The following is a 144,179-nucleotide window of genomic DNA, read 5'->3' on the forward strand; positions in this document are numbered from 1 at the left end:
TATTACTAATTAAATAACTTTTAAGAGGATTAATAACGTGAATAATTAAGTTAATAGTATTAAGAGGATTAATAATGTGCAGATGGGAATCTTTTAACCACGGATGATGCCTCCAATGTGTGATTAGTACAGGTATATTTTCGAAAATAAAATTTTGTTCAGACTCGCTTTTAAAAATATACCCCTTAATGATAAAGTATATCGTCTATGCACAAAGAGTTATAGCTATACCTTAGCATATCTTACATCTTACCATTACATATACATACAATGCTAAAGTATTGATATTGTTTATGCACGTATATCATAACATAACAATAAAGTATACGTGTAATTTTGTATTCATTTATAATGCTAAAATGTAGAGTTATACCCTAATATTAAAGGTATAAACAAAGGTTTTTGATAGTTTTATTGCACATTACTCATCTAGTTGCATTTAATTAAGTTAATAACAGTAATAATAACTCAGTTTTATGTATAGAAGACAAAACTGTAAGATTTTCGATGATATTTTATATTTTAAAACGTGATATCAAGTGCATTTTGCTTGTTACTAAAGAATATAACTAATATCAAATAAAAATTTCTTTACGTTTATCTTATATTATGTAATAAACTAAAAAGCATTATAAAGAAAAAAAATAAAGTAGATATAATTTAAAATATTAAAAGAATAGCGGTAANATTATCGACTCTTAAAATTGCTGATAATTTCTAAATTCGGACGATGTTTATTGCATTTTCTTTCCTTTTAAAAACAGATTTTTAATCAATTTCGAATAGAAATTTAACAGAACAAAATTAAGTCGGCAGATAAATTCACTTCTTAAAACTTCATTTCATTAAATTCTCTATTACAAACTTCTATTTACTCTTTTCTCCGGCCATTTATATACACTGCAGAAGTTTTTCTATCCAAACATCCATTTGCAGAATTCTATCATCAATCTTCTCAAACCGGTAAATTCGTTTTATTGATTTTTTCTTCTTTTTTTTATGTTATTATTATTATTATTATTCTTTTTCTTTCAAATTTGTAATCACAAAATATATAAAAATATTAAGCGTGTTTTCTGTCTTATTAAATAGTACAGATATATTGTTTAGCGTTATAATATGATGGTGGCAAATTACTTTCGGGAAGATTCGTCTTCTTTTTTTATATTTATATATATTTTTTTTAAAATTACAAATGGCTTTTCTTGATTCTCTTCCATAACAATATATCACCGCCATACTTCACTTCTGTTCGTTACAATTGCCTGTTATTTACTTAATTTTCTTTCCTATATTTTTCAATTCAAATCTTTAAGTTTAATGTCTTCTCTTTTTTTTAATTTCGATAGATATATATTTTTTTCTATTGTTAAAAGGAGAGACAACTTTCGCATCGCCTCGTATCTATACACTAGGTAAATACATTGAATTTTCTGTCTTTGCCGTCAATTAGATTTATAAAAATAATCTTATTTATCGAACTTGTTTAAGGGGGAAAAAATGCCGATTGGCTCCTTTTGATCAGAAAATTTCAATTGTATCCGTCTCTTACGTCAGTTAGATTTATAGTAACAATCCTTTTGTACTATTTCTCTGGACCTTTTACCTATCAAGATGTAAGCTTATATTAAAAGTTTTTATTGAACTATTGGCGACTCTCTTTTGATCCGAAATTTCCAGATAAAGTTTCTTTTTATCCTTCTAGATCTGTATTAACGGCTTCTTTTTTATACCAAACAGATTTATAGCAACTGTCTCTTTCGTGGAATTTTTCAATTCTAGTCTCTTCCTTATCTTAATAGTCTCTTTTTACTTAACTTTTCCGCTCTCTTCCTCCTTTTATTCATTCCTTTTTCTTATTGACACGTTGGTATATAAAAATATTTTCATTAGACTTACAGATTTGTCCCCTTCTGATCCAATAACGCGTTTAACATCCGGAATTTACATAACACCTCCATCCACTGTCAAATATACTAACTCCAGCACCTGTAACAATATTAACTTCTTTTATTTGCTAATTGCATCTATATCTTATATTGACGATGCCTATTTTTTACCAATCAAATTAATAGTAACTTAATAGTAATAGTATTAATAGTAACAGTTTGCATTACGTCACGGGAACCATTTCCTCTTCGACTGTAGCTGTTCTCCAGCTCTTCAGCTGTATATTTAATCATTTTTATTCTTATACACACAGAAAATATATGCGAAAAGATTCCTTAATAAAACTTTCTAAAGCAATTTAGCCAATCTTAACTCGAATTAGATCAATTTTACCATTAATTTTAGACCTCAAACTAGCTATTGGAATCTTTTTTCTTACTTATCTGAGCTATATTTATACGTAACACTCCCTAGGAACCAAATCTAGATCTGGATCTATAGTTAACCACTCCTTTGGATATAAAACTTTCTCGACTCTAGTGCCCTTCTAACGCCAACTGTGGCAAAAGTAACTGCGTTAACCCGAGCCACACCTATAATAACAGTCTCCTTTTACCGAACTTTCCAACAAGATCTACAATTAAGTCCCTATTTATCCGAAATCTAGTTACTATGGCTATTGATCCAGCATCTCCACCTCGACCTTTACTCGCAATCTTTTTCGATACGCAACCCTTCACACAATCTCACCAACGGGTATCAACCGAAATTATATTTTGCTATCTTTTATCCAATTTCTTAAACAGAATAAAAGCAATTTTGATCTACATTTTTTACAATTTTTTTCCATTATTTTGCGTTATTAAAGTAGAGAAACTCGATCCCGAAGTATATTTACTTTCTTTAATTTAAATTCTTTAAAATGTAAAATAACCGAAGCTAGACATTTTAAAACTTTTCGTTTTATTGTTTTAATTTCTGCAGACAATTTAAAAATATAAATTTGTAGCAATGAAAGAGTTCACCAAATTGCTCTTTACGTAATAGCGTCTGGAATAACGTTTCCTCTTTATTATTGTTATATACTTTTTACAGATTGTCTTTCGTCACGCCTTTATCCATTGTACAAAACATATTTATTTATTTATTTTTTTCCTGTTTGATGCTGCCAATTGTTATATTTATGACTCAATAACAATTTTTCACTTTATACGTCATTTATGCTTTGTTACGTAAGTAATTTCCGTTTAGTGAAATGTTTTTATGCTCTCGGAAATGTCTAATGGGCCTCAAACTTTTAGTGAAACGAATGAAAAAAAATATATATATAATAACAAATTGCACAGAATTTTTTATACTTTAGAAGTGAAGCCGATCGTAACGATTCGTTTGTATTTTCGTACTTGCAGCTACACCCAAAACACGGATAAAGCGCGAACTTTTTTAACATTTTCAAGCTATATAAATTATTATTAAGTGATAATTCTGAGTAAATCGAAGAAATTATGAAGTATTATCATAATGATTCATTAAAAATTAAAATAATTCGTATATGGCGTATAAAAGGAGGCCACGTTCCTTCGGGTTACACGTATTAACGACTCGTAAATATTTTCTCGATCATATTTGGATTTATATTAATATAAGATATGGAATTTTATTTTATTCAGACGAAAATTACGTTAATTTCTGAACTACTCTTCCTTCTTTATGTTAATAAACGAAACTTAGATTGTTAAGTGTGTAGAGACTAGATAAATAAACGTTACTTTTGTCTCGTGTTTAAAATTTATCCATACGTAAACTTATTTACTCTGCTCTAATTCAATTATATTAGTTTATAAAGTACATATGAACATAAGGTAATTTATGATCGCATAAACATGTCGTTGCTTTTGTATATTCTTGACTTATAAAACAAATTTGATTTTATAAGCATGGAATCATCATCTTGTACTGTACATAACGTAGAGTGGTTCTTATCCTATTAAATTCCAAGAAATATGTAAAAGACTTTGTAGATTTGTATTCAAATTATGTTTTCTCGTAAAAAATTGATATGTAGGTAGCTTTATACATTTGCAAATGCTTATTATTGACATGTATACTTTGCGTATAATATACGACGTTGGTATAATGGACTAGCTCATAAAAACTTATCCGGGGCTGGATTTAGACTCGTTGTGGCCTTATGATAAGTCTTATAACAGGCCCTTACCCTTCACCAAATACTGATGCATATAAAAATGTGAGGCCCTTAATTATAGACTGGTAACGCCAGGCCCTAAAACTGCATCTTATTCAGTGTAAGATATCTTGTAACACGTCTGACGTTTAATGTATACAATACATGCATACAAATCGCTAGTTTACGTCGTCGAGATGCAGCAGTTCTGGATTAAACAAAATAAAAGTATAAAAATAGAAATGTTTATTTATAAATTTAACATATGCAAGAATTCAAATTTATTTTTTTTGACGAGTCGTCACGAAAGTAAAGTTTTAAGAGGTTATATCCATAGTAGATATATCTTTATACGGCGTGTGCAGCTTTTTACGATCCAAATAACGTAGAAAAAAGAGAGGGGGAAAAGTCCAAAGAAGTTTTATACAGGAAAGTTAACCTACAGGAGAAATTATTTATGCATTGTCAGTGTGTATTCTCTATCCAAGTTTCTAAGATTTTTTAAAACTTCATTTGTATGCGCCAACAGAGTTAAGGGGAGAAAAAAGTTTATAGATATGTAAGTCTGTAGTTAATATCCGCCTAGAACTTGTTTGAATTATGTAAATGTTTTTTTTACTCATGCATAAATATAGTTTCTTTCTGCTTTTATACTATATCAGTATATTTTTTTTTCTTTGCCCCCACGTAGCCTTATCTAAATATACAAAAAGTTAATAAAACATATAATCAAATAAGGAGAGTGATATTAAGCGTGGAATGTAAAAATCCGAGTTAGGAATATGAATGGAAAATTCAATAATCGATTTTTATTTAAGAGAATATTTCAATATAAAGAAAAATAATCCCTGACAGAATCTCAATCTTGAAAAATGAGTTTTTTCTTAGCATACATTCGTGACAGGCCATCTTAGCTTTTCTCATTTCCATCTACTTTCTCATAATCTCGTCTTCTTTATATTCTTTTCTCTTCTTCTTCCTTGTCATACATCTTACATCGGCAAACAATATTGTCTTCTCTTCTACTTTTTACTAAACTATAAAGCATTTCCCAGATTAATATTAGTAAGCGACGGATAGGGATCTTTTCTTCTTGTTCTTCTTCTCCTTCTGATGGATGATGATTCTTCACCCAATGTGCGTCAAAGAAATTACCCTCCAGATATGTATTAGTCCATTTTAGTATTAGATGGGTAGGGAAATTTCCCTAACGGTCCTTGATTTCGGCAATTTCCGTATAAATAGGTCCTTACTATAACGAGATGTTTTATGTTCCCTGCTACGTGTATCTTACTTATTGAAGATGTTTAGTAGAAGAGATTCCTTTCTGCTACGAAAATAATCATTTTGTTAAGTTTTACTCGCTATAAATTGATCAGTAATAGCTCTCATTTATTTTGATTTTATTAAATTATAAAGGAATTAAGGGAAAAAAAGATGCTCCTACACGATAATACTGTGTTTTTATCACAACGCGATTGATTTAGAATTTTATTTAAATTGTCAAATATTTTCTATATTTTTTGTAATAAAAAAAAGGCTTTCTTTGAAAGGATAACGATGCTGAATCAGGAAATTTTTTGTTGAATCAAATTAGTCCGCAGGGAAATTGCTATATTAGAAAATTATGCATATGGGGACTCCCCTCTCTAAAAAATGACTCCGCAGGGACCTTACATCTTCCCATTGGCACTGAGCTGTTATGACGATATTTTCCCCACTCCAGAGATGTTTTGTCGCTTTACTAAATGTAAAGAAATTTCCCTAGGTTAAGGAGATTTTTCCTACGTGAAAAATTTCCTGCGTGTTTTTGATTATGGGAGAAATTCTTGAAGATTTCTGTATTAAAATTTCTTCTATAGTACTAAACGTTTTTAAAATTTATTCTCCGAAAATTCCCTTTATTAGTGAAGTATTTGTTAATATGTAAAGATTTCAAGTTAATATCTATGACTCACAGGAGAAATTTCCCTAAAAACAGTATAATTTACAGGAAATCTTTCTAATTTGTATGAAAAAAGAAGAGTTCTTTAACTAAATATTCACATTTGCTTAAAATTTTCCTAATATATAAAGATTTCTTACATTTACAGCGAGACATCCCTTTTAAGCATGTATATAACTAACAATAACAATTCTTCTATCCACGAAAACGTTGATATTTAGGAATTATATTTTATTATACTTGCATTCGGTAAATGGAATTTTCCCCATTGGGCCCATCCTTTCCTCTTTTGATTATTTTTAAACCATATAAAAATACTTAAATAGTAAAAATATTTGGGCACATATACAGATGGCAGCACTTAACTGTACAGCAGTTTAATTTATTATTCATTTACTTCATCCCCTTTCTCTGTCTCTATTCCATTTTTTCATTAAAAATTTACATCTTTAATTTCGTAGACTATACTTTATCATCAGAGCAGAGAAATTTCGTTTTTAAATTTTTACTCTTTAAGTGGTAAAATAAAAAAGAAGGAAAGAAAAGAAAATAATCATAGTGAAAGAAAGAAAATGTTCTTCGACCTATCAGTATCACGCACTTGAAGGTTTTCTGATAGAAAATATTTTCTGTTTGGATAATGTACGTTATCGATTATGTCTCAAGTAAAAAGTCGTTTTTTGATATACGGTCCACCCATCCTAATTTTGTATTCTCGCAGTCGTTTTAATGTTCGGAGGGAGTGAATCTTAGAAAAATTCAACATCAGCAAATGATATAGCACATATTAGTTATTAAAAATGCATTCGATTCATTTTTTCTCCCTTAAAGAAAGAGGGAGGAAAAAAAATTCTAGATTTACCATATCGCCCGCTTACTTAAACAGATGTAAGGTTTTATCTACTCGTTTCCGATCGAGAAAATTACAAATTTTATCATTTAAAACATATATAGGCCTATATATAGAGCCTATACTTGCATATTTCGAGTGCATACATTATTATTATTATTATTATTATTTAAAAATAAAAATAAAGTCCCACTTCGATGCTATCTAGAATTGGGTTACTCGCCTGATTCTCTTTCGATTCTCTTCAGTTTCTGGTTCAATGCACACTGTGAAGCAGCAACTGGAAATTTTCCATGGAAAACGGTATGCCTTGCCTTACATGATTATTCTACAGTTATTATAGCGATAATTAAACTTTACTTCACCTTCTACAATCAACGTAATCTTTCACAAACACCCGTTAAGCTTATTAACCCCTGTGAACAAACTTGAAATAAAATTGCAAAGTTTTGTTTACGTAATAGCGAGTTTTCAATTCTTTTCTACTCTTTAGATGAAACTACTTCGTTTTATTTCTTTAGCCTTTTTTTCTACTTGCCATTACTTTTCATGTCTGTTTCTTTTCGTGCCATGTTTTTTTGCATTGCTCCCGAATAATGAACATTTTAACACCTTTAAAGTTTTATAAAGTGTTTTAAAGAATACATTTTATGCGGTGTTTTTTTACGCTTTTATTACTTAAAATTTGATTAAAATAATTACAAAAGTTCATTTTAATTCCTTATTTAGCGTCGGAGTGGAAACTTTTAAGGTGGAAATCAGTCGAATAGTGGGATCTTTTCGGTTTGTTTCTTTTTTCCATCCACACACCTGAAACCTTGCTCACCCATCCATTTACAAGGTTGAGACAACCTTTCAGGTGTAAGGAAAGGTAATTCAAATATCTTCATCGACCGCCTTCTAAATTAATCCTTAATGATCATCGAAATTGTAAAAATACCACCTTTCCCTCCCTTTATAATAAGGGAAAAAATATATAATTTGTCTAGTAATATTGGACGAAATCGTGAGATGTACTACATGTGGGCCTAACACACCTGAAACTTTGCTCACCTGTACCTAATTGTTCAGGTTGAGACAAAGTTCCAGGCACACTAGGGACACATTTTTAAAATAAATATATATATATATGTATACCTACAGGAGCACCTATAACTGGAAAAAAAGAACTTCGTTAAAATAAAGGATCCTTAAAGTTGGTTGGATTTGCCCGAAGCCATAAACTCGAGTTGCCTTACATTATGAATTTCTTTAACATGACTCCTTGAATACGCATTCGTACTTTTCAGCATTATATATATATATTTTTTTTTTAAAAAAAAAGCTCTTTTTTACAACGATATGCAATGTCAACAAAAAACTGAAACTGTTTCTAAAAACTAGGCACTACCTAAATATCCAGAAGGCATGTTCCTCCACACAAAACTTCAACTCGATAAAGATAGTCGGATGCACTTTGTAAGAAAACCGAAGCTTCCGGCTATGGTGGTTCAAACGTTTCCCTTTTTTTTATTTTTTTCATTCCCCCTTTATCGTTTTGTAGAAGGCAAGTCGGACTATCTGGATACATTTTCGAGATTCGGCTTGTTACATAGAACGAGGACAGAAACACAGATTATCGAAAGAAGCGAACATAAGCTGCTAACATTATAACAAATCACGAGAGAAACAGCTGCAAACTTCCTACAGATATTTTACCTAATAGTCAAGTGTTTCTAAATAACTAAATTAGGAAGTAAATAAAATGTCTCGAAAGTTTTCAACGAGTAGTAAAGCTAATTTATTTGTAAGCATCTTATATCGAATTTACTAATTGTTGGCGAGGATTACCTGTACAAAGCAGAAGGGAACAATTAAGGTTTCACTTAAAACATCTTCCCGTCTACTTCTAATCTCTCTGTGACAAGGAATTTATGGTTAGAAAACCTTATTCATCCTTACAGGATAATGTTCTTTCTGCAGGTTGTTCGTGTCACATTGCTAGTAATCCAGCAATCAATTTTCCTTTCCTTTAAATTCTTAATTACCACTTATTCCTTTCTCTTTTAGTTAATTTTCTTTCTTTTATCTTAATCTTTCAAAACACAATTTACATTTATAAATGTCTACAGGCTGTGTTTTCGTGTCATCAAATAATAGCAACGTTTAATAGATTGATCCAAATTGTTCCCTCTTTTTTTTACTACTAATCAATGGCTTTTAAACACAATTCTTTCTTCCATTTTCTTTTTATTTTTTTTCACCTAGAAACAAATTTTTCTTAAATTTATTTAGTCACAATAGTAATTTCAATTCGATTTTTCTTTATATTTTCACTTACTTACTTAATGTTTCAATTACAATGAAGTAAAACGTTAATTACAATTAATTCAAGCGTTGATTTCAATTAACTAATTTTACTTCAATTTCAACAAAGCTTTTATTTGTATATTTCACCGATTTAAACTTAATTGTTACTTTCAATAAGATAATAGGTTAATTGTTATCAAATGTGTAAATTTTAAATAATATCGCTATTCAATTTAATTGAGTAGCATTTAAATTGAAATAAAAATGTCAATTTCGACCAGATCGCTTAATTACAATTAAGTAGCGTGTTAATTTCAATTAGATGTTTTTTCCCTTTACCTTTAAATATTTAAAACAATAGTATCGGGTTAGAATTTGCCATATTGACTTGTCTTCTAGCATTGACGAAGGTTACGGTGATGCAACTTTTGAGGGATGTAACCAGGAATCTATAACGATTATCACAGTGAAATTCGGCGAGGATAATAAGAACATAAGTGGCTGTACTATAACCAAATTTGGTGTAGATATTCTAATTAGGTGGATCGCCCTCCTGTCTAATTTAGGAAGGTATTTTTGGCTTTTGCACATTACGGTTAAAGGTAGAAGGGCAGAATAGCTTTAGCATACCTGCAGTTTATCAAAAGAATACTCTTCTGTCAAATTAACTTTTAATTAAGAAAGAAAAGAAAAGATGCTTCTGCCTTCGTTTTGAAATATTGATTCTTTTAAACGCATCTTCCCTAATTAAAAATCTCACTGATGAGATTGCTGAACAATGCATTAATTTTGAAATGAAAAAAATTTTAAAAAATTATATATAGTAAGATTAAATTTGAAAACGCTCAAATAATAAAAGAAGCTTTTATCAACACTGTTAAAGGTTGGAGAAAAAATTATTTACTATATACGGGTGTCAAATAATATTAAAAAGTTCATCGATCTTACTACAATTCGATTTGTAACATTATCTCGTTCTTCTTTAATTTAATAATTCAAGAAAGCTTTTTTAAAAAAACCAATTAATTACTATGTTATTGTCTTATTTGTGAACAATTTGGAGAAAATAAGCATTTTTTTCCCCCTCGCTCAAATGTAAGGAAATGTTGCACTCTTATTGCCAAATAAATTAGTCATGTGTATATCTGATGCACTTAAATTCTATGTTAGTAATTAGTCTATCGCCTTATTTGATATGGTTACGGTGATTGATGAAAATAAGAGTAAATTTGAACAAGAAATATAATGAGAATAATTGAATATGAATACTTCATTAAAGAATCTTTACAGAAATTTTATAAATAACCGTGAAGATACAAGGAATGATTATTATCCTTTGTAACTTTCTTATAGGTACAAAAATAAGTATTACGGATCCTTCATGACCCATTTTTGAAAGTACAAGAAGTGATTGTTAAGGGTCGTAACCTTCAAGCTAACATTTATGCGAGGAATGACGTTTTACACTTATTATCCTTAATGCATCATGATTGTACAGTAACTAGGCTATACATTAGGGATAAAGTTTGTGAATAGCTTGTAATTGTATAGTGATAATTACTGTATAGAATTGTATGCTAATTGCGAGAAAAGATCCCTGGCATATTATCATACTTCTTAGCACGGCATCAAAAGATTCTTTATTTTTTATGCTTAGTGAGCTTTATCTAATATAAATTCGAATTTATTTATTTTTTCTTGAAATTAACTTTTTTAGCTTTAATATAATTTCAACAACAAGAAAGAAAAACTAAATAGGGAGGAAAAAACCTAGAGAGACAAACTTCTTGGAAAAAGCATCTCTCTCTCTCTCTCTCCTGCTTCTCTCTCGCTCTCTCTTAAACAATTTTCAATCAGTCTTGCTCCACTTTTCCTTAATCTATTTGATTAAACTGAAAATACATATTGGAAATTCCAACTAGAGAAGAGGAAAGTATTTTGGAGACGAAAGAAGAAGGGAGGGAGAAAAAAAAAATCTGAAGAAAAGCGTAGAGAAAAAATTGGAGCCAACAGTGCAACTGCATTCCAATTACGTGGCTATTAATCTAAAAATTGTTTAGCTTATTTCTAAAAATGAAAAGAATGGATAATTATGTTGTATATTAATCTGGAGAAATAAATTTGCTGGAAGAGAGTTGACAAACAGTACAGCAGGCAAGCGGTCCTTCATTACAAACTCTGTTCTCTGATCGCATAAAGGGATCTGCACTCCGCCATAGTCAGTGACTTAATAAATCAACTTTTTCTTTAGTGCTGCAATAAATGTCGCTTGACATGTCACGAGGTGACGTCTACAAATGACAGAATCTAAACGAATCGGTTAGGTCATTCTCTCTATATCATCTAGTCTCATAAATAAAATGTCATATGCCTGGTGTGCACCAATTTGCCAACCTTTGCAGCTACATCTAATCACTACTAATTAATAAAATTAGAAAGAGAAAAAAAGGAAAAAAAGTCGGCGAAACTAATCTTATAGACTGATACAACTCTGCTCACGTGACTGGAAAGTTCTTTTATTACGAAGTATCGACAATTCGAGTGGGAATTGTTCCACAGAGACCACTTCGTTCACGTAAGCTCTTCGTGAGTCTAGACTTGTGCTAATATTTAATACAGACCGCATTACCTGTCACGAGGACCACACCCAATGCGAGATGTAATGCGAAGTACAGGTATAGTTTGATTTAATGTCGTTTGATATGTATTTATAATGAATGCTGCAGAATTTTTCATCGTAAAAATGGATAAAAATGCCTGTTAAAAAATTCGATTTAACGAGATTGATGGTAGAATTAACTCTTCTTATATTAAATTCTTCTAAGAAACGGCCTTTTCCTAGATTTGTCCGCATTTACGGGCTATTTTCGCTGTAACGAGGTTGTAACCTGTTTTTATGTTTCGTAAATTAAGAGTGGCGCTGAGTGAAATCCCAGTTAAGTAATTACTTTTAAAGATTTAATCCAAGAAAAGACAGAATTTGTAGAAATTCTAGTTAATGTTTAAAGGTGATTTAAGTCCAAAAAATCTATTGTGTAGTGTACGGTACGTGTACTTTCTTTGTTCTGTAAGTCGAGAAATTTTTGAATTTTTCACCAAATATATCACTTTTTAATATAAAAATTTAATCAAAATTACACAGAAACATAATAAAAGTAAAACGTTTACTTTATAGCGAGGTTGTATTGAATTTCACTCTTCTTAAATTAAATAAAATATCTTTAAAAAAAAAAGAAAAAAATCCATTTGAAGACATCTTCGAAAATATCTTTTGATGGATTTTTATCCTGTACTTAATTTAGAAAGAATAAAATGTCAATAAAATTTTTCAATCTTTTTCTTTGAACGTTTTATCATGCGAAAATAGTAAAAAACACGATAAAAATTAATAATAATAATAAAAATATTCGCGTCATAACGAATAAAAGCATAAATTCGAGCATTATTTCCGAGAATTTGGCCTACAACTTACTTGTAATTTCATAATTTATTTAACATGAATTGGTAGAGAAAACTAATTAAAAACAAATTTGCCTTATAATGAAGCATGGCATAATTTACCGTATAATGAGGTAATATAAAAAAAAATAATAATATTTAAACTTACTTTAGTGAATTAACATCTTATTACGTATAATACCTACCGATTTTATATTAATTAAAAGAGGAAAATAGATTATATAACAATAATTAATTCTTATAAATTCGATATAAACTTTTTATTTTTAAAGTTTATATAACTAAATATTAATTATATTTAATATAATAGAAGTAAAAAATGTCAACGAAATTCCTCTTATGATACATTAAACAAAGATATAACTCATATTTTAATTATATAATATTTATAAAAGTTAAGTTTATATTAAATTTTATTGCTTAAAATAAAGTATTTAATGCAGAAATAAGAATTCAATAAAAATAATATACTCGAATGTGTCAATTCTCTTATGAATATTATATTTAATTTATCAAAATTTTCGTTATAAGAGAAATGTTTATAATAAAGTTTTGATATATTAAGCATAATATTTATATATTACTAATTAAATAACTTTTAAGAGGATTAATAACGTGAATAATTAAGTTAATAGTATTAAGAGGATTAATAATGTGCAGATGGGAATCTTTTAACCACGGATGATGCCTCCAATGTGTGATTAGTACAGGTATATTTTCGAAAATAAAATTTTGTTCAGACTCGCTTTTAAAAATATACCCCTTAATGATAAAGTATATCGTCTATGCACAAAGAGTTATAGCTATACCTTAGCATATCTTACATCTTACCATTACATATACATACAATGCTAAAGTATTGATATTGTTTATGCACGTATATCATAACATAACAATAAAGTATACGTGTAATTTTGTATTCATTTATAATGCTAAAATGTAGAGTTATACCCTAATATTAAAGGTATAAACAAAGGTTTTTGATAGTTTTATTGCACATTACTCATCTAGTTGCATTTAATTAAGTTAATAACAGTAATAATAACTCAGTTTTATGTATAGAAGACAAAACTGTAAGATTTTCGATGATATTTTATATTTTAAACCGTGATATCAAGTGCATTTTGCTTGTTACTAAAGAATATAACTAATATCAAATAAAAATTTCTTTACGTTTATTATGTAATAAACTAAAAAGCATTATAAAGAAAAAAAATAAAGTAGATATAATTTAAAATATTAAAAGAATAGCGGTAAACATTTATTTTATATCCAGTTTATGAGAGATATTAAATAAAAATACTTATATTTTCATCAATTAAACATCTTTTAAAAGGTTTAACGTAAGGTAAATACGATTTTATAACGAAATTTCGACGAAGTGATGGCATTTTAAGTATAAAATATTAGATTTTTACAAAGTTTAAACGTTTATAAGCTATTAATAATACTGATATTCATATTGCATGCATTAAAACTAAATTTATAACTATAAATATCGAACATTTCCTTTATAACGAGGTTAGAATATATTAAAAGCTAAAATAGACATCTATTAAATAAGAGAGATTTTAAGAGCGAATTATTAATAATTGATGAGCATTTTATATGAAATTTATATACAGGTTAATAAATATTTTTATTGATTTTTTTTCCTATCATTTTTTTTAATGCAGTGGGCATCCGAGGGATTGAGTAAATCATTTGTATCAATACTTCTTTCTATATATAAAGTACAGCAAGGAGCAACAAAATTGTTCACTGTATCGGGTGGTTACTATAACAATAATTGATTGTACTGTACATATTGTCTAGTCTGAACTATATAGGGTTAAGCTTAAATTAGACCTATTCCTGTCCCTCGAGATATCCTTAAGGGATAGGAATAGGCGTAAATTCTTCTGTTTCTCTTATTTCTTTCGTCTTATACGTTATATAAATTAATATATTAAAAAATCCTCGAGAAAATCATTATTACATTATCCATTCTTCGCGAAACAAAAGGAAAAAAGAAATAAATTTAAAAAACTTTTAAAGCAATTAAACCGAACTCATTAAAGAGTCGCAAAATTTGTGTTTATATTAAATAGAATTAAACATGATAATTCTTTCTCTTCTCCTCCTTTTTTTTATTATTATTTTTAAAAAATAATTTACGGTATGTAGTAATTTAAATATTTTATAAAAGTTAAAAATGATTTAAGTAAAATATTAAAAAAAAAAGAAAGAAAAGAAAAATTTATTTTATTCTTAATGAACGTTTTAAAAATAATGTTTAAAACTTCTCTATCTTTCTTTAAATAGCCGCATTAAGAGATAACAAAAATAATTTTTCTAATGGAAGAGAATCTTATAAAATCGTTTAGTTTTGTAATTTTCTTTTATAATTTCCAATTTTGTTTTATAACTAACTAAACCAGTCTTGGGAAATTTAAATGGAAGAAAGAAACACTGAGAAATGGGGAAGAAAACGGAAAAAAATAAATAAGGAGTAGAAGAAGAGGAGGAGGAAGAAGAAGAAGAAGAAGAAGAGAAAAAAACAGAAGGGAGAGACTATTATGATCTGTCTATTAAAAAATTCTTTCCTACGACAAATTATGCTTTAATGAAAAATAAAGAGTTAATCTCTGTAATCAAAAAGCCATTTTTTTACTTTTTTGCCACTTTCTAATTCCCATAGTAGAGTAGGGAAAAAAAGAGAATTAAAGAAGAATTTTTATTCTTTAAATAAAAAAAATTGTATATATATATATATTACCGCTAGTTTTCACTAGTGACAAATTAAGAAACGACGTTGTTTCTTAAGGTTTTTTTTAAATGAAATTTATCGTCTCAGATCGGGTTGTATCAATTAAAAAGTGATCGGGACCGTTTTCTAATTCGGTGGAGTGGGTCTGCGGGTTATACGAGGTTACGGGGTGAAAAGTAGAAAGTAGAATATAAAAAAAAATAGGGAGAGAGGGGAGAGAGATTGATAAAGTCCGAAAATAACTTTTCCGATTTTATTGGATGTTTAATAAAGATAAAAGAAATGTGGACATTAGCGAATTTTAGATGGAACATTAGATGGAGATAGAAGGAAAAGATCCACATCACGTGACAAATAATCATCCGGCACGAGAGAGAAATGACAGCTGACAAAAAGAGAAGACACGCTATTGGTGGATAGATGGACAGCACGTGATCTTTGTGACAAGGGAAGAAGGACCTAGTGACGTCTCTATTTCCTGCTGCAGATAAGGGGGTTCGTTTATCTGACTTGTCTCTGGGTGTTGTAGCATCCGCGCACTTATTTCCTGCCCGTTCTCATCATTAGAAGATCTTTTGTTTCGCGACTGATATCGCACCAAAATGGTCGAATCTTCTTATTAACTATAAATTTGCATCTCTGTCTTATCGATTCTATAACGATTTACAATTTTTTAACAGTTGTTTGGCGCCTCTAAATTTCTTCAATTTTTTTTTTATCCCCCTGTCAACTTTTCCATAAAGTTGCACTAAATCGATTTGTGTAAAATGCCGAGTGATGGAACGTCTAGGTAGATAAACAAGATTCGAGCATTCAAACATTGTCGCAGCTCTCTTCTCTCCCTCTTTACTTTTTCTCCCCTCCCCTTAACTTCTAGATATGAAGCTGGAAAGTTTGAGTGCGCGATTTAATAAAAATCTTGGAAATTATATTGCTTTATATCGAAAAAGGTGTCAATTTTTACTAGATAAATTAATATTAAAATATCCGGTGCGTGTAAAACTAGCGAGATTGACAAGAGTTTGGACAAAATGAAGGGGTTATCATAATAATTCATCGGTCTGAAAAGTATGCAAATGCATTTCGAGAATATTATAAAAGTATAACAAGTAGGAAAAGTAAAAATCGATATATTGCTTCCTGGTAATATTATCGAGTCAGATCAATCGTCCAACCGCAAATTTCCAACAGACGAGGGTCGTAATAAACGAACACACGATGGTGTGATCTGTCCGGCTATAAAACATAACGAGGGACATTGCAGTGTAATTGCATGGGTGTAATGACCGATGGAAGACGCCAGATGGTGCAACAGACGACAGACTGTTGATAGAAGACCCAGGTAAGTTCTGTAAAAAAATAAATAAATAAATAAAACATTCCCTAAGAATAACAACAATTAAATCTTCCTTTTTATTCTGGCTTCATTCGATTTAAAAAACTTTCTCGAATTTTACATTTCTCTAAAATTCTACAATGGAAATTTTATGTTTTATTCGTCAATGAAACTTGGATGCAGATTCAATTTATCTTCACGTTGCGCTTTGACGCATTAGAATTGCGCGCGTCGCTCATTAACGCGCGCAATTCTAATACCCTTTCTCTCTTTTGTTTATTAAAACGTCAATTGTTTAAAATATTATCTGGCAACGCCATTTATATAGCTTAATATTTGTCATTTTACGGTGCAGTTTAGTTTTTGTTATATAGAGTAGCGCGCCGCGACGCGTCGCGTGGCTTAGATAACGAGGCGAATCGTGGCCAGTTTTCTAACTTTTGCTATGCTATCTTCTTTCAGGTTGCGTCCTATTTTACGCTCGAGTACGACAATGAAAGTTTCTATTTTCTGACTCCTGACAATTCTTTCTTTAAAGATCAATTGCTGCCATACGTCGGAATACAACAATGAAAGTTAATATTTCTGATTTCTTCGTGGATCTATTTCTACAATTCGTTCGAATATAACAATGAAAGTTTCCCAGTTTGGAATGTTTTCTTCTCTCTTTTTTTTGAGTCCGTTCCAATTATTTAGTAAGAATGAATCGTTAAAACGAAAATTCTCAACTCGAAAACAATGAAACTTTCTGTTTTACTAAGTTTTAATCATCAAACTCATTAACAATGAACATTCTGTTATTGAATTCGACAACAATGAAGGTTTCTGTTACTGTGATTACTATGGAACGAGATTCATTGAAATCTTCGCATACACTTCGTTCTTCTGATTCAAACGATTCACAAGTCTCCCTCTTTCTCTATTTTATATTAAATTAAGAAACAAAAATACACTTTGATTGATTCTAATTACGAAGATCTCTTGTAGGATTCAATATTTTCAAGGCTTTTCTAGAATTTATTTACGAAGAGAAACGGTGACAAAGTTTTTTTTTTTGTTTTTTTTTTATTGTGAAGATTATTTCTTTGGAGATCGCATTTCACGGAAAAATAGAAGGAAACAAGTTTCTTAGTTGAGTCTGATTTACTAGATTCACTCGAACTAGAAATCTTTGTTGTTGTCTTCGTGTATTCTGTAATAGAAAAGATCTTTCAAAATACGAGCCATAAACCAGGAAAAGATTTTTTGTTGTTTATTGTTGTGTATATGATGGAAACAATTCTTCAAAGCGAAAGTCATTTAATTCTAGAAACAGATATTTATTGCTGCTTTTTAACGTATGATTCCGCAGAAGTTCCGCAGAACAATGGATAAACAAAATATTAAAAAAAAAAAAGAAGAAAAAGACATTTTCTTTTGTCGTTGCGCTTATTCGTTAATCGTTTTCTAAGACATCGAAATCTTGTATTCCATGACAGAATTCCGTTTGTTGGAATACAGTGATCAGTTTTTTTTTTATGTAAGAAAAAACTTTTATGTAGTGATTTCCTTTATGTTTAAATGCGTCGAAATCAGAATATACAAGATGGATATTCGTTGTGTTTAGCAGTGCATCAAATTTAGAATAATGGAAAATTTCTTCTATTAAATCCACTGTAACCGGCAACAAAAGATGGAACATCTGTTTTATAAAAATGTAATTATTTTATTTATACTTTATCAATAAATTTATACCAAAATAACAGAGAATTAGTTGTTAAAAATTGTGACTTTTCTTCTAATATTTGACGCGTAATGAATTATTTTTGGATATATCAAAAAATCAGGATTAAATTGTTATATTGTGGTGCATTAAAATAAGAAATAATAAAGACAAAATGGGGTCTAGTCTTCGTGTTCCACTACAGGAAATGACTTTACTGATCCATTTTATGAGAATATTCTTATTATATACTAGAAACCAACAATAGAAATGCTTTTCTAGGCTTAAATAATTAAAACATTTGTTATCATATACTAGAAAATAAGAAGAAAAATAGTTTTTCTTCTTTTATAAGCCTTGAGATTATATTAGAAATGAATTTTAAGAACTGTTTAAATTAAGACACGTTAATTAAACAAGTTTGTAATTTTTCAAGAAGTTTGTTAACTTGTAAATTAGAAGTGTTAAATTATTTATAATTTGAATGTTATAACGGTATTTATCAATTGTTTTTTTGTATATATAATTGGCAGGTGCAGTTTGAAATTTGAAAGTTTCAATGATGAAAATGTTTATCATATAACGAATTAAAACTTTTAGTAGAAGGTAATTTAGTAAAGCGAAAATATAAATTCCATCATTAGACCAAACACAAACAGAATAATCAGGAAAATTGCAAAATCGATAACAATATAAATGTAAATTGTTTCTAATTATCAATTTTTTTTTCGTTCTTTCTAAAAGTATACGCTTATAAACGATGAGGATTATGTTTCTGAAGTAGATTAAAAGAATTTATTTCTCAATATCTCGACGACGACGACGACTTTTTGGAATTGTTAGGAACTTGAGAGTAGTTGGAAGCAGCAAGGAATTTTTATATATTTATAGAGGATCACTCGACCCGGAAATCATAAAATCTTGACAGAAATTAAAAGTTAAAGGAGCATTACGACATAAATTTGATTGAGACGGAAAGCCATATGAAGCATTGCTTCCCTGAGCAGCAAAATTTCTGATCACAAGAGTGCAATTTATTCACATCCAGACGGTATCGACCTAAAGTCGATTTTCTAGTGAACAAGTAGCGATCGTGTGAGTAGCGAAGAGTAAAATAAAAGATGTAGTCTCCCGAGACAACGTCATTGTGGCCGAACTGTTTACACAACCGCAGTGTTGTGTGGACGATGAAAGCAGTAATGGGATTACAATACGATTATTGGCTACATCGATGGTCACATCGTTGCCGACTTGGAACAAATGCTGTCTCTGACCGCTCCTACAGACTTGTATAAGAGATTTTAATGAAATATTCCATCGAATTCTGAATACAAAATCTAATTTCCTTTTACAAAAACATGCTTTTCTTATCCGTATTGGGACTAAGATGCCAACTTTGAAGAGGAATCATTACCTAACTACGCTTGTTTTAATCTTAAATAGGATAATTTAGTTAGAAATTTGGTTAAGTAATGATTAAAATACGCTTTTCTTCCGATTTTCTTTCCATGTAATAAGGTTAAGCGCGATTATTGGAAATGTCACGGTCACGTCTCTGCTGACTCAGAATGAAAACCACAATCCGACCTCAGATAAAGATAAAATTAAGAGATTTTAATGAAAGATTCCACTTAATTCTGACTCGAAATATATTTTTCTTTTTACATCAGGAAGAATTAAAATACATTTTATATTAGAATTAGATAAAATTCTCCATTAAAATCTCTTAATGTAACCTGTATTTGAGTTAGATTGTGATTACTTTATTTAACAACATCGATAAGATACGAGGGTAGTGTTTAGTTTTAATGTAAAAAGTTTTCAAGAGCCTCTCCTGAATTCTGATTTATGGATATCTATTTATCTAGAAAACTAGATTAATATGGGGTCGATATCTATAATCTAGTTTTCTTGTAATAGCCCTTTCCTTATTATATATGGTATCTAATAACTACATCAATATTAATGAAATTCATTGCCTGACTTGAGATTATTTATGAAAGATTTAATGAAAAATTTTCAAAATTCTAATTTATTATCTATTTTTCTACTATTAAGACAATTTTTTCTTGCAAACAACGTGATCACGACAAGATTACACGGCATATCGAAGCTGAAAAGAGGTGCTGCCTGCGACCATAAAATATAACTGAACTAAGAGATTTTAATGAAAAATTTATGGAAATTCCAGTATATAAGTTGGCAAGAAATCTTTTCTGTCATATAACATGAATTATAATAGCATTGTTAATTATTTCGAAGTCATATCGAGAAGAGAATTCACATATGAGTGTAGATAAAACTTAACCACAAGATTTTAACGAGAGATTCGGACGAATTCCAATTATCAATTTAGTTTTCTTGTAATAAGAAATTTTTTATTTATACATAAACTTAGTCTATATCTCTTATCGAAGTTCTGACAAAAAATTCGTGTTGCCTCCTCATATCTATAGCAATTAGAGAGAAAAAAGGGAAACCTTATTGATTGAAAACGTAATAACATCTCTCGTTCTTCCCCCGTTAAACTAAAACTTCGTGGACAAATTAACTGCCGAAGATTAAACATCAGTCTAGTGAAGTCATATTTCTTCAAATAACACATCTTCTTCTTCCCTTTAAGTAAATATCTGCAAAGACATTAGACGGTTCTGTCGTATTGTTCTCCAATCTAGCCTATACGTTGCTATGGAGACTCCCAGTTGATAATGGTTAGGGGGCTATTTTGCACAGCACGAGTAGCGTGCAGTGAAAATAGCATTTCTTAACGATTTTTTTTAAGAAACGAAGGGGAAACACAGATCTAAAAATCCCTTTTATAAACAGAGGAATGAGTTTAAAAAATTGCTAGACACAGAAAAAGTTTCTTTTTTATCCATTAACCTAACCTCGAGGGTTGTAGTTAATGTCCACGCAAGATGTAAGTTCGGTAACTTAACATAAATAAATAAAACCGATATAAAAAGAATTTTTTAAAGGCATAATTGTCTGGAGCCATTACAAAGTGATATTATACATATCAGTATAATGTTGTATGCCTATTATGCAATTTACATTAGGAGGAATAAGGTGTAGAATCTTCCTTTCCACCTGTCGAGACTCACGCGAGGCGAATTCAATATAATTCAATGTCGTGAACTTGACGTAATTCATTCGTGACAGTTTAGTCTGTTGGCAGCGGTCTGCCTGTAAGATTCTAGGAACCACTTCTGGGTATCTGGACTTATCGATTGATCAATAAGTCAGCAATCATGAACGTCAAAGTACAAAGGAGTTACAGTGTCTAATGCAGTGGTAATTGCAAAGGAGACTAGCCTTTTCAACAGATAGTAACCAAGGAGACCAAACACATTAAGGGCAACAGAAATGGTTCTCACATGTTCTATAATGGCACAACAATCAATTATTATTCCATGAAAATGTACGACGTGAAGAAAATAAACACGTAATTAATCACCAGCTTAAGTACGAAACGTCATAAATTTTAATAGAAAATGCGGAGTTTTTGAAGATGGAGAAGAGAGTATCCCCCTTCTTAAGTGTATTTATTGTATTGTTTGTTGTGATAGATATACAGCTGAATTCGAGGAAAATTTATATTGGTTGAGTGGAAAGTTTTAGTGAAAGAGGAGAAATTTATTTAAATCTTTTCGAGTTGTTTTCGTGATAAAGAAAATTGTGGAAAATGGAAAATTTTTGAGGAAAGATGAAAAAAACATGGTATTATTTATGACAGGTAGCTTTAGTTAGAGCTTTCGATTACGGTTTAAGACCAAATATATTCTGAAGTGTGAATAATAGTTTGGTTGGCCTTTGTGCAACCGAGGATGTGGCATCTTGCATAAATAATTTAATCGTATTTTAATCTTTATTTAATTTAGCCTTTATCCTTTAATTAGACTTAATTGCCTCTCGAAAATTAAGATTTCTAAGCTGCACTTTTGGTTTTAAGTAATATTAAGCTCTGTTTTGGCTTTAATACTTTTCTGTGGCCTTTCGGCTTAACTAAACTTTTATCTTTGTTCGTGGGTTAACTACATTTTCTCTCTTCGTTTACTATTAACTCTACTTCTACCTTAAAGATAAAAAAGCTTGTTTACCCTCAGCTAACCTATACTTTATTTTAATCACGCATCAACGCTATTTTTTATCGCTCATGATGGAATTTTTAGAATTTAATTTTTCCATTTAAAAAAGTTTAATTAACTAAATATTTCGTGATAAAATAAAAAATATATATATTCGTTTTCTTCAATATTTTTCATTTTCTAACATTTAAAATCGAAATCGGATAATACCAACAACAATATGAGAAACCAAAGCTTTGTAAAGCAGCCTACATCTTTCCTCTCAAAGATCACAAAAGAATCTTAACAATGGATTTAAAGATTAAAGCGAGGGATTAAAAATGTTATAATATCTAGAGATTAAAAATCAGCTTACAGCTATTAAAAAATTAATTTTTATCCAATTAATTTTTAATGTATTTTTTAAACTAACTGGGTTTTTTTATCGACTGTTTCTCTTATTTTTCTAGACGAAAAATTTCTTTTCTTAAAGATCCGCGAAGAGAATCTTAACAATGGATTTACGGATTAAAGCCAGGGATTAAAGAAGTTAGCTTATAGCGAGGATTAAAAGTTATCTTAGAACTAACAATAAAAAAAAAATTAACTTAACAGCTATTTAAAGAATTGTTTTATCTGCCTTTCATCTGTGGCCTTTACATTAACAATAGAGTTTTTAACTTCATCCTTGGCCTTTACGTTAACTGTTGTTATCTTAACCTATCCTTGGCCTGTAAAATGATGATTTTGAAAATGACTTCTCTTGTTTCCTATTCGAAAAATCTCTCTTCTACGAAGAGAATCTTAACAATGGACTTAAAATTTCAATTAAATTAAAGATAAATATATTTTTAAAATCCACTTTAACAATTTTTCGACTGGAAAAGTTAACTTTTACATTAGTATAGGAGTCGAAACTGGAAAACATTTAATTTATTTTAGACCTAATAGAAATTTGAGGCAATTTGATAAGATCGAATTAATTTAAGTTAGTTAGTAAAATTAAAAAGAAAAAAAAAGAAGTCGTAAAAGCGAATGATAGCGAATGAAGCAGACTACTAATAACAGAACAAGGGAAATACAAACTGTTAATTCGCTGGTGGAGCCAACCAGACCTGTTGCTATGGTGATCACGATCCAGAATGTTGTTGACTCAGCACAGATAATAGCATTACGTTGTTCATTGGTCTAACGTCTTACATGTTAAGTAGAGAAACATTCTAGTCAGCCAAATCTTTACAGTGCCAAAAGCAGAAAGTTTTTACTTACATATTGGTCCTCGCTTGAGTAGAAAGTTCTGTAAATTGCTGGCTGAATAACTCATCCGAGAGGTCATCACCACCAAGAAGAAAACTCGTAACGGTTTCACGAAATTTAATCCTGTTGAGAAAATCAATAAAGAATTTCAATAACAAATACATATATCTTCTCCGTATAGCTTATTGTTGGAGTCGTGGATCCCTAGAAGTCAACTTTATTCGCATCAAAGAAAAGTTTGTTTACGATCCTTTCTCTGCTATATTTTACGATATGAGTTGTGTCGGTATAAAATATATATATAAATTCGCTAAAATGTGTTTGTACGATTATGACTTCATAAGATTCTAGAGCGGGGATATAAGCTTCGCGTTTAGTGGGAATCTCTTTAAGACCATTCGGCCATTCGCTAAATCGAGTCATTAAGAGATGCAATTCGTTCCGAAGCGTGCTTTGAAACGTGTTAAATGTACATCCTAGTACTTTAAACAGGTCACACCTCTTGTAGAAATATCACACCGATGGGAAATGCTGATTTATAGCTTTTTCTTCCTTCCTGTGCTAACAGTTTTCTTGTTTAAACAATGCGATAAGAGGTAGAAGAGGGGGATCTACTCACCGTCCTTCTCGCCGTATGAACTTTTAATTATCCCGTCTATGCAAAAAACAGATGCTAGTTTTCTTATATTGATGTTGATGTCTTGTTTCTACAAGTGGAAACATACGGGAATTCCTATCGAGAGTTAAAGGAGGAGAATATTGTAAGGTATCTACGACATTATCAAGAAACGAAAAGCCTCCGTCAATGCTTCTTACGTGTTAATAAGGCTAAACAATTTTCCTATCTACGAAATTATAGAGATTTTAATAAACGTTTCCCGTATTTGTAAAGAATAAAACCGGGCTTCAACGTAAAAAAATCCGTAACGATATCTAACGGGGAAAAAAGCCATATAGATAATGAACAACTTAAAATGGTAATAAACTCACGCAATTAATTATAATTCATACAAAAATACGGATTTTATTGTTTCAAATGATAAAAATTCATAAATGTAAACTAATAAACTAAAAAATTAAACTAGATAAATGGATCTACAGTATTATTTAAGAGAGAAAATGTTGATGTTATAGAGCTATAAAGTTAAGTAACTATTATACTTACGGGGAGAAAAAAAAAAGGAATTTTTGTTGTTAATGATAAAATTTTGTTTTCTCAAACCACAAATTTCATAAAACTGAATTAATAGCTAAACCTTCTACAGCGCTAAGACAGGTATATTTCTAATACTTGTAAAGCTAATGAATTAACTATTATGCTTTAAAAAAATGGCAATTCTTTTACGATAATTATAAAACAAGGTTTTATCACTATTATCCATAAAAAAACCTTGTTCTATAAATCGTAAAATTCATAAAATTAGACCAATACCTAAACATCTGTAGCTCTAGCAAAGGTAGAAAAAAGTTGCAGATGGCTTATATACTACGTTAATAAAGATAAGCACGAATATTTTTTTTTCTTAGAAAGTGGAGTGATAGGTAAATATCAGTAATCGAAAGCTAAAAGTACCGAAAGTAAAATTAATATTAAAGTAGACATGTTGTTACTATAGTAACAATCATACGTGGGTAATATTAAATGGACGTGAAATTTTTATATTAGCTAGGATATTTATAAAACGAACAAAAATGGATTAAAAAAAATAAAAAAATTATATCTGACATATAAAGTTCTGATGTTGGGTGTGGTCATCTCTACAAAGCATTTCTGACTAGGCGTAAAAAAAAAATATATATATAAGTTTCGTTTTTATACTCGAATCATAAATATCTACCAATTGAAAATTTATAAAACTTCAACTGTATCGTTTTTAGAAAGATATAATAATAAAAAAATGCCTTGTACGATATGAAATCTTAGCCAATAAAGTAGGATGGAACTTTATTCAATTTAGCTTTATAAATAGACCCCACCCATGATAATGATTTCTGGGTCACTATCAAATTAGCCAGTTAAGAAATAGCATTCAAAGTTGAAAAGTTTTCTCTTAAAAAAAATGTAATAAATAAAAAAAATATATCTTATATACGACGGAGACATATTCTATTGGCTACTATTTTGTAGTGTCCTTGCATTTCATTCTATGAATGCACTAGGAGCGAGACGTTGCAGTATAAATCATTATCAAAGAAAAATTCCTATATTTGAAGATTTACACACGTAAAAAAAGGTGGATATAAACTGTAAACAAGATTAAAACACTTCTATAAGTATCATTTTTTTATTAAAAAAATAGTATTTTCTAAGTACGAATGACAGATACTAATAATTGGACTTTTACAATTCTTTGTTGGAAATACTTTAAAAGATCATAATATAATTGAGAACTAGAAATTATTCTTAGCAAGTAAAATCGTAAAAAATGTTATTTTCTCTAAAATATACGTTAATAATCCTGTATTAAGATCGCTTCCAAATTAGCAAAGGACGAAGAATTCTTATTCTGATGATTCAGATACTATCTTAAGTTCAATAAATAAACTAAAATATCGCATAACCTATTCTGACATAAAAATATTAAGTATCGAACGAAATTTACATAACATTTTAGTAGATATTTAATATAAGCGAAGATACATGTACGTTCTTTATAAATAAATGCTCTTTTCACCTATATATATATGTCATGTTGTCTCGAATCTTGACCCAATCGACATCTTTTTGTCGTATCTTATATCTTATATTTACAGCTTAAACTTGTCGATAAAGAAATATTACTAAAGCCTTCACTTTAATATTTTTCTACATTAAAACAGCCAAGAAATTGCTTTTATATTTCAGATTTTTGACTCGTTAATTTAAAAACTTGGTGTTTATTCTATATATAAAATAAACACATGACGAATAAATATACATTTTCTATTTTTAAGTATGATTGAAACCAACGTGTATATCTAATTTCTTAAGCATAATTGAGATTCTACCACCTCGAAGAAGGGCGTATAATAATTTACAACTTTAGAATATATAAAAGTTTAAAATTAATTTTTTAACTGGATAAAAATTTAATCTATATTTATTCGAAGCAATGTCTAGAATTATTATTTTTTTAATATTTAACACGCCAATAATCTCTAATCTTTGTTCTTTATGTGTAACTGAAGATTACTACAGTGGAAAAAAAGAGAAGATAGAGGAACATCTTCGTCATATCTTGTATTTTCGGGCCAGAAATTTAGAATGGTTTTTTAAAGTCGACAGAAAGTTACGATCTAGAACTACCTCGAACTATGGATTATTTTCAATCCTCTCGATGGCCTCTATCCTGATAAATCGGGCGGAGATATTTTACAGTTTCTATCTCTTAAATGGCTATTCCTAAATTCAAAAAGAAGTATTATATTAATCCATTATACCATATCTAGAGCAGCTAAATCAAAAAAAAAAAGAGGAAGAAAAAATGTTTCTAAGATCTATTCCGAGTAAAGGACAGAAAAACTAAATTAGTAACGTCGATAGTATCGCGGGTGATCATTCTTAAAAGGAGTACTTAACGAGGTCGACTCGGCCACATTCGCTGTCGTTAGATAATAAAATATGATTATTATTATTTTTTTTAATTAAAAAACACGTGATATTTTTAAAGAGCCATAAAATGTGATTAACTACGTAAAACCTATTAGATCCATTAAATACTTTCTGAAAGTTGCAATAAAAGTAATATATTGGAACAGTTGTTGTGTTATTCTTTATAGAATTAAAGGGAGAAAAAGTATATTTTCGACTTTTCATATAACTTATATATATATTTTCTAGTTTAATTTTTGAACTGGCAATTTGACAAGTTTCGTGGTCTAAATATGTGACACATTGGAGATAAAACTTCTGCCACTTCCGCTTATTTTTATCCCCATGTGAATGATAAAAGAGCAGATGGATTTTTCGAGTGTTTGTTCTCTCCCTCTCTCTTCTGTGCGAACTTTGATTGTTTGCACGTTTGCATCTTCTCTTTCTAACGTTGCGAAAATTCACTTTTGTAAAATAAAAATACTTAATAACAAAAAGCCAGAGGGTAAATTAATAATACGATAATTTACATAAACCTATCAAAAATGTCAGTATTTATTAAATCGTAACGTAATTTAATAAAGTGAAAGGTCAGAGCGCTTTATTGAACGCATCGATGAACCAGTGCGCTTTTATCGTAGACGACAATTTGCTCACCTCCTCGTAAAATGATGGATTTGCAGCGAAAAACAGGAAAGAAAACAACGGATTAAGCACTCGAGTTGGATTAATCTCTACAATCTGCGTGCAGTTGACTGATTTCTGATCTCGAAAATATTAATTAAACTCGTTTAGACCGAGAGTGTTTATTCATACCGACTTGGCTCCAACTTAAAAAGCTTAAAACTGGATTAACAAAAAGATACTAATCGAAAAAAAAACACAACCATATTTTAAAAAATCAACAGAGAATAAAAGGATACAATTTATTTACATACGATAAATATAAGGTTGTTGCATAAACACATATTTTACCAGATAAGGCAGTGGTTGTCACGATAGCTAGCTATTAGTTTCAGCCTGTTTCCCTTCAACGACTTGTCCCCTAATTCCACCCTGCTGTCACAAACACCGGTTGCTAGGTAAGCTCCAATCGATCCAACTGGTGCAGCCCTTCCTTCCTTGTCGTTACCAACCAACTACACTCCACCCACTTTCTGGTACAATCGTTACCAGCAGAATTACATCACACACACAGCTAGTTGAAGGCTGGGCACAACGGGTCAACCTACATTATGAAACGATCATTTTCTGTATCACAGAATAAAAAAGAAATGTGTATAAAATAAAATAAGCCCTATTATTGTTCATCTTCAACGCTAAAGTATATAATTTTGCTTTATTTTCTTGCTTGTACAGTTAAGATTTATTCATTTATTCGTCTAGAAAGAGAGAGAACACCGGGATAATTTTTTACTTTATCACAAATTCATTTATAGTGATCGATATATATATATATATTTTTTTTTCGATATTATTTTTACTTTTAAAGAAGTCGAAAACGAGAAAGAGAAAGCTTTCTTTCTGCGTACAATTTTGTCAATATTTATTTTTCGAACAAAGGTTTTGGTACATTTCTAGCAACGGTCATTAACAAAAGGAAGAAAGGATGCGAAGGAAAAACAAATCGACCATAGCTTTCATTGTCAACAGGCTACATCAATAATGTGTTTAATAATAATTAGCATGTAATTGTATCTAAGCTAAAAAGAGGAGTAAGAAAAGCATTGCGATGCTACATTTGTTAGTAACGTCGCAATGAGAAACTATCACTCTTTGTTCTGTTTCAGAAAAGGAAAAGAGAAAGAAGAGCGGGACGAAAAAAAAAAACAGCAAGCTTCTCCCGCTCAGACTAGATAACAATACATGCTGTGCATGTGCAGGAAGAAAAAAAATTACAGATAATCGTAAATCACGAATGAGTTAGTTTTAAAAGTTCTTTTATTGCCCACATAAAAGTTCTGTTAAAACTGCGATATTTTTCGATGCCAGAGTTTTTATAAAGTTTAAAAATTCGTGTGTTAATTATCACTTAAAAATATGAGAATTTTTCTAATGTAATGATTCTTCTTCTGTGTGTTCTGCTTTTCTTTTATCTTTTGCAATTTTTTTTTTTCTTATATTTTTTTTATTTCATGCTTTCGTATATAGTGATTCTTGTATACACATTTGTCTTGTAAAATATTTTACATATTTTTCTTTGAATAGAAAGAAAAGAGTTTTATATTTTTCTTTAAACTTTTATCCTTCTTTTGTTACGATTTCTGTACAGATTTCTGTTTCTTGTACACGCTTTTATCCTTTCTGTGTACATTTCTGCATATTATTTTTTGTCTTTTCAGCATATTTTTGACTTTTTCTTTCTTTTCATCCTTATCTAATATTTTTGTGTACATTTAATACATTGTTCTGTATATACACTCCCATTCTGGGCATCTTATATCAAGATATATTTGTATATTATTCTATGTTCTATATCTTATGCGTACAGTACATGTGGTTCTTTTTTTACATAAATATTTTTCTTAAAAGCACATCATTTAATTTTCTTATATGAGTTTGAAAATACAGAAATTTCTAAAGTAAAACACAAACGTACAGTAGAGTACATATATCCTTTACTCATTTCTGAATTTTAAAATGGAGAATAATTTTCATTTATTCATAGAGAAAGACCGCAATAAACGAGAAGAATAATGACCAATCCATTGAAAGAAATGAAAAATAAGGAGAGTAATGATGATATTTTCAATAAGGATGAGTTAAAACGCAGAATTTTCGTCTCCCCTCCCAAAAATTATTAATGATTAAAAGGCAAATTGGGAAATTTCATCAGTACGTAAGATCGCGTGTTGAGAAGAATCATCTCTAGAGATGAAATTTACGTAAGTCCTCTTTCCGTAATGATTACTTGTCGTAGCCAACAATTTCATTCGACTCGATAATTTAGATGGCGGAGGTTTTGGGACAAATTCCGAATTGGCATCTTAAAGAGATCATTTCTCAAAGTAATACTTGTTCTTTGTGACTCTGGCAATTGAATTTAATCAAGAGAGTAGCGAAGCCCGCTATTGACCTATCACTGTTCTCGCCACACGTGTGAGTATTCGACTCACCCTTATTGATCAAGTGCGTGCACATGCCGCACGGTGCTATAGCGTGCTACAGTGGGTGGTGCTTGATTAGTCATTTGTCTAGTTGCATGGTTCCAGATATCGTGTCCTTTCTCTTAAAAAAGAAAGATAAGCAAAGAGACTTCTATTACATAAACCATTACCGATGCCAACCGTGACATAAAACCATTTACAATACGCATAATCGTGTAACTCGTTATGCGAATAACTATACCCATATATATAAGATTGTAAAAGGTCAAGCTCAAAGCTAAACAGCATTCCGTGTTTTCTTGTTTTCGGTTAAAGTCACTTTTCTATTATCGTCTCGTAAATTTTTACTCGAGTGTCTACGGCGCTATGCTACTTTAGTAACAATAAGTGCGCGTATTAAGAGTTTATACGAGACGCACGAAACCGATCCTATGGGAAGAGTTAAGCTTTATGTTGCTAAATGAGAAGAGAAATTTGGATGGTGAAGAGGAAGCAGGGAGAAATAAATAAATAAAGAAATGGCCTAACTAGAAATCGAGCTACTCGACTGAACAGAACGGAACTAAAAAAAAAAGTAGAAGGAAAAAAGAGACCATTTCGATTTTATTGTATTCTTCCATTTTCCAGTTGTGTTCTTGCTTTTGTATCTAAAATGCATTTCTACGAGATGAGGGAGCTACACAACAAAACAACGTAATAATCTCTTTTACTACCCAATGCATTTCTATAATTGAATGTACTCCTGATGGTTTCTATAACCATTGAGTGCTGACGCATGATAGAAAATAAATAATATTTAGTGTGGTGAGTGCTTCCAACTTTTTTACAATATATTATTGTGTTAGAAATTGTCTAAAAGTTATTTGTGATGTCGTAGATGTTGACCTATTTACAATGAAGGCTATATAAAACATTCATCGAAATTAAATTTTATAGAAAATATTAAACTCGGTTATAAGTTAATCAAATTGAGTGAATTGTAGAAAGTATGCCAATATATACGTCTACTTCGAACTTCACTTAGAAGTTTACCAATAAAGGATTCGTATGGATTGCTGTAATGCTGCGAAAATAAATGTCGTGGAAAGAATCGGATGATGTATTGAGCTATCGATATCATTTGATATTGATATATCGTTATTAGCTCTTCTAGTATAATATTTGCATATAGATTATTATAAAGTAAAGATAGTGTAAATTACTGTAAAGTAAACAAAGTGTAGATTATTAAGTTGTGAAGTAAAATATAATTAAAAGCTATTACAATCATCTTACTCTTCTCTTATTGATCATGCTAATTAATACTCACAATAATCAGTAATGATTGATCAATAATGAAGTACAATTAATAATTCTATATATTACTAATTTATATATTTCTACATTCTGCAATACAATAATTTATAATTATTATACCATTCAGTAAGGGAGGTCACATAATCCGCAGCTCAACCTTTACTTCCGGCCTTTCTTAGTGTTTTACGTATATACACTATCAGTGTCACATGATACTAACATCATTATACTCTTTCTAACATAATATAAGCTTAAAATAGTCATTGTGTAAGTCAAAACTTCCTGTTACAGTAATTGTTAGAGAAGTATTAAAGGAAATTCACTTTTTTCTTAAGTAATACAAAGCTAATGAATAATTATCAACTTTCTACATTTTTACATTTTATGAATTTATATATAATAATTATAAACTTTATTATCCTCCACAGCTTTATTCATAACTATTAAGAATTTTATATTGTAGGATTAGTAAGAGAAAATAATTATGCAAAATACCTCACGCGATCTAAGACCTTAACCTTCACTTTCAGCCTTTATAACTCTCTTTTATTTTTACACATTACTGTACTACATTCATATAATACATTAAATCTTTCCTACGCAATAAAGAGAATAGAAATTTCGATTCTTTTATAATTTATTTATTATATAAACTTTTCAGTTTGTCCTTTATAGCTACTAAACACATTCTTTTGTATTGTTTGTAAAAAAGGGGGCTGTATAATCTTCCCACGTGATCAGAGACCTTAACCTTTACTTCCGGTCTTTTCCTTGTCCTTTTTTTTAGTGTCGATAATGGCTTTATTTCTAAACATACTTTACAACTTTTCGAATTGTAAAAAACTTTAAACAGTTTTGTATCTCAATGCTAATACATAAGGAGGAAGAGTGAGATATAGAAGAGGATGTGACAAAGACTGTTAAAAATTAAACTTACTGAAACAGAACAAAAAACAATTTCTGGTATTTGTTATGCGTGACCGATCGCAAGTTTCTTCGACAATGGAGTCTTGTGACTTTTAAATTTCTGCCTGAAAGTCTAGCGTATCGTTTTACTTATAGAAGCACACCCAAAGTATCTATAGTTTCTGACGGGGGGTAGAAGAGCAGTAAATGGATGACGCCTACAGAATAGAAGAGTAGAAGAATTAAGCTAAAAGTATTGTTACAATCGAGTCACGAACTAGTCAATTAGGAGATTATAAAGAATATTAATAAAACTTCTTACTCCTTATGCAGTCTAATGACCTCATTGCACTGGAAGAAATTGTGAAATAAACTGTATATGGGTCATTGAAACACATCTCCAGCTGGTTTTAATCTCCATACACAGCTTGCAATAAAACACTTATAATGACATTTGCTTGTATTTTTTTTTATGTTCTATGGCTGTTTAATGGAATTGTCTCCAAAACGCCAGATGGCAAGTAACTAGACTAATTTTATATTTTTAATCCCGATAGAATGGCTAGAAAATATATATATAGATAGATAGATAGATAAACATTTATTCGTTGAAAAGTGGATTCTCGGAACGGTTAGCTAATGATTGGGTTTTATACTGTAATAGGCCTAGACTAGTTTCTATTAAACTGCAAGAGTTCCAGCTGTCATCAGGATATTTGTAAAATACAGCTAGATAAATTGTATTTTTACGCTCTAAACAATAAAATAAAAAAGGAATACGGAAGAGGGAAAAAAAAGGCGACGTTAACAAAATTTTCAAACCGTAAAGAAGCATATGACGATATTCTTTTCTATCGCGTATAAATTTATTTTTTTCATTATTTTATAGTTTAATTATTTTTTTAATATATAAAAAACTACAAGGCCATTATAAATTAATCTATCTTTATTACGTTATACGTTAATGCTGAAAGAATAATAAAAAAAAAAATGAGAGAGACTAGATTGACAGTTAATGGCATAAAAACTGGTCGAGAAAATATTATAATTTTCTAAAAAGTAATTACGGTAATTGTAAAGCTATCGTTTTATCAATCACTTCTTCTTGGAATAAGTTTAGGTAATAAAATATCTGCGACGTAAATAACTTTCAATTATTAAAAAAAAGGGACATAAAAAAGAAGACTTAAAGAGGTGAAGAATTGGGAGTTGCTGTTGTTGTTGTTGTTGTTGCTGCTCTAACGAATTAAATTTTTTTTAATTATATTTTTATAAAATAGCTTGATTAATATTAAAATATGTAAAAGATAAACTTTTGATGAGACTTAAATTAATGTTAAAAATTTAATAATTTAATTAGATTTATTTAATTTTGTTTTTTATTGGTGTTAGAAAAGTTTTGGGTTATGTTAGAAATTAAGTTTGCAAACTTTTTCCCCCTTTTAAAACGTGATAAGCTTGTATTGGTTGGGCTAAAGTTTGTTGATTCTTTTAGAAATCGAGATAGATAAATCCTCACATTATCTTCCAATGAGAGATGTTCACGACATTTGTTCTTGACGGTTGTCATTGCTGAAAGTGCTTCTCATTCCAATGTAGGAGAAAGACCTAGAGGAAGAATACTCATAATTTTTTTTTTCTTTCTTTCTTTTAGTCGAGGATGTCTATTTTCGATCGAAAGATGAAGAAGAATAGAAAGGAGGAAAAGAATTCAACCAGATTGCTTTTGAATGTTCGATTTTTAAATTTGCAATCTCTATTGACTTGAATGGACTCTTCATATTTTCTCGGTATGAGGTTAATAGGTCTTCTCGAAGAATGTTCTTTTCTCAGTCGAAATTCTGACATTGAATGATGGAATATGGTAACTAGTCTTTTAGACGGAGATACGATCGGAGCTTATTCTTAAAATTTGTTTTTGAGATGTTTTTGAACATTCGTATCTGTTCTTTAGTGAAGATAAATTTCCGTGGTATTTTCCAAGAAAGTAATAAAAAATTGATGTAGATTATGTTACTGGTCACTCGCTCCTTCGAAATAATAATGAGATGTATGTAGTCATCCAAGGTTGCATGTTAAATTCGTATCTTTTAGCGAGTATTCACCTCAGATAAATTATGTAAATTTTGTGTAACTGCTAAAGATTTTAAATTCAAAAGAATGTTCTCAAGTATTAGCCAAGCTATCACCCAAATAGAGGATATGCACTACACTTTTTTCCAAAAAAATGTCGCTTGAATAGCAGAATACTTAGTAAATACTCATCAAGGAAGCTATGGAACAGAGAAGAGAAACACACACTAAAAACTACATACTGTATATCAATGTGTGTAATATGTAAAATTTAAGAGTACTGTACATTCTTCAATTTACTTTTGAAGATTTTCTCCTTTAGTCGCCAAATTCAACAGTTGTTCCAAGAAAACAAAAATAACGTAGCTAACGTTACTCGTGATAAACAACTCCTTTGAGATATTAATAAAGCGTAGACAAACCATCTGGAGGAACACGTGCTAAATACGTGTTTTTAGCACGTGTTTCTCCAGATGGTTTGTGTACGTTTCACAACTGATGGTTTGTTTGTATGACTCCTAAATATTTTAATTCAGAGGTGATGTTCGCACGTTTTACCTATACGATCACGCAAGGGGAAAAAAGACACGAGCTAAACACGCATCAACGAAGCATTAGATCATCAATAACAATACAAAAATAACGTTACAGTGTACACATATAAAATATTATTAAAGATTAACCGCAAAACATTATCGATAATGTGTTTAAATTATATTTTTCACATTCCTCTAGCGTGGGACAATTTTTTATTATTATATCGTTACAGAATATAGCTTCTAACTTCTAATCCCAGAAATAAAAATAGATATGTAAGAAAATAAAAATGTGAAAAGATTTTTCTTTAAAAAAAGAAAATCAAACTAATCCCTTTGAGTTCCATGGCAATGTTGATATTCAGCTTTATCTGTTTTGACTTCTGTAAAAATGGCTTTATCTAGTTGCACTGAAGATTCTTTTGTCTTACCCGAAAAACAGTTTCATCATCGGTAATTACCGATTTCATAAAAGTTTCATCACTGCTCTTGTGGCAGATGGCCAGAAGATTGTCTTTCTGCTCTCAATTCTTAGAACTTGAAACAAACTTCATATACGTTCCTCCATACAAAAATCCCTTATATTTAATACCTAAAACATTAATTCTACACTCGTTTTTTTTCTTATATAAAATTTCAATAATTNCTCTTATTATTTTTTTTCTGGGCGATATGCAGTAGTTTGCTATAAAATGTAAAGTATAAAAAGAAATACCAAGAACACGTGTTGTGTGAATTTAAAGTGGAAGCCCAAGTTGGGCATTTTGCCAAAGCAGGGCTGCTTAAAGAATGTTGTTTCAGACAGGAAAAACAAAGTACAACTTGTAGCATACACGAAGCATTCGAAGAAATAAGGATTTCTAGTTAAGTTCTCGATTTCTCTGAATGTTTTTTTAGAAATGCTTCCGTTGTAAATAAGGAAAATATGTTAATCAGATGATCGACATCAATAAATTATAAATATCGCGACATTCTGTTATATATATTATTTACGTTATGATAATTAATTTATAATAAATGACATTTCTATATATATAATTAATAAAACTATTTACGTAACTTTGATATATTATTTTTCTCTTGTTCTTTTAATAAATTTCCGTTTTAAATTAAGTATGAATAATTTTTTTTTCCTATTTTTCTAATACTTTTTTCTTTATTCTTGGTGTATTTATCTTCTTATTTTAGTTACTTTATATTTATAATATGCAGAAATCTTTCTTTGGGTTTATGAGTTTTTATATTATTACATGAAGAAATTTTTAAGAATATGAGGAAATGAAATATTCAGTAATACATTGAAATTGTTAGAGAAAGGAAGAGAATTTAAGCAAGAATCTACTTTGAATATATCTAAAAATGTTAGAACTGTAAATAAGAAGAATGTGAGAATATTAAAGCGGAGTAATTGTTAGAGAAATGAAGGAAATTTTAAGAATGTTAAGAGATATTTTTAAGATTTTTTTAAACTATTATACGTTAATAAGATTTTAGTAATCTAAAATAATTTAATTTAGTGGAACAACTTTTAGTTACAGTGATATTTTCGAATAGTTTAAATGCATCAGTACTGTAAAAAAATGGATATAAAAGTATAAGACAGGAGCATTATTAAAGAGAAAAGAAAATTTATATCTTGGAAATATCATTAACAATAAAAATAGATAGTAGCACAATAAATAAATTATATACTTTAATGCATTCAAATGTTGATAAAGAGAAAGAAAAATATTGGATATGGAAAAATAAGGGACATTTCGAAAGGAAAAATACTTCACAGATCCGTTCGGAAAGATTGGAACATATGAAAGCGAAATGTGAAAATATTAAATAGGGAAATTGTTGGAAAAATATGGAGAATTTCAGAATGGAGGTATTTTCAAAAGTATTCGGGAATATTGGAATGTTAGCAGAAAGAATGCGAGAATATTAAATAGAGAAAATAAGGGAAATTTCAGAAATAGTTACATTTCAAAAATATTTAAGGATATTAAAGAGGAACTCGATAGTATATTAATTTAACAAGGAAATTTTGGATAAAGAGATTGTCTAAAAGATATTCATTAACGATAATNCACTTAAATATGGTAAAATTTTATTTATTTCGTAATAAAAACGGTAATTTCTTTATAGAAAATTCATAAACTAAATTTTAATTTGATTATTTGCTGCATAATTATGAATTCAGAAGTGAATTTAAAATGAATTAATTAACTGGTACCAAATAATTTTGCCATTCATGCCATGTATTTTTCTATACAGACGAATTCTGAAGAAATTATAATTTCTTCAGAATTAATTTAATTAATAGAAACAAACGAGAAGTCTCAAAGTTCGATTCGTTTTATAATGAATTTTATATAATAGACACGTTAAAAACATTTTTTTTATTGTGTTTACTCTGAAAAATAACAAGAAAACAAGATAATTAGAAAAATAGGAATTAATAGCGTTAGAGGATGCTGTAAAATCTTTATAAGAGTTTTGTTTGTTTATGGGCGGAATGTAATGAAAAATTGGAGCAGACGGTGCCGCCCGTCTTGGCTTTGAAGACTTTAGTCACAGAGTTGACGCCAGAAGCAATTATGTTTGTGTATCTGCGATTTCCTTCTCAATACTTAATAACTTAGATGGAAACCGTTTATTCCTCTGCTTTATTACAAGAGAAACATTCGTGTCAATGCTGTTACAAAGCAAAATTAGGTCGAGCATTATGACCACTCTCGTCCGACGCCTCTTACAAATTACATTTATTTGTTTACCGAAAAATGTTTTCGAGACTAAGAAAAGAGGGGACGAAAGCTACAAAATGGAAGAAACGTTCCATATATAAATAAATATAAAAAGAAGAAGGAAACGATATAAAAAAAACTTCAAAAAACTTCTACATTAATAAATTGATTTAACAAAGAAAAACTTCTTCGACTGCATCTAATTAAGAAGAGTTATTTATTTTTATATGAAAGAACAACAATTACATGAAAATGAATTTCAACATTAATGTATTTCGGTAACCAAATAAAAGATAATAGGATTTAAAACAAGAATGGACACAATCCATTAATAAAATGAGTTAAAGAGGCAACAAATGACTCCAACCTTTAACATTTAATCATCTGATGAATATTAACTGTTGAAATAAAATTATATGAATTAAAATTTGTTAAAACATAAATTTTAAAAAATATTTTGGAGATTAACATTGAGATCATTTTTCTTTTCGTACAGAGCAACAATCATCTCGGTACCGTATCGAGTGCAGCTCTAGCATCTAGTAACTTATAATAGAAAATCTATTCAACCTAGTAGAAGTTCTAGTGGAACTCCAATTGAGAATCTAGTAGAATTCTAGTAGAGCATCTAGTATTACTCCGGTAAAGCATTCAATGAGGCTCGATAAAACATCTATACATCAGTTCCAGTCGAGCATCAATATAATGCGTTTCAAACAGAAAATCCACTTGCATATTTAATGCAATTTTAGCATAAAAGTCTGTGAATTTGAAATAAAACATTTCATATAGATGAAATTATGCATTTAAAATCCATTTTGAACGAGTATTTAATCTAAATTTAAATATAACAAGTATAAAATATGAAAATATTCTCCTTCAATGCATTCTATTTTTACGAAATATTCGATAGATAGGTAGATATATTAGCGTAGACTGGGATGTAACTGTATATATACAGTCTTTTCTCTTTCAAAGTTTACTGTAGTATATACATAGACTTTTTAGGTGTCTAAGAGAATGAATGTCTAAGACAATTCTAGGAATCTCCAAACTTTCGAATTAACAATTAGTGTATTTATATTACTAGAACATTCAATGGAGATGTCGTGAAGCAGTGACATTATTTTAGAAGAGTTCTAGTGCTATTTCAAGAGAAAAACTAATACGACTTGTTATAGAGGTTTCGGGGGCCTTCACCTATTAGACCATCTAAAGTAAATGTTGCGAATTTGGCTTTAGTAAAGCGTCTATTGGAGCTTTAATAAAGAATAGAGTTAAGCTCCAGTAGAGCAACTAGCGCAACCATGTTAAAAGCATCGAAATGCTCTCTTTTCATATAAAGCAATTACAATTCAATAGTTACGCTAGAATGGCACTTTCGGTTCCGTAGTATTATCCATTTATTTCTTTTCTCTTTGGACTTTGATAGAATATTTTATAAACAAAGTTATTTACTCTTTTATAGATAATTCGATAGATAAAACGAATAGATCTCATTGAGCAAACCGAATTAAATCTTCGTCTGTGAACAATTTTCAAATCAGTAAATCTTACGGGGAAGAAAGCGTGTCCTCTGAACTATTCATCCCGAGAAACAATCAGAGAAACGTAACACACCTTCAATCAATGTTACTTTCATCTGGAATCAAATTACTCGGAGCGTGCTCGAAACAATGAGACAGCCAACAATTTCCAATAGCCAATTCTCATGTTTCTTCGTTGATAGTCTAGATATAAAAGATGAATTACATCTTTCAGTTTACCACGCCAAAGTGAATACGTTGTAAGCATTTTTTCACTAACGTTTTTATCTCTGACGAAAATAGAATAGAAACATTAATTTGGCGATAAATTATATGCGGATAACAAATGAAGATCTTTCTGTTGACTTACAGCATCTTGTTTACTACTATATGTAGCGAGGATGAAGATAATATGATTGATTATCCTATGAAACGGAAGAATCATTCGTGTTTAGTTAGGATAATATAAAATACGGGCATAAATAAGAAGAAAATAAAAAGAAATGTTCGAAATCGTATCCATAAAGGAGTGTCCTTCTTTGTCTTTGGCATACAAATGCGTTCGGCTTTTATCAAAACTACTGTTTGTAATAAAATTCGCTTGTCTCTCTTCTTATCTTTAGTCGAATAGTACATTAAATATATTTTACACGTGTAAAGCTTGGCAATTTTATAGATTCTTATGCGTGTCTCTTGGAAAATCCTGTAAATAAAACGTCTCAAATGATCAACATAGCAGTTGACTCGTAAAAGGCAACTTAACCTAGTCTAGAAAATTATCTCGATGTTTGCATATTAAACACGAACAAATATTTAAAATTCGATAGGAACCAAAGAGAATTAATTCTTTAAACTTAAGAACATTATCTTTAATCTGTTAATTAACAAAAGCTTATTTTATATATATTTTTTCTTTATTAATTTTCTAAATTAAGTAGAGTTGCTTGGCAAACTTTGTCGAATGGGTGGTGCCTTAAATTATGATTTTCAAAAATTGATTTTCGATAATCCCATTTTACAACACATTAGTTTCATAAATTACAAACGGGATTAGATCTACAATATAATTATCTTATTAATACCAAGACATCATCAATAATGCTTAATATATGTCACATTATGTTGTAATTTCATTTTAAAATTCCGTACGGTGCATAATTAAACCCGAGAATATATTTATCATGAAGATTTATACGGCCTAATGTATTATATTCGAGCCGTCTTTATCTGAGAAGGTGGCATAAATATGGATGTATAAAATTTCATAGTTAGTAATTCGTGTCGGATTTCAATTAAATATACTTAATACCGATTAACCCAGGCATACCACAGACGAAAATTTGTTATAACTAACGAGGAGGAGGAGAAGGAGGGGAAGTTTTTGCTTATTCTACTGTAGTACTTGAACCGGTTGTTAAGATAAGAAGCCATATTTTTAAAATCTGCAGCTTTAATATTTGAGAGTGGGCTTTTAAAAGCACTTTGGGAGTATTTAAATAATACTAATAGCGTTTTCTACTTTTAGTACAGTAGGAGAAGGGTACTTGGTCACTCACAGACACATTCAAAAATTTCCTATGCAATATTCTACCCATATCCAAACCTTGGTAATGGGATTAAACATAAAAAATATATATATTCATTTTATTGAGTCGTTTTCTTGGTATAAAAAGAAATTTCCATATTTAATTTATTAGAAACCTGTCTGGACTTTCTAAAAATAAAATTAAATGAGTATTAATTATCCGTTGAAAGAGTTTGATGCATTCGTTTGTGATGAGAATGTTAATGATTGACGTATATTCCGGATTGCACAGTACATGTACAATATAGATTCTGACCTTTTGTGCGCGTTGCAGGTGCTACATCGATTATATCGATTATTACTATGGGAATATTTAGGTCTAAACTTCGTATATAGGTGCTTTCTGCACAGAGATGCATATTGATGATTTCGATTGGTGCGTTTATATCTCTTATCGCTTTGTATCAAGTGCTTTTTAAACTGAAAAATCGCCATTCCAGTTAAAATCTAATTTAAAACGCGTCGTCGGAAAATTCTAGTAAATTTTGCGTAAAAAAACGAAAGCGATAATTTTAAAAATTTCATTTTTTTGACGCTGTAATCGATAAGTGAAGCCCTTTAAGATGAATTTCAGTTTCCTTTCCGCAGCCATTCAGTTCCAGTATATTATACAACCAAACAAATCGGTGTGGAAGACCAACTCCTTGCTAGCGTTTTGCTCCAGGGATTTCGACGTTTACTACAGCAACAATGAATTTAATATCGAGCTACACGTTTCAATAGATACACCATATTGAAGTAGGTAACACCTTATTTCATCATAACAGAGAAGCTCTGGAATGATGTGAGCTCTCCAAGTTGGAGTTGTCTTGCTAGCTTCAACCTGTTAGGCACCGAATTAATGTTATTATCTAGAGCTATCCTTATTATCCAGATCGATCGTCTAGTAATTACACTTGTCTTTCTACCCCGTAACTACACCTCCGGTTGTATTGGATATAATATCGTAAATATCACTAGATATAGCTAATGTGGTTCCTTATTGAATAAATGTAACCTGAATTTATACTGATTGTATCTGGTTTGTATCTAAAATTGTCCTGTTTTATGCTAAACGAATTATTGTCTAACAATGAAAAGTACTGATGACATTTCTGAGAATTACAACATGGAGTTAATGAGTAGATTGCTAATTAATCGGCTGTTGGGTAAATTTCATATTTGATCTAACCGCCCAGCTTAACTTTAACGAAATGAAAGCTTTAATAAAATGGAGAAAGACAGTTTTATTCACAATAAAACATTAAATTAATAGATCTGTTATGTTTTAACTACTGCAAGGATGATTATTTTTAATTATATCCCAATAGACTACGTACTATTACTAATTTAGATTAAGGCGTCAAAGATGAATCCTTAATCTTAGTTATGTGATTATCGCCGAAATCTAATTTTTGAAGACGTTAACAATAAATGAACGTAACAAAATTAGTTTAAAGAAAATTAATTTGAGCCATTAAGTCTACCATCAATAATACACAGCTGATAATTTTTTCTCTCTTTTCTTGCCCCTTTAATACACTTTTCTGCAATCAGTGGCAGCTGGAATTAGATGATGAGATAAAGATCAATTTATAAAGATTGGCAGAGTATCAACGTGTATTTTATACTTTCCAATTTTTATATTACAGTTAATCGATATTTGCATGTAATAAGTTAAAAGATAACATTATAAAGACAACAATGGAAATGCGATAAGTCGAAAATAATCATTTTGCCAGCCGTTGTTTAAACTTTAATGTAAATCTGACTTTAAAACTGATTATCCATAGTTGCTTCATAGAATGATATAAACGAACAAATTTATTTGTAGAAATAGATTTTCCTTTGCTGTTAAGATCAAACTGTTCTAAATACCCAACAGAGCAGATCAAGACAAAGCCTGGAAGTGTTCCCAATACATTAAACACAATGGAAGTCATCCAGGTGGTTTTTATAGATATAACGGACAAAATTACTAGCTTTAATAGAGAACGACACTAGAGAGTAAAAGCTGTTTTCTATTGTTATATAGCAATGTTTGATAGGAATGCGATAAAACGTGGTTCTATCACTTTCTCCGACATCTCAAAGCAAGTTATTTTGCCGTTCGACCACTAAAGCTAGAAATATAAAAAGAAAAACTTGCTAGTAAACGAAAGTACATTAAATTAGAAACTTTCACACTTGCTTTCATTATTTAGACAGCGTATCCAGTGGAGAACCACACGCAGGGCTTACACGACGTTGACAAGGGGAGGACATGGAGATCACACAAAGAGATTACTGTTGTTTGTCGCAGTAATCCTTAATGAAGAAACTTAGTGTTCTGAACAGAACAGACAAACAGTTAAGTCGACTATCGAAGGAGAAAAAACAATCGAAGTTGTTTAGCATATATTCTTTTTCCTTAATGTAACTTGGTGCAGTAATAAAGGAATAATTCACTGTCGCCTTCTTTCAAATATATCGATTAAACATGAAGTAAAAAAAAGAATTATATAAAGTCTTCTTGGTTGAGAATACAATTTCAGACATCTACATATTAATTTTATTTTTTACAGCATTTCTCGAAACGGAAATTAACTTTATAGCGAACACTCATTAAAACAAGAATCGTTCGCAAAATGAATGATAGGTTTCATAACATTCCAGACAACTCTTCAACTTTTTACAATTTCCAATTAAAATTTTACTGCCCGGATTTTGAAATTAAATTATTATTTTTTAAAGTAATTTCCCTTCTTAATGTTGTTCACTCAGCGAAACAAATCTAGCTACGTCAGAGAAATATCTTTAAAAAAATAATAATAATAAAAAAAGAATATTCTAAAACAACATTGTCAGCAGTTGGTCTGAATCTGTTCTTGTCATCAGTTGATAATTCATGCCTTAACTTGGGCGGTAACTGTCATTCGCACATGAAATAATGCGAAATAATGCTCTAAAAACCCATTTTGTCTTTTTTCTTTATCTTTCGATTGATATCAGCTGACGACATTTTAACACTACTAATTGCACCTCTCTAATGCTAATTTCAACCAAATTATGTACAACAAACTTTAATCAACGACTTAAAAAGCTAAGAAGGAAATTATAATAAAAACTACACATTCCTATTTATGTGTAAAAAAAACAATTTTTATATACATATATCAAATTTATTGCTTTAAATATTCTATCATCTCCGCTTCGCAACTATATCTATGAATTTAAATTTTATTGTATTTCTTTTAAAAAATGTTATCAAAACCAAGCCAGAATAATAATAATNAGAATGCGAGAATATTAAATAGAGAAAATAAGGGAAATTTCAGAAATAGTTACATTTCAAAAATATTTAAGGATATTAAAGAGGAACTCGATAGTATATTAATTTAACAAGGAAATTTTGGATAAAGAGATTGTCTAAAAGATATTCATTAACGATAATTAGTAGAAGAAGATATCAAACGTCCCCAATAAATTATTTTCGCAAAAATCAAATTTTAAATCTACTTTGTTAATTTTTATTGCAGCTCAGAGAGCTATTTACTCGAACACAAATTGCACCATCATTAAAATTATCGGAAGTGGACGGAATTAAAAGGAGCCTAAAGCAAATAGAAATCTTTTAACAGTCGATAAAAAAAAATGGCCACAGAAGTAATCTCCAGAACAAATATCTGCTGCATTGGCAGAGTTTCTCGATATTTTAATTTAATTTAATATTGATTGACTCGAAAGAAATCAACTTTGGTACAGAAGTGTTATTGAGAAACAAAGAGAAGAAGATCAGTCAGGCACGTAGTCAACAAGTCTACGGGTAACGGGATTACTTGTAATCTGTGTGTCAGTCTCGACGCTTGCAATCACAAGTCTTGGGAGCAAATCAATCGTTTTAACTTTCCCAATCCACAAAGTCGAAACTGAAAAAATTGGATTTCGTCCAGTTACTTTGGGAGAAAATCTAAGATTTTCTATTTCCATTTAGAAAGTCGCACATTGACAAATCGTCGAAGTATAATCTTTACTCCATTTAATGGCTTTATCTTCAGTTTTCTTTGATGTCGAGCATCTGATAAATGGATGCAAAGTTTAATTTGAAAGCAACAGTCTATCTCTTTCTCGTTCCGTGACAAACGGAGCGAAAGAAACCTAAAGTGCACAAGTTTATTAGGACCATAGCTGAGTAGGAGCAATAAGAAAGCTAGTAAAATCCGATGGAATTCGGAGACTCGCAGTAATATGCCTAAAATACTTTTATATTATACTACTTTGTATCCATCATTCGGTTGAAAGTTTTCTAGCCACTACTTTTCTACATCGGTTAGGAGAATGATAGCATTTCGATGTTGTAGAAAAGCCATAAGACACAGAATGTAAGATAATGTTGCTGTTACGACCATTTCACTTACTTTATCACGTAAAGAACATAACGATCTGCTGAACGAAAACCGCAACATTAATTGTAACCTAGCCAGACGTGTTTCTCTTTAATAATAAAAGCCACGTTTGCTACAAATGCTAAATTTAGTAAGTTTATCGTTAAATTCTTTATCCGTCTTTTTTCACATAAATATTGCTCGGATGTAGCGCGAATTCGAAATTCTACAAATTATCGAGAAGATCGTAAAAATGACAAAACAAAATTTGAAATTTAAATATTCGCAACTAGAGAATATCTTTAGACTACCTTTATACTCAGCTTTTACTCTGATCTATGACTTGGTATTGTTGATATATTTTCGATAAAGGGACAACTTTCAATAGTAAAGCTTCTACAAATCCTTCTTTTGGGTTGCTACAATGAACGTCTTTGGTTATCCGGCATTACACGACCAAGAATAAAAGTCTATGGTACTTACCATTTCTGTTCGGGGAGATTACTGTTCAAAATCTCTAACCGATAGGAGATGACAGTTGAACGATCACCTATATACTCGCACGATGCCAGTGATTTATTCATTGGTTGGACGCCATATTGTCTCGTGAGAGGTAAGGAAGTAGATGGCACAGGACTTCCGTACGGTAATTAATGCTCTGTCACCCCCCTGAGATTGCAGAAGGTGTCGAATTCTGATGGATTTCCCAACTTCAATTATGGAGAAGATCTTCTGTTCCCACTGCACTCTGTCCCATGACGTCTAAGCAAGACCCTATGTTTACTTTTTGGAGTGATGGATATACAGGGTAGCTTGTCAATTAAATCATAGTTATATTCCAATAAACTATGATTGAATTGGATGAACTTCTTTATTGATATATATTCTGAAAAAATAAAGCGTTATCATCTATATAAAAATGAATTTTTTTATAGAAAAAAATATGTAAAAAGGAATTTAATCACTATTCAACATGAAAGATGATATGATTACACCTTTAAATGTTTTTTAATAAAATAAATAAATATAATTTTGATATCGATTTATGAAAGAATAAAGTATGAATTATTAAATGTATTTTAACCAAAATTTTTTGAGTTATAAACACGATTGAAGACTATCGAATTATTCAAGATAGTTATGGTAAATAATAATAAAATATATATTATATATAAGAATTTTAAAAGTATATTATAAGAGAATGAATAGTTGGTAAGTTTGAAGTCTATAATAAAATTTTGCTAAATGAAGATTGTCGTCTTATAATAGAATTTTGGTAGATGAGCATGAGCATTGTGGCGTATGATAAAATTTTAGATAAGTAATTCAATATTGTGATAATTTAGCATACATTATATTCACTGCAGGACATAGGGAAAAGTCTTAAAACTTAGTCTCATCAGTTTATTATTCTGAAACGTATAATAAGTGAAGATAGCGCTATAATATACAATAATGGGGAGAATTATCATCCAACTCTCGTTTAACGCAAAGTTGAGCTTATCTCCTTTCACAATGCCTTATAATTAAATCCCAGTTTACGAAGACATCTTAAATAAAGCCAAATAAATATTGTTTAATAAGCTTTAGTTTTAAATGATATTAATTTCTGACGTAATCTTTGACTGGCATCGGATGGTTATTTAAGGAAATGGCTTTACATTTGTAACAATAAGATTTAAGTGACTTTTAAGAATTGTGTAAGATAGGCGAATAATCGATAGGAAAATGCATAGTAAAGGACTTAAATGGGATTTCTTTCTTTGAGAATGAAGATGATAGCCTAGATTTCCATTCTCAAAGAAAGAAATCCAATTCTGGCTTCTTAAAAAAGATTTAATTCTAACTCGCGGAGGATAGGAATTGAATGTAGGAAAAAATCTTTTTTAGCAGATATTTTGTCATTTTCGGATTAAAAAAAATTCAACGATCATCTAAAATAGCCACTCTGGTTTATTTGTCCCGGTTTGAAAAAACCTATCAATCAATCAGTTCTGTTATCTCAAAAGCAACATTGCTATCTACAGTTATGTTACAGAAATTCTCTGGTTTTTTTCCTTTCTTTTTATAGAGAAAAATCAAAGATTTTCCAAGTTACTTTTCAATCTAAGGAGAAAATAAACTTCATTCTTAATAGATCTTCCACCAATTTGCTCAATTATAGAGATCGTTTAAGAAAGAAAAACCTACCTCTGCACTTAACCTTTAACTTCTTTTGTTCGTAGACTCGAAATTGCGAGGATGAACAGTTGTATGTTCGTACAACGGGCACGTCCTTATGACATAGCTGCAATCTTCTTTACACATTGTTATTTAAGACAGAGTTTGGAGGATGGGAAAATGCGATCTCCTGCTAGATAACACCAGCTTCGTCTGGAGTAAGCATCGGCTCAGAGTTCTTTTTGTCCTTGCACCTAGGTCAAGGTATAAAAAGTAATGTTTTATTGGGATATCAAATCAATCACAATTAAATCTATTTTTTGAAAAAAGTTTAATGGAATAAACTCAATTTTAGATTTATTTTTAGGTTTTTCTCATAATTTGCATTTAAAGCAGGTGAAGTTGCCTAAGTCCTATTTACAGCTAATTATCCGTTTTGCCTAGTCCTTATTCCCATCCAATTAGTTTCACATAACCCCATTTCCATCTAGTTATTGTAACATTTATTTCTAGTTAGAGACCTATTTTAGTCTTTATTCACATTTAAATTTCATGAGATAACACGCGTGTAGACTCTATTTTTATCCAACGAGATTTTTTATGTGAAAACCTCCATTATCATAAAAATATTTTTATGGATCCAATTCCAGAAAAATAATATTACTAGAAAAGTTTCATAAAGTATATTAACAAAAATCCTTTCATTAACCTAATTTTCAATAGAAAATTTATTTCTAGACTTATTCCTTATCCATAAATATATATATATATTGAATATATCTTAAGTTTTAAAATCCTTTCATTAACTCAACATAAACTCCTTCATGTAACAAATTCGATTAATCCTATAGGCTACTCATCAAGGAACTTTTATCATATATCCCACCACTATCAGTATAAATACCCTTCATAAACCTAAAGATACTTTGTCTGCATTAGATCTATTTCCAGCAAGAAACATTATTCATGGACCATATTCTAGCAATAAATCCTCTATTTAACGAGAAACTGTTTCATTGACTCACCTTCATTAAGAAATATTTTTCTTACATCCCTATCAATAAATCTCTTCATAATTCGAATTTCAATAAAAGAATATAATCTTAGGCCGTATCCAGTAAAAAAAAATTCATATTTCTATTTTAAGCGAATCCTTCTTACGTATTTACTACTTTGTGTAAAGCTCGACTCAGGCTTTTAACATTTAGCATAGCGTATCCCAGTGCAGAACCAGTTCCCACTCCTCGCATTGGTTAGGTTATTGTCTACGATAACGAAAAGAACTTGTTACACAATGACAATAAGCTTGCATTCGATTTAGTTTTTAGGCGTAAATATGTTCCTTATGAAAGAATTGCGAATTAACAAGAACAAGAGTTGAAATAATATAATTGAGTGGGACAAACGCTTTGACTTTAAAAACAGCCATTAATCATTTGTCAATTCCAGAGGATAAAAAAAAGGGGGAAAATATTAATCATCAACCCTCAACCTAGTCATTTAGCGACAGCTAAGAAGAAAACCTGATTTCCATTGCACTTTAATGATTTATTACAGCATAATGTATATCTACATCTTGCTGCGAATGTTATGAGGATATACAATAGTTTTAGTTTTGAATCTTTCAGACAGCCTATTTTTATTCTGACTGCAGAAAATGACCAAGAGATATAATTCATTTTAATAAAAGAAGCATTTATTTACTGTAGAAGAAAATCTTTAAAAAAAAAAAGAAAAGACATTATGGATAACTCCGAGTTTCAAAAAAATATGTATATTATATATTTATATTTTTGAATTCAGACAATGTAGAAAAGATTGCAGTAAAATTTTTCATTTTNTACACGAAGCATTCGAAGAAATAAGGATTTCTAGTTAAGTTCTCGATTTCTCTGAATGTTTTTTTAGAAATGCTTCCGTTGTAAATAAGGAAAATATTTAAATATTCTATCATCTCCGCTTCGCAACTATATCTATGAATTTAAATTTTATTGTATTTCTTTTAAAAAATGTTATCAAAACCAAACCAGAATAATAATAATAATAATAAATAAGATAAATATTAAAATACATAGATTTTTTCCTGGCTAACAGTATAAATATTAAATGGAAAAGATCAGAAGCAGATTTGAAAATAAACAAATTTAAATAGAATTGAATGTTGAAATGAACATTGATAAAAAAGATATTATTTCAAAAGAAAATTGTAAAAATAAGTAAGAATATTGAGATAAATAATTAAATCTTAAACATCAAAATAAGCAAGCTTATGAAAAGAGCAGTAAAGTTAACAAGTGAGTATGAAAAACAGCATAGAAATAAGCATTTTTTTCAATTAAGAAAACAATAAGATGAGAGGAAAATAATCTAGTACTGTATAAACAGTGAAGAATGCATTAAGAAGAAAATGTGTACTATTGCTTATAGATATTTATGGAAATACTGAAGAAATAAAACCAATTCTTGAGGAAAATAGAACCATTGAAATAGAAAAGCAAAGAAATGAAGAGTAAAAGTCTTCATGAAAAGAAGAAAAGAAGAGAAGGGAAATCATTTTGAGATCGATTTAAGAAAAGAATGCTAAAGTAGCTATACCATAATAAATATGAAAGGACATAGATATAAAAACATGACGAACATAAAGGAGTAAAAGAAATATCTGCTGCTGTATAGAAGAATAAGATTTAGGATCAAGAAATAAAAAGATTACTTATGTATATAAATATATACATTTTCTTCCTGAGGGAAGTTAAAAGAAAAAAGAAGAAGGAAACGATATAAAAAAAACTTCAAAAAACTTCTACATTAATAAATTGATTTAACAAAGAAAAACTTCTTCGACTGCATCTAATTAAGAAGAGTTATTTATTTTTATATGAAAGAACAACAATTACATGAAAATGAATTTCAACATTAATGTATTTCGGTAACCAAATAAAAGATAATAGGATTTAAAACAAGAATGGACACAATCCATTAATAAAATGAGTTAAAGAGGCAACAAATGACTCCAACCTTTAACATTTAATCATCTGATGAATATTAACTGTTGAAATAAAATTATATGAATTAAAATTTGTTAAAACATAAATTTTAAAAAATATTTTGGAGATTAACATTGAGATCATTTTTCTTTTCGTACAGAGCAACAATCATCTCGGTATCTCCGTATCGAGTGCAGCTCTAGCATCTAGTAACTTATAATAGAAAATCTATTCAACCTAGTAGAAGTTCTAGTGGAACTCCAATTGAGAATCTAGTAGAATTCTAGTAGAGCATCTAGTATTACTCCGGTAAAGCATTCAATAAGGCTCGATAAAACATCTATACATCAGTTCCAGTCGAGCATCAATATAATGCGTTTCAAACAGAAAATCCACTTGCATATTTAATGCAATTTTAGCATAAAAGTCTGTGAATTTGAAATAAAACATTTCATATAGATGAAATTATGCATTTAAAATCCATTTTGAACGAGTATTTAATCTAAATTTAAATATAACAAGTATAAAATATGAAAATATTCTCCTTCAATGCATTCTATTTTTACGAAATATTCGATAGATAGGTAGATATATTAGCGTAGACTGGGATGTAACTGTATATATACAGTCTTTTCTCTTTCAAAGTTTACTGTAGTATATACATAGACTTTTTAGGTGTCTAAGAGAATGAATGTCTAAGACAATTCTAGGAATCTCCAAACTTTCGAATTAACAATTAGTGTATTTATATTACTAGAACATTCAATGGAGATGTCGTGAAGCAGTGACATTATTTTAGAAGAGTTCTAGTGCTATTTCAAGAGAAAAACTAATACGACTTGTTATAGAGGTTTCGGGGGCCTTCACCTATTAGACCATCTAAAGTAAATGTTGCAGAGCGAATTTGGCTTTAGTAAAGCGTCTATTGGAGCTTTAATAAAGAATAGAGTTAAGCTCCAGTAGAGCAACTAGCGCAACCATGTTAAAAGCATCGAAATGCTCTCTTTTCATATAAAGCAATTACAATTCAATAGTTACGCTAGAATGGCACTTTCGGTTCCGTAGTATTATCCATTTATTTCTTTTCTCTTTGGACTTTGATAGAATATTTTATAAACAAAGTTATTTACTCTTTTATAGATAATTCGATAGATAAAACGAATAGATCTCATTGAGCAAACCGAATTAAATCTTCGTCTGTGAACAATTTTCAAATCAGTAAATCTTACGGGGAAGAAAGCGTGTCCTCTGAACTATTCATCCCGAGAAACAATCAGAGAAACGTAACACACCTTCAATCAATGTTACTTTCATCTGGAATCAAATTACTCGGAGCGTGCTCGAAACAATGAGACAGCCAACAATTTCCAATAGCCAATTCTCATGTTTCTTCGTTGATAGTCTAGATATAAAAGATGAATTACATCTTTCAGTTTACCACGCCAAAGTGAATACGTTGTAAGCATTTTTTCACTAACGTTTTTATCTCTGACGAAAATAGAATAGAAACATTAATTTGGCGATAAATTATATGCGGATAACAAATGAAGATCTTTCTGTTGACTTACAGCATCTTGTTTACTACTATATGTAGCGAGGATGAAGATAATATGATTGATTATCCTATGAAACGGAAGAATCATTCGTGTTTAGTTAGGATAATATAAAATACGGGCATAAATAAGAAGAAAATAAAAAGAAATGTTCGAAATCGTATCCATAAAGGAGTGTCCTTCTTTGTCTTTGGCATACAAATGCGTTCGGCTTTTATCAAAACTACTGTTTGTAATAAAATTCGCTTGTCTCTCTTCTTATCTTTAGTCGAATAGTACATTAAATATATTTTACACGTGTAAAGCTTGGCAATTTTATAGATTCTTATGCGTGTCTCTTGGAAAATCCTGTAAATAAAACGTCTCAAATGATCAACATAGCAGTTGACTCGTAAAAGGCAACTTAACCTAGTCTAGAAAATTATCTCGATGTTTGCATATTAAACACGAACAAATATTTAAAATTCGATAGGAACCAAAGAGAATTAATTCTTTAAACTTAAGAACATTATCTTTAATCTGTTAATTAACAAAAGCTTATTTTATATATATTTTTTCTTTATTAATTTTCTAAATTAAGTAGAGTTGCTTGGCAAACTTTGTCGAATGGGTGGTGCCTTAAATTATGATTTTCAAAAATTGATTTTCGATAATCCCATTTTACAACACATTAGTTTCATAAATTACAAACGGGATTAGATCTACAATATAATTATCTTATTAATACCAAGACATCATCAATAATGCTTAATATATGTCACATTATGTTGTAATTCCATTTTAAAATTCCGTACGGTGCATAATTAAACCCGAGAATATATTTATCATGAAGATTTATACGGCCTAATGTATTATATTCGAGCCGTCTTTATCTGAGAAGGTGGCATAAATATGGATGTATAAAATTTCATAGTTAGTAATTCGTGTCGGATTTCAATTAAATATACTTAATACCGATTAACCCAGGCATACCACAGACGAAAATTTGTTATAACTAACGAGGAGGAGGAGAAGGAGGGGAAGTTTTTGCTTATTCTACTGTAGTACTTGAACCGGTTGTTAAGATAAGAAGCCATATTTTTAAAATCTGCAGCTTTAATATTTGAGAGTGGGCTTTTAAAAGCACTTTGGGAGTATTTAAATAATACTAATAGCGTTTTCTACTTTTAGTACAGTAGGAGAAGGGTACTTGGTCACTCACAGACACATTCAAAAATTTCCTATGCAATATTCTACCCATATCCAAACCTTGGTAATGGGATTAAACATAAAAAATATATATATTCATTTTATTGAGTCGTTTTCTTGGTATAAAAAGAAATTTCCATATTTAATTTATTAGAAACCTGTCTGGACTTTCTAAAAATAAAATTAAATGAGTATTAATTATCCGTTGAAAGAGTTTGATGCATTCGTTTGTGATGAGAATGTTAATGATTGACGTATATTCCGGATTGCACAGTACATGTACAATATAGATTCTGACCTTTTGTGCGCGTTGCAGGTGCTACATCGATTATATCGATTATTACTATGGGAATATTTAGGTCTAAACTTCGTATATAGGTGCTTTCTGCACAGAGATGCATATTGATGATTTCGATTGGTGCGTTTATATCTCTTATCGCTTTGTATCAAGTGCTTTTTAAACTGAAAAATCGCCATTCCAGTTAAAATCTAATTTAAAACGCGTCGTCGGAAAATTCTAGTAAATTTTGCGTAAAAAAACGAAAGCGATAATTTTAAAAATTTCATTTTTTTGACGCTGTAATCGATAAGTGAAGCCCTTTAAGATGAATTTCAGTTTCCTTTCCGCAGCCATTCAGTTCCAGTATATTATACAACCAAACAAATCGGTGTGGAAGACCAACTCCTTGCTAGCGTTTTGCTCCAGGGATTTCGACGTTTACTACAGCAACAATGAATTTAATATCGAGCTACACGTTTCAATAGATACACCATATTGAAGTAGGTAACACCTTATTTCATCATAACAGAGAAGCTCTGGAATGATGTGAGCTCTCCAAGTTGGAGTTGTCTTGCTAGCTTCAACCTGTTAGGCACCGAATTAATGTTATTATCTAGAGCTATCCTTATTATCCAGATCGATCGTCTAGTAATTACACTTGTCTTTCTACCCCGTAACTACACCTCCGGTTGTATTGGATATAATATCGTAAATATCACTAGATATAGCTAATGTGGTTCCTTATTGAATAAATGTAACCTGAATTTATACTGATTGTATCTGGTTTGTATCTAAAATTGTCCTGTTTTATGCTAAACGAATTATTGTCTAACAATGAAAAGTACTGATGACATTTCTGAGAATTACAACATGGAGTTAATGAGTAGATTGCTAATTAATCGGCTGTTGGGTAAATTTCATATTTGATCTAACCGCCCAGCTTAACTTTAACGAAATGAAAGCTTTAATAAAATGGAGAAAGACAGTTTTATTCACAATAAAACATTAAATTAATAGATCTGTTATGTTTTAACTACTGCAAGGATGATTATTTTTAATTATATCCCAATAGACTACGTACTATTACTAATTTAGATTAAGGCGTCAAAGATGAATCCTTAATCTTAGTTATGTGATTATCGCCGAAATCTAATTTTTGAAGACGTTAACAATAAATGAACGTAACAAAATTAGTTTAAAGAAAATTAATTTGAGCCATTAAGTCTACCATCAATAATACACAGCTGATAATTTTTTCTCTCTTTTCTTGCCCCTTTAATACACTTTTCTGCAATCAGTGGCAGCTGGAATTAGATGATGAGATAAAGATCAATTTATAAAGATTGGCAGAGTATCAACGTGTATTTTATACTTTCCAATTTTTATATTACAGTTAATCGATATTTGCATGTAATAAGTTAAAAGATAACATTATAAAGACAACAATGGAAATGCGATAAGTCGAAAATAATCATTTTGCCAGCCGTTGTTTAAACTTTAATGTAAATATGACTTTAAAACTGATTATCCATAGTTGCTTCATAGAATGATATAAACGAACAAATTTATTTGTAGAAATAGATTTTCCTTTGCTGTTAAGATCAAACTGTTCTAAATACCCAACAGAGCAGATCAAGACAAAGCCTGGAAGTGTTCCCAATACATTAAACACAATGGAAGTCATCCAGGTGGTTTTTATAGATATAACGGACAAAATTACTAGCTTTAATAGAGAACGACACTAGAGAGTAAAAGCTGTTTTCTATTGTTATATAGCAATGTTTGATAGGAATGCGATAAAACGTGGTTCTATCACTTTCTCCGACATCTCAAAGCAAGTTATTTTGCCGTTCGACCACTAAAGCTAGAAATATAAAAAGAAAAACTTGCTAGTAAACGAAAGTACATTAAATTAGAAACTTTCACACTTGCTTTCATTATTTAGACAGCGTATCCAGTGGAGAACCACACGCAGGGCTTACACGACGTTGACAAGGGGAGGACATGGAGATCACACAAAGAGATTACTGTTGTTTGTCGCAGTAATCCTTAATGAAGAAACTTAGTGTTCTGAACAGAACAGACAAACAGTTAAGTCGACTATCGAAGGAGAAAAAACAATCGAAGTTGTTTAGCATATATTCTTTTTCCTTAATGTAACTTGGTGCAGTAATAAAGGAATAATTCACTGTCGCCTTCTTTCAAATATATCGATTAAACATGAAGTAAAAAAAAGAATTATATAAAGTCTTCTTGGTTGAGAATACAATTTCAGACATCTACATATTAATTTTATTTTTTACAGCATTTCTCGAAACGGAAATTAACTTTATAGCGAACACTCATTAAAACAAGAATCGTTCGCAAAATGAATGATAGGTTTCATAACATTCCAGACAACTCTTCAACTTTTTACAATTTCCAATTAAAATTTTACTGCCCGGATTTTGAAATTAAATTATTATTTTTTAAAGTAATTTCCCTTCTTAATGTTGTTCACTCAGCGAAACAAATCTAGCTACGTCAGAGAAATATCTTTAAAAAAATAATAATAATAAAAAAAGAATATTCTAAAACAACATTGTCAGCAGTTGGTCTGAATCTGTTCTTGTCATCAGTTGATAATTCATGCCTTAACTTGGGCGGTAACTGTCATTCGCACATGAAATAATGCGAAATAATGCTCTAAAAACCCATTTTGTCTTTTTTCTTTATCTTTCGATTGATATCAGCTGACGACATTTTAACACTACTAATTGCACCTCTCTAATGCTAATTTCAACCAAATTATGTACAACAAACTTTAATCAACGACTTAAAAAGCTAAGAAGGAAATTATAATAAAAACTACACATTCCTATTTATGTGTAAAAAAAAACAATTTTTATATACATATATCAAATTTATTGCTTTAAATATTCTATCATCTCCGCTTCGCAACTATATCTATAAATTTAAATTTTATTGTATTTCTTTTAAAAAATGTTATCAAAACCAAGCCAGAATAATAATAATAATAATAAATAAGATAAATATTAAAATACATAGATTTTTTCCTGGCTAACAGTATAAATATTAAATGGAAAAGATCAGAAGCAGATTTGAAAATAAACAAATTTAAATAGAATTGAATGTTGAAATGAACATTGATAAAAAAGATATTATTTCAAAAGAAAATTGTAAAAATAAGTAAGAATATTGAGATAAATAATTAAATCTTAAACATCAAAATAAGCAAGCTTATGAAAAGAGCAGTAAAGTTAACAAGTGAGTATGAAAAACAGCATAGAAATAAGCATTTTTTTCAATTAAGAAAACAATAAGATGAGAGGAAAATAATCTAGTACTGTATAAACAGTGAAGAATGCATTAAGAAGAAAATGTGTACTATTGCTTATAGATATTTATGGAAATACTGAAGAAATAAAACCAATTCTTGAGGAAAATAGAACCATTGAAATAGAAAAGCAAAGAAATGAAGAGTAAAAGTCTTCATGAAAAGAAGAAAAGAAGAGAAGGGAAATCATTTTGAGATCGATTTAAGAAAAGAATGCTAAAGTAGCTATACCATAATAAATATGAAAGGACATAGATATAAAAACATGACGAACATAAAGGAGTAAAAGAAATATCTGCTGCTGTATAGAAGAATAAGATTTAGGATCAAGAAATAAAAAGATTACTTATGTATATAAATATATACATTTTAAAATATATTTTGTATAATATTTCATACAAAAAATACAATTATATTTATTCGTAAAATCGATAATTTTTATGATAAAATAACTCTTACAAAATAAGAAATTGTATTATTATTTAATTATAAATCTCTTATAATGGCACTTGATATCAGTTTTGTCTAAATACACTTAAAGTCATAACGTTAAGTACTGCAGATGTTTTGGTCCCTGAATATTTATGTAATTAAAAATTAAAAAAGAAAGAAATTTAATGAACAAACATAAATTTTTAAAATATATTTTCAAAAGTTTCTGAAGAGAAATAAAAAGTACTTTAAATAATTACAATGCAGAATTGTATAAATTAATTAACATAAAATTGACTTTTTTATGACTAAAATTTACATCATTTTTGACTTTTTTTAAAAATAAAAATACAATAATAGTCATTAAAAAGGAATTTTTTCCCCCTTTGAAAATATTGAACATTACGAGTTTTATATAACGATAACGATAGCTTAGATAAAAATACAAAATATTTACTTAAAATATTGACTTTTTAATATCTCATAGGAATATTTTGCTTTATTGTTAATAAAATAAAAATAACTTTAGTATATTTTTTTTCTTAATTTTCTTTTATGGCAAAGAAAATTGTGTATAAGTAGTTATTTAAAATGAAACATAGACAACTAAGAAAAGAAATAGCATCAATCAACATATGTATTATAGGAAAAAGAGTGAAAAAATAAAGAAAATTAAACTACAAAAATGTAATTTAAAAATTTTTATAAATTCCTTATATAATTTTAAAGTTTATTTTGCTTAAACAAAATAATTGGTTGTATATCTTTAAACTTTTAGATCAAGGACACAGTTTGTAATTGGAATTTTCCCAAACTTGATAATCAAATTAATTCTTGTTCTCATGGTTGATAGAGTGAATAATGTATAAAAATAAATTAAATTGGATTCCATTAATATAAAAGAAAAAGAAAACATTCCATTCTCTAANTTACGTATTTACTACTTTGTGTAAAGCTCGACTCAGGCTTTTAACATTTAGCATAGCGTATCCCAGTGCAGAACCAGTTCCCACTCCTCGCATTGGTTAGGTTATTGTCTACGATAACGAAAAGAACTTGTTACACAATGACAATAAGCTTGCATTCGATTTAGTTTTTAGGCGTAAATATGTTCCTTATGAAAGAATTGCGAATTAACAAGAACAAGAGTTGAAATAATATAATTGAGTGGGACAAACGCTTTGACTTTAAAAACAGCCATTAATCATTTGTCAATTCCAGAGGATAAAAAAAAGGGGGAAAATATTAATCATCAACCCTCAACCTAGTCATTTAGCGACAGCTAAGAAGAAAACCTGATTTCCATTGCACTTTAATGATTTATTACAGCATAATGTATATCTACATCTTGCTGCGAATGTTATGAGGATATACAATAGTTTTAGTTTTGAATCTTTCAGACAGCCTATTTTTATTCTGACTGCAGAAAATGACCAAGAGATATAATTCATTTTAATAAAAGAAGCATTTATTTACTGTAGAAGAAAATCTTTAAAAAAAAAAAGAAAAGACATTATGGATAACTCCGAGTTTCAAAAAAATATGTATATTATATATTTATATTTTTGAATTCAGACAATGTAGAAAAGATTGCAGTAAAATTTTTCATTTTCCATAAATTTTAAAGAATAGTTAATGACGATAATAAAGGCGGAGTTTTGTGGAGTATTTTTCCCACTTTTCGAGATCAATTAAGGCATATCCCAGTTCAACTTGGTATTAATTAAAAATAAATCAAAACACGTAATGAGAAAAGATCATGAAGAAGTTATGAATCATCAAAGTGGAGAAGATTCATTAATCAGTTTTGTAATACAAGGCATCATGTAAGGAAGTCATTAAGCGAAATACGACGTAATCTGCAGAAAGTGCTTAAGCCGTGAGCAGCCAAACATAACAACTATGCTTTGGGCGGAATTTGATGTAGTTTGGCCAAAATGAGCAGGAAAGGAACACTAATGATTCTACAATACCCCATCGTTTATTTCATTAGGTTTAGTGTAAATTTATGTCGAATGAGAATATTAAAAAATCGAATAATGCTTTCTTATATTAACAAAATGGTGGATTACATATATATTATTTAGCTTATAGGCATTCATCTTCCTCATCAAAAATCAGAAAAGAGAGACTCATTAAAATTTCCTCCCAATCACAATTCGTAAAATTAAAAAAAAAGAGCAAAATAAAGAGTAGTAAAATGAAAAAAAATACTGCATTCCAATTATATTTTTTTGTTAGATTTTTAAAATTTTTTTATATAAATAAATGTTCATTTTTTGTAATATTTTCTCTTAATTTAAAGATTCAATTCCCGAAGCAGAAGAGAAGTTCAATTAAATGTTTTGTACAAGAATGCAATTTACCGCTACTAATTTTTATTTATTTTGATTTTCTAAATATATATATATAAAGATATAGTTAAATTTTCGTCAAAGAAAATCGTAAACAGGAATTTATTTTTGTCTTAAGGGTAAATTCGTTTTTCATTCACATCTTGTTCAATCAATAAAAAATAAATAAAATAAAATCAGCCCGTAGGGAAGAGACACGAGCTTATTCGAGTACATTTTCTTATGATCAAAAGGGATTTTCAGAAATCGTCTATTCACGAATAAACAGAATGTATTGAAGTAGAAACTCGACCACGTGCCATCAATATAAATCAAATTATGGATAACACGTCACACTTATGATATATCTGACGGAAGACAGGATTTGCAGTAAAATTTCATCTGGAGTCAAACTTGTGACCACAGTTGGCGTGGTATTCATTCTTATATGGCTTATAACCGTAACGCTGTTTTTGACGCAGAGGGGGATGGAAAATGGCATGATGCCAGCAACGTGACCACTTTCACTGGTTGACCCAGAGGACTAAACATCTGGTATCACACCAGAAATCAAATCGAAACTTCATATAAGACAGATTCCACGCATCGCTGGCCATAAATTTTGTGACAATTTGGAATAGATCCACGGAATTTTTCGCGCGTACTCTTTTAAAAAAAACACTATGGGATTATCAAAAAGTCGAAATTATGATTCTAGAGGCGTTAGACCGTGTTTAAATTGTTTAATTGGCAATTAGTATTTAACTACACGCTAGATTTATATTGTAACTATAATTATTCCATTTAGTCGAATTAAATACTGCTTAAGTAATGTGCACTATTATTTAGACATAAAATCGATTATCGAGTGGACCAAAACCGAGAAATCATTTAAAATTCATATTTGCGGAATGATTAAATTGAATTAGTCGGATTGTAGCTTTGGTAGAAACATTAATAACTGAACCATAAAGAGCGTAATGTAGTGCTTTTCGGTGGGCCCCTTGCCCCATCGATCGGGCCCTCTTCAGAAGTCACTAAGCACGAATTAATCATGTTTATCACGGTTTAAGCCCAGATGAGTCTATCAGCACCAGCGTGTCGCTTGTGTGGTCCATCTTCCAATACAATTACTAGTATTAATAGACAATTAACCTGGCAACACGTTCCTCGTTAATCACCATCATGTCTTGCCCCTCGAAGGTCAAAGTGCATCAGGTAACACGCAAGCAGGTGTTTTAGTTCTCAGCTTTGTCGTGATGTTGGACTGGAACGAAAGCTGCTTAACCTAAGTAACAAGGAAAGCATTTGCATCAACCGTCAAACACGAATTTTCTAAGAGAGATTTCGGCATACAAACGTCAATCTCTTTGAAAAAACACACATCGTCTCCATCCAGTAAATTAAAAGTCTTAGAAAAGAGTAAAGTTTTACAGGTACGACGCTTAATCTTAATGTAAGGTCTATTGATTAATGGCGTTATTCTGTTATCTATAATGACTCGGCGAAGAAAAATTCGGTATGACATTGGCAGACGTGTCAGATAGCAATGATGATATTTTACGGAAAGTAATATTTTTTGATTCTAGTAAATATCGGTAAAAGTTTAATAACGTTAAATATCTGATCGCTAAACTATCAATCTGGCTTTTTGTTACGGTAATTTCAGTTACGTAACACGCATTAACTGATATAAACGTCAATCACACTAGGCTTATAAGCCAATATAGGCCAACTACGTTGCTAAATTTAGTATAGGCCTATAGGAAGAATGTTTAGTATAGTTTCAATTATCGTGGAATAATAGTGATTATTGTAGTATTAGGATCGTGACTGCAATTAAAGCCCAGAATGACACGAGATAAACAGAGATGAACATAATGAGAGAGTTAACTTCATAGTTGCGACATCCTATATGTCAGTTACAACAATCGCATACTTCCATTGTTACGTCGTTTATGACGATTTTCCGATTTTCCTTATCAGAAATTTCAAGAAACGCTAATTTGTTTAATATTAAGATTGTTTATCGAGTAAATAATCCCATTGTGAACAGTTATTTATCATCATATCTCCCAACTAATGTATAATTAGCAAGAGAAGTTTTAAGCTTTATAATCATCAACTTTGTGCAAGAATTTTAATTAAATAGCAAAACGAATGTTAAATTATATTAACACAAAATTTTACGAATTTCAAAAAAAAAAAATACAAAAAAAATTTTTAAGACGTTTAAATTAATTTTATTAAAAGAAAATTTCGTATTTAGGAGAAATCCATTAAAGAAAGCGAAATCACCTATATTAAACGTTTCACAGAGAATAATTAATCAAGGAAAGGTATTAAGTCTCCTCTTACAATCAATTTTCTCAGATAAAAAAAAAAAGGGAGAAAACATTCTAGTAATCAAGATAATCGTTGTAAGATATATAAGCCACGGTTCAGTTTAACATTTTTCGATGTTCATTTAAGTATTTTAAAAGCTAGGAAATATTGCTATCGATAAATACCACAAGGGAATTTATTTACGTTTCGTAAATCTACAGAATTACTTTAGGTTCCCCCGAGGACACTAACTCTCCCCCATATCTTTGTTGACTTTAACCACCCCCTTAATTATGTGTTACCACAAACGAGATTTTCCTCCAGCACTTTTGTTTGGTCATCACTATTAGAATGAAAAGCAAACTTACAAATCAGGTTTCCCGAATCTTTTCCATTAATTCTGCCATCAGCACTAAGATCTGGATAAACAATATCCCTTAATCATGTGTCCTAGACGATTTATTCCATTCCGGATATAGTTAAGCATGACACAGAATGTAAGAAAAATAGCAATTTAGCACGGTTTAAGGAGTAAAACATTCGTGACTCGGTTTAAAAAAAATAAAAATAAAAAAAAAGAGGGGGACTAGAATAGATAATGTTGAAGTGGTTTCGACAATGTTGCACAAACTTCACACTATACTCGTTCGGGTCCACTTTGGGGAATTAATTTTAATTTAACGTGTAACGAGGCGTAAATGAATGTTAGAAAATACTTATTAGTACCTCAATTGCATTTATAAAGGTTGATTTTTTTATATATATAAGTGGAACACTTTAAAATATTCCAAAATGATAAGAAGAGATAAGTGTTCGCTACACCTTTCTGCTCTTTTTTTTAAAGAATGAGAGTTTTTGTAATTTCCAATTTCTTCAGAAAATAATTAAGCGAGAAAATCAGATAAGTTGATATAGTGGAAGACAAAGAATACTTGAGAAGAAAGAAAGCGCATTCCCAAGAGATCCTTTGGTTTTGATCAGGTTGGATGACTAATTCCGTACGAACCTCGTGAGGAATGTCAATCCTTGCATCATTGGTATTATATTGTGACTCCATTCAGAAAGGTTGCAACAATTCCATCGACAACATTTCGGATGCATTTATCTGGAATGCCAATGACGATGTTTGTGATGCGGATGAGAAATAGCAGGAATGCAATTGTATCCAGAGGTAGAACAAATGGTGGACAGCCGATAACGAAATCAAAGTTGACATTTAGGACAATTCATGGCATGAACACGTCACTTACAATATATAAGAAAATTTATCACGTATTTTTCTTCGTAAACGGCCGAACTGTACTTTTGTTCAATGATTTATTTTTTGTTTATTGGACGTAAACAAAAGCTCAATTCTCTCAAACCAACTTTTTAGTGTCGGTGCCTTGTTAAATTGGTTTTCACCGAGATGAAAAAAAGAAATAGATATACAGCTTATATTTATAAATAAAATATAAAATGTAAAATCAATAAATTGAAAGATTCGACAAAGATAATTTTACTTCACCCCCATTCATAAACCGCTTCTCTTGTCTTTTAGAGTGATATAGGGTTTAATATTGTCTTATATTGTTCTCATCTTTATTCCGTACCTGCTGGGTGATATTATCTTTCCATATCTATATGCTACAAGCGGCTGAATAAGGAAACTACTTAATTTAAAATTTCCTCTAGAAAAATCCTACCGGAAACAGGGAGTGATGACAATAGACGGCACAGCAGGGATCCGCTGCAATTATTACTCTGGACAGATTAATTTTCGCCATCTCACAGCAGATGTCACCACCAACACTAGGGGTCCGTCTACTAGGTTCTCATCAATCTTGTAATTAACGCCGACCGTGTGCGAGTTAGCGAACAATGCTGTGCAACGGGTCCAATTTCCGTTTTCGCTATCCTCAAATTCAACCATCTACATCTATTGACTAACTTGAAATTATAAACATACGAATTACTATAGAAAACTATTGTAAAACTTAGAAATTAATTCGGCAGAACAAAGATCAATGCATGGCAGGAAGTGAGCAATTAAGATCTCTCTCGATAGAAACGACTTTCGTGCAATAAATATTGTAGGTTCTGAAGTTTGTAGATTATTATCAATTTGTCTGTTCTAGGTTGTCCTACTTGTACATTTATCCATCAATTTATTTTATTCTAACTTCTCTCCTCTTTGTAGATTTATCCGTCAATTTATTTTCTTGTAGGTTCTTCGTTTAGATTGTTATCATTATTTTTTTTTTTTTTTTGCAGATTATCTTCCTTGTAGATAACCATCAATTTTATATGGTTGTAGGTTTTCTTCCTTGTAGATTATCATCAAATTTATTTATTGTATGTCAGCCTCCTTCTAGATTATCATTCATCAAATGTATTTGCTGTAAGTTCTTCGTCTTTGTAGATTACCATCAGCTTTACTTGATACAAGATTTCTTCCTTGTATATTATATTATTATTTGTCGCAAATTTGTCGTAGGTTTGCATCAACTGAAACTTATTTTTGTATAAATAAAGAATTGCATGCGCCTAAAACCTGCAAATAAATGAAAATTATCGTTATTATATAGGTATAATTTTAAATAATTTACATTACGCTCTTGTTATTACGCGCATTACAGTTTTGCTTACTAAAAATTATATTTAATCCAAGCCCTCATTTATATTTCTTTGTGCACTAAAAAATTATCTTTATAAAGGAAGATAAATTGCATATAATTTTTTCCTAAGTACAAAAAAAAGGAAGAGAAATAAAATTAATGTTCTAATTTGTTGCGAGTTCCTACTTATTCATCACCATAAAATTTGTTATTGGTCTCTTTTATTGATTATCATCAAATTTGTTGTAGGTTACACTCCTTGTAACTGCCATCAAATTTATTTGCTGTAGGTTAGATTCCTTCTAGATTATCTTTCATCAAATTTATATAGGGTAGGCGCTCTCATTGTAAATTACCAATTAAATTTACTTGTTAGAAAAATGATTTTCTTCCAGTTATACCATTACTAAATACTCTTTGAATGGAATTTTACCTATTTATCATCATGTAGAACTATTAAGATTTAATAAGATTTTTGTGGTTTGTATGTTTACCGCAATGTCAGGTCTATAGGTTTCACTATTTGAAGTTATCGCCATTTGCAACAGAATATATTATGATACTTGAAAACAACATCAACTTATTAAATTACATATCATATGATTTTTCTCATAAGTTTTCTCTTTTTTTCATTAATATAAAATATGTTTATTTTTGGTTTTGGTTTTTAATGTATTGAATTTCATTGTAGACTTTTTTCATTAAAGATTAATATCCATCAAATTTATTATTACATTTTCCAAAGTTATCAACAAATTTACATCCATTTCATTATATTTTTCTTGTAAATTATATCAAAATGACTGAATGTTTTCCTGTGAATTTTTAATATCACTTTATTNAAAAGAAAATTTCGTATTTAGGAGAAATCCATTAAAGAAAGCGAAATCACCTATATTAAACGTTTCACAGAGAATAATTAATCAAGGAAAGGTATTAAGTCTCCTCTTACAATCAATTTTCTCAGATAAAAAAAAAAAGGGAGAAAACATTCTAGTAATCAAGATAATCGTTGTAAGATATATAAGCCACGGTTCAGTTTAACATTTTTCGATGTTCATTTAAGTATTTTAAAAGCTAGGAAATATTGCTATCGATAAATACCACAAGGGAATTTATTTACGTTTCGTAAATCTACAGAATTACTTTAGGTTCCCCCGAGGACACTAACTCTCCCCCATATCTTTGTTGACTTTAACCACCCCCTTAATTATGTGTTACCACAAACGAGATTTTCCTCCAGCACTTTTGTTTGGTCATCACTATTAGAATGAAAAGCAAACTTACAAATCAGGTTTCCCGAATCTTTTCCATTAATTCTGCCATCAGCACTAAGATCTGGATAAACAATATCCCTTAATCATGTGTCCTAGACGATTTATTCCATTCCGGATATAGTTAAGCATGACACAGAATGTAAGAAAAATAGCAATTTAGCACGGTTTAAGGAGTAAAACATTCGTGACTCGGTTTAAAAAAAATAAAAATAAAAAAAAAGAGGGGGACTAGAATAGATAATGTTGAAGTGGTTTCGACAATGTTGCACAAACTTCACACTATACTCGTTCGGGTCCACTTTGGGGAATTAATTTTAATTTAACGTGTAACGAGGCGTAAATGAATGTTAGAAAATACTTATTAGTACCTCAATTGCATTTATAAAGGTTGATTTTTTTATATATATAAGTGGAACACTTTAAAATATTCCAAAATGATAAGAAGAGATAAGTGTTCGCTACACCTTTCTGCTCTTTTTTTTAAAGAATGAGAGTTTTTGTAATTTCCAATTTCTTCAGAAAATAATTAAGCGAGAAAATCAGATAAGTTGATATAGTGGAAGACAAAGAATACTTGAGAAGAAAGAAAGCGCATTCCCAAGAGATCCTTTGGTTTTGATCAGGTTGGATGACTAATTCCGTACGAACCTCGTGAGGAATGTCAATCCTTGCATCATTGGTATTATATTGTGACTCCATTCAGAAAGGTTGCAACAATTCCATCGACAACATTTCGGATGCATTTATCTGGAATGCCAATGACGATGTTTGTGATGCGGATGAGAAATAGCAGGAATGCAATTGTATCCAGAGGTAGAACAAATGGTGGACAGCCGATAACGAAATCAAAGTTGACATTTAGGACAATTCATGGCATGAACACGTCACTTACAATATATAAGAAAATTTATCACGTATTTTTCTTCGTAAACGGCCGAACTGTACTTTTGTTCAATGATTTATTTTTTGTTTATTGGACGTAAACAAAAGCTCAATTCTCTCAAACCAACTTTTTAGTGTCGGTGCCTTGTTAAATTGGTTTTCACCGAGATGAAAAAAAGAAATAGATATACAGCTTATATTTATAAATAAAATATAAAATGTAAAATCAATAAATTGAAAGATTCGACAAAGATAATTTTACTTCACCCCCATTCATAAACCGCTTCTCTTGTCTTTTAGAGTGATATAGGGTTTAATATTGTCTTATATTGTTCTCATCTTTATTCCGTACCTGCTGGGTGATATTATCTTTCCATATCTATATGCTACAAGCGGCTGAATAAGGAAACTACTTAATTTAAAATTTCCTCTAGAAAAATCCTACCGGAAACAGGGAGTGATGACAATAGACGGCACAGCAGGGATCCGCTGCAATTATTACTCTGGACAGATTAATTTTCGCCATCTCACAGCAGATGTCACCACCAACACTAGGGGTCCGTCTACTAGGTTCTCATCAATCTTGTAATTAACGCCGACCGTGTGCGAGTTAGCGAACAATGCTGTGCAACGGGTCCAATTTCCGTTTTCGCTATCCTCAAATTCAACCATCTACATCTATTGACTAACTTGAAATTATAAACATACGAATTACTATAGAAAACTATTGTAAAACTTAGAAATTAATTCGGCAGAACAAAGATCAATGCATGGCAGGAAGTGAGCAATTAAGATCTCTCTCGATAGAAACGACTTTCGTGCAATAAATATTGTAGGTTCTGAAGTTTGTAGATTATTATCAATTTGTCTGTTCTAGGTTGTCCTACTTGTACATTTATCCATCAATTTATTTTATTCTAACTTCTCTCCTCTTTGTAGATTTATCCGTCAATTTATTTTCTTGTAGGTTCTTCGTTTAGATTGTTATCATTATTTTTTTTTTTTTTTTGCAGATTATCTTCCTTGTAGATAACCATCAATTTTATATGGTTGTAGGTTTTCTTCCTTGTAGATTATCATCAAATTTATTTATTGTATGTCAGCCTCCTTCTAGATTATCATTCATCAAATGTATTTGCTGTAAGTTCTTCGTCTTTGTAGATTACCATCAGCTTTACTTGATACAAGATTTCTTCCTTGTATATTATATTATTATTTGTCGCAAATTTGTCGTAGGTTTGCATCAACTGAAACTTATTTTTGTATAAATAAAGAATTGCATGCGCCTAAAACCTGCAAATAAATGAAAATTATCGTTATTATATAGGTATAATTTTAAATAATTTACATTACGCTCTTGTTATTACGCGCATTACAGTTTTGCTTACTAAAAATTATATTTAATCCAAGCCCTCATTTATATTTCTTTGTGCACTAAAAAATTATCTTTATAAAGGAAGATAAATTGCATATAATTTTTTCCTAAGTACAAAAAAAAGGAAGAGAAATAAAATTAATGTTCTAATTTGTTGCGAGTTCCTACTTATTCATCACCATAAAATTTGTTATTGGTCTCTTTTATTGATTATCATCAAATTTGTTGTAGGTTACACTCCTTGTAACTGCCATCAAATTTATTTGCTGTAGGTTAGATTCCTTCTAGATTATCTTTCATCAAATTTATATAGGGTAGGCGCTCTCATTGTAAATTACCAATTAAATTTACTTGTTAGAAAAATGATTTTCTTCCAGTTATACCATTACTAAATACTCTTTGAATGGAATTTTACCTATTTATCATCATGTAGAACTATTAAGATTTAATAAGATTTTTGTGGTTTGTATGTTTACCGCAATGTCAGGTCTATAGGTTTCACTATTTGAAGTTATCGCCATTTGCAACAGAATATATTATGATACTTGAAAACAACATCAACTTATTAAATTACATATCATATGATTTTTCTCATAAGTTTTCTCTTTTTTTCATTAATATAAAATATGTTTATTTTTGGTTTTGGTTTTTAATGTATTGAATTTCATTGTAGACTTTTTTCATTAAAGATTAATATCCATCAAATTTATTATTACATTTTCCAAAGTTATCAACAAATTTACATCCATTTCATTATATTTTTCTTGTAAATTATATCAAAATGACTGAATGTTTTCCTGTGAATTTTTAATATCACTTTATTGATTGCAATAAAATTTATCTCATATATAATCTTTTCATTATATAGATTATCATCGAGTTTATTCTTTAAAGACTCTTCTCCATACATTCATTCATTTCACTTAATGCAGACTAAGTTTTTCTATATTTAAATTATACTTTTTAATTGTTTCTAATCTTTGTTTTCACATTTCATGATACTTTTCCATCTAAAACGTTGTAGTATGATTTTTTGTTAACGATTCTTCATTATTATAATTATTCGTTGTAAGTTCTAATTCCTTTATATTATCACTATAACCGTAAAGTTACTCTTAAAGATCTGCATGAAAAATACTAATTAACTGGGTATTAATTATATCCTGTTTCATTTTAAGAATAGTGAAGTAAACTCTTCCAGAACGTGCATTTCTATCCAAATTGGTTGATTTTAACTACTGTTTTTTTTAGATCTTTAGAGAGCATGCCACAAACATACAACGTCTTTAATACTCTTTTCTGTAAGAATGAAAACATGGATCAGAAAGCCTTATTAATTTTGGCTAAAGTATTCTTGTTACAGCAATAATGATCTCTGCATTTTTTTCCATAAAGAAAAGAGCAAAGAAAACTTCTACTAATAAGCAATAAACACAATTTTTTTTCGGTTTTGTTTTCAAACTTTCTCGAAGACTCTACGTCCTTATTAAGCTTTCAAAACTATTTATAAGTTTTAATATCTTGGAGAATCGTCGCTTAATATTATCGAAATTCTTTCGTACCATAAATATGTCACAATTTGTCTCTATCAATGAAAAGTCACGAAAAGTGCAGACATTGTTGAAATTAAAAAGGTTGTTACGACACAAAAGTTTACTTTGCCTTATTAATTTGTGGGAAGAGAAGAGATAAATTTTTACTAACATCAGAAAAACTTTCATTTTGTAATGTTGACTTATCTCGTCAACGCTCTCTGCCCACCATCTCGTTATCTTCAATATGAAAATTTATGACTCATTACTGCCTTACTATCCAACAGAGCTACACCAAATAAAAAATGTAATATTTTGTCTTCACTCCGAGGATTAAACGTTTTCAAGAAATTCTCCAAAAAATAAAAAAAAAAAAAAACATTCCACGGTTTTAACCTGTTAAATTGTTTATGAAAACTTTCTAATTGTGCAAGAATTTAAGCTTTAACCTATGATGGATAGATATCATCTGCATCCTATTTCCTTCTAATGAATATCTAAGAAATGCTTTCTGTTTTTTTAACATTTCACATCATTTTTCTGCTAAAAAATAACATGTAAATATCTTGATTAAACCTTATAATTTTAAAAATGGTTACTGAGGAAGATATTTTAAATTTAAAAAGTAAAAAAAAAAAAAAGTAAATAAATAGAGATCTGCACAAAGCCGGTATCAGAATAGAAACAAAAAAAAAAAAAGAATCTTCCGAAAGAAGAAATCAAATTATTAGTATGGAGGAATTTTCCGTAAGATATAGGTCTATTGCACTTATTACCGTGAATATTCAACCAGAAATTTTGAATTATCTTTTCATGGAAACAGAATTCTGTTAATGAAAGTGTTCATATAGTGAGATGGGGAATGTATCCAAGCGTACTACTCTTAAAACTTTAATGCATAATGATGAATTATCGATAGGAAGCTCCTAAATCGTGATTTCTTATTTAGCATTGAGTCTGACCTAGCGAGAAAATTCAACAGATTAATGTTTTTAAGTTATAAAATATTGGCATTTTTTTTTTATTTTTAAAGGAAAGAAAAAAAGAGTAGCTCGTTAATGAAAATCGGTTATTAGTAAAGAATTTTTTATTGTTATTTTTATATTTTAATTTAATTTTTAATATTAGTTTCTATATTAAAATTCAAAAACAAGTGAAGTGTTTTGTTTATTTGTTTAAGGGAAATGCCGAACAATTTTACTCAGCTTTGTCACACAGAAGGATGGTGATTAACTGGAAAGTCAAATAAGTTCAGCTCCATCTCCTAATAAGTTAGCAAATTGGAATTTCACTAAATTGGGCGGAGTTTTACGCTTTTATCTTGATTAAAATAGCAATATAATGGTTTTTGTAGCCTATTTTTAATAGTTTACTACAATAAATGCAATGCAAGCTACCATAATAGGTATTTAAATATTTAATTATTGTAGCTACCGGTAATACACTCTTAGATGATAAATATTTAAACATTATAGTTATTGTAATAGACATTTAAATCATAGATATTTAATTAAAGCAACTGTAAGTAACGTTTAAATTATAAATAAAATCGAAAAATAAATATTTAATAGTAAAAAGCTCATAAGAAATAAAAGAAAATAAATAAAAAAAAAAGAAGTAAAATATTGAAAAAAGCAATAAAATAGAGAAAAATAGTAAAAGAAGGGAGAAGAAGAAAGAATAAATCCGATTTTAGTTCGTTTATCAAAACTAAACATTGTAACATTCTTAATGTAGAAACCAAATTAGTCGAACCTATAGGGATTGGTGATTTAATTTTAGATCGGCAATAATAACTTTGAACTAATTCAAATCTTTATCATATGATTAAGCATATTTAATTATTCAAACATTAAGAGTTGTCTTATTGTTATTTCTATCTTCTAATAACAATTCGAAAGGGATTTAACATATAATTTATTATTCAGTTTTAAAACTATATATATATATATCAAACTTTACTTTTATAAATTTACAACAACATGTCTACTCTAATAAAATTTAAGCATCATAATATTATTTGATAATAGTAAACAAGATAAAAGAAGAGAAATTCGGTTTAAACCCATCTAAACATTTCACAGTGAATATAGATTATTAAATCTGATGAATTTAAAGTTTACAGATAGAAGTTCTTTCTATAAGACAAACGAGATTTTATTTATTTACTAAATATAAATTTATATTATTTGCTTTACAAGATTTTTCTTCTTCTTCTTCTTTTTTAAATAAGTAAAAGGAAAATATATACATACATATATATATATATATTATTGAGAGACACACACGTCTGAAATTAGCTGAGAAAGTTTAGAAGATAACAATCAACCGAAACGAGTTTTAATTTAAAAGTAAAAATTCCAAAACTTAAAATTCCCCAAGTACAAAAGATTAATTCTTTGTATTTCTTCCAGTAGAGTATTGGGGGCTGGAAGTTCTTTTAAAAAGCAAACGTTTTTCTCGCTGCATAGAGCGACATATTTTACTGATCTAGCTAAAGAAGAAACCATCTTATCAAGTTCCGTTTGTTCGTTGTGAACAGAAGATACCCCGAGGGCGTTTCTGCAGAAGATGAAACGATCAAGTTCTTGAATGAATAGAGAACGTTCCTTTCTGATGTCTAGCTGACTATCCAATGTCATTGATGACACTTTCCTCTCTCCTAATCCACCAAAGCAGAAAAAAAAAGAAAAAAAATTATCATATTGAGCATCTTTGTTTTGAAATCAAGACTTTTGTTCTGATGGAAAAGGTATAAAAAAATATTCTGCCATCGTTTTCAAAAATAAAAAGGATGTAATCAAGAAAAGCTGTTACATTAAATAACTACAGTCAACATTATATGAATCTACAAAGTCTAGCAAAAGAAATTGGCTATAACCACAAAATATTCCGATTATTATTAATAAAAATTGAGATTAAAGTTTTACATTTTCAATACTCTGTTTTCTTTATTATTAAATTTAACAGCTTTTTTAATTAAACAGGTTCTTTTTTATTATTATTTTCTTTATTTTTTTTTATGTCTTTTACGTTATCTTCGACTGTACTCGAAAGGATAATCGAAGCTAACATAAAAGATATAAAAATCGATGAATCATATGAAAGGGATTTTAACCATGTAATAATAGGTAAGGTGAAGGAAAAAAAAAATATTCAAAAACATCTAAGATAACAACTTTTAAGCCGAAATGCACAAGTTTTGTATAATATATTTATAAAGTGTAGAAAAATATGGAGTTAGATGCGAGATATCTTTCTTTACGACGCAACACGTTAGCGAAACTTTAGCAGAAATGCCACTCGCTAAAGTAAACGTCGCCACTCATAGCCTTATGTTGACATTACACTTGCCAGCAATAAAAGTAAGGACGGGGACTTAAGCCGGCAGATTGCCCGCAGGAACCCTGACTCACGGCTGTCCACCTGACCGATAGAAAGACGTGGATGCAGTGTAAACGTTTATACGCCAAACTTCAACATAAAACTAAGCGGCTGGGAAATATCCTCAGCTGTAAAACACTTCTGGATCTGCCACACATCTGTTTAGGCTGGATTAGAAAAACAGACGTTCACTCAGAAGTCGATGACATTGTCCCCTTTTTTTTATTNCTTAAATTTTTATTTTAAGGTAAAAGATAACATAAAATATATGTCGTCTAATGGCTTAGCCTATGTTAAGATTTCTTCTTTTTAAAGTTGGGTTTCAGGTTGTTATAGTTTCTCTTATGTTTGTCTTTATTTTTTTTTTATGTCTTTTACGTTATCTTCGACTGTACTCGAAAGGATAATCGAAGCTAACATAAAAGATATAAAAATCGATGAATCATATGAAAGGGATTTTAACCATGTAATAATAGGTAAGGTGAAGGAAAAAAAAAATATTCAAAAACATCTAAGATAACAACTTTTAAGCCGAAATGCACAAGTTTTGTATAATATATTTATAAAGTGTAGAAAAATATGGAGTTAGATGCGAGATATCTTTCTTTACGACGCAACACGTTAGCGAAACTTTAGCAGAAATGCCACTCGCTAAAGTAAACGTCGCCACTCATAGCCTTATGTTGACATTACACTTGCCAGCAATAAAAGTAAGGACGGGGACTTAAGCCGGCAGATTGCCCGCAGGAACCCTGACTCACGGCTGTCCACCTGACCGATAGAAAGACGTGGATGCAGTGTAAACGTTTATACGCCAAACTTCAACATAAAACTAAGCGGCTGGGAAATATCCTCAGCTGTAAAACACTTCTGGATCTGCCACACATCTGTTTAGGCTGGATTAGAAAAACAGACGTTCACTCAGAAGTCGATGACATTGTCCCCTTTTTTTTTTTTAAAAAAAAAGAAGAAAAAAAACAAGAATAACTCAAAACTTACACGAGAATATCCTGTTACAGTACAATAGAAGCGGGAAAAAACTGATTAAAAAATGGTCTTGGGTGTGGCTTTGTTGTGTCAGTAAAATCTTTAATGCGAGTTATGTAACAAAACTATAAAGCAAGAATGAAGAATTTCTATTAATTGGACATTTGACAGGTACTAGGTCTACGTAGAACGTCATCTGTACAGAAATAAAGGCAGATCCGGGCTATGCTCAGTTGAATGACAGCTCAGTAAATAGCCGAAGACTAAATGTTTATTTTACCATTAGGTGATAGGATCAGAGAGGAAGTTCATTCGACAGCTTTCTCAGTCCTGCAGTGAATACGATTCGAGAGTATTCAGTAATAAAGGCCTTCCAGTTGATACGCCATGGCTAAAAATGACGATTAAAGGCCGTTCCACATCTAAATTACCACCATCCGGATTGAATAAGAAGAATTTCCTAACAGCGATTTTTCATATTCAAATAAGAAGAAACAAAATGATTAACTTACTATACGATGTTGAACGAAATCATTTTGAATATTTTAACATTTACGAATAAATAAATAATTTTAAAAAATACAAACAAAACTAAATTATTTCGATAATAACGTAGACTTAAAAAAACTTTTGACAATGAATGGTGACTGTCAAAACTCCTTTAATGATAGATCAGGCACTGCATTGTCCCCGTTCCTCGAACATTACGCTTATCTAAAACATTAATGTTTATTTTAAGTTTCTAAAATACACTCGGAGAGACTGACGGATATCGCCTACTTTAAAATAACCGCCAAGAATACGAGCAAATATATATAAGCTATATTGCAAATACAGCACTTTTTCCAGCTTGTATCAACCGATGAAAGGTAATTGAATTAGGACCGGTTTTTAACTCGTTTAATAATTAAAGAAAATTGAAATGTTTATGATGAGAAAACAGAAAAAAAAAGAGGTTAAAAAAACAATCTCGACTAGCCAACAGATAGTCCAAATATTTCTTGTGAGGTGGCCAAAAATCTGCCATTAGCATCGATTACTGCTTTCGGCGCTTCGCCTGAAGACGAAAGCTTGGCTACACCAGTGACGTCATGTCACCATGGTAACGGGCAATATGTGTGCCTCACATGGTTTGCAGTCATGTCCATTTATAGAAATGTATTCACCAATCTTGACAGTTATCGTTTTTATTTTCGAAAATATCGACTGATTTGAGACGAAATTAAAACAAACAAAAATGATTTTTTTTTTCTTTTATTCTATAGAATTTATGTTTTTTGCCGTATAAAAAAGCTTCACGCGTAAAATAGCGTTAGCATATATATATATAAATTTATTATGTATATCTGGTATCAAGTCGTTCCCTTTCTATGACATTTCTAAAGCTGAAAAATCGGTATTTGGTGATATTTCCAAATTCTAGCATCTTTAAAGTTATAAATCTAACAAGAATGACAATATGTCACAATTGATATATATATATATATAACAAACTATTTTCTTAAAAAGTAAAAAATAAACAAGCAAATAAAGAGATTTATAGGAACATCAGCTTAAAGTCCAATCTTGTGCCACAATTCATAAGTTTTTTTACCTGATTTTTTTCTGTTTCTTCTTTTTCTTCTCTAAAGATGTTCATCTGGGCTATTCTATATATAAAAATACCCGGTTAAAGAAGAATGTTTGTTTAAATCGAGACTCGACATTGTCAGTTGACTGTGGCATTTACAAACAATAGGGACTTTATAGCAAATCGTTGTACTTCAAAATTCGAAAACGATGTATTCAGTATGGAATACAGAAAATACAAAGTGAATAAAACCAAAAATATTTATATAGTATTAATGTAAATCTTTTCCTGTAATGTCAACAAAAACTATTTGTTTCACGCAAACTTTTTCAATACAATATATAAACTACAGTATATAAGCTATATGTTTTTTTACATTCTTTACTTTTTTGTTTGAAAAACTAACTGAATACATATAAATTTCTGCACGTTTCTAGATTTACAGTATAAAAACTGATGTATAAACTATCCCAGGCTACGTGCATAAACGCTATTGACAATGGGCCTCATATTTATACTATAAACAAAATATATCTCATACTCAATAATTCAGTGAAGTTCAGGGTATGTCAACTTGTTTTTTTTACGTTTGTAAATAAAAATATCGACGTAAAGAATAAAAATATAGTGTATTATATAATCTTTTTATATAAATTATTCGAATTATTATTATCGATCAATTAAATATATCTATTTTCTTTTAAGTTCCAGATTGTTGCCAACAATCTATAAATCCTTCTGATAAACTGTAGCTGTGATCAAAATGAAAATAGTATTTTTATTTAATTTAATACTATATTGATTTCCACTTTAATTTATATGTGTATAATTTTATATTGATTGATCGGAGGAAGTCTCCATGAAAGTATAGATTACAGCCTTCAATCTAATTAATAATCTACTATATATAAAATTTCATAGTATATAACAGGAAGAGATGAATTTATAATATATTTATAACTTTGTAAATTGATAGTGCTTTAAAGATAATTATTTATGCAATAATCTATAAAAATATATAAACTAATAATGCAATGATATGTTTACAGCCTATTGTAGTTGTGGGTACATATTAAAATATATATTATTTATAAAAGTAAATATTTGATTTCATCTAAAAATAGTGATATCGATAAGAAGAAAGTAAAGCATGCTATATAAACGAATAAAATATTTTAAAATATCAATTTTTTAAAGCATTTTAGAAATTCAAAAGTAAAATAATACACTCTCTAATTTACTTATTTCTATCTGTTAGTAGTATTTGTTTACTGAAAGAAAACTTTTCTTTATCTTTAAGACTTAGAACATAAAAGGATCTTTGTGTCTATAAATACTATCTAAAAACCCTTTTACAAATTGCCATCATACTTATATTAAATGTCTTTTATAAATCACAATCATAAGTAACTTATAAAAATTTATGTATAGTATATAAAACAAAAATTTGATATATATAAAATTAGAAGAATGCAAATTGGATTCTTAGAAATGGATCCAAAGGTTAATCGACAATGCATTCAGTTGCCATTTGATTCCAATCAGAGTTAAACAATCCGAAAAATTTCATTTATTGTTGGGTTAAATTTTATTATTCCAATGTTTCAAGATTCCATTAAATGTCAACGAATAAGAAAAGCGTTTGTTAAAAATGAAAGCGAAAAAAATACATTAAAAAAAGTTGAAATAGAAGTGATTCTTTATTAAATTGTAAGATTTTGAAATAAAAATGCAGCAGAATTATTTTTATTATTCAGCCATTTCAATGTGATATGAATAAGTACTAAAAATATCCTAACAGGAAGAAGAAAAAAATAAAGAAAAAGAATTATTTTAACTTTAGATTGATTTAATTTTTCTAAATATGACTTTTTTTTATTAAATTTTTTACATTTTAATTTAATATATATATATATATATATACATGGCAATTTCTGTACAGACACTGTCTAGCACAGTGTTTTCTTTTTCTTCTTTTTTTGGCTGTTTCTTGAGAGATAACTTTGATCAAGTTAACATGCAACAAAACTCAAATGCTATTATATTCTCAAACTTTATGTAACAGTTAAATCAGTGCAATTATCTCCTACTTAGTTTTTNCCTCTATAATATTTTCCTGCGCGAGTTGCATATATAAAAAGTAAAAATTGCAAATTAGTTATCATACCGGTTATAAAAAGTTAGCACGGTTCCATAAATATCACCGATGTTTTAATAAAATATTTTATGACCTTGTAGGCCTAGATATATTACATAAAACAGGACTAATCCTACAGTATAATAATCGTTAAATTATACATAATTAAGCCCTACCTCATATTTTTATGCTATATTATTATAAATAATATAAAAAATGTTTTTCCTATAAAATTCTTTAAAAATTCGCCATTTTCTTATTCATATTGAATTTTATCCTCTATAGAGAAAAAAAAGGCGATCCTTTTTTAAGGTCATGATTTTCCTCGTCTTCCATTTTACCTTTATGCATTATCATAATTGTCTATTGTGAGTTCTGACCCGTCTAAACCAGTTTAACACATACAGGTGCCAATCTTAAATCACATACTGTTTAACATGGCACGTTTCAATATATCATCATTCCTTACATTCGCATCAATCAATCAATTCCCAGATAGCACATCTGTTCAAGAGTCATGCACGGTTCATCATATCCAAATCTCACTTCTATACATCAAAAATGTTGACAATCTCACCTCAGCGCTTTCAAAATAGGATATTGCATCATACATTTTTGAATTTATTTTTAATATTACATTAATCATTTTTATGTTGAAATATTCTAACTAATTCTTCTTTTGTATTATTTTGAAACCGTTTATTTAACGTCATTCTTAAGTATACAAGTAGAATTTAAAAAAATAAAAATAAAATATTTAAAAAGACAAGAATCTCTTTAAGCAATTATCATTCCGGTTTGTCCTTCACGTTTATTAAGATTCGAATAACAACGGATGCATTATCTGTCATTATCCTATACAATAGTAATACCAAATCGTACAAATGTTCTCACACAAGCCAATTGCTCATGTTCATCGTTTTCCTGCTCCAAATCTCATTTATAGCATTCTATCTCAGGATTATTACAAGACCTTTATCCATTATGTCTTTCACGAATCGTTGCAGGAATAACTTGATTCTCTTAGGCCTACATCTTTTATCTTCTTTTTTTCTTTTTCTTTCAATAAATTATACAGATTTACCCGAATGATCTTTTAAAATATTATATAAAACGATTATAGATTAAAAAGAAATTCTTAACGACTTATTTTTTTTTCTTTTTCATTTTTAGAAAGTTTCAATTTTCTCATTATCTTCATTTTTACGCCATTTATTTTTAGATTTTTATACTCTTTTTCCACAGAATTCTGTCACCTTATCCGCTAATTAACGGATAATAAGCAAATCCTATTCTGGCACTTTGCGCCTCTTTGAATTTTAAGGTATGCACAGTTTTCTTTAAAAATCTACTTTACTGTCTTTACTGCTTTAGTAGAAGTTATTTGATACTTTCAATGCGACGTGATGAAGTAAAAAAGAAAAGAAAAAGCAAATGTGTTGCACGCAATTTTATTTCTTTTTTATTTATTTATTTCATTAAGATGGAATTCGATATAACAAGAAACCTCACTGGTTTAGAGAAGATTATTTTCACTTCGAGACTATTATTATCCGGTCGAAAGCTTAATTTCTAGTTTGGAAATTCGTATATATAGGCCTATATATTTCTCTATACGTCTTGTTATTCGTCATTCTTTAGTTTTACTCTCTAGTTTGAATTCTTATTCAGTTCCAGATTTTCTGTTATGCAATTTACTAGCGTGGTTCCTCACGAAAAACTCGATTTCTGAAACATATTTGATATTCGATGAATGGCGAAAAATCTGAAAAGAACGGATTTTGTTCAGAATTATTGATGTCCAGAAATTGAACAATGGATATGAGCACAATACGCGTTACATCTACAAGAAAATATAGAATAGAATAAAATAAAAAATAGACCATTGCTAATGATGCCAAAATGTATTTCTCTGCCATACATTTTTAATATAGATCCTCTACGGTATATAAATATACCACTTTTATATTTTCTACTTTGACAAGTTCGGCGAAAGATTTTATAACTTTAACTTTAAAAAAAAAAAATCTATTTTCTAAATTGAAATTATGGTTTTATAACTAAAAATTTACTAAATATATCTATAAAGCTATATATTTATATATATAGAATAATAATAATATTTTTGTTTTTAAACATTTACCAGGAAATCGTACAGTACAGAGATTTATATATGCTTTAAATTTTTTTTTGTTTTAGAATAATACAAGTATAAAATTTTAAAACAGAAATTTATTGTTTTTTAAATATATTTTTAAATTTTTTAAAAATAAAATCATCGTTTGTCTTGACAATAAATTTTTGTATGCATGTATACTACAAATATGATGTTATAACAATATTTTAAAATTACATTTTGTCTAGTTGTAGGGAAAAAAAGAATTTATTTTACAAATTTTAAAATGTAAATCAAATAATTTTCTACTTTTAAACAAAATATATTCGTTCTTATAAACAACATTTTATAAAATTATATAATATTTTACCAATTTTGTATCCAAGTTAGAATATTTTTACGAGTTTCCTCTTAATTTTTCTTTTTTTTATTTACAAAAAATATTTTTATTATCTTTTTTTTTGTATTCTTGCCAACATCTCCATTTACAAATCATAACTTTGTCTTCCGAATATTTTAATTAGAAAAATAATAATAATTTATAAACATTTTTTATTTTTAAAAATGCAATTTACAGTATAGACTATATATAAATGTATTTTTTTTAATTTAAAAATATAAAATGTCCTTAATTAAAACGATTACAAATCAACTGAATGCACAAATTATCTGACAGAAATTGCTTATCGTTTAGAAGTTAAAAGTTATTACCATAAACTTGCATAGAGTGTAAAGATGAGTAAAGTAATCTCGAGAGAAATGAAATATTCATACTTTTCTTTGATTAGTTTCATGCTGAAGCAAATCCTTCAGAGAACAGCTATTTTAGTGTCGGGTGATATAAAGGATTGTCACATAAATTGTGTCTCGTTTGAGGATGGAATGCCTAATCACGGGTAATTTTCGAGCGAAATGCGAAAATATCTCTGAAAAGACAACAATTTTACATAATAAATAAGTCCTAACTAGTATCTGTCGGAAGCATTTTTTTATATATATAAATATAAGTTATATTTATACGAAATTAAAACTTAAGAAGGAGTCGTATTGCATATACTTGGAGTAAATTTTTAACAAGATTTTTCTCCTTCATTTAACAGCAATATAAATTGTCAGATTTGGAATTTGTTTATCGCTCAAAGCTGTCACTTTTGTTTTAAAATCATTATCAATCAGTTAGCTATATTAATTTATGCTGATACGTTAATTAGTAAAAGAAATAAATTATGTTAATTACTAGGAAAAATAATAATAAATCGTGTTAATTATAATGAAAGGAATAAATTGTTTGGCTTGAAATTCGGATACACACTTAACAAAACTGATAAATTATTTAAATAACGATCGCTTAAGCTTTTATTAATCCGTGGCTCATTTTATTAGTTTTAATATTATTTATTATTATTTTTATGACTTTTAAAACCAGTAGAGATTTATCTTTCTACAACTTAGAATGTTAGAAATTTAAACAGGAAGAAAAAAGATGAAAGAATGATCGTATTATCTAGACTTAAAATAATTTTCCGGTGGTGAAGATGAAATGTAAACTTTAGCGTGATTATTTTTCATATTCGAATACAAAAATCCAATGAAAATAGAAAAGAGGATTAGGAATACTTTAGAGAAAAGTAAAAAACTTTCCCTAACTCGACAAATTAATATGAACTACAGATTGGTGAAGATATGTCAACGCTGCAGAATCCTTGGTAAAAGATTGAGACGTAATGAAGTTGGCATAAACGGTAAAGAAGGAAAATTAATAAATCTCTACCTTATATTTATAGAATCTTAAGATATTTTTCAAGTAGCTGTGACATTTTTTTCCACTTACTTATTGCTTCAATGTAATTTCGAACATTTAGTTCCGGTTTAGATCATTTTTTAGTTACTTTATTAAGGTTTGTTGATTCTCTAGCAGAGCAGAAAATATTACATTTTATAACTTAAATAATTTTCTAGCTTATAAAAATAAAAAAAAAATTTTAATCGCTCCAAAACTTTTAATGAGTTAGATAAAATGAAAGAGGTAAGGGGAGGAAGGACGAAAGAAAATAATAATATATTTTTAAAAACAACAATTTTAGTATAGCTAAAATTTGCATGAATATATCTTCTTTTTATTTTCGATACAGACGAAAATTATAGTTAATTTTAAAAAATGATAATAATCTGTTAAAGATCCATTATGGTTCGATTTAGGTCGAATGTAGTCGGTAAAAAAGCATGGATGGTGCCATTAGATATCCATATTTTTATCTGAGGGATTAATAGAGCTCCACCAAATGACATTTTTGGAAAGTTTTTCGTCCAAGGGATCATCAAAAACATCTGCGCTTGAATATTCAACAAAACTTTAACAATGTGATCGACTTCTGATAAATAAATAGACAATTTTTTTTTATAAAAAATTCTATATAAACTGCATATATAAAGTTAAGAAAAATAAAATTTTTCAGTAAGTGCAAAATCTTGAATTAAATACTCCGAAAAAAGATCAAGATATTGTAATTTTTTGATCGTAAAGTAAAAAGTTTAAAATTCGATTTAGAAACTTCTAGTAGGACCAAAGTACAAGAAAATGAGCCAAGACTTTAAGAAAACGTTAAAAATTCATTATATTAGCTTTATATATTATTTTTTCAAACATTAAATTCCATTAAACTAGTTAAACTGGAAAAAAAATCCAAAAAGATCATTCGACTAAGTGAATAAACAGATGAAACTTTACAAACGGAAAAAATTGAAATAAGAGAGATTAGTTTTGGCGAAATTTTTACCGATGAGTAAACTAATTGAATAATTTCCAGTTTATAAATTAAAATTAATAACAAAATTATTTCTTGGAGAACAAGTATCTTAAAAGAGAACTAGTTCCTAACAATCTGTCGGAAATTCGATTTGCGAGACATCTGGAGAATTTTCATGACTTTAGAGCTCCGAGCAATATTCTCCTGATGAGAGATCATCAGAGAACAAAACAACCAAATGATACTATATATGCTTAAATTTTGTTTATAATGTAGCAAAATTCCTTTGAATTAATGTTTTCTCCTATTACTCCGCATCACAAATGAAAATAGATTTGCAACTTTATCATCCAAATAAAACCTGCAAACCGTTACGAATATTTTACTATGTTAACAGACGTTTATATAATTGAATTATAACAGTTAACAAAGTAGAATTCGAGTAATGTCATTAAAGGTAGAAATATTTAAATTTTACGCTCTCTACTTTATTAAATTATTATATTATTTATTTTCAAACTTGTTGTACAAATAGAAAAATTGTATTGACAGAATGTTCTTTTTGTAACGTACAGTACAGCTTATTTTTTTTATTATTTCTCTCTCATTCGTAAACTAAATCGACGTTCGTGCTATGAAACATTAATATAAACAGGTAGGGCCAATAAAAAGTAAAACAGTTCAGTCGTATTTTATGTCATACTTCACGAAAAGTGTATTTTGAATTCAGATCAGTCGTGACGTTCGAAGTTTGATCAGAATGTTCATTTCGCACGCTTCATGCCGATTTCTAATTTTAGAACCAGAATTAATTACTCAAAAGTTAAATTCCGTAATGCCAACTAATCAATTCTTGTTTATTTTAAATAGCTAAAAATATTTCTCATAATAGTTATAAACCATTTTAATTAAAAGCTTAAATTATTATAAACCGAAAGACGTTCTTCTAACATAGGAAAAAAAAATTTATGGAGATTGATGAGGATTTTTTCCCCCTCTGTTTAAAGAGGAGGATTTTCGGTTAACAGTAAGCCCTCGTATAAAAATTGCGGAAATTAACGTGTAAGTAGCGTGTTGGAAATGATGTTGTTTAGGAAGATTTGCGAGAAAGTCATACAGCGATGGCCTCGTATATGGCCTATGTGATAGTTCTGTCATTAATGTATGGAACTATAATCTCTAGACTTATATGCGGTAGACAAAAACATAAAACTTGTATGATGGTGATGGAGATGCGTTATCTGGCTGCTGACTATGTTATAAATTCATGTTAGGAATGATATGACGGTAATATGTGGCGTGAAATAGTAGCTATGCGATTGATAGGAACTGCACAGATGTGTTGAATGATTTCGTTCTGGAATGTTACGTAGTAAAGTGAAAGAATAAGTAAGGACATTTTCCACATTTTAAATCCTTCCATACTTATAAAAGTTGTATCTAAGTTTCAGTCTAAGATCTCAAGAAAATAATGATAATAATAATTTCGGAATTGAAGTCAATTTTCTCCGTTATTTTATAACACTCCAAATAAGTTAAGATATTTTTTTTCGTGTTTATATTATAACAATAATAAAAATATATCTAATCTAGAGAGAGTAGAAGATAGATAAAAGGCGAATATTTCGAAAGAGCAATTTCTTGTTACAATAGAGGATAAATGAAGTTCAAATATTAGATAAAGAATAGAAATGAAGTACGGTATTTTTGAAGTAGGCTTCAGAACAATGATGTAACAGTTGTTTGCACGGTACTTTCTATACTCTTGTTATTGTTATAAATTATTATTTACCCAGCATTTTTTGTATTTATTCTGCATTTCTAAACTGGTTTTATATAATTTAATATATAAATACTCTATTATGTACTTAGACTTTAGTATTGAAAATGTATTATGTTGTTTTCATTCTTATTCTGTATTATTTAAGTACTGCGTATGGTTAGTTATTCAGATAAATTAATGTAGTAGATAATAAATAAATTATAACGGACAAAAGATTAATATATTATAACTTTAATTAACGATTTTTTGTCACATCTACCAGACAGATTACTATAGATGCTGTAAATTAATTACTAGGGAAAAAATATAGCAAGTTTACGGCTTAAAAACTAACGAAAAAAGGGTGAAAATACTTTTTTTCTTACAAAAGCTTATCTTCTAAATTAAGCTATGTAACCTATTTGCAGAATTTCCAACGTGGGTAAGATTAAGTTAAACGATAGATATTATCTAAAAATCGAAGAGATAAGTGGAAAACACTTCAATTTATATCTACTTTTAACAGTTCAGTAAATTTCAAATACAAATAAACACTTTTACAGTTTCAGTGAACATAATAGAAATACAAATCTGATCCACAATAGTTTGCTCATTCGTTCCAGATGAGAAATGTTACTTTCTGGATGGATGAAGAAACAAGTGATGATGTCGTCAATGCTTGATATATAAACAGTACGTGATCAAACAACAGTATTACAGATTTAGATCCGGGATTCTACTTTATCTCTTCGACGTTCGAAGGCTTCACCTTTAAACAGAAGGATAATGTCCATGTTATCACATAACGATACTATTAATGAAACAAAATCCTTTAAATTGTTGTAAAGAACATTTGCATAATTTATTTGAAGTAAAAGCGAATCAAACTTTCTTAAAACTACATTTGTAACTTCATAATCCCATTTTACTTTCTGAATCCTTAAATTCTTAAAAGGATTCAGAATAGAAAATTTTAACAGAAAGAAAAAAAAAGATTTTTTTAAATTCAATTTTAAAATAATCTAGCAGTAATAATAATAACATTATTAGTTGTACAGTTTTTACTGGATTATATTTTAATTAAATAATATTTAAAATTGTTAAAAGTCGTTTACTTCTTTAAAAAAATGGCAAGTAAACTGCTTAAACATTTGCAAAAGCTCTTTATAAAAATACAGCATTGATTAAAAACCTTAAATTAAGTTGTTCTCACTAGGGTATAACATACAAGATTGATTAAGTGTCAAATACAATAACGTTTCTAATTATTATTGACTTAATTTGACATTTTTTGTGAATTAATTGAAAAGAAGTGTACACGTAGCACTTTCTTAAAAAATACTAAGGGGTTATTTACACGTGTTTATTAACATATATCCGTATATAAGTCATGAAAGATGCAGGTGCAACCAAGATATAGGATTGATGCCGTGACTGTTTCGATAGAGTCATGCACGTCATACAGCGCACGATCTCGAAATTTTCTTGGAAGTTGAATTTTATTCTTTACAGAAACACGATTATAATTAGAAATCAGAAAAGCGTGACCTCCTGGAAGGCGATACAATCTATTTATTTTCATATATAAAAATCCGCATCCGAACCACACAATTCTATTCAAGGATTACAAGATATACTCCCGAATTGTATATCTGCATAAATATTTATTTATAAATTACTCAAACCGCATATATGGATTTATATGTACATAAAAAAAATGCGAAGAAACGAATTACAAAGTCAAATTCTCGTTATATTGTTAATACGAAATTTAATTCGACTTTTAAATCTGTATTATAATAAGCCTGAACGTTTTATGTGTGGGTGTGCTGTTTAGTAATTGTTGTGATTATATGCTTATTTTTAGAGATTCTATCTACGCTTCGTTATTATCTAGAAAAGAATTGTGATAAGAAGATCAAAAATGTATGATTGATCGCAGCAATCGACTTATAAAGAAGGGTGACTCCATTATGGAACCAAAAATGAGTTTCATAAACGTAAAATTGTTTGCTTTTTTCAAAAAAAAAGTACAGTATATATGTAATACTGGTCACTGTTTGCATACTGATATAAAATTGAATCAATGAAATGACTTGCACGACTTCTGAGGCGAGATAATCAGAGTAATCAAATTTTTAATTTCTCAAGATGTCATGTTAATTAATTTCGCAATTAACAAGGAAAGAGAATTATGTTTACATTCAGTTAAAGAATTAATTGAACAAACAGTTTCTATAATAACCAAATGCCGAACGATTATTTAGTTGCGAGACATTTTGCTTTTAAATGAAAAATCAATCGATAATTGAAATATGAAAGTGTAAAATTTTATCTGTTTTACTTTTTTTTTTTTATAACATTTCTTACATATTTTTTTTAATAAAAATTTCTGGTGTTAATATATTAAACCCGAACAAGTTTCTATAAAGACGAAATAAATTATTAAATTTTTTTTTCTCGTATATTTTTCTTTTTACTTGGAATTTTTGGCAAAAATTTTGAACGAGACTATAATTTATTAATTATCTTAAGAATTTATTACTGTACTTTATAAGAAAAAATGAAAATAAAAAATAATAAATAAATAAATAACTATATATATATAGCTTTATTTGGCAATGTTTCAAATCCAAATAAACGTAAGTAGGTTAACAAAAATTCTTTTTCTTAAAAAAATTAATTTAATAACAGTTATTTTCAACATTTTAATCAAAAAATAACTAAGCTGATTGAATTATTAAAATTAAATTTTTAAACTTTTTAAAAAGCAAAAAGATTTTTTTTTTAAAGAAAGAATATATAATAATATAAACCAAGTTATCTTAAGATTTAAAATGCAGATTTTTGAAGAGAAACGGTTAGAACATAGTTAAAATAAATGATTTGCACAGACCGAAAAATCAGAAATTAATGTAATGCAAAGTAAATTGGATGACTTCTAGAAATTATGCAAATTAAAATCAAAAAATATCGATGGGAAGAGGTAAATGTAGAAAATTAGGAAATTTTTAAATACTTTCCATAATTTTATCCTTCTCTCTCTCTTTTTTTTTCTCCTTCTTCTTCTAAAGAACGAACAAAAGTTTATTAAAAAGGTAAAGATTTAATTGAAAGGCGAGTTGTTAAAGTGTCAGATACACTTGGTTGACTTAACAATGCCGAAAGAGGTTAGGAATGCGTATGTATCTTCCTAGCATTAAATGCAGTTTGTTAGATATGACTTTTCCCCATTGGAACACATTGCTTGTCAATCCGTACCAACTGAAACGAAACGTCATTTCCTTTTGCATAGTTCAGTAAACTTTTTTGAATGGGACATGAAAGCCATGCAAAAGTATTCTATAGGCAATCACGCAATCAAGAAACACAGTTATAATGCCAACCGTACACATACTATACATCTGGTAGGTAGTTTAAACATCATTATATACAACTTTAACAGTACCTTTGACATATATATATGTATGATATATTTTATTCGGGTTGTTTGATTTAAAAAAATATATATATATAGTTATTTTCATAAGAGAATATCGATAAGAATTATATATATATTTAAAAAAAATACATCTCTTAATAAGATCTTCTATAGAGAAGGCTACGAAATTACTTATAAATTTTGTTTGAATTATCATTTTAAAAAGGTTCCGTAACAGTAACCGCCGATTCGTGTCTTCCAACAGAATATATTAACAAATGTCTTAATAAACTGATTTAAATATGAAAAAAACTTCTCTAAAGCAATCTAAAACATACCTTTCTTTAACGGTAATGCATTATGCATGGTTTATATAAATTTTTATTAATCAAGTCATTAATATTTAAATATTAAAAAAAATTTTTCTTTAGTCAGAGAAGTTAACTTTTTATTAACTTTGATCTCTCTCTCTCTCTCTCTCTTCCTGGTGTTATTATTATTATATTTTCTTTTTAATTTGTAAATTTTAAAAACTAGCGAGCGGTTTTTATGAATTCGTTTCTAAATTATTCAAACAATTACGTTTAATTTTAATTAAGTAATAAATATATAAAAATTCTATGTTAATATTTAATTTTTTTAAGAATGTAATTTTGTTTATATATATGAGGAAACGAATACGTATATATAGGTTAGTGGATTCTTAATTATAAAAGAGACGAAGGGAGAAAAAAAACAAAACAAATTTAGCCAGTTTGAAGGAGGATTTAGTTTAAAGGTTATGCATATTTAAAGTTTTATAGCTATGATTCAACTTGCTTGCTTAAGATTACAGGTTTTTTTTTCCTATATTAGGCCTTTCTGTTTTAGTCAGATTATAGGGTTTATAGGCCTTTCTATTTTACTCAGATTATAGGTCTTTCTTACTAAGGTTAATAGGCCTTTATGCGTTTTAGAATTTCTTTTTCCTAACTATAATTATAGTTCTTTTCTACTATACTTATATACCATTTTTTCCTTACTGTTGTTTTCTTATATTCTTATACATTACAGATCCTTCTAATAAACTTTATATATTTAGATCCTCATCCTTTATTTATACAAAATCTTTTCATTGTATAAAGTGAACAACCACAACCAGGAAAAAACTTTAAAGGAAAGTTTAAACTTACCTGAATTTCGATAAATTAAAATAAATAAAACAGACGAAACGAGGAAGATATAATAAATTTATTTGAAAAAAAATAGACGTAAAAAAATGAGAAGGAAAATTATTTAATAAGCAACATATGTCTTAAATATAGTTAAATTTATATGAAAACTCACCTCTTACGTATGGAATGGAAGCAGAAGGGTCCGAGTCGATATCCAAGACTTTACACGAGGGTTAGAAAAGGCGAAAAAAGAAAATAAAGGTAAAAAAAAAAAGCAAATAATGCCTGTCTGGTCTCTTCATCTTTTAATCAGCGACAGCACATCCATCAAAATGTTTCTCTTTTTTTTCCACTAGATAAAAAGACCTGACCTATCGGCAGACGTTCAAATTGACGTCTGCTGCTCTCGACTGACTGTCTCGCAAACGCTAACGTTCTCTGTTAGCAACTTAACTGTCGTCTGTTGTGACGTCACGCGCGCATCGACCAATAACGTACCGTATGGGTTGTGACGTAACGGCGATGATGGGGACACTCACCCAAATCTCGATTTTTTTTATTTTTATTTTTAATATATATATATATATATAAGCTCGATAAGGATGGTTTAAAACGATAAAAATAATTTCTATTGTCTTGTCAGTAAGAAAAGGAAGCGTTGAGAATAATCATAACTAGAAATAAAAAATAGAAAAAAATGTGTATGTGTGTGTGTGTATGTAGCCTATATATATATATATCGGAACGTCAGTTTGAATTGTGAATATTTGGAGAAAAATTATGGAGAAATTTCCGCCCATTTTTCGAATTTTATGTTTCGTATATTTTATGGTAGATTAATTCTCGTTTAATATATAATTTAATGCTGTATTGTTATCCTTAGTTAATAATGGAATGAGTAGTTCGCTATAGAATTTATATTATATAGCCTTCGGAGATTGTTGTGGAATGTTGTCTCTGCACTATTGAGGTAACAAAAGTGATTGTTTAGTAACGCAGAGCAGAAATGTAATTTTCCGAATATTTTCTTACCCTTTTCTTCTTTTAATTTTTCCTCGGTTTCCGAAGAAAAATTGCTTTTTAAAGAAAAGGAAAACGTAATGTATTTTGTAAAGAAGGATATACATAATTTCCATTTTTAATGATGATTTCTTTTTAAAAATATGTTCAGATTTATAATCTCCCAACAAAAAGTAATAATATTAAAACTGAATTATGAGGTAATAGTTATAAACGAGATAAACTAATTATAAAAAATTATGTCGTTTTCTAAAATTCTTCCCACTTTTTCTCTAGAGAGGAAAAAGAAGAGTGCATAAAATATTGATCAATTTTAACATCATTAAAGAATATTTTTCAAAATACGATGAAAGACTTTATACCATTTTCTAAACAAAAATAATCCAATATAGTCTTATATATATGTGTGTGTCTGTGTGTCTGTGTGTGTATGTTTACAAAGTTATCCAATTAAAAATATTTCTTTGTGTATCTGAACTAAAGAGGAACACAAATGATTTTCGTGTTTCTTTCCTTTATTTTATTTAGTTTATTTTTCTATTCTTGTTATTATCCTTTTGAAATCTTTAAATCATTGTAGATGCTTGACATAAAGATAAATAACTCTTGAAAATTTTCGTTTTTGTTTTGATCACAAAAGACTTATTGAAATTATTCTTTAAACCGACTCTAAACAAGTCCTATTGGAATTTTTTTTTTTTTTTTTTTCTCTTTCTCTATTTTCTAAATACTAGGAAATTAAATGGCGTATTATTTTTTTTCTTACTTTCTATCTACCTGAATGAGTTCTTTTATTCTTCTATAATATCCGAGACTAAATTTCGTATCGGAAAAGATAGTTTATATAATTAATCTAATTATATAAATTATTTTTAAAATCTCGGCTATAATAAATTTAAGATATAATAGTTTAGAAAAGTTTAATTTCTCTATTTCAAAATAAAGCTTCGAAGCATTAAGGAAGCTCTAAATCCTATCAAGAAGGGATTTTATATAATTAATATAATTATATAAATTATTTTAAGAGTTTGGAAGACGTCAAATTGGTGTTGCTTTACTTTAGTTTTAATGCTCCATAACGTAGCTCTAACATTATCACGACGCTGTATCGAACAGGTAAGTTTGTGTAGATTATTTATTAATATTTTATTATAAAACCTGAAATTACAGAAAAATTTTATAGCCTTATTAAATTAATTTTAAGACATTATATAAGGATTCAACATCATCATAGTTTAATCTCATCTATCTTGAAAGTTCTTAACCTATTAAACAATTGAATTTATTTAAAAAATTTATAACTTTATATGCAAATTTAAGACATTATAACTTTATTAAATCGATAAAAATGTCTAAATCAGTTCTGTATAGAATTTATTTTAAGAAATTCTGAACAAGCAGAAGAAATTCTATAATAAGATGGGAGAGTTAATATAATTAATTTATGCCCGCCTACGCGTTATGATATTTAGATCGCTTTCAAAGTTAGAAAATGATAATATGAGATTTTAAAATAATTACATAAATTATTTTGGGATCTTAAATTATAGATGATCAATTTCGCGTAATTATTTAATGTCGCGTAAGTTAATTCTAACTATTCTAAACTTATTAGCGATAATGTTCTAAACTATATAGAGAGCTTATATAATTAATATAATTATATAAATTATTTTAAGATCTCAAATTGCATCATTTTCATTATATAAACATTTGGCATGGCGTTAGTAACGGCTTGAAATTTATACGTGAGTAACAATAATTCATTTTTAAACAAGTCATTACCATCGCTACAAGTCGAACTTTTATTATACATCTTATAAAAAGCGAGTTAAACCGATTTAGATGAATTACATCCATAAAATATGATTGAAGATCCATTTTTCCCTCATTGGACTTTCAGATCAGGATCTTGTCATTGTTTCATTCTAAAAAGAGGAGTTGTGCGGGGTTTAATTCTGTATTAATTTAACATCATAAATTTAAAAATATATATTTCGAAGGTCTCGAGTTAAATTATTATAAAATAGAAAGTCATAAATTTATATATATTTTATGTTATTGTTTATATACGTTAGAATTGTTTCTTCTATAAAAATATTTTTCTTGCGATTGGTACCAAAGGCAGATCATAAAACACACCAGCAAGCTGTACTGACTGTTACAGTGGAAAGTTCAGAAGAAAATATTCTACAGATTGTGTGAGTCTAACCTTCAAGCGCGGGATTTTCCACTATTGTCTAAATTTAGTACTGTTGGACGAGAATACGTCTTGATTCAAGGTCTGAACACCATTTATTTCTCCGCCCTTAGTCAAACTGGTGCCTCTAACCACAACAATAATTATCAAGGACTAGTTTAATTAAATAAGTTAAGCACGTGGGTCGACCTTATAATATTCTATTTTCGAACATTTTTATAAAAATGTAACTTTTCAATTTTCTACATTATTATACTATTTTAATACTTAATTATACTTTCGAGTATTGAAAAAATAGACACACCCGAATTGGATGAGGCTTTTTTCTCAGTATTTCGACTTATTAAGAGGTCGATTTTATTCATCTAAAGAGAGTTATGAGAAAAGGTGAACTGATGATCTTAATTACTTCAGTGGTTCTAATTGGTTTCTCAATCATTTGAATGATATAATTAATACGTAATTGTAAGTCTTTAGTTATTCTTTTATATTAAAAAAAATAATATTTTACAGTAAAAATTATTATTATTCGGTTATTTAATTTTAAAGATTATATTATTTATCAAAAAATGAAGAGCAATGAGCTTTATTGCTTTGCGCTGTTATCAATTTGAGATTAATTTAATTACAATAAATATTTAATTAATTACCAAATTTATTAGTACTATATTAAAAGAACATCGTTAAAGATATTGTTTTAAGGTTAATTTATTCATTAAAACATTATTCATTAAAGATTTTCAGGATAAATCTATTGAATAGTTCAATGATATTAATTAACTTCGTAAAAATAAAATTCATTTTTAATTAGAAATTTATTGACTATATCGAAATAGCCAATTTGTAATTTAAAATATAATTTTTCAGCTTTTTATTTTAATAAAAAAATCGATTTATTCGCAGGAAAAACACGAGTCATAAAGTATGAATAGGCCTACTTTAATTAGTTTACTAAGACTTTAACAATGAATTTATGAATATAATTAACTAAATTTCTAACATTTATGTTAAATATTTAAAAAATACACATTTGAAATATGAATTTTAAAATATTTATCCTCTTATTAAGATATTTTATTCATCAAAATCGAGTTTTCGTGACGAGTATCCGATGTTCGGTGGTTCAAGATACTTTCTTAGTAAATTGAGTAGTATAATTAATAGACCAACTTAATTATAGTTGTTATACTGAATATTTAAAAAGCAGACAAACCCGCCTTAAAAATGATTTTTTGTAGATGTTTATCTAGTTTTAAAAAATCTAAAAACATTGCTTTATTCAACAGAATTTTTGAGAACTGGTTCAATGGTATAGACTAATTTCGCTACAGGTTCTAAATAACTTAATTATATTGTTTAATAACAAAGTATAAACACGTTCAGTTTTAAAATGTGATTTTTAAGTATTTTATGTTATTAAAAATGAAATCGCTTTATTCATTAGAACCAAATTTACAGGGCGAGTAAGCAGAAATGCATTATCAGCAGCAATGGTATTGACTAGTTTCGTTTATTAAATGGCACATTCAATGGTTTTATTGTTACGAATACAACAGGTATTCCTAGTAAAACAATAAGAGAGGATTAATTAAATTCCTCTTATTAAATGTTCCATCATTAAGCAAATTTCAGTAAAATTATTAACAGAATCAAAAATTACTTTTAAGACTTAAATAGATTTCTATCGTAAATTCAATTAAGTGTTGATGAGATTATAAATGAGAATGTTGACGAAAAATAAGGTTTAAGAGATAATAATAGAATTTTCATTGAAATAATTTGGATAATGCCAATATGATTTCACGCGATTATCTTTAGCGATAACCGAAAATAAGCTTTATAACCTTTTAAATAAATATTCTGTCATTATCTCGCTGCTTAAAAGGAAAATATTTTATTATTTTTTATCAGTTGTTTATCTAACAAAAATAAATAATTTTGGCATTAGATCCAGAGACTAAAAAAAAAATATTTCCACTCATCACAAGTGCAGACAGCCAGACGTGCATCCTTCTCATACATTTTTTTTATTATAAAAATAGAGAAAAACGTTAAGTTTTCGTATAGAACAAACATAATTATTCATAAAGCTATATTAGTCTATATAAAAATGTATATACCCTACTAAATATTTAATTTTTTAAAGGACAACATATATATTTATATATATATAGGCCTATATATATATATAAAACAAACAATTAAAAAAAATATTAGGAAAATTGGTATTTATTTTTATACAGGCAAAGATCTACTTCAATATAAGAAAGAAGTTTAAATTGTTTTGGACAGAAAAAAATGGCATTTTATATATAGGCTATTCCAGTTTCTTTCAAACGAAAATGATCAGAATTTCATCTGAACTTTTTCAAAAAACCTGAAATATTTTTTAAAATTGATATATCGAGATAAAATTCTTCATTGTTCTTCTCTTTCGTTCTCCTTCTTGTTTTTCTTTTTCTTTTTTTTTAAAGTTAAAGAATATCTTAATGTATTTTCAAAACTACAGAATAAATTCTTAATATCCACATCAACAGAGATCAAAGTTTGTTAAGAGATGTCAACTACACCTACACTAATCGATATATAACTATATATATAGGCTTATATTAAATATATAAAAATAAATTTTAAATTATAAACTTTAAANTTAATTTAAATATCTAATTACTGCATAAATTATAATAATGCGATAAGATGAAAATGGAAGAGAAGTCGGTTGCAGAGAGGAAAAACAAGCAGAAATTTCAGTTGATCTTTCTGACTTTAATTTCCATTTCTGTCTAAATAGGGAGCCTAAGAGCAAAATTTATTGTCCAAAGACCGAGGAGGAAATGAAGTGTAACCACAAAGTAGGCAACGTCAATATATTTATCAGCCAAGTACATTTTCGTGTAGGACAAGCGGTTGACAGGAGAAATTGTTAAGTAAACCTATCTTTGGAACAGCAGGAACAAATCTAATGGCGTCCATATTGACTCTAGGTTCTGTCGCCATTCTGTATACACCAAACTATCTATCTATCAGGAAATTATCAAGAATACGACGTTGTAAAGTTTCATGACGTTGCAGAATATAAAAGTGTTCATTGTGTTTGCTATGCTAACGTCATGCTTGTGATTAATAATAATACCCAACAGTCTAGTTATTTACGTTTCTAAATAAATGACGTCGAACGTATTTTACAGAATATTTCTTCTTCTTCTTCTCCTTCTTTTTTAATATATAACATATAATAATCTCTAAAAATGTCGCATAATAGTCGCATTATTCGAGGTCGAAAAATATCATTCGGTTCACTTTTCAAACATACGTTTAATGAGAAATATTCGGATATGTATTATTAAATCCGCTCTTTTTTCATATGATAAAGGTTAAATTTTTATAAAAGATCGTTATATATTTATTGCAGTCCGAATACAAATTTCAAAGAACGTTTCAAACTTTAAACTATCCAATATTGAATTTCAAGAAGGGATTTTAAAAATAGAAATCTTTCGAGAGCCTACGTATACATTAATGGAAGAAAAAAGTTAAACTATATAAGTCCAACGTATACTTTTTAACTGAATACTGACAGATTTGTGTATATGTACCTATACATATAAAATCTATTTTTCATTTTTATAGTGTAGAAGGAAAAAAATCTCGATAACGAATGCGTTAATCTATAGAGTAGAGTATCAATATGGATCTCTTTGTCGATTTTTATTGTTTTTTTCTTTCTTTTTTATTAAAAAAATCAAAATTCTAGATCCGCTCTTAGTTATTGCGGATGTTTAGAAACGGAACTGGATGGTGACCATGTGTAAAAGTCATTACGTCATCTTCGAATAAAGTCATTAAGTAGGACACTGACCTTTGACCGGCGAATGTTTGGAAAATCTGCGATGATAACATAATGACGAGGTCCGGTGTATAATCATTTCTGGGGTGACGTCATGCTTCTACAGCAACATTTATCACAACAAGAAGTGACCTGTCGGCACTCTAATCACGGACATACTATTGGTCACTACACCAAGGTAGTGTTTAGTATAATTCACCATCCAATTTTCTTCTATAAAGAGATAACCGTGTGCGAAAGAAAACAATTCTCCGTGTGAAGTCCATTTACTCATATTTTAACATAAGCGTGATCTTATCTAAACACCTGCACATTAATAAATTAATTTGTAAATTTTACATTAATCAAGTCTCGAAAACAGCTTTTATGGAAATTTTTTAATATAAAAATATTCATTCTATTGTTTTATGATATAGAGGGGGGGGGAATTTTTTTGCTTTTTTTCAGTTTCCGGTCGTGCAATCAGGTCAAGTACATCCAACTCGACAAAAATCTACAGAGATTGAACACCTATCTCAAAAAATAAATATTGTAGAGCTTCAAGTTTCTTTGAACAACAACAACAATAGAAAAAAAAATTACTGCTAGATGTGGAAGTTGTGTTACGTGTTTCAAATGATTAAAATCTTTCCGTTTGATTCTTGGTTTCGGCTATTACTTTTGTGTTATATAAAGAAGATTTATATATATATATATATTTTTTTTATTTAATATAAATTTTATAANGAAAAAATCAATTAATTGATTTTAGAACCGAAATATTCTATATAATAGATTCGCTATTGATATGCTAGTTGCGGTTTTTTCGGTTGCCTGGTAACATTACAATATCTTTAAAGTTGAAGTTGATATATGTGACATTGATTTTTCTAATAATACTTTTGTTTAGAATTAAATTGTCGAGAGACGCATATTAATGTATACTTTCTTTTATCTTCTTAAGATAACGGTTTTTAATACATATATCGATTTTATAAAGATAAATTTGTATGTTTGTTAAAGTTTATATATATTTATTAAATCTTTTTCTTTTTTAAATTATTTAATTCAGAAATATTAAATTTATTCTATTGTATGTTTTCATTTTTATCTATTATATACAGTATATTCAATCTTTAATCAGAAATCTCTCGAGGGGGTGATAGGTGCTGAAAAATTCCAGTTTGGTCTGATTTTTATCATGATAATAAATTCATTTTCATGCACTTTGAACTATTGATAATCATATATTTTTTGATCATTTTCGTGACCTGATATATTTTATTTTCTTACGTAATAAGAATAATCTGCACCACTATCATCTCCTCCGATCGGATACTAGATAAGACAATTATATATAATTTTCACTGATATTTTGATGTAGGTGTATATTAGTTAACCAATATCAAGTAACCTGTGTAACAAGTTTTGACAATTATTACTTTTTTTTATTATTTTAATTTTTGTTCTCTCTCTTTCTCTCTTCCCTTTCTCTCTTCTGGCAAAGTTTCATATGGTTCTGCTTTTTATTTATGATTTTAATATATATGTACGTGATACGACTTCGTGTATAACATCCGTTTAATTCTATTTTAACAATTTTTTTGTGTAAGAAATTATAATAAGACATTCTTCATGTAGAAAATTTGTTTATTAATCATTTATTTTTATCTTTTTTCTTTGTTTATTAAATAAAAATTATATATAATTAACGTAAATGATGTTATCAATAAATTCTGAATGATTGGTTCCTTTTTGTTGTATATTTTGATTGATGGTCGTTGTCAGAATATATATTAAGTGAATATTTTCTGTGAAAGTGCTTTAGACAATGAAAATTTTCACGTTTCTCTTCCTAAAATCGAGTCCATTCTTTTAATGATTGATTTTTTTTATTGCCTAATTTTCTTAATAAATAAACAAGTTAGTAATTTATTACTTTTTCGTGTTATAAATATAAAAAATGGCTGAAGTTCGAGTACTTAAGCCCCGAAACAGTTTAAAAATCTGATAGAGAAAATGCAAGATAGTTGAAAAATTCAGCTGACTTATGCAAAATTTTAACAATGCTATTAATCACTTATAGATCTATTAATTTTATTTCTTAAAGTAGCATAACAAATTATTCAAGTTAATAGGATCATTGGATTACACAATTAATCTTTTGTCCCTTCACAACACATTGATTTGAACCCTGACGAGGGTGATTGCCAGTATGTGCAATGAATAGGAAAACATCTGATGGTTTCAATAGGATTAATGGCTCAGAAATACATAAAAAGCAATTTGACTTAATTGAAATCAAAATATTTCTTCTATTTTAATAGATTAAAAAAATAAGGTTAATAATTGAATTTGATTGAGGAGCCATACCAAAATTAATTGAATTGTTTGGAGGAAAGCACGATGAAGATCACTACTAGTCGCCACTGCTTTCAATTACTTTAACATCAATTTTTATAAAGCTTACTAATTAGTTGAGAAATTAATATAACTAAGAGTTAACGGCTCAAAAGTTTTATAAGAAAGCTTTGTTAATATAACAATTATTATAATTATTCGCGATTTAAAAGTGGTAATACCAATTAATCATTCTTCTTCCACTTTAGGATGCATTAATCTGTCAGGTACCGGCTTACAGGCTTTAATAGCACATTTTTATACAGTGCAGAGTACGAAATCTGATATCTGACATCACATAAAAGTTCCGAGGATGTTAAAGTTATTTACTAGTGTTTGCTCATCAATAAAGAGAAGCCAAAATTTAATGTTTCAGTTAACATGCCATACATCATTCATCGACGTTTTCTGTTTTAAGTGTTGTAAAAACTAATTAGGAAGATGGAGAAAGTCATGGGTTCGAGTTTTTTCTCACTCTCTCTCTCTCTTTATTGCCCGTACCACTTTAAGGAATTTCTGTTATAATGAAAGCAAATTGAATATGATTGAACGAAATGGACTATGCAATTAGACTTAAGTAATTGTATTGCGCGCTCTTGTTTATAGTTTAACACTGATTTATACCCAAAAAAATGTGCTTAAAACATTAAAATATGTATGTATATTTGTAATTTGTATTAAAAATGGTCTAAAAATATATTATTATAAATAAAACTAAGTATTGGAGTCATTTTAATAAACAATAATAAAAGAAAGAGAGCTTTTGGTATTCAGGTTATGCAAAGTCATTATTTTTATTGCATTTTTTAAGTTACACCCTTAATTACTGAGCTTTTGTTCGAGATGTTATTTTGTCATTTCTTCAAAACAATAAAATAAAAATACAATTTCTTAACCAAAAGAATTTTCAAACGTTTATATCAAACAAGTTTTAAAGGATTTTCTGTTTTGTCGTTGAAATATTTAATTTAATTTTTAATTAGGAAAAGTATTTTTGAGAGAAAATTTGTATTAGTTCAATTAGGTCATCAGTAAATAATTAAGGAAATATTTAAGCGGTAGAGGTGGCATTCATTTAAATGATAAATTAACAGGGTTTTATAATTTAGAAATTTTGAAAATTATATATGTAGATCTATATATTATTTTAATGTTTTTGGTGATTTTTAATTTTTCTACAAGTTTCTCCGCTATATTTTACATTTTGATTACTTTTATAGTATAAACTGAATTCTTAAAGGTAACGCTACTTATTAATCATTGAGAGAACACACTGTAAATACTAATTTTTAATAAATTAGTAATATATTTTTGTTTAAAAATATATTTTTTTAGTAACATTTTGCGTGACGAATTGCTTTAAATCAAATTCTTTTAGGCCTATTTTTCATTGCTGTGCGAAATTCTAGGCAGGTTTAGCATCGATTCTATAATAGTCGTACATCAGCGTGCCATCTGTGATCGGAGTTAGTAACTTCCTCCCCTTCTCTAATGCGAGCGGACGGATAACAACACCTTATCGCTTTATTTTCCTTCCATAAAAGCTGGATTCGAATCTGTACACGCTCTTTTGACCGTCGCGAAAATAAATAATTTAATCATCGTATTACCATAACATCCTTCAAAATTCAGCAATGGCCTAAGTGTAATAGCAATACACTCCATCAATTTGATGTCAAAAATATATAAACAGAATTACATAAGTAGTCCGAGAGATTTAGAGAACCCTTTTGAGTTTTTACCGCTATTTACGACTTCTATACACTTAAAACTTTTTGACTGCCATCACAATACATAACAAATAAAAACACGAATACATATCATCGTTGATATTCCGCTTTTAGATGGTGTGCACAACATTCCGACAGCAACGTGCCACTCAGGGAAGCGTAGACAATAAATAACCCAGGACAGATTCGCCAGGAGACATCCCTTTACACAACCGTATCTTATAGCTGGCCAATATAAAATCCATTTGTCCATGTGAGCCATATTTCACAGGCGAAACATTACAGGGTGCAGCCTTACAGCTTATTCTATAAATATTCTACTTCTGTATGCTATCTTAGCGTTGTGGATCCAATCTCTTTGCTTCCTTCCTGTCACAATTTAAAGAAGGCATTTCTTAGTCTTGTTCTCGTCACCAATCTATTCCTTTCACTTTTTCCATATGTTTGTCATGATTTAGGCTCCAAAACAAAAAAGAAAATGCCTATGATGTATCGATATTATTAAGGTAATTTTTATATAGAGTTCTGTCACCGCCTTCATCTACTACAATCCAGCAAGATGTAGAACTTATAACTACGTATATATTTTTTCTTGCAGTTAATCTTCTATATATTTTTGCTTGTTTTCTTTCAGAAAGTTTTATTGGGAGCTCAATTAGAGAGCTTGACAGTTGGATCAAAATCATAAACCGAGACGTCCAATGACTGTCTGGTTTTGGGAATGAAGCTAAGTGGATAGTGTAAAGATCACCTCAGGGAACATCAAGTAGGAGGTGTAAATATATATTAGAAACCCATAAATGTCCTTCAAGTAACATGTAAGCAATCTGAGACATTAATAAGAGACACGTCTAACTATATTTCAACTTGGCCTAATTACGTACTGATCCGCTTATATTTTTCATAAATAATAAACTCCCAACCGATTTTCTTTTAATGTTATCATCGTTAAGACGTTATATTGAATGTAAAAGGTCAAACCAAGTCATTTTAACATCGTATTAATTAATTATATCAAACGATAAATTCGAAAAGCAAAGCATTCCTATAAACTTAAATGGTGTAATTAATTGAAAAATAGTAAATATATTCGTGTGACATTTTGCAAGAAAGTAAAATTTGTATTTAATCCCCTTTCGGATGTTGTCGGTATGAATTTCATTTATTTCTAAATCGTGATTTGTCAAAACTTGCCACTTAAATCCGAGAAAATGTTTCTCCATTATCAAAGTTTTCAAAGCGTTACACACTCACCTTATGTAATTTAACCTTTGCTGATATAATCCATACCAACTAATTATATGCCACTCGTTAAGCGATGTCACGTTTCGCATTTCACCAAATAAATTGATCCATTCTTCGTTTAAGATGGAGATGGTTTCACATTTCAAACGAAATATTAACCAACTTTACTAAAATTCCAGAATATTAATTTTGAACTAGACGCTGCTCCCTTCATAAATTGGCGAAAATCAAAATCCCAGATGCTTTTACTACTTTCCCATCTTCCTAAATTTGAGAAATACATAGGTTAAGCTTATAATAATTAAACAAATATAATTTTATAGGTCTATAACCTTCACCTACCAATGCATTGTTCAAATATAAACTAAGGATAGACATAGGCAATGTTCTTTAAGCTGTTGCTATATTTATATATATTGTAGATCTATAAATTGCTCATGATATTATTGATCAGCGACGTTTTAAAAATAAAATTTTCTAACTTTATTTTCTATACTTCTTTGCCTTTCGACAATTTGAAGAAGTTGCAACATAGTCGGAATTTTAAGCGAAATTTTATCTCTTTTCTATCTAAGACGGGATCACTTTAGCATGAAGATTCAAAACGATTTTGTTTAATGTTAAAAAAAATCAATTTAGTTATCAAACATAGAGAACTAAATACTTTTTAAACAAACTATAAAAATATACTTTCTGAAAAATCGAATTCTAGTTTGAAATTTAATATTTTGAGACGTACGAAGCGTCGTTTTTAGGCAAGGAATGACGCCCAATAGGGAAATATGCCCAAAATCTGAATAATTATATGATGATAGAGGCATCGAGAAACTTTCCTTCCAGCACGATAAAAGAATTTTTGAAATCAAATAATAAAAATAATTTATCTACTAATGGAAAGTTTTGAGCATCTGTCTCCAGACTGACTTTACTAATTATATCCAAGATTTATCGAAATTTCTTGATTTGATTAGTTAAGTACAGCTTATACGTTCAAAGATTTGTCAAATTACTGTTTAGATATATTAACTAATCAGTTAATTACGTTATTTATCCATAAAAGTTTTGTTAACCGAGGTATTCCTTTTAAAAATGTTACAAGATACTGTCAATACTAACTGAAAAATCTAATACCAATATTCTTAAAATATAATATTTTTTGAAATATTCAAAAAAGGCAATGTATATGAATAAGTTTATCTGCTGCAGGACTTCATCCTGTTTTCTTTTCAGATGGTTATTGGATTTTAGGCTATTCTGTCTGTGGCTAGCTTTACTGATCATAGAAACGGAGATGCAAAATACTTGAAAATGGAATAATTTTTCTCCATTCGTTTAAATGTTTACTTCTTATCATAACAATAAAATATTTTCTTTATGAAAATCTCCCTGGTTATTTTTACGAAATAAAATGTTTATGGTATTTTTTTCCCTTGATATATTTTGTTCAAGATTTATTAAAGTTGAAATTAATGTTTGAATAAAGTTTTTATATTATATTATCGTCGCATAAACTTATAAAATAAGGGCATATTTAGTATATAAAATAAAATTGTTAATCGCTGTAGCAACGGGTAATAAAACTTTTCTTCGAGAATTCCTAGCGAAATTTTAATGCTGTAATTTCATTTAAAAATTACAATTTATGAACTCCACATTTTAGAATATAAACAGCTAACAATAAAAAAATATGGATCGATAATTCTAAAATATTTTAAACTTATTTTTTACGATATAATATAAAAATTTTTAAGAGAAAACTACTTTCAACTTTAACAAAATTTAATTTTGCAGTTCATTAACTAATGTCAGATATTAATTAATCTTATAAAACCCACAAAAATTTTAATTTAGTCTCTCTAATAACCGACTAAAATTTATCAATATTCTTTACCCGCTTATTTCTTTTTAAAACAATTTTATACATAACTATATATATACATATATATATTCTATCGTTTCTCATTCTTTCTATACCTTAAAAGTAAAAAAAAAAGAGAAAAATTTAAGGCAAATATAAAACTATCGTTTCAATGTTGAAATTTTGATCCAATTCTTTTTAAAATTGCATGGAAATGTTCCCTTTGGGTGACATAAGAATGCGAATGGACAAATCTCAACAAAAAAATATCACTCAAACGACAACAGAATACTCGAACTAAAAAGCAATTTCCCTTCCAAAATTACTAACTTAATATATCTTGTAAGCAAACTAATTAATTTCTAGAATAAAATTTTCATAATTATTAATATAGAATAATCTGTAAAATAACCCTATCCAAACACACTTCTACTCCATAACAAAACTCAATCCGTCATAACTTAAACTTATAATAATAATAAAATTATATTGATAAATAATAGTAAAAAAAAAATAAATAAAATAAAATAAATTATTGTCTTTTAATTTTCTTAGCAATTCATATTGTGTGTTTAAAACAGTGCCATAAATATATTCTGACAGGTTCGTTACGTTATTTAAGTACATTGGACTATGAACAGCTGGTCAGAGTTCGTTTATGTTCTGTAAGGTATAAAAAAAAATGGAGTAGAGAAAAGGAGTCTCCAATTAAAACTGATGCTTTACTAGGCTGTAATTGGCAGGTGTAATTGATACCATCTTCTCCAAAGAGTCAATTAAGTTCCCCAATTATAGCGAACATCGACGCTTTACTCAAACTCTCAAATGATGCGTTGATGATTATTAACGTAGCTTATGCTTGTTCATTTAATTGCAAACTATACGAAAAACACAGGCCAGTTATACAGTTAAAGAATATCGTAAAACTTTACGTGAAATATTACTTTCGTACCTATAATAAATTATCATCATATACCTGCTAACGTTTTTAATAGTTTCCAGCTATAAACTTTGTAATAAATTTCTCTACTTTAATGATAAATACTGTTCCTATTTATAATTTTTCTTCTTTATAATTCCTTAAAAAAATTACTTTAATCTTTTATAACTTATTTAAGAATTTAAATTTATTATTATAATTATATATTTTTTTTTTATATTCGAATTTTTTCGAATTAATTAATTTTAAAAAAATAATTAAAAGAGTGTCTTAAATATATTATGCATATTTTAAAAAAAATAAAGGATTAAACATATTAATATTATTCAATTTTTTTTTTTAGTCGAAAATAAAAGAAGAAAAGAGCGCTACTTATTGTTAGATTTCGAACTGTAAATAAGTCGATTTTGTCGCCACATCCAACATGGTCTGGTTGCCATGGCTACCAATTACCTGGACTCACTCGGCACCTAGTCCAACGAAATTGGATTTCAGCGTTTTGTCGTATAAAGAATATAATAACAGTGGTAATAGACTTTGTTGGAAACTATTGCTTTAAAAATTGAACGTCGGGTCAATAGTTGGTATTACCAATGTTCAAGTAGCTTAATTCGCGATTGTCCTACACCTGGACTATGAAGTTTAGTTCTTGCACACCTTTTTCCCTTTCTAAAAATTCATTTTTCTCCCTCTCTCTCTCTGATTTAAAAATTCAAAATAATGTAAGAAGTCAAGAAAAATGGGAAAATTTATGAAAATATTTTTCTTATTATGTTTTATTTTGTTCATTTTATAGAAATAAAGTTTGTGTCGGTTCCGTCAGACAATTAAATTTACTGATTTCGATAGTAAATGCCAGTCAAACAACAATAAATTTTGTTCATTTTTAACAATATATAATATATAAAACTAATAAAAATAAATTAGAAAATTTATTAATTTTGAAATATGTTTATAACTTTATTTTCTTCCAGGGTAAAAAACAAATTGCAAAAATTGAATTGAAAAGTAATTATATTCCTCAAATATTAAACTATTTTTTAAAATTCATATACGTTAATAATAATTTTAATTTAAATATCTAATTACTGCATAAATTATAATAATGCGATAAGATGAAAATGGAAGAGAAGTCGGTTGCAGAGAGGAAAAACAAGCAGAAATTTCAGTTGATCTTTCTGACTTTAATTTCCATTTCTGTCTAAATAGGGAGCCTAAGAGCAAAATTTATTGTCCAAAGACCGAGGAGGAAATGAAGTGTAACCACAAAGTAGGCAACGTCAATATATTTATCAGCCAAGTACATTTTCGTGTAGGACAAGCGGTTGACAGGAGAAATTGTTAAGTAAACCTATCTTTGGAACAGCAGGAACAAATCTAATGGCGTCCATATTGACTCTAGGTTCTGTCGCCATTCTGTATACACCAAACTATCTATCTATCAGGAAATTATCAAGAATACGACGTTGTAAAGTTTCATGACGTTGCAGAATATAAAAGTGTTCATTGTGTTTGCTATGCTAACGTCATGCTTGTGATTAATAATAATACCCAACAGTCTAGTTATTTACGTTTCTAAATAAATGACGTCGAACGTATTTTACAGAATATTTCTTCTTCTTCTTCTCCTTCTTTTTTAATATATAACATATAATAATCTCTAAAAATGTCGCATAATAGTCGCATTATTCGAGGTCGAAAAATATCATTCGGTTCACTTTTCAAACATACGTTTAATGAGAAATATTCGGATATGTATTATTAAATCNGTATAAAAATTTATATTTTGTATTCGTGGCAGATCTCGGATAGATTGATAGATGATTGGGAGTGTTTACGGAAAAATTTTTAACATGAATTCTCTTGTTCTTTAAATGCTTGTAACTTGTATACTCATTGGCATATGTATAATGCTATCTTTTCCTATAAAAATTTCGAATCTTTACTAGGGAAAAAAAGTACAATATTATGTTTTGCAACAGCTTTAGATTCTTGCAATGTTGTGGTAAAATATAATCCTTTTGTTGATTCTTTACAGCGAAAACTGTCTGCAAAATCCTACAAAATCGATGCAGTTCTTGTTCTGTCTGTCACATTGCTTCAGAAATATTTCAGCATTTTTTTTTTCTTTTTATCTTTCGATTTTTCTGTTTAGCTAACGAACATTCTTTTAGTTCCAACGCGAGAAGAAGACAATCGAAATCAATTGTTTTCCAGAAAATTTTTAATCAGTTAGAACAATTCACATTCTAACAATGTTAAAAATAGCAAATTCAATGTACTGTACATAAAACCATAAATATCATGTATTTACATCACTTTACGTACAAAAAAAACCCGAAAATTTCATCTCTTTAAACGCTATTTCTCTTCGTTAATTTATATTTAAATCAAAATTTATAAATTAAAAAAAAAGTTAATATTTTACGCTTCATATCGATAAATTAATAAACATACTCTTATTTTTATATAAATAATTAAAAATTTTATTCAGAAGGCATTGACACATTTACGGCATATTAAACCCATAAACTTAAGAGCCATTTACAGGAAATTAGTGAATTTATAAACGCTCTAATAAATAAATAAATAATTTAAAAAATAAAGATTTTAATCACAAGTTTTAAATTCGAATTAACTGAATCGCTGATCTAATTTTTCTATTTATTTTTTAAAATAAGTCAACGTTTAATTAAATTGCGAGCAAACGAGTGTATAATAAGAAAGAAAGAATGAAAAAAAAACTTGTCAAATATGAATAAACAAAATTTAATTTACGATTTTTTTTATTATTAATTTATTTATCAACATTTAATTTACAACTTTCTCTTTGCTTCAGAGCTTAATATTATTAAAGAATTAATTGATAATAAGTCAGAGATAATCTTTTAACGATCCAATATTGCAAGATTAAACTTTTTGTTACGCTCTAATAAATTAAAATAATAATAATAAAAAGGTTTATAGTAGCTGATACAAGTTTTATAAATACTGTACTTCCCCTTCTTTCTTTATTTCATATATATATATATATTTTTNAATATATAACTGCACTATTTTGAGAGTTTGAAAGTCACACGATTTGGTGATAACAATGTCATTTATAATGAAAAATCATACGTTTAGCCATTCACAAATATCGAAGGGTTATCAATTTAATATTTGCGAGTATTCAATGGCGCTTTAAGACAGTGGCGCTATTTCGGAGAACGCTATATCGGGAGCGAATCTAGAATGATCAACTACCGCCAAGATTATTTTTATTGCTAACAGGCGCTTCATTATTTCTTTAAAACAACATTTTTATATTGTTTATCTAATTTATTTTAAGTAATTTTTAAAACAATAAAACTTTTATTTCATTACAAGAATTAAAAATCAACCTCGTAAGATATGGAACATGCTTCAGGTTTGACTTGTATACATAAATTATAATTATTGAATATCTCAAAAGATCTTTTATATACTGTATTATATATATTCAATAATTTGTAATTATTTTAAATTTACAGCATCAAACTCCAGGAGCATATTTTACGGGAGAGTGATGTTTGATTCTTGTAATGAAATACAAATTTTATTGTTTTAAAATTACTTAAATTAAGTTACATAAAGTATATTTTTTTTCAATTGGTAACATTTATAAAGCGTTATATTAATCTATGTTTCATCTTGTTCTATTGTTGAGCATTTCTATTTTCATCGATAGACCAGATTTAGTATCAAGTTTCCTTACAAACAGCATTTCTTAATAGAAAGTTGATCTTTCTTTTCCTTTTTCTCTTTTCTTTTCCTTTTTTTTCCCGTTTAGTAAGGATTATTTTCAAAAATTGATAACATGTAATCTAGTTTTAAATTCTTCTATATTACCCACTACTGTTTTTCCTTTATATATATATATATTTATATACAAAATTCAGTATTTTCTATGTATTTTTATTTCTGTTTGTGGACAGTGTTCTAGATTTTCTGCTAAATTAAATCAACTCGGTCTGACCTCAAACGCATTCTATCCGATACAATCAACCAATTGTACTCTCAGTATAAATAGAAGGCTTCACTTATATAAAGGTCATAAAGTTAAGCCATAAAGGCAACTACTATTAAATTAAATTTCTATCGTTATTTTTAAACAATAAAGATTATATGTGTTTCTTTAATTTATTTTATTAGTACGCTGCTGTTTCTATTTAATTTGATTATAAATATAATAATTAAATGAAGAATTGTCAGTGTTATAAGCATGTTTTAGTGAGTTCAATTTGTTAAAATTATAAAATAATTGATTACGAATTTAATATTAATGTTTATAAACTTAATTTTTATTGTATTTGTATAGTAATTTGGAGGCAAAATTATAATAGAAGAGAGCTTGTGACGAAGTTTCCTATTGACGAACGTGACGAGTCATTTAAACTTTATATTCATGGATGAATTTTCTGTACTTTTCTGTATATTTTTGTATATTTACGTTGTATAATATAATGAAACATCGATCGTAAAGTTTAACAATTTTATAAAGTTTTATAATGCAGGCACAAAATATAAATTGGATCAGCAGAAACGTTCATTTTTAAGGCATGAAAATGAAAATTACTTTATAAAATGCATTCGTATATATCTTTTTATTTGTTTTACACATAAAATTACAAAGACCATGCTTAATTTTCTTTAAAAAAATCGGTAAAATGAATGTATACTGTTTATTTACCTAACAATTTACATACAGAATTTTAAAATATTGAATATAGATACAAATAAATTTGTTATTTTTTTAGTAAAAAATCCAATTGCTTTGTTAGATTTATCTAAGAAATTACCGAAGAGAATTTTTTTTTTCGTCTATTGACACTGTTGTACACAAAGTTTGTTTAGGGTTTAGGTTAATTGACAAAACATGTCCAGCAACGGCTGAGATCTGGGCATGTGCAGAGGAGAATCCTCGTAGGCTATCGCATGAGTCATACCGAAACGAAGGATAAATGGAGTAGAATAAGACAAAAGTAATTAAACTTATCGAGGGATTACAATCATGACTCTTCGCTTCTTCGATACTTTAATATGACATAAAGATAAAACTGGAAGAAAATCGCTTTGGGGGATAATATCGAGCTAAAACACTAACATTACTCTTTTAGATGGGTTGATTTTCCACAGAAATCATCAGATAACAATCTCTATATTATGCCACATATATGAAGATAGAGTCCAATTGGATTATATACCTCATCTACGACAAACGATGGCGAAATAATAAAATAACATTGAATTATCTACTCTTTAATGAGATTTCTGTTGCCAGTTTGATCGATCAGAGTATCGATTCACAGGGGGAAAAAGAAGAGAAAAAAGAAAGAAAGAAAGAAAAAACTGTTATTGAAAAGGACAAGACATATTGAAGAAACAACACTTGGCTGATTTCTTTGTTTAGTTTCGATCCCACTCACACAAGAGTATCCAATTTTTATATAAATAAAACAATGAAGATGGCAACAGAAATTTATAGCTGTAGCTAGAATTTCGATTGTTCATAATTTCAATTTAGATATCAACAGTTGGCTTCTAAAAGACGATCGGAATCCCAGTTTTGGGATAATAAATCAACTAAAGCATCTGCCATCAACAGATTGGAGTATGAAAACGTTACATACAGGTATTATTAACGGAATAATCTTTAGAAAATGAAATTGGGTGCATATAATAATTTATTACACCTCCAAGATGGAAACATTTATTAATTTTGAAGTTTAAAATTAAAAAGAAAAGCGGCCGAAAATATTCTTAAGTTGCTCGTTTCTCAGATACGTATCGCCAGTTACGTTTAGAACTTTGTTATAATATTAATAAAATATGTCTAGATTATCAGTTTAATGTCAGAAAGGATTTAAATTTTAATTTCTTTTATTTTTTTTATTATTTTTAAAATTACCTCGAGCGAGTGAAATTTATTTTCTTGCTAAAATAGTTTTTCTTTCAACGCTCTTAATACTTTCCCACGTGACAATAATCTTCTCAGAGTCTGGTTCTTTTAAGTAGAAGCTACTTGGCACTCGAAATGAAAAACATGCAGAGGAATTTAATGCGTAGGATTTAATAAAATTCACAAGTTTTACAAGTAGCATTAACGTAACACTTAATTTAAGATTAATTTTCCTATTTGATATTTATCTCGGTTAAGAAAGTAATATGTCTGAATCATGTTTTGAATGCCACACCTGATTGTCGACCTGTCATGCTTACTCCATCATTCGATTAAACACTCCCATACAATATGATGAATTATAATGGAAGAGAAAAAAAAGAAGGAATTATTCACGTAACTCATCGGTTACGAACTAGTTTTTGAAATGATAAATATATTTAAATAGACTAGTTCAAACTTTGTGTAAGAGTGTACTAAATCAATATCGTTAGAATGCTTTGTTAACCAATCCATACTAAAAATCAATATTTCATCGCTGTTAAATATTAAATAATCTAGCCATGATTATCTATAAACAAAGACTTAGGAGCTTATAAATGTTTCAAACGAAAGAGTAAGAGTAAAGACTAAGGTTTGAAGCAAGCTTACCAGAAGATTTGAGACAGATATATTGAAAGATATAGTCTAAGGCCATAATGTTTGAAGAAAACGGACACAAAGTATAAAATGCGTAGAAAGACGTTGACACACCGAAGATGTAAGATCGTTGTCTGTAAGTTATGCCCAAAAAGAAGAAGATATATCAAAGATATTGGACCGTAAATGTTGAGAAAGAATAGATAAGTTTATATAAAGGGACATAAATGCCCAACGATAAGCAGGCTCAAGAGTACAAATAAGGAATCAGGCATACTAAAGATATACTGAGCTTTACTACGAATGCTTAAATGGGATCAGATATATGAAAAGACATCAGAAAACCATGCCTGGTATATTTTAATATATCTTATTTAGAGAAGAATAGTATCAGAAAAATATGCTTTAAAATGGAGACAAAAAAGAATGCAAGTGTAGAAATCAGTTATAGCAATGGTTATAAATGTTGAAATGGTATCAAATATATTGAAATGTTTTCAAAAATATTGTATTAAAGACAGGTAAGGTTGCTCGGTTGGATGTAAGACTTCAAAGCTTGTGAAAGATCAGATTATAAATGAAAAATTCAATATTAAATTAAGAAATATAAATAAATATGGATGATATCACAAAAATAAAGCCTTTGAAAATTAAGAAATCAAAGAAATTAAGGCTGTAAATGTTTACTAAAGACAATGAATGCCTAGAAAGATCACTTCCTTACCAAAACCAGTACTATCGACTCTTAGAAAGAGGACAGACATACAAAAAGATGCGCCGATATTTAGAAGGAAACAGCGATTAGACAAGGACTTATACTAAGGCTGAATGTAAAGAATAAAAAAAAGAGGTTCTTTATTGCTGAGTCTGCCCTTTAAATTCAAGGATTGTAGATGCAGCTGCATCTGTTGAATAATAGGATGATACGCTCCATTTTATCAAAGCTATATTAAATCAAAAAACAAAAAAATAAAAGAGATCACAAAAGAAGATTTGGAAGAAACGTTTATAGCAAAAGTGAAAGCTTTTCGTTTTTTCGACGATTGAAAAGATTCAAGATTGTATTGCCTGGTGTAAGAAATGTGCGAGACACATGAAATTTCAGCGTGAGTAGAAAGAGATGATGCTATATGTTGATGTTGGTTGATGATGACTAGTTGAGTTTATTACTTAGTTTTTTTCTCCCTCCCCTTGCCTAAAGCAGTGATCAAAGCAGATGAGCGTGGTAATTAGGAAGAGGAAAAATTGACACTTGAGCAATTTAACTTTATTCATTATGGTTTATGCGGTTAGGATAGATAATAACGACAACATTTTTGAATTGCCATGTCTTTTCTTTACTGGATACGCCGTAATCAGTGAGTTTGACGTTTATTTACGCTAATATATAACATAATCCGCGCAAAAAAAAATTAAATAGATAAGTAAACGTTTAAGTTAAATTACAATTACTTTTTAAAATAAAAAAAAATGAATAATTTATCTAGAAGTGTATCTGCTCGTTATGGCAACTTAAAATTATTATAATTAAAAATTAAGTCGTAAAAAGTGTTATAGGTATTATTTTTACAAGTGGTTTGAATATATATTTTTTTATATAAAATGTACTAGTGTCACGTGATACAGCTGCAGGCGTGAAAACCGCCCAGCCTGACGAATCACTGTTATGACGAGTTCCGGTCCAACGCTACTGATTTGCGTCAGTCACGTGAGTGATCTTTCGTGTCACAGACTCCAGCTAAAGGAAAAGAGAGAGAGAGAAAGAGAGGGGAAAAAATCAAACGGAACATTATGAGAATTTTTAAAAAGTTCGACACGGAAAAACTGATAAAAAATAACAAATTTTCACTTTCTATTTCACGCTAAGAAATATAAAAAAACAACAAAATTTTCAAAAATCCGAGGATTATATAATATATATACATTTAATATAATTTTCAGGACATATTTATCATCGAGGGATGTTGCCCTTTATAGTGTATAGAGAATGCAAGAGTTATAACAAAGGTTCCTCTGCCCTTTGAAATCGCTTTGTTTGCAATCTTGCAAAACCGGCTTACGACGAAAACCACTTTTCTTTAAAATAAGATTGACTTTTTTTTTAAAGAAAAAAAGTCTGGCGTCAAACCTTAAACATCAAAAATTCTAACATTCTTCAGTGATGAATATAAAAGTCGAGACGATCGTGTGACATCTCCGAGCTCGAAAGAAGAAAAAATAAAATGTTTTTTCTCTATGATCAAATGAAAGCATCAGATTGTCACGTCAATCAAACGTTTATCGATCTATAATATTTGATAAAAAATAAATAAATCGATAAAGAGTATCTGATCAAAAGAATAAAGAAAAAAATAAAAGGAACGATGTTAAAGGTTCTGTAATTTCCTCAACTTATCTGTTAACACCTACACAACGAACAAATAAGACCAACCCAAATATTGACAGCTCCCTCTTATCAAACAGGTTTTCTTATATGAGTCATCGCTCCTTAAGACCTTCAAAATATATACTTTCCGCTTGCAATGTTGACATTTTACACTTACAAGGTTAAAATTCAGTTTCCATTCACCATTTTCGTCAAAAGTTATTAAATATTCAAATTAGAAATTCGGTCGGTGTGACGAATCTTCTCTATCCACCATCGAAGTAATCGATACGAAGTCGAGGTAAAAATTTCTCGTGTTTATTTAACCCGATGGTTACCCAATGTAAAATAACAATCAAAAATTTAATTAAAGATTCGTAACTAAAAATATTCTTTTAAATAAAGAAGAATATAGCGCAACGACATAATAACTGTGATCGACTTCTGCTGATTGTAACAAAAGGATGGCTCCTTTATTCTTCAAGGTGTGAGAGATACAACATTGTTTTTTCATCTACGTTCTATTAGTTGCTTCTTAATAGAATGGTAGCTTGACAATGAGTCCTTAACAAAATCCTATCAGGCCTTATCTGGATAATTTAAATCCCTGGTGATAAGGCCTTTCAGGCCGCATTAACGCACGATCATATCCGTAAATATTAAATATCCATAATTAATATTTATTAAAAATATCATTTTTTTTCAATAACTTTTAAAGAAATTAGACCGTGGAACCTGAAAAGTGCTTAACACTGCCTAAGGCCTTGAAGGATTTAATTTTTTCAGATAATTCAAGCTTCTGACAACTAAATTTAAAAACATGGACCTATTAGATTATTTTTGATATCCGTGTTTCGAAATTGATTCTTAAATATTTGATAATTCCATTTAAAATTTAATACAAGCTATGTTAATTTGTATAGCTTCTAATTACTAATTTAGATCCTAATCAGAATTTCCATTAGTTTCAATCCGTAAATCTTACAAATCTATCCAGAAACTTAAAGAATCCTAAATTCTAATAGTTAAGTTCTAATCAGAAGCTTAATTAGATTCTAACTAGACTTCTGATAATTGGATCTTAATTAGAAGACTAACCATTAAAGTTCTACTTAACTCGGTCCTAATCAGAAGCTCCATTACGCATTGTCAAAATGAGGAAAAACTCTTTATTTATATTTACTATAAATAAATATTTATAGTAAATATATTTAAATATTTACTAATTGCAATTTTTTTTAATTAATTTTTTCATGATATAACTTCAACTTTCCGAAGGCAGTTAACACGAAAAACTATCACTAGAGAAAATTATACACCGGTTTCGTAACACTTTAATCAACGTAAAAGTCTAGTTATATAAGAGAAAATATAAACATCAAGCTCCATGGTATCCTTGATCACTGTACAGGTTAAAACTGTTGCAACAAGAGTAACATTTACAATAATGAAACCGTTAACACGGCTCAATCCAGAAAAGAATCTATTTTACCAATATAATAATTACAAAAGTTGGTGTAACGAGAGACAAACATTTAATAATTTAAAAGTTGTGGTTTGAGCGAAAAAAACACCAGAAACAATAATGGTTTAAGTTTGTAAACCACAAATTACTGTATAGGTTTGGTTACAGTAAGCCTACAAGACCACTATTAGTAACAGTGTGAATCACTGGTCCCCCTTTTTTTTCTTTAGAGAAAATATAAATTTATGACATTATCGATTTTCATTCCCACTACATTAAAAGGATTGCCTCTTACGCGTTTCAAATTGTATCGATCTTAAAAAATATGGATTTAATTATATCCAGATAAAAGAGCATGCTGAGCTTTTATAAGACGCGTTCCCTCATTTAATAAAGAGGAAATGGCTCTTTTCTTACTTTCATATTACTAAGGTTTAACTAGGCCCGTTAAGTGCTTTTATCTCTCTCTCTCTTCTTGCCTTAGGAAAGAGAAATTTAAGTGTGTTCTCAGCAGAAATGCATCTTAAGAACTCTTTTATCTTTTATTAAATGTTAAACTCATATAGTCCACAAAGTTTGCATCACGTTTTTTTTTTTTTAAATTTTATGTTATCCAAAAACTATCTTTTTTATGGAATCTTTCTAATCTTATCAATAACAAATCTAAAAGTTTGATATTATTACCAATATAATACTTAGTGATTTTAATATAAATCCTCCTCTTATCGAAACCTTAAAAGTATGCGTAATTGGCTTAAAACCTCAATATTTTGCTTGTCGGTTGGATTTGTTTATCTTACTTTTGACATAAAGTGAATCGAGTTCTGTTTTTTTTTTTAAATATATGTTAAAAAATAGTTAATGCAGAAAATAACTTTATTTCTTTCGAATATCTCTCTAGAAATAAAAAAAATCGAATTTTTCTTGAATGTTTTCATATAGATCCTGCACTTATCGGAAGATATTGAAAACTCTGACGATAAATAAAATCTTTTCTATCGAATATGTAGAGTATTTCTTGGTATGAAAACACAAAATTGAAAAAAATATTTATATATACATACACAAAAAAAGTCGAAATTCAATTTTTATTTCGCATGTATTTTATTTATTTATTATTATTATTATTTTTGATTGATGATGCCAAAATATATCGATGGTTCACGTAGAAATTTCGATTGATTTCTTTCCGGAGAATTTTGTTATCACCTCATCATCGTTGTTGTCTTCGATTTGATCTACTTTATAAGTCTGTTGAAGAGCTAGATAGGTAGCTTTTGCAAAATTTCCAAGTGTAGTAGTGGTACCTCTAACAGAAGTGTAGCAGTCTTCCACTCCAGCTAACGTCAGAAGTTTTTTTGGTACGGGAGCCGCTACGATACCCGTACCTCTGGGAGCTGGAATTAAAGTCACGAGAACACTTCCACATTTACCACTAACTTTACAAGATACGGTATGAGGTTTGCCTTGTTTCTTAGCCCAGTAACCGAGCCTCACAGGGATGAGAGATAATTTAGCCAAGATAATAGCCCCTCTTATGGCCGATGCTACTTCTTTAGAGCACTTAACTCCCAGTCCGAGATAGTGATTACAGTCACCAATTGCCACAAATGCTTTGAATCTCGTTCGAACGCCATCGACGGTTTGTTTCTGAATCGGTACGATCTTCAAAACTTCTTCTTTCAAAACTAGTCCCAAGAAGTAATCAACGATTTCTACTTCCTTAATAGGAAGCGAAAATAAAAATATATCTTGTAATTGTTTAATCTTCCCATCTTTAACGAGTCGACCTAGTTTCGTTATGGGAATCCATTCGCCTTTGCCATTTTTCTCGCGCTTCCCTAGTACCCGTTCTTCTCTCCATTCGTTACATCCAAAACCGCCTCGAAAACCCCGCCTGGCATTAAATTCATCCATTTTTTTAATTCTATAAAGAAGAATAGGGGGAAAAACGGTTAAAATTTTGCCATCTTTGTAGCAACAAGTAAGAAATAAGAATAAAATAAAAATAGTAAAGTTGTCTGGTGTGTGTTAAACAAAACTGAAAAAAGCACTATCGATAATGGAAAGTTAATAAAAGGGTTTAGTCAGGACGGTGACCTCACGAGAAGTCGTGGCCAATTCGTTAGAAAGGTGTCAATAGTTGACATGTTACCACCACATAAGTCTATCATTACCGAAGCTGTATTCATTGCATTTGATCGATTCAGTTAATCAACTTTGTTCGTGTAAGATGGTACTACAAGAGGTGCTGACCTTTGGTGGAAAAAGTCGATATTCTCGATTTAGACGGACATCTAGGAAAAATAACGGCCTTTTTTCTAGTTTAGGTCGTAGAACTAAGAAGAGAAACTCGGTAGTATCAACCCATTGTGGTGCATTACTCGTACACATAATATAATCTGTAATGGATAGTATATAATTTATGGCAATATATAGAGCATAACACGGTATGTGGTATGTCATAATGGAATGGATATCCAGCTGATTAGAAGCGAGGGAGAGGCTTTCGTTCTATTCCATGCGGGTAGTGAAGTTTTAAATCAATATGACGTGTCTACAATGGATAGAAATAGCATGAAAAATATATTCCCGTCTGACATTACTTTTCGTCATTAATGCCATTAGTTAATAAATTTTGTAAGTTATTAGAAATTAATGCAATTAACAATTAAAGATATAATAAATTTTTAGCTGTAAAAGACATAATAATCAATAAAGCTGGAAATAAATGACCGAGAAAAATCCATTACAATCTAAACTTATTAATCTAGTAATTTAATTTATGTTTTATAAATAATCCAAAGCGGAATTAATTTTTAATATAAAAATGTTCCGAAGGAATTCCTACCTTACAGTTTAGTTTTAGAAGCGTTCGATTTTTCCACAATGAATAAGAATGAATTCAAAAATCATTAATCTCGTGTTGGAAATTTTCAAGAATTTTTAATAAAGTAATTAAGATTTCATTTAAATTTTATAAAATTTTTAACAGAAATATCTGAATTATTATTCTTTTTTAAATTATCATTTCCTACAATGTCATTTTCTAGTTACAGGGATAAACAACAAAAAACTCTGTCACTATCATATATTTTGGACATGATCTCAGGATAAATTTCAATGTGTAAAATTCAATTTTAATTTTTAAAAATGCACAGTTTAATTTATACATGTGTGCAGAGTTTGTCTCCTTTGTTGGGTTTTTTTCCTCCCTTCCAATATAGGAATAAGCCCCTATGTTATTGTTGAATTAGAATGAGATTTTTTGTCTCTTTTTAAATTTAAAATCTTCAGATCTATACAGAATTCTATCCCTAACATTTTATTCTTATTCTATTGTCTCACAACTTTATTTTTTTAATAAATGGATCGGAATATCCTGAAAACTACTTAAGAAAAATTCGTAAAAATTATAGTTATTATAGATAAAAACAGGCTATTTTTAATAATTATATAAATATTATTGAAGAGAATATTAAAAATAATTTAGAATTGTTTCACTGAAAGTAAGTAAGAAAATGCGAATTATGAGCTTTATAATTTCTAAAATTAAATATATTTTCAATACAAATTACACATAAAATAAATATAATTTATTTTAGATTATAAACTTTAAAAAAATTATTTAAAATATTTTAAAATAAATTTTAGTATAATAATTTTCTATTTTTTAAGACTTGCGACTTGAACTATCAACCAGAAAATCTCATTATATATTTTTTATTTTTCATTAAGATAAGGTCTTTAAATTAATAACAACAGTTTAATTAATATTTTATAGATAAATAAAATTTTTAAAAAATGTTTTAAAAATGAAATTTTATTATTTAACCTACGCTAAAGATAGTTTTTTTTTTCTATAATATAAACTTTAGTTTTAAATGAATTTTTCCAATTTTTAACAAGTTAAAAAAGAAATAAAATAAAATATCTAAAACTGGAATTATTTTATTTTTGTTCTTAAAATTCTAATCAATATATTATTTTTTTTTTTTAACATAAAATTTATAAAAATATACTTTAAAAACGAAATTTATATATAATTCTCTTTATGGAGGTGTAATAATCTCAATTTAACTTTATATACTTTAAACATGCGCACCCTAAAACTGTTATATTATTTAAATTTTCATTTAAAAAATTAATTTTAAAAAGTATTCATGAGTTTATTTAAAAGTATAATTTTGTATCCACTTAAAAATTGATGTTATTAACATAAAAAAAAACCCTCTTTAAATATATAAAAATTCTCAACTTTTACAAATTTTATAGATAACCTTGATAAAGAAACAGGAATTAATCAATAAAAACTTTGTATTTTTATAGTTAACTTCAGTCACAGTATTCTCTTATATTATAAAAATAGGCATTGATGTGCACAACAGCTCCGTCTTTTTTTTTTTTTTTTTTTTTAATCCTCTAAGTATGTATTTTGAATATGCGTGGTATAGAATGTGATTCAGGCTGTATTTTCTATGGGCGATTTTAAGAGGAAAAAGAAGAAAAAAAGAAGCTGCGTGAAGAAGAATGTTTTGCTGTTTCTAAGCCGGACAGCAATCTCTAAATCGGCTTCTATTGTTCCACTGAGGAAATACCGTTGGATGACTGTATCTCTCATGTCAGGTTTATTCAAGTCTACTGAGTGCAACGGATTGTTCCACAGAAACAAAGTTCGATACCCAGATGCGTTCTAGCGTTACTCCATCCAGATAAAACGGATAAATATATATATGTACAGTACAGTACAGTACTTATACATACATACATATATACATATCGAATTACAAGAATAACTAGTAAAAAATTTATTACGCCATTTATAAAAATACTTCACACTTCATAAGATTGATTCATAAAATTAAATAATGTGTAAACGTTTGTTAATGTGTCGGGAATGCAGTTATATATATACATTTTTTATTTTTTTCGTTTCAATAACCTGTAAAGAACTATAAAGTCTTTAAAGGCGTAGGATGCGGTATTTATTAAGTAGGCTGGATGGCGTCAGAACACGAAAAAGTCTCCAGGCATTATCACATATCTGATGTAAAGAGTCACGATGATGTCTGTGTAAATCCACCCTCGTCTAGGTTTGTAATTTTAACCGCATAATGGACGTCACTACCTATCATGTTCCTTAAAAAAAAAAAAAAAAATAGTAGGTAGTAAGGAGAAGAGATTGGTTGCAGATGCAGAAAAAGATCATTTTTATGTTAAATCTTTCCTTTTTAATGTACTTAATTCTAAACGTTTCGTAGTTGTAAGAAATGAATTTACAAGAAAAACTTATGATGAATTACACTGTTTCTTGTTTCATCAGTAATAAAAATGTGTAAGATTATAAATTATAATCAGGTAAATTGGATAATAAGTCGTAGATTGTGACATCCGGTAATTACTGATAAAGAATAATGTACAAATGTAGATCATGTTACCACAGAGAGTAATAAATAATAATTAGATAGTAAAATGAGTTCAAGAATAAGATTTTTACATAAATTTCCGAGACAGAAAAACTTATTCGATAATAAGAATTTGTTTATGATCTTTTTTTTTTTTGTTATTTTTAACTTAATGTCTATAATCATTACTACATCTGCATTTTATCAATTTAACTCTGTATTTTATTTTATTTTTTTTTCTTCTTCCTTACTTTTACGAAATTTCGATTCGAATCACGACTTTGTACATAGACTAATACCGAAATTGTTTTAACAAATTCAATATTCGGTCTCCAGTTAGCATCTTGATAAACATACAAATGCTATTTTTCGTATGTCATACTTAATGTAATTATAATAATTTTATGAGGTTTCATCAGATAAAATGAAGAAAACCATTCTTCAGTTTGCAGATGAAAGTACAGAATGCTTAGCGAAGGAAGGAAAACATTTTTATTCTTTGAAACGAATAAAAATTGCTGATGAAATTTTCTAAATCCAGAAAAAATATGTTAGTAAAGTGAATAAAATACGTGAAATTAATTCTAAATGATATAAATAAATAAATTATAAACGGAAATATACAATAAAATAACGAAATTTTCCGTTGAAAATAGAAAATATATGCCGATAACATAAAGAAAACTAACAAATATACACTGATAAAATTAAATAAAAAATGGCACTGATGAAACTAACAACGTTTACTGATGAAACAAACAAACATTTACAAATGAAACAGAAAAAAGAAAAAGGAAAAAACATGTTTAAACTAACAACATAAGAGTGCTGATGAAATTAGAGAAATATTTACTGTTAAAGTATAGACAAATCTGGCAAAAAGTTACTGATGAAACTAAAGAAAATAAATATTTCTGAAAGAAAATTATCTTTTTCTTTATATTATCTTTCTAGAATATCATCTAAACATGTCTAGTAGCAATTTTAAGGTGGAAAAGTCCTTGGTTATCATCAGTAAAATAATTATTTTTTTCTGTTATGCTATCATAAAAGAGATAAATAAGAACAAGGTCCTTGGGTGGCCGTGTGGAATATAATAATTGCCAGTCTTTATATGTAAGTTTTTCTCTTGTTTAGCTGTTCTATTCTAGATTGTGTGATCAATGGAACATTACATACTACATAATATACACCAGAGAGCACCTATAAATAAGTGATATCAGACTAAACCGCGTTGTATCATCTTTATTACTACTAAAACTTGGAGAAACGCGATATGGCATTCAAATCCTATTTTTTATGATCTGCGTATGTGTGACATACAATATAATCTCACAAAATAAAACATACTTTTTATATATTATAGGTATCGATTTTATTAAATTTAGCATAGAAAAAACCATCTTGGAAAACGAAGGAAATTTTGTAGCTTTCACCTTGAGTGAGAAACTTGATTAAATGGTGCGAAAATGCTATGAATAAATAAATAAATGCTATTTTTTTTTCCTATTTTGAATTATTTAAGATGATTTTCTTTCAAGAATAAACTTAAATTCTATAAATAATTTTTATATTTTAAATTAAAATACTGTGAGAACGTTATCAGATAATATATATACATACATATATGTATAGAGTAAAAAATCTGAGTGTAAAACTCCAGTTCGTGCAAAGTATGTCCTTGCACACTTGAGAATTGGCCATGAACATCTCACCATTTTTGTGCTGAAAGCCAAAGATGTTCCTGTTTGTGAACATCTACGTGCTTTACTTGAATATCGAGTTTAACATTGAACGGGAACAGCTTTTAAAAGAACTGTCTGTCTGCAGGACAACCTGTCACTCTGACTTGTGAGACATCACATGAATGATATTATCCCTTCTTTACCCACAAAAATATAAAACTTTTTTAGTTTTTAAAGTATGGTGTTTAGAATATTTTCAGAAATTTACTAAATGCATTTTTCTCCTTTTTTGTGATATAAAGAATATAAAATTTTATGAGGCTAGTATTATTTAAAATGTTCTTTAGCTGTATACATTAGACTAGTTTTGTTGCATTTATAATCTTACTACATAATAGCTTTATGCTAAATTTTATCAACGTTTTAAGGATATTAAAAAACATCAAATCAACTTCTGTATGAAAGAAAAAACATTGTAATCAATAATATATACATAATTTAACAAATATATCTACAAAGAAACAAAGTTATTTTAAGAATTTGACAAAGATTATTAACAATTTTCATTTCTAAATGGATTTTTTTACAGAAAATATCTATATTCACTTTTGAATAAAGTTAACATTTTAATTTGATGTAAAATAAGATAAGATGGAGTGCAAGCATGCATGACTTTTTATAAACATTTTTTTAATTGGATAAATTAATCATGTATGCAAAAAGAAATTATTTATGATGTAATTCACTTTAATTTTCATTAACATGAGCATGTACTAAATGTTACAAAGTAATGAAAAACAAGTCTCTGAATCCCTTACAATATATTAATGTACTTTTACAAATACACAGTTTGTACAAAGTTTGATGGAAGTTCATTACCATATTTTAAATATTGATATATATATATCAATATTTATATATATATATCAAACTTATTTTAAATTATTTTGCAACATTTAGAAAGTATATTTTTAAGAACAGCTAAAAAAAAGTCTTTTGTAATACATTTATTATGTCATCATCTATTGAAATAATAGGCAATTTTTTACTTTCATATATACAATTTTTATTAATTTCAATAAATATAAATTTAGAACATGCCTACATAAATTTACATTTAAATTTTTTCTTTTTTTAAATATAATATTTCACAGACTTCTGTAATAGGAATATCAGAAATTGGAGGAATGCCTCTATCACTTCTCTGCTTAGTTCTTGGTGGTAAAGCATATTTATCAGTAATAGTTCTCACAGAACTGAATGACGGTGTAAGTAAATAATTAATTCCAGGGTAAAGGAAAACTGCAAATATGAATATCCCAATGCAAACATAAACTGGAATTGCAATTGCCCAATATTTTTGTGGCCAATAACTTAATCCTATTGCATGTAACCACTTAGTGGGTACATAAGCCCAAACCAAGTATAGAGTGAGAACTGCGTATGAACCTAGATACAACACAAAACCATAAAAGCATCGTGCCTGGGTGGGTGCGGGTGAACGCTCGGTCATTTCGTGGAACCTTTTAAATGTTCAGACTGATGTAAGATGAGTAATCACACTTTTAATCTGAAAAAGATTTAACATTAATAATAACAACAACAACAGAATATAAAAAAGGAAGTTAACTGAACATGTAGAAAATTCAGAAAATTTCATTTAAAATTCAAATTTAATCAATTATGTATTTTAAAATTCAATTTAATATCTAAACATTCCAAAAATAATTGGAATTTCACTTTTAAAAAAATATTATTTTTTAAAAATAATTTAATTTTTTTACATTTAAAATAAGCAGAATTTTTTGGTAATGGAAAGCAAATGTGATATAAAATGTTATCAGAATTTTAATTTGCACAAGTTACGATTATGCTTACTTAAGTACAAATTATATTAAAAAAAGAATATGTGTACAGTAGATTATATTGGACATCTGGTTAGACTAGTCTTTAAATTTCTTATGTCTAAGATTATTTTTACTATTGATTTTTATCTCCTAATATAATTATAATTGAGTGAAGTATGTAGACAGACCAAAGTTATCAAGCTTACATTCTTCTTTTAATTATTTATCTAGTGGATTGATCAGCTATGTAAAATATTTTATATAACATTAAAAAAAAGACATGCTTCATTAGTTAATTTAGTGATTGATTGCAAGCCAATTTTGTAAATACAATACAATCATAGTTGATAAATTTCAAATTTTTTTAATTATATAATTTTTGAATTTTAAATAAACTTCAAAATTCTAATTGTTTACATAATATTTTTATTTACTATTTTTTAATAGTAAATAAAAATATTAAGTAAACAATTTGAAAATTAATTTAAATATATATTGACTTTATTCACTTTTTAAATAACGATAAGATTAAATACAGTATTTAAAAATTTTTTTAGAATAATGTGTATTAACGAAAGAAAAAAAGCTATATTTTACTCATATATTCTTCATCTTGGCTTCTTTTTCTAATATTCATCTATAAACTGTTTAAAAAATTTCAATATATTAAAAACTGATTGAAGATATACCAAAATATGAATATATAAAAATTCCATTTTGATATTTTACCTTAATTTAAGATAAAAGAACCAAAATGGACAGAAATTTAATTATTAAAATGACTATTTTTTTCATATTTAGTCTAATCATGAGAGAAAAATTATATCAACTTATAAGCTAAAAAAATCTATAGAGTGGAGACGGCTAAAAACTGATTTAACTTTGATGCAACCTAGAGGCAAATTTTTTAAAAATCCACCCTGGGGTGACAAGTCATTGAAGTCAAAGCTCAAATTAGCTTCAGTTTTTTATATAAACAAATTATCGAGTGATAATTTGTAATATAAAAAGTTTGCTTTGATGAGAGTTGATAAGAACTGTCATTACTCGTAAATGCATAAAAAATTTTTAATTAGACGTCAATGTTCCATCTGAATTCCCAATATGAGCCAAGCTAACCATATAAGATTAGTAATCCTATGCAAACTTAGTTTATATAGAATTTTAAATTATGATTGCTGATTAATTAAAAAAAATTTTGGTAAATTTTTTTATAAATAAACTTCAATGAAGTTTTAAATTGGAATTTAAAATAAAAAATTACAGATAAATAATTGATGATAATAAAATAATCATCATTTCAAGATGATATATTAGAAATTTTTATTTATTATTAATNGTAAGATAACATCATTCAAATATGTAATATTTTTCATTACACATAATATTTATAATATGATTAGATCAATCATCTTATAAATACTTTTGACTTAAAAAAAATAAGATTTCCTACTATAATTCATATCTAAAAATTAAGCACTTTCTAATTTAAAATATAATAATACAAATAAGAATTTAACAGATCATTAATACTTACATTTCTTATATTATTAATGCTTACATATATATATATATTTCTTTCGTATATATGAAAAAAATGCCTATAAATATTAATAATGTTAAAAGTGAAACAAGAATGTACAATGGTACATTGCTTCAACTAAAAACTGTTTTTAATAAATGAACAAAATACAGAAAAAACAGCAGAACAGCACATTCCTTCTTTGCTACAGAACATGGTAGAGTATGGTAAACAGAGCATAAGAAGGTTTAATGCTCCTGACAGTTGAGAGGAGCACAGTATGATATTCACATTCCTTGACACACCCCCTCATTTCAATGTCTCTTGAAATGTCAAAATGTAATCCTACATTTCAAACATTAATAGTACTTAATATGTAAGGACTTTCTATACATTTACACTATATCCAGCCAGTCACATAACATCAAACTTCTCTTTTCCCAAAGCTTTCATAAAAATGTTAGCAATATTTCCATTTGAGTTGGTATGTTCAATTGAAATTTCCTTGTTTCTACACAGGTCTTTGATGTAGTGATATCTTATATCAATACACTTACCTCTCTTTGAATTCTCAAACGTTTTCATCGTAGAAACCATACTTATGTTGTCAATTTTGAGGATTACAATATTACACTCACCAAATTTGGATAAAATACTTTTTAAATTCATTAATTCTTGATCTGCAATGGTAGCTGAAATATATTCAGCCTTCATGAATGAAAGAGCCATGCAGTTTTGTTTTCTGGAGTACTATGCAATTGGATTTCCAGCATGAAAACCAATCATTCCACTCACACTTTTCCTAGTTTTTGTATCTCTTCCTCTCCTCCCCACTCAGCATCACTCATGCCTACTAGATCATCTAAACCTTTCATAAAACGAAATGTAAGATATCTCGTGCAACTTAAATATCGAAGAATTCTTTCACCTGTCTTCCACAACTGATCTGTTGGTCTGTCTAGATATCAACTAAGACAACACACTATACACAATATCTGGCCTGCTTGTAACAGAAATGTACAGTACATCAGATTGCACATCAATCTGCAAAATGGATTTTCTTCATCAAATTGGATTCTGCTAAATGAAATTTCATTTTCGTAGGTGTGGCAACTTCACAACACTGTTCCATATTAAATTCAGTTAAGATATGGGTAATTATTTTGGACTGACTGATTTTTAATTCCTTTTCATCCTGATCAAACTTTATTCCTAAGAATGGTGAGACTTCTCCCAAATCTCTGACATTGAACTCTTTGTGCAGATCATTCATTAATTTGTCAATCTCTGCATCTTCAAACTGTGACAATCACATTGTCAATAAAAATAGTCAAGTAGGCACCATTACCTACATACAAACAGAAGTCATATTTTGACTTAAAATCTAAATTTTCCATTACTTCATTAAACTTGCCATTTCAACATTTTGGTGCATTTCTCAAGCCATACAATACTCTATTCAATTTCAATGTCCTTTTTGACATTTAAACCCTTCTGGTGTATTGATGTATACATCTTTTTCTAGATATTCATTTAGAAAGGCAGTTGTGAGTCTAAACGGATGTAGCTTCCAGTTATGCTGTACTGCCACAGAAAGTAAAATTCTAATTGTAGATGTTCTACAGACTGGCTCAGCAAAATTCTCCTTCTTCATAAGGTACTTGGAATCCTCTTGCCACTAAACAGTATAATTTGAATTACAATATTTTATATATATTTAAATAAAACAACATAAAGATAGATTTTAGTTGTTTAATTTATTTAAAATATATAAAGGAAAAATTTGATTTTTTTGTTAAATCAGATGAAACAGTAGACAGTAGAACTGTTTTACAATTAATGAAAACTAGGTTGAAGTGACTTTTGAAAATCTTAAGTAAATAAAAACTCTATAATTCAGGAAATATGTTTAAAGTATTGTATTATCTAATTTAAATTATTTGTATATTCTATATCATTATCCTAACAGACTTGTTATAACATAACTTGTATATAACAAGCATTTTTTGGTTTAGAAAAATTGTCACTTTGCAAAACACGATGTAATATATCATTGCTTATAGTGATTGTAATTTTATAGAAATATAGTTATTTTGAAATGAAATCATAAGCACTTCAGACAGATGATCTAAACTGTATAACATTTATTAAAGTTCTAATATACATCATTTTAGAGACGGTTTAAGTAATTAGTTCTATTTCAATTAAATAACATTGATTAAACCTTTTCCATTTACATACAGTAAAGCTAATCTCTTATATGGAAAAATCTATATAAAAGTATTCAAACATTCTGAACAGATTACAGCAGTGGTCATGAAAATTACATCAACTATGATATATACCAAAAGGCATTCAACAGATGTGCAAAGAAGCATATTTAAGCTATGATTGCAATATGTAAGATAACATCATTCAAATATGTAATATTTTTCATTACACATAATATTTATAATATGATTAGATCAATCATCTTATAAATACTTTTGACTTAAAAAAAATAAGATTTCCTACTATAATTCATATCTAAAAATTAAGCACTTTCTAATTTAAAATATAATTTATTTAAGAAAAATATGTGCAAATATCCATATATACAGTAAACAAGGATATTAATTCTTCATGCTTTTCACTGTCACTTGAATGACCTACTTCAGAAAAGAACAATAACATTAAATTAAAATGCAGTAATTGATTTGATATGGAACTGGATATGTAATCTAAAATCACTAGAGAATACATTGTGTCAGTTGTGCATCTGTCATATGTCTCCTAAAGGCGTTATTATTAAATAAAGCAAATTTACTATTAATAAAACGAGTAAGCACAAAACAAAGAATGAGATGTAAAATATAAAAGAAAATTTTTAATAATTTATCATTTAGGGAAATATTTTATTTGTGGGATAAAATAAAAAAAATTAATATACAGAAATAACACCTGTATTGTGTCAAAAAGTATAAATACACAATATAAAAATATCTATGACTAATCACTAATTGCATGGCTCAAGAGAGTATGAAATTAATTTTGCAAAGTCTATTGAGTATAATATATATCCTGTATGGACCATATTATTATCTTGAGAAAAACAATCTTTTCTATTATGTAAAGGTAAAGAATTTTTATATAATTACTTTCTGACACAACTAGAAAATTATCACTTAAAACAATTTTATAAAAATATAAATAAATAAAAAACAATTATGCCAAAAACTAATTATGATGATATTTACAAATGAATTAAAACTGTATAATTTGAATTACAATATTTTATATATATTTAAATAAAACAACATAAAGATAGATTTTAGTTGTTTAATTTATTTAAAATATATAAAGGAAAAATTTGATTTTTTTGTTAAATCAGATGAAACAGTAGACAGTAGAACTGTTTTACAATTAATGAAAACTAGGTTGAAGTGACTTTTGAAAATCTTAAGTAAATAAAAACTCTATAATTCAGGAAATATGTTTAAAGTATTGTATTATCTAATTTAAATTATTTGTATATTCTATATCATTATCCTAACAGACTTGTTATAACATAACTTGTATATAACAAGCATTTTTTGGTTTAGAAAAATTGTCACTTTGCAAAACACGATGTAATATATCATTGCTTATAGTGATTGTAATTTTATAGAAATATAGTTATTTTGAAATGAAATCATAAGCACTTCAGACAGATGATCTAAACTGTATAACATTTATTAAAGTTCTAATATACATCATTTTAGAGACGGTTTAAGTAATTAGTTCTATTTCAATTAAATAACATTGATTAAACCTTTTCCATTTACATACAGTAAAGCTAATCTCTTATATGGAAAAATCTATATAAAAGTATTCAAACATTCTGAACAGATTACAGCAGTGGTCATGAAAATTACATCAACTATGATATATACCAAAAGGCATTCAACAGATGTGCAAAGAAGCATATTTAAGCTATGATTGCAATATGTAAGATAACATCATTCAAATATGTAATATTTTTCATTACACATAATATTTATAATATGATTAGATCAATCATCTTATAAATACTTTTGACTTAAAAAAAATAAGATTTCCTACTATAATTCATATCTAAAAATTAAGCACTTTCTAATTTAAAATATAATAATACAAATAAGAATTTAACAGATCATTAATACTTACATTTCTTATATTATTAATGCTTACATATATATATATATTTCTTTCGTATATATGAAAAAAATGCCTATAAATATTAATAATGTTAAAAGTGAAACAAGAATGTACAATGGTACATTGCTTCAACTAAAAACTGTTTTTAATAAATGAACAAAATACAGAAAAAACAGCAGAACAGCACATTCCTTCTTTGCTACAGAACATGGTAGAGTATGGTAAACAGAGCATAAGAAGGTTTAATGCTCCTGACAGTTGAGAGGAGCACAGTANAATGGAAAAGTTTCTTAATGACAAAAGGGAAAATTCTAAAGTTAGAATTTTCCCTTTTGTCATTAAGAAACTTTTCCATTTAAATGATTTTGAATTGTATACTGCATATTGTTTATCATCAACAAAAAGGGAAAATTCTAAAGTTAGAATTTTCCCTTTTGTCTTCTCTTTCATCTTTTAGCTCACTGTTGTTATTGTTTCCTAGTATTCTTCCATCATCATCTTGCTCTTCTTCTTCAATACTGGGTGTAATATAGTTGGGGATACAACTCCCTCTTCTATTTGTTTTGATTTGGCTCTTTTGTTTCCTATATACTCCATACAGCTTTCATTAAAACATACATCTCATGATTTTACTATCGTTTCTTCAGCTGGGATCCACAACCTGTAGCCACTACTACAATATCCCATAATAACTGCACATTTTGTTCTTGCTTCTATAGTTTGTTTTGGTAGGATATTGAACCATGCTCGATATCCAAATACTTTCAGCTTGCTGAGAGCATTCCATCCATGCCACAAAATGATGGCGTTTTCTTTCTCTGAATAGTCCTTGTTAGATATCTATTTAGTTTCTAGGCTGAGCTCTTTAATGCCTCTCCCCATAACTCCTTTGGGATTTCTCAGTCAATGAGATTTGTATGAGTCATGTTTAATATAGTCTTATTCATGCATTCAGCCTTTCCTCCCATCTGTGGACTGTAACTCTTAGTGCATTCCAATAGTATACCATTGTTTTGCAAATCCTTTAAAACTATTTGAACCAAATTTGCCACCAATATCTAATCACAGTCTTTCCTCAGTAAGACCATGTTAAGCTTTAATTTCTTGAATATAATATATCAAGTTATCTTTTGCTTCACTCTTGTTCTTTACAATTTAACAATGACAAAATGTGAAAGTCATCTAAGATTACCTGAAGATACTTTTTACCACTAATTGCAGATGGCATAATTGGTCCACACATATCACTATATATAAGATCACCTATGGCAGCAGAGTGTCTTTCATTATGATAGAAAGGGACTCAAAAAGCCTTTCCTTCAATTTGAAACTGAATTCAAGCTGTCACAGCGCATCTCTTTGTGTAAGTGACCAAGATGTCAATACCACAAATTGTCTTCAGCTGCAGCATGACACTCTAATCATACTGTCCATGTTTTCTTGTGTGTTCAACCCTTGTCCCTTGCATTATCAGATACCTATTATACAGTAAAACTATTTTTAACAGATTAAATTAATAATAATCATCCACATCAAGCTTAAAAAATAAAAAATTTAAAATAATAAAGTTGAATGTAGGCAGTCCTACTAATACCATGTCTATTTATAGGCCTACACAATTTTTTCAGCTTGTCTCCTCATCTAAATCATTGAGGGGACAAGCTGAAGAATAAATCATCTAAATCCCCTCATCAATGATTTATTCTTGGTTGTAGAACTACATCTTATCCATATAAACATTGCCGTATGTATACAACTCACAAATGTCTGTGAATTTCAATCAGTGTATAATCTTTCATTGCTAAAAAATTCAATTAATAATTGATATTTTTGTAAAGAATGAAGAAGACCACTATTTATTTATGTTTAAACTTGACTATTATAAAATGATTCAACATAATGAACTTAAACTGCAAACATACAGATTAGACACACATAGTTACTAAATGATTGTGGGCATATGTTTCCATCCTGAAACTTCATGGAATGCTATTGTAGGAGACTTTACTTATCAATCAGCCAACATAAATATGCAAGGTATAAATTACTGCAAATAATTTTCATTCTATTCGAAAAAACAAATCAAAATATTAATAACGAAGAATTTATTTGTTAAATATTAATTTAGATTTAGGATAAATGTATTGACTAATTCTTTACTGAGAGCTTTGATGTGCCATATGCTTTTAGGATTGTTTAACTTTTTTATCTAAATTGAATGCACAGATAATTTAGGTAAATAGTTTAACTTAATAGTTAAATCATTCATCTGATTATTTTATAAATAACATTCAAAATATTTTTATCATAATATACAAACAGTAAGTTTATCAATGAAAATAATAAAATTAATAAAATATTTAAAATGTTACTTTTTATCTAGAGTTAAAGAAAATTTTCTGTTTTGTTTGAGAAATTAATAGATTTAAAATATTTTTAACCAATAATTTTCATTAATTACTTATCTGTAGGATAAACAATATGATACATTTTGGAAGGGACTGGTTTGTCTCCTCAGCTAATTTTTCAGTCTACTGATAATTTTGATCACTATCTTAGGAGTATTGTAAAAACATGGAAATTCAAATGTGTAAATCCTGACTTGTTGTCCTTAGAGAGAAATCTAGTTTTCACAATTGGTACAAGGATATTGCTATGATAAATGAAAAGACTTACTATAACATTTATAAGTTAAACATTACTTACTTTCCTTATTACTTCAACTACACTTAAATAAGCTTCAGTTTAGATTTAAGAATCAAATAGTTTTGTTTTTAGACTAAAATGATATTGTTTGTGATGGATCAGAGAATTCACTGGTATATTTAATTCTTTTTTGTAAAAATTGTTAATTTCAAAGGGAAAAATGTTATAAGTTAATTCTGTTAATCTAACTAATAAAATCTTATCTTATACTAAATTATCAGTAAAATTGATTCATCTATATACTAATTTTATAAAATATATATATTCAAGCAATTATGTTAATTTAAAAATTTATTTTTCTTTGTTTATTTATTGTTTAACAGAAGATTTAAAATGTAATTTTGATTGATGAATTACTCAACACTGCTTTGTGTACTTTGATGTACAGTGAAACCTGCTAATATGATCACCTGTGTAAGATGACCACTTTGAGCTGGTCCCTTCAATTACAATTACAAATTACATTAGCAGGCTTTATTGTAATTTTGACTTAAAATTTTGATTTTATGTAACCCACCAACATAAGTAGTCCATATAGTTTAATACAAAACTGAAATTGAAATTACATATCTGTAATTAAATATGACAGTTGCTTTTATTTTAATTTACAGTTTGAAGATTTTGTTTAGATGAAGTTGAGAAATTGTAACATGAAATTGTTTAGATTAAATTAGAATATTTTGTCCTATTGATGATTGATCAGAGAAACCTCCTTTTTCAAGTAGTTAGTTTACTGATTGTAATATTTAAATGAAACTTCAATCTAAAGATTATATATATATATGTTCAAACAACAGAATCAAATATCAACAGAATCAAACGGCTATAAATTAGCATTAAACATCATAATATGCATTCTGTACATTTGACTAGAGTAACAAATAAATAATCAAATAAAATTTATTTATTTTACTTAAAATTAAACATTAAAAATTTATTTAATGGTTTTGATCTTTAAAGAAATAATCTTTGTGAAAATAGAAATTACTTAATTATTTAACAAATGAAATGAAATGAAAGAACAATAAAAATAAAATTTACTTACTGGAATAAAATGAACAAAAGTACAAATTCTTCGGATATTTTTCTCTAATAAAAATAAAAAAAAAATATAGAATGCAAAATCAGACAGTATTTTTTTTTAACTAAAAATCATTAAGATTTTAAAAAGAAATAAAATGAAGTATTTTTAAACATAATATATTGATAAACAATAAAGAATATAATGATAGAAATATATACTGAACAATGTAAAAATAATGAAATAAAAAAATAATTTTAGAAATATTTGTACATTTATAAATTTTAAACATAAACATAATGGAGTCTTTATGATTAATTCATAAGAATTCCATTATATTGTATTTTAATCTTTTATTTTACATTTTCAAAAATAAAAAAAAATATTTCACTAAAAATGAACCAGCTGCTAAGTTCAAATTATTAAATCATATTTTTGATAAAAAATAAAATTGAGTTAAAACTGAAAATTTTAAATCTTATTTTTTAATGTAATTTTTAATGTCTTTCTTTTATGGCAATGCCACAATTACTTGTTAAATAAAATTTTTTTTTTTTAAATATCAATAATTCAAACATCAATGCTTGAATTGAAATCTTAATCTACAACCTAGAAAACAAGAACTAACATCTTAAGAGTCTGACATTTTGCTTAATCAATCAGAAGTTTTTATGTATGTGAAAGTTACAGTCTATTGTCTGTTTAGACTGAAGACATAAATCAGGTTCTTTTAAAATCTCTTTGAAATCTGATAGCTAAAATAAAAATAAAAATTCTTTTGCAGTTTGCCAAACTATTTAAACTGGCAGAAGAGCAAATGTTAAAAAATTAATGTAATTAAACTTTTACCATAATTCAGTGTGTTCATGTAATTGAAATCCTAAATTTATTGGATTTATCTTGAAATATAGACCTCTCTCTGTGAAGTAGATACAATATTTCATGGATTGTTATTACTCAACTCAGTGTCATGTTATTAGAAGTCGTTTTGTATTACAATATTTCTGTTTTATTACAATAGAAATTAGATTTAAGAGTTTTAAAAAATCTGTTAAGGTTTTTAGACTAAGCAAACAATAGATTATAATTTTATCAATTGACAAGAAGATCAATTTAATTAGTAAAAATTTAAATTTTAAATTTTTTTAAAAGAAGTTTTTTAATATAAATTTTCATTTAATATTCTAACAATTCAAAAATTATAAATAATAGAGAGTATCTTATAGACTTAAAGACAACTTTAATACGTTTCAAATGAAAAATTCTATATATGTAATAACTATAAAATTTTTAATTAAAAATACATATGGTGTTAAGATATTAAAAAAGTAAAAGCAACTATTGATAATTAAGATATTATAAGATATTTCTAACTAAAGCACAACTAATAATAATAATAATTTATAATATTTTACTATTCAAATTAATACAAAACATATTTTGGAAAAGAAAAAAATGTTTGTATTCATCGAAGAAAAACTTTTGAATTTTTTCTATTTTTCTAAATCCTTTAGATTTATTATAAAAAATGATTAAAGCAGACAATCATCATCTTTGAAAATATGGAATATATCAATGGTTACTGAGGTGCATTTGAAAAGCATGGCAGGCCCTCTTTGATACATTATGAAAAACAGTTTTAGGATGTTTACACTTGGATGCATCCTATTGGTCAATTCTAGATTTTAAATTTGAATTTAGCTGTGAGCTCTTCTGCATTCAAAATATTAGATCATCAAGACATTAGAAGTTCCATCTGTTTGAAATTTTTCACCTGAAGCAGGTCTTAGAAGAAGACCGAAAATGTTCATTTTTTTGAAAAATCAGCTGGGTGAATATCAAGATAGTAAGGTTTTACATTACAGGTTACTGTTTATTGATTATTCTAACAGTTCTAAGGAAATGATGCTTTAAATTACCTAGAGATGAATTTGAACAGCATATATTAATTTAAAAAATTCTTATTTGTAACAAGACTTTTCCAATAAAAAAAATCTCTAAAATTTTATATTTTTAGATTAGTTTCTTTTATTAAAAATCTTACATTTTATTATATAATTTAACTTAATTTAATGTATTTTTTCACCACTTTCTTCAAATCTTCATAAACCACATCGTTAATGTTGCATTTAGTGTTTTCTAATTTTGCAAATTTTTAGGTTTTAATGCATAAAAACTTGATCCCTAGANGTTAATATATTTTTTCGTACATAATCGGTTATCCGAAAAACAAGTTATCCGAACAACCCCAGTCCCCAATTGATTCGGATAAACGACGCTCTACTTTATATACATTTCGATAATATTTGTTTCTACATTAGAAACAGTGGAAAGAAAACAAATGTTGCACTTAACACTTGATTTCATTTTATAATTTAACTTAATTTAATGTATTTTTTCACCACTTTCTTCAAATCTTCATAAACCACATCGTTAATGTTGCATTTAGTGTTTTCTAATTTTGCAAATTTTTAGGTTTTAATGCATAAAAACTTGATCCCTAGATGAATTTTCACCCAATGTTTATAGAAAACAGAAATGTACTGTATTTCATGTTCAATGGTTAGAAGAATTAAAAAAGTACAATGAATTATCAAAATCATTTTGCTGCATTATGATAGCATGAAGATACATTCTATTTTTTTGCACCTTGGCAACCATTGCTGGATTCAGAGACTGGCATAGCAAATATAGTAAAGTGATGTCACATCAATTTTTGAAGTTCACTACAGATTTTATGGTCCAAATACAGTATTTATATGCATTACAAACACAGACATTATGACAACAAGTACAAAACATAAACGAAAGTATTTAATACACAATAGTGGTGATGATATTGATGAAGCTGTGTTTCTTTGTTTCAAACTTTGAAACTGGAGTGATGAAGACACATAAAATCCTCAACAGGAAACAAACAAGTATCCTTGACACATTCAAAAGAGAACTTTAATGGATTACCCAATAGGTGCTCCTAGGGCCTTGATTTTTTGAGAGACCTCAAAGGTTACACAGAAAAACATTACGACTCAAAAAATTTACTGAACATTTAAAAATCTCTAAAATAACTTATTATTTAAAGATTTTATTGACTTTTTAATAAAAAAAAACAATTTTATATAAAGATCTTATAACAAAATTGCATCTAGGGCCTGAAAGGAACGTAATCTGCTACTGTTTAATGCTTTACTATCTTTGTGTAAAACACGTCTATAGTTGCTGATTGTTGTACATTATCTTGGATGCACATTTATACTGGAAATATATGTTTTTCTTCACTTTATCCATTCTAAATGCATTTACATATGCATTTGAACATTGAAACAGTCTAGCATGTTTTTAAGAAAGTTTGGCTTTTACATATTTTGTGATTTAACATATTTTTTCATTGGTTTTTTGAAAAACATTAAACTGAGTTTATACTGTAATTTCACTACTATATTCAATAAGTTTAATTAATTCTACATCAGTTTTTTATTAATTATTTTTTAAATTTAATTTATTAAATTATATTGTAAAATTAAACTTATATTAATTATCAAACATTGTTCTTTCAAACTGACTGGGATATTGGAGTGCATGTAAACAATTTATGGGTGGCAAAAACATTTCATGAAAATATAATGTAAAATAATCTAATGTAAAAAATGTCAGAATTTTTATAAGAGAAGATGAACCAAATAATTTGAAATGGACTATGTATTTTTTGAGGTTATTAAATATATTTGTGGGAAGATTATATAATTATGTAGTTGAAAAATATATCATTATTTCTTATTTATGATGTTAGATTCATGCAAGAAATGATCTGTGTGGTTTGAAAGCCCTGAAGGTTACATTTTAGTTTATGAGTTTAATTACTACAAATAATAATTTATTAAGTTGCATAGACCTCTGTAGTTTAATAAATTATTATAGGCATCAATTAAAACTAAAATTATAAACTAGATGTGACATATATCATTAACAGAAATATAACTATTCAAATATATTCAAATATGAAGAATATACATGAGTATATACAGATGTTAAAATTAATTTATTTATTTATCAATGGAATGAAAATCTGTTTTGTAGTCTTCATCAATAAATAATTGATTAAATAAATGGCAAACTTAATCTTAAATTGCTATAAACAAATTTCTTTCTTCAAAACAAGTTTTATATTTTAAAATTATTTTCTATCAGAATTTAAGTAAATTTTGTTTATTTTTTAATTAGTTTCATTTTGTTTAAATATCTCAATAATTATTTTGTTTTATACAAAGCTACAAAAAAAACCAAATAACCAGCAGAAAAAAATGGGAAGTGCTAATATTTTCACATGTATTGAACAGGCATCCTCAGGCTAACTAATCCTGCAGCTGCTGAAATAATGGGGAACTGCCATACATGTGTGAAAAAGGGGACTAATGTAAGTAAGAAGGAGAGTGAGAGGGGTGAGGAAAATAAGTTTACAGTTAGAAGAAAGACTTCCATGCTGTGGGGAAGGTGCCTATATCATGAAAGTTAATAGCAGTATTTTAGTGGGCAGCCTTATAAATTTCAACTCATTCTAGATGTCTGAGAAAAGGTTGCTGGGAAGAGCTACATATGAGGTGTGCACAGTCAAAATGGGTTTTATCTTTTACTTTATTTGAAAGTTCTCATCATAATTATTTGTTTTACTCTGAAGCTTTTGACAAATAATCATCATAACATTTTTTTTCTAATTTTACTTACTTTGCAAACTACAATAATAATTTCTGGAATCCTATGAAATTATATTTCTTAATCCAAAAATTTTAGATATAAAGTTTATTTTCTTGGTTGAATAGCCAAGAAAATAATGTATTAAATATAGCAATACAATGTTACATTTGCTTTAAATTTTCTGAAAAAATAAATACTTATATGAATGTGTACATTTTTTGTAATTTTTATAAACCATGATAGAACAAGATTATAAATATTTAAAAAAAAAAAATCTAATTGTTTCAATATTTGTTATTTTAAAATTTTTTTTATCAAAAACAATATAAATAATTAAAGCTTATCATTAGTGCTTTATTACAATATGCTCAATATCATAAAGCAGCATGTATTAAAATTCAAATATTTTAATCTTTTAATAAATATAACAAATTATTAATAAATAGCTTAACATTTATTTTCATCATAGTTTTGTTCTGCACCACATTGTTACAAAGCATGATTATGAATATTTATTAATTATGAATTAATCTTTTATATTCTTTAATTAATAATAAGCAAGAAAAATTTCTAAACTTCTGTTTAATAAATTTACAAAAAAAAATTTATTTAGGAAATTTAATAAATTCATATTTAGAAAAAACAGGCTATTGCCTATTACTGTAACAGGCTATTGCCTATTACGTTAATAAACATTCTATTCTATTCTATTCTATTTAGAAAAAAAATGAAAATAATTATTTTACCTTTGATAATTTATGAGAAATAAAATAAAGTTTGTTAAAATTTCTGAAGTTTGCTTTAAGATACAGAATAATGCAATAATGTGTCCAGATAAAAGAATTGGCTTTTCTCTAAATTTAAATAATTTTCAGAAATAAAACAAATTCCAATGTAGATCAAGTTTCTACTGCAAAATTAATTTAAAATGAAAACATTCCAAAAGAAAGAAGAAATTCTTAAAATATTCAGTAATTATACTTATTACTTGATAATTATTTTTACAATAGTATCAATTTTAAATTAGATTTTATGACAATTGTGCATTTCGATATAAAAACACATTTCAGCAGAAATCTAACCAACTATTTCTAACAAAAATATTAATATTTAATTAACAAAAAATAAGTCTGAAAGCACTTAGTCCTATTTATCAAAAATAAATGCCCAACATGTAAAATTCCACAGAAAGTACTTTTTAGACTATCAGTACTTTTTAGAGAAAACAATATATTTTTTACTATGTAGATTAAAAGCTGTATTATTGAATATTCACAATGTCTTCAGAAATTCTTTTCATCTTCTAAAGCTTTAAAATGTACACAAATCTTTTATATGGTTTAGAGATAATTTCTTTTAGATTTGAATAAAAATATTTGATAGATATATGCAATAGTTTTTATAACTTTTTTAATGTTACAAAAATTAAAGTCACATTTTCATTTTTAAGAGTTTCAGCTATGTCTAAACAATACTCAGCTATACATGCACAAAATATCAAATAACAGCAGATATATTTAAACTCATGCATCTTTTTCACACAGATGTATTTAAAATAAACATTTAACTAATGAATTAATATTTTCTTTAAGAATCTATTACTATCTTTAAAATGTTTTTTTCAAAATCTTGATCTATGAGATGTATCCATATGATACAATGTTTCATTTAAACAATTTTAATATAAAAATAATTATTAAAATTAATGATTCTGTAATAATACTTTTAAGAGTAATTTTCTATAATTTTAACTAATTAGGCCTAAAAAATATCTTAAAATATTTCTTTATTTAAAAAAAATCATGTTTTTAGCAAATATTCTTTTATATGAAATATTTAATAAAATTAAAGCAGTTATAAATTAATACTAATCAATTTAACAAAAAGAAGTCTGATGAAAGTTTTTCAATCAAACAATCAAATCGCAATCAAAGAATAAATTCTAATATGATTTAGCATGATATACTGTACTTTTTTAAAATTTATATAGTTATTGATTAGAATGAGTTAATATATAATAGTGAAGCTAAAACTAATACCCAAATATACTATTTCTGAGAAAAACAATTTATTTAATGAAATAATAAACTATTGTAAAATATCAGTGTTTATTAATTTTTATATTAAATTATTCTATGCTTGTTATCTGTTTTAAACAGGATTATTGTCAGATTTATTATTATTAATTTTATCATTTGTTAACAAATAACTTTTAGTTTAGTTGTATTAGAACTGTCAATTAAAAAAACAAAATTTTAAAGAGAAAATTAGAACACTATGATTCTGTAATGCAAAACCAATTAGTATAAACTTAATAATTACTCACATTGTTTATAAAACCTTACATAAATACTATCTGTATACATAATGATAAACCAGTATTTTAATTATGAAGATTTTTTATAAATAAGTTGAAATTTAATTATGTACATAATCTTAAATGTTCAGCAGATGATAATTTAAGATTGTTTGTGTAATTAGTGTAATCATATTTTAACTTGTTTAAATTCTGTATTTACACAAAGTTATTTTAAAACTTCTAACCAATTCATTCATATTGATTTTTTTTTCTAATTTTTAATAAAATTGGGAATATTGGCTTACTTGATTTAAAATTGTATTATAAAATATGTTTCTGAGCAAAAATATAATATTAATTAATCATGATACTTTAGAAATCTGAGGCAATGTAATTTAAAAACTATAAAGAGATATTCATTTCCTCTTTTCTTCTTTCTTTATTACTTCAAAAGATGCGTATACTCTGAAAGAAAAAAATTGTATTACAATAAAATAAATTTACAATGTGTAACTTAAATAACAATATAAAATTTTAATTAATTAATCAAATGGTAATGAGTTTTTATCTAAATTTGCTGTTTGATTAATAAATGACTCATTCAAAAATGTGATAAAGTATTCTTATATTCTGATAAAAAAAAATTAATTAAAATTTTTACTTTCCCAGCTCTGTTATATACCCATATAACAGAGGGAAAGTATGGCAATCAGTTAAAAAATAATCTAAGATTTTTACATTGTTGGACTTGGGACTTTGAAATGTCAAGAAATGCAAAAACTTCAGGGGTTTTTCTGTATGTATAGATGTGTGTATGAGGGGGGACAATTTTGCTCACCCACTTTGAAGCTTAATAACTCCTGTGTCTTTTGTCAATAATTTCTGAAATTTTGCAGGGAGGTTTGTGTATTAGGGGATTAAGATTAATGCTATTAAATTTTGGTGGTTAAAGGTCAAAGGGATTGGGAAATAGAAGAGGATAATGTGTCCTATCTCAAGTAGGATCGAACTTCATGAAAATTTTACTTGTTATTAGTATTTATAATATTTTATAAAACTTTTTTTTTTTATGGTAACTGAGGAAGATCAGTTAAAAACAATCAAAAATGTTTTTTATTTTTATTTGCTGGAGTGTTAAAGGTGTGTTTTTTATCATATTTATTTATCCAATATGTATAATATATGAGGACTAGTGATGTGCCGGTATCCGTATCCGTATCCACATCCGCGGATATCCGAGGGAAAAAAAAGATCTGTATCCGTGTCCGTTACTTTTTAGCAGATCTTTAGCGGATCTTTTATCTTAATGAATTTCATTACTTATATGAAATTTTAAAGATAGGTAGCAATAGCACATTCGTCATTTACTATCGTAAAATATTTCCATATTTCACTACTAAACTTTTTTGTCGACATTGTTTTTATTTTAATTTAACTCAACACTCTCCAAAAACACAAACGTAATCTATGCTATCCTGTGTCACACTAACCACAAACCAGTGTTTCTCAACGTGGGGTCCATGTTCCACAAGGGGCAATTGGATTGCTAAGGAGGGCAATTCGAAAATGGACTTGTCCAGAGTTTAAGTTAACCATATAGCCGCTATATATATTAGGGAGACATAAGAATTTTAGAAAGGCTCAGGTGGCGCATAGCACAAAAAAGGTTGGGAAACACTGCACTAAACTATTGTGGCGGTACGCTATATTTATGTAAATATTAATTTTAGTTTAGTTTCGTTTCTTCTTTCTACCCTTAGTTCTATTGTTCTATTTTCTTCTAGAACTTTCTTATCTATTCCCTGTCCCTTGGGTGGGATGAGCAGTTCCTAGAAATTTGAGGAGCAAAGGTGTAAGCAGGAGCCGGAGAAAAAAGAGAAGTGACGTAGCAGGTCATTCGTAAACCGGACGGCAGAGTGTACGGACGAGGTGAGAATACTGGGAGTCGTATTTTCAATGACCGGATAGTTCAGAAATAAGTTCAGAAAAAAGATCCTGTTTTAAGGTCGTATTGACGACTGTGGAAGGAAAAATCCTAATTATTGAAGAAGAGAACTGGCCAGTTATAGGAGAAGGACGTGTGTTATCCCACCCAACAGTACGCATAAAGAAACAAGCCGAAAAAAGGGACAAAACCCCAGATATCCCTATTTCTATCTTATCTACCATTTTTTCTGTCTTCTTAATTCTATCCCTTTTTCTGTTATTAGTGTTAAGTTAGTGTTTAAGGTTAGTTTTAAGGTTCCGGGTTATATTGTCGCGATCGGGATCTGTATTGTACACGTGCTTTGGATACAGCAAACTATTATTATCGCTGTAATTTCGCATGCTACTGTTTGTACCGTGAAGTTGGAATCCCCTGAAATAGAATCTGTATAAAGACGCGAAATAGCTTAATTGGAAAATTATATCAACTTTTGTTACTTTATCCTGTCTTCCTTTGCTGTGAATTCTAATTTAGCACACTTTTACACTATAAACTAAAACACGTGCAGTGCAAGTCAAAACATGTCGCGTTATTAACGCAAAGCGTCAACTATTGGTCCAAGGTCACATGCACCAGCACCGACTGAGTACGAAAGTTGAGATCTGTATCCGTATCCAGACACTAATGATCCGTATCCACATCCGCGGATATACAGTTTTAACGATCTGGCACATCACTAATGAGGACACATAATTCAGAGGTTTTTATGTAATGCAATTTTAGCAGCAATGTCACAGTTGGAAGGCTCTGTTATAAAGTGGGATGAAAGAAACATTATTAAAAAAGGTACATTCTCCAACCATTGCTATATGTAAAAAATAGATATATACAAGAGCAAGGCCAAAAAACAGTGCCTAAACACAAGGGATGCAAATGCATTATCTTTAGCTTGGAAATAAATCATTGAAAAAAGATAAAGACATAAAAACCCCTAAATTATGTGGACTTTCTATGGGAAACTGGCCCCTATTTAAGCATTACAAACCTGAAGAAAACCAGAAAACTCCATGTGGCTAAACTGTTGGCAAGATCCCAGAACCAACTACCAATGTTCAGTGGCTTCATGCACTTGGCTGCTGATGGGCTCTTCTAATAATTTGATTAAAATTTAATGCATATATTTTTGTAAATTTATTACATTTAAGTTTGTCTGGTCTGTAATTATATTATTTTTAAAGTTACTAAAAATTTTCAATAATTTAATATCAATGCTTCATATAATATGTTTTGTTTATAATTGAATATTAATTTTTATATTTAATACATATAGGCATATTTCACTTTTGCCAATATTTTCACAAGTTATACAGTTTATGATTTTATTGATTAAATAAATATGCAATTATTATTAAAATGAAGAAAAATATTAGTTAATAGTTTTTACTTATGTAATTCTCCTTAAATGTCAATACAAACTGGATTTCAAAAACAAAATATCTTGTAATTATTTATTGAAAAAGATTTGTTATATGTTATGGTCTCTGTAAATTTTTAAACATTAAAAATATAATTTTGTCTGTATTCAAGTTCTTTTTTTACAAAAAATTCTATATATTTTTATTATTCTTTTATAATTAATTTTTACAAAAATAGAGAATTTAAAGATCATTTCTTGAAATAAAATATCTAACAGAATCATACTATGATGAGTTACTTGATATAGATTGAAAATACTAAAAATAATCTTTAAACATTCCTTAATGGTTTCTAAAAAATATGATGATGATTTAAATTTCTACAAATGAATTAGTTAATATAATTGTTATTGGTGTAATGTGTATAACATTAACAATTACTTACAATAAGCATTTTCTTCTATAATTGTTTTGAGTAGTAAAATTAACTAAATAATAATTATTTCAATATCACATGTTAGTAATTTATAATCATATTAGTCATGTTTAGTTATATGTAATGTAAATGATGAAATACTTATCTGAAGATCTTTTTTTTTTCCTAGAAGTATTTTCTTATTTTTCATAGGCTATTTTAGATATTTATGATTATCAATTTTGTGTAATTGATAATGATTTGATTTAGTCAAACCTAAATTCACAAATTAAGAATGTGTTACTTCTCTAATTTTTGATGAAATTAAATGTTTGATTACAAATTTTTTCCAAATTTCTTAACTTCTGCATAGAAGTTATGAAATTTGGAAAAATGTATGGAATTTACATTTGCTGTTATGGAAATAAATGGGAACAATCTGAAGCTGTGTAAAATAATGTAATATCATTACTTAGTTGAATGTAAATACATTCACACGACTATATTCATTAAAGAGATTTTTCAGCAGAAATAGCTATAAGAAA

General features: G+C 28.3%; 2 long non-coding RNA genes and 1 pseudogene across 5 annotated transcripts in view; all 3 read right to left on the bottom strand.

Moving 5' to 3' along the window:
• Positions 1 to 14,886: 14,886 nt before the first annotated feature.
• LOC111629029 lies at positions 14,887 to 89,373 on the bottom strand. Of its 4 annotated transcripts, none has more exons than XR_002757266.1 (5): positions 89,110 to 89,373; positions 47,595 to 47,818; positions 45,888 to 46,290; positions 23,559 to 23,852; positions 14,887 to 16,716 (listed from the first exon to the last, which is right to left on the bottom strand). It is a non-coding gene; the product is annotated as an uncharacterized LOC111629029 (long non-coding RNA). The 4 variants fall into 4 exon arrangements; XR_002757264.1 differs by lacking the exon at positions 14,887 to 16,716 and adding an exon at positions 80,628 to 80,779 and having other exon boundaries at positions 18,160 to 23,852; XR_002757265.1 differs by lacking the exon at positions 14,887 to 16,716 and having other exon boundaries at positions 18,160 to 23,667; positions 23,742 to 23,852; positions 89,110 to 89,372.
• A 26,252-nt stretch (positions 89,374 to 115,625) lies between these two features.
• LOC111629034 lies at positions 115,626 to 117,477 on the bottom strand (annotated as a pseudogene).
• A 12,065-nt stretch (positions 117,478 to 129,542) lies between these two features.
• The window catches only part of LOC111629031, a 15,298-nt gene continuing 661 nt past the window's right edge, over positions 129,543 to 144,179 (bottom strand). Inside the window, exons 2-4 of the long non-coding RNA XR_002757267.1 lie at positions 140,183 to 140,342; positions 132,911 to 132,954; positions 129,543 to 131,224 (exon numbers count right to left, since the gene is read on the bottom strand). This is a non-coding gene — a long non-coding RNA (uncharacterized LOC111629031). The remainder of the gene's footprint in view (positions 131,225 to 132,910; positions 132,955 to 140,182; positions 140,343 to 144,179) is intronic.

Source organism: Centruroides sculpturatus, unplaced genomic scaffold (genome assembly GCF_000671375.1).
Source record: "Centruroides sculpturatus isolate CEXI.00-Female unplaced genomic scaffold, Cexi_2.0 scaffold524, whole genome shotgun sequence".
Classification (NCBI taxonomy): domain Eukaryota; kingdom Metazoa; phylum Arthropoda; class Arachnida; order Scorpiones; family Buthidae; genus Centruroides; species Centruroides sculpturatus.